This window comes from Micromys minutus, assembly GCF_963924665.1.
Source record: "Micromys minutus genome assembly, chromosome: 9".
NCBI classification, from domain to species: Eukaryota; Metazoa; Chordata; class Mammalia; order Rodentia; family Muridae; genus Micromys; species Micromys minutus.
This window is the reverse complement of record NC_137978.1, coordinates 48296357-48435570: the sequence shown is the minus strand read 5'-3', so window position 1 is coordinate 48435570 and position 139214 is coordinate 48296357. Positions and strand designations below refer to the sequence as shown.

Genomic DNA, 139214 nt, shown 5'->3' with positions numbered 1-139214 from the left:
AAGAGGCCCCCCGTTGGAACATGAAAGGTCTTTGGAGAGCTCAGTTAAGAAATGGAGCTTCGGTCAATCAAACTTACCCAGTCACGCTGATCATTGAAAAGCAACTTCAGAAGGGTCACTCGGCGGAAACCCGGCCCCGCCCAGGAGCCCGTGGTCCCCTGGGAGTAGTAGTTCTTTCACTTAACCTGCGAAGTTAAACTTGTCCCCTGTCTCTAAGTGTTACACTACAAGTCCCAGGATGCAACACGGCGTCTTGTCACTCCCAGGACTACAATTCCCAGGTTTCCTGGCTACACTCTGGGGTGGAGTGAAATCGGCCAAGACCAGGGATGCGGTGAGATTGCACCCCCTGGTGTCTGAAGAGCGGCAGTCGCTGTGACACGCCTCGAGCGGAGGGTTATAGTACTGGAAAGTAACCCTCCGCCTTACCGGTCCTCAGATAGTTCCTAGGCGTGCCTGGTAACATGCCCGGCTTCACTTTGTTGTCAGGGAGATTAGAGGTGAGAGGTTGCTTTCCATTTCTGTAGGCATTATTTCTTGTGAAAATATGAGACTGATTGTCCAGGATTCATCAAGCCGCCCCTGGTGACACCTTGTATTTTCCATTGTTCTCAGGATACTCAGCTGACAACAGGAAGGAACCTGAGAGATCTTGGGGTCCATCCACAACTCAACCCTCCTTCCCCTATTCACCTTTATTTGAGTGACCGGTACTCGGTTTTTGAAGACACGTTGATGAACAAGATATTGTCTTTAGGGTTAACAGAATTCACAATCTAGCAGAATTCAGAAAAGGGAGGAGGCGAACAAGTGCGTGAGCCTTGAAAAGCACCTGCCCAAGATAGGGCCAAGGAGCTGGATCTCAAGATGCTTAAAGGAAGAAATGCTAACATTGGGGCGGGAGGGAACGACTTTAATAGTACAGGGCGTGTGTAGATATCAGATGAGATTTAGTGAATTCACTCAGAAGATAGGGCTGGACTGGAGCAAAGACTGGATCATAAAATAAAATTTGAGCTGGTTGGTGGTAGTGCATGTCTTTAACTCTCTTACTTGGGAGTCAGAGGCAGGTGGCTCTCTGTGAGTTCAAGGTCAACCTGGTCTACAGAATAAGTTCCAGGACAGCCAGGGCTACCCAGAGAAACCCTCTCTGGAAAAAAAAAAGAATAGAAGAGGAGGAGGAAGAGAAGACAGACAGGCAGGGCAATCAGCAGGTTGATATCTTAGACACTTTGGACTTTGTGATCTGCGCTGTGACCTATGAAATCGCTAAGAATAGAGACGCTGCCCCCTGCTTCCCCAGTAAGCCGAGTCCTTTGCTGTGCTTTATTTTGATGTCCGTGCCCCTGATGACACAGGGTCTCAGGGTCTCATGCTTAAATGTCGAGCAGGCTTTCCCTCTGAGCCCAATCTCCTGTTTCCCTTTCCCTGGTTTGTAAAAAGATGTTTTATTTTATGTGTCTGGGCGTTTTGGCTGCTTATATATTCAGTGCATGCCTTGTGCCAAAAGAGGCCAGAACAGGGAATCAGATCCCCTAAGACTGCAGTTTCAGGCCGTTGTGATCCGATAGGTAGGTTCTGGGAGCTCAACACGGAGCAGTGAGTGCTTTTAATTGCTGAGCCTTCTTTCCAGTGCACCCACTGTGCCCCCACCCCTCTGCCTTTATTGTAACTTCTATCTGCTTGGAAATGTAGAATAATTCCCATACCCTGAACGGTTGCCACTGCAACCTCCTTGACATGTTTTGTGATACTGCAGCGGTGGGAGGGGGTGCCTTACCGGGCCCAGAAGGGAGGGAGGGAGAGAGGGAGGGAGGGAGGGAGGGAGGGACGACAGAGAGAGAGAGAGAGAGAGAGAGAGAGAGAGAGAGAGAAGCCCAGTCATTTCCAGTCATTTTATACTGAGCCAGGCTCATACCTGGCTGTTGCTAGGTAACCATTGGGCAGAGCTTAGAAGAAATGCTAACACTCCTGGCTCCTAGAAAGGAAACCTCTGCTCCTTCTTTTGTAAGTGGGGCAAGCAATAGTTTGTAAATTTTGACAATGGTGGGTGTTTTATGTTTCTTGAATGAATGACACCCATGCCAGTGCCATTATAGTCCAAGGCCTGAGGAGTGCAGCTGCCAGTAAGCAAGCTGCATTTCCCCTTATTGCAAGGAAGGGCAAAGGCGGCGGCGGAGACCCACGGTGAGGAGTGAGGGTTCAGAAAGAAGGCATTGCAAAGGACTCCTCACGGACTCTGGACTGCTGCTGGCTTATCTCAGGGACTGATAAAAGAAACAGGGCTTTGCTTTGAGATGGAGGATTCCAAGAAGTGCCAGGGCCTGTTAGCTGGCTCAGTAGGTAAAGGCAATTGCCCCCAAACCTGACTACCTAAATTTAACCAGCACAGGCCTGTGCGAGCATGCGCGCATACACACACACATACACACACACCTGTAAATAAAGAAATAAGCTTTTAAAAAATTAAAGAAAGGGGGCTGGAGAGATGGTTGAGTAGTTAAGAATACTGACTGCTCTTCCAGAGGTCTTGAGTTCAATTCCAAGCAACCACATGGTGGCTCACAACCATCTGTAATGGGATCTGATGCCCTCTTCTGGTGTGTCTGAAGACAGCTACAGTGTACTCATATATAATAAATAAATCTTGAAAGAAAAGAAAAAGGTTTTAAAGAAGTTACAATTAGTGTTTGGTTTCAGAAGGAGATGAGGACCTGAAGTGTGTATTTCACACATCAAAGCAGATCTGACCTCCGGGTTCTCCTAACATCCCTCAGTCCCGACCTGTACCCGGCCCTCAACCATGAACTTTCTCAGCAGCTGGGCTGTCCTTCCCCCAGGGGTTCTTCCTTATATAATCCAAACTCTTCCTCCCCTTCCGTCTCTTCCCTCCCTCCCTCCTCTCTCTCTCTCTCTCTCTCTCTCTCTCTCTCTCTCTCTCTCTCTCTCTCTGCTCTTTGTTTCTCTCTATCTCCTTCCTCTCCCCTTTCTCTAGAACCTTTCCTTCCTATGGCAACTCCTCTGGCCTCAGTCCCTGGGGACTGCTTCCCAATAAACCTGTGTTTAATATAATTTAATCTAGCTTTAATTTCACCACTGGAGAAATAACTTATCAATGAAAAGCTATCCTAATAAGACTTGTCTGGAAGGAGGGAGGTCTGGACTCAGCTAAAGTTATCAGAGATAAGAAACAGGAGTCTTGGCAGCAGGAACAGAGGTGTTTGGTTCTTCTCTGGGTTTGGACAATACTATGTCTTTTCTACACTCAGGTATTCTAATTCCTCTGGATATTCCACAGCCCCCGAGGGAGCTTGTCTGTTGTTGTTTGTAAAATTTATGTCCAACAGGGGAGTTTGCTGAGGACTAGACCAGCTCCCAGAGCTCAGCCTGTGACTTCTATCTCTTATCTGACAATGTGTTGCTGTCTCACTTGGTTGTAGCTGGGATGTGTAGAAATGACTGGACTTTGTGTCCTCGGGGATCTGTAGGGACAGTAGGCGACTGCAGATTTTGAATCATACTCGGAACTTCATACATGCAAAGCTTACGCCCCACCACTGGCTCCCACCCTCAGGCCCGCAGCCCGAGTTTAAACATCGTCCACTGTGAATTGTAGGCAAGGACCACACCCCAAGCCTCCGTAGGTTGAAGCCTCTTTTGTAGAACGGAATTCACTGGGCACCGAGGGCATGGTGGCTTACGCTTATGATGGGTTCAAGGTTGCTGAAGCAGAAGGATCACTGCAAGTTTGAGGCTAGCCTGGGCTACACAGTTACATAGTAAAGTTCCAGGCTAGCCAAACCTACATAGCAGGAAAAGGATCGTAAAATATCTTCCTTGTAGTAAAACTTCAAACCACATGATCATCCCCAGGGCCACAGGAACACAGGAAGGTGAAGCTTCTCCAGCTTTCTGTGACTGTTATGAACCACAATGCAATCAATGGTGGTAGGAATGAGGGGTAACTGGCAGGCCCATACCATGGTGTCCCCTGAGAAATCACAGCCATGTGATAGACCCGACACAAGGAAAGTTTATGGGGGGGGGCAGACCTGAAAAAGGGTTATTGGCAGAGAAAGAGGTTAGAAAGAGAAAGGCTGGCTGGGAACATGTGAGAACAGAGCGGGGAGAGGGAGGAGGAAGGGAGGGGCTGGGGTGAAAAGCAGTTCTCTTATACTTAGCCAGGCCACCCTCACCTGGTGGCAGCTGATGGCACAAGCTATTTGGAGGTCACAGTGGAGAGGAGCCTAGCGGAATTGTCTGTAACTCTACAGGAACCCTGACAATGAAAGGGGATGGAAGATCATGATGGCCTCTTTCTTTTCAAGTCATGGATTCAACTTGTTCCCCTAAAACTCACCAACACCTGCCCGAGCCTGGAAGTTGGGGGGAACTGAGTCAAGAGGCTCTGAGTGCTGTTGCACCCAAGTCCAGCTGAGCCCAAACAAACCCTCTTGATCATTGTTTTAATCTATCGGTTTCTTTTGGGCATGGTGATACAAGCCTTGGAAGGCAGAGGCGGGCAGATCTCTGAGTTCTAGGCCAGCCTGGTGTACAAAATTGGTTCCAGGACAGCTAGAGTTATTACACAGAGAAACCCTGTCTCGAGTGAGGGAAGGGACACGGGGAGGAAGTAAAGATTTGTTTTTATTTTACTTGTGTATTTCGCCTGTATGGCCAGAAGAGGGCGCTAGAGGCCCTACAACTCGCGTTTCTGATCCTTGTGAGTCGCCCTGTCAATGCTGGGAGCTGAATAGGGGACCTCCCCAAAAGCAGCAGCCACTGAGCCACCTCCTCAGTCTTATCTTTTAAATTATTATCGTTGAGACAGCATCTTATGCATCCCAGGATGGTCTCGACATGCTTTATAACTGAGGACAGCCTTAAACTCTTCAGCCTCCTGCCTCTATTTTCAGACTGCTGAGAGTCCAGGTGTGCGACCACCCTGAGAGCTTCTGTACAAACCTCGAGCTACACCTCTAGCTCGTAAACTTATTATTTCGTTTTTAAGATTTATTTACTTATTTATTTATTATATATCAGTACACTATAGCTGTCTTCAGACACACCAGAAGAAGGCATCAGACCCCATTACAGAGGGATGGTTGTGAGCCACCATGTGGTTGGTTGCTGAAAACTGAACTCAGGACCTTCGCAAGAGCAGTCAGTGCTCTTAACCACTGAGCCATCTCTCCAGCCCACACTTCTTATTTTTAATTTCTCTCTCTCTCCCTCTCTCTCTCTCTTTTTTTTTTTTTTTCTGTGATGCTAAGGATTTAACCCATATAATGAAAATCAATAATAAATTCAGTTCAGTGGGCACCAGAAACTAGCTTTCTCTGTGTTTATGTACTAATTCTTGTTGGGATTTGTAAACCCCACCCCTCAATTACCTGGCAATAGTCAGGTATGCTCCGCCCCAGTGACCTGACACTATATAAGGGGCTGTTTGCCTCCTCCTTTCTCTCTTGGCCTCTCTTGCCTCCTGCCTCTCTTGCTCTCCCACCCCTACCCCTCCTCTTCCCCTTCCCTTCCCCCCTCTCTCTCCAGGTGCTCATGGCCGGCCTCTACTCCTCTCTGTTCCTCTCTCTCTCTCTCTCTCTCTCTCTCTCTCTTTCTCTCTCTGCCTCTACCACCCTCTTAACTCTCCCATGACCTGAATAAATTCTATTCTGTACTATACCATCATGTGGCTGGTCCCTCAGGGGGAAAGAATTCCCAACATGGGCCCCTCAGAGGCATCTCCCTTGCCCCCAGGCCTCACCACACCTCCATGGGCCATACCCCCCACTCTCTTCATCCTTCCCCTAACATTGGTGCTGAAACCCGGGACGTCATCTTTTCACAACACTGGTGCCCCGTGACTTTTCCTTTTTTTTATTTAAAATAATTATTAACCTTTACTTTTATTTTAAGTGTATGGGTATTTTGCCGGCTGGTATGCCCGTATACTGTGTGCATGCAGTAGCAGCAGAGGGCAGAAGAGAGTATCAAAAGCCCTGGAACTGGAATTACAGATGTTTGTAGGCCTGCATGTGGGTGTGACACGCCCAAGTTCTCCGGAAGAGCAGCCAGTCCTGTTGACCAATAAGCCATCTCTCCAGCATCTACCTAGAGGTTCCCGATGGAGGAAGGGTCTTCTGTAGGGAATCTGGTCCTCTCTGATGGAGCTTGAAGTATCGGGAGGGACACACACTGAGTAGTGATGGGGGGAAGCAACAACAGCTAGATTAGCTGACTGAACCTTGTGATCAATAAAAGGATGGATACCCCAACTACCTGGCCCTCACATTGGAGGAGTCAATATCTGAACTGAGTCCTGAGTCCAACCACACCACACATAACAGTGAGTTACCCTGTGTGGTGATTTGAATATGATTGGCCCGGGGGGGGGGGGGTACTATTAGGGGGTGTGGCCTTGTTGGAGGAAGGGTGTCATTGTCAGAGAGGACTTTGAGACCCTCCTCCTAGCTGCCTGAGAAGCCAGTCTTCTAGCAGCTTTCAGATGAAGATGTAGAACTCACTCTCAGCTCCTCCTGCACCATGCCTTCCAGGATGCTGCCATGCTCCTGCCTTGATGATAATGGACTGAATCCCTGCAAGCCAGTCCCAATTAAAGGTTGTCCTTATAAGAGTTGCCTTGGTCACGTGTCTGTTCATAGCAGTAAACCCTAATTGAGACACTGTGTGTCACATGTATTGTTAAGTAGTGAGTTTTTACTCACTTAATTCTTCAGTGGATTTTTATTTCCAGAACAGAAAAAAGCCCTCCTGTTTTTCAAACAAGGAAACAGGCATGAAAAATGTCCCAACAGACGATGTCAGTTACCCAGCTTATGTCCTTTATCTGCCCCCTCCCCGAGTCGCCCTGGTGGGGAGGTCATTCCAGCTGCTGAGAGCTCCTTCACTCAGGATCTGGCTTCTGTCCAGCTGCTTCCTTGCCTGCGGTAGGGCAGAGCAAGTAGCTCGCCTCAGAGTGGAGAGAAGGCAGAGACAACAGGACGGGGCTGCAGAGATGAGACATCTGTAAAGGAGGTGCTCCCCAACCTGCCTTTCAGCAACTCAGCTGCAGCAGCTTAGGCAAAGCACATAAAAGGCCCTGGCCACCCCAGATCTCTCTCCCCCCATCCCCATCTCTCTCCTCCTTTCCTCCGTCCCTTTCCTTCTCTCCTTCCCTCCCTTCCTCCTTCCCTCTCTTGCTCCCCATCCCCTTCTCTCCCTTTCTCTGATTCCCACTCTGTCCTGTTCATTCTGTCTGTCTGTCCTTCCCTCCCTCTCTTGCTCTGTCTCTCATTCCTTCTGACTTGTTCATTCTGTCTCCCTTTTCTCTTTCCCTCTCCCTCTCTCCCTCTCTTTCTTTCATGTCCCCACTCCAAGTCAGCCTCTCTCCCTTTCCCCAGTAACTCTCTTGCCCTAGATCTCTTTCATGGTGTGACTTTGTGGCTGTTCCTTGTCACTGCTCTATCCTAACCACACCCCCTAGGGCAAACTCCCAGGAAACTACTTGCTCCAACAAGGCCCCACCTCCTAATAATCCATGAGCCTAGAACTCACCGATGGATTACCTCACTAGTAAAGTCAGAACCTTGATGAGCAAAAGTCTCTTCTCAATGGTGCCTTCGGCTGGGGATGTGGCTCAACTGGTGAAGGGCTTGCCCAGTGTGGACAAAGTCCTGGGTTCCAGTCCCAGTATCAGTATAAAATTGGGTGTAGTGGTATCCCCTATAATCCCAGGTACAGACAAAGGATCAGAAGTTCAAAGTCGTCCTTGGCTACATAATGAATTTGAGGCTAGCCTGAGGTAGATAAGACCCTATCTTTGGGGGCTGGAGAGATGGCTCAGTGGTTAAGAGCACTGACTGTTCTTTCAGAGTTCAATTTCCAGCAACCACATGGTGGCTCACAACCATCTATAATGGGATCTGATGCCCTCTTCTGGTGTGTGTGTGTGTGTGTGTGTGTGTGTGTGTGTGTGAAGACACTTACAGTGCATATAAAATACATAAATAAGTCTTTTATTAAAAGACCCTATTTAAAAAAAAAACAATGTGCCACCTGCTGGGACTAAGCCTTTGTTTAACACATAAGCCCATCTTAGGCACACGTAGTGGTTTGAATAGGTATGGCCCCGTAGATTCACATTTTTGAATACACTATTTACACATATTTGAGTGGCACTATTAGGAAGTGTGGAGTCGCTGGAGGATTCTGTCACTGTGGAGAAAAAGCACTGGGTCTCCTATGCTCAAGCTGTGCCCACTGGGGCACACAGTCTCCAGTTGCCTTCAGATCTAGGTGTAGAACTCTCTGCTCCTCCAGCACCATTTCTCCCTGCAAACCTCCACGGCTTCCCACCATAATGAGAATGAAACTGTACGCTCCCAAATAAATGTTTTCCTTTATAAGAGTTGCCTTGGGACTAGAGAGATGGCTCAGCAGTTAAGAGCACTGATTGCTCTTCCATAGGTCCTGAGTTCAATTCGCAGCAACCACATGGTGGCTCACAACGTCTGTAATGGGATCTGATGCCCCCTTCTGATGTGTCTGAAGACAGCTACAGTGTACTCACATACATAAAGTAAATAAATACATCTAAAAAAAAAGTCGCCTGGTCTCGGTGTCTCTTCCCAGAAATATAAACCAAACTCATTTCATATCCAAATATCCAAAACCACGGCCTTCATCCTCACTCCACCCTGTCTTTCATCTGACAAATTCCCAAAGTCCTTCCCTCACCAGGAAAGACCAAGTCTGTGCCCCGCTCCACACCGAGCTCAGACCCGGTAGATTGAAACTGTCAGTCACACCAAGCCCAGTTCGTAGGCAGGAAACAGAAGGAAACCAAGGCCAGGAGCTCGTCAGGGTCTCCTGCTCAATGACTGTTAGAGCCAGGATCAGAACTCCCGTTTTCCTATTCCGCAGTGGCATCTTGATTCCTGGCTACAGAAAGGACCGAAAGTAGTCTCCGGACTCCAGGCCTGGGTGTGACCTCAGGATCAGCAGAGCCCTGGGTGGGAGGAATGAGGATTAAGGAGCCCAGAGCAGAGGGGGCAGAGGAAAGCTGGGCAGGGCATTCTGCTTTCTGCCTCCCCCAAGGCCTGGGAGAATTTCTTGGCCCATGCAACACACTGTTTCTCAGAATCTCTCCTCAGAAATGACTAGTGGAGACAGAACCAGCTCAAGGGTGCCAGAGGCCAAGGCAGGGCCTGATTCCCACTCCCACACTTCTCCTTCTGGCTCCCAGCCTGGCTATCACAGACCCCATCAAAAGCCTGGTGGAGGCTTGACTTGCTGCCAAACATAAGGCAGCCTGGAGATACGAAACTCTCAAGTGTGTAGGATGGAAGCTGATGCTGGAGCAGGTTGGAAAGGTTACTGTCAGCCCTTACCTTACTTACCCTTCTGGGGCTGGTCACAACCTTGACACAAAGGTAGGAGCCCTTGTCAAAAGTCCCGTCTGCTTCAGACCAGTGTCCTCCTGAGAGCCAGATTCTGCTCCTCTTCCTGAGGCATTGTGACTACTGGTCCCTGCCTGCACACGCACGGCCACCTCTCTTATCTAATGCTCTCCTGCTTATCACTGCTTCAGTACCATCTCTCAATCCCAGCATAGATGTCTCTCCTGAACCTCCTGCCCTCCTCCCCCCCCCTTCTCTTCTGCATTCCTCTAACAGCAGGCCCACCCCTATGATTGTGTATACAACACTGAAGTGACCTTCTTTCTAGCTGGTATTTTTTAAAATATTATTTATTTAATGCATATGAATACACTGTCGCTGTCTTCAGATGCACAGGAAGAAGGCATCAGATCTCATTACATTGTGAGCCGCCATGTGGTTGCTGCGAATTGAACTCAGGGCCTCTGGAAGAGCAGTCAGTGCTCTTAACCGCTGAGCCATCTCTCCAGCCCCCCCCCCCCTCCGGTATTTTGTCACTGGGATGAGAAGAGCAACCTAAGACAGTCTTTCTAGTAGCCTGGACTAGGATTAAACTCACAGCAACCCTCCTGCCTCAGCAAGCTGCATGTTACCCTCAGGCGCGTGCTTTTGTGCATCTTAATCTAAGTCTGATAGAAGCTATTGGGTACTGGCTTTAAAACATTGGCTAATAGGACAGGGGAGATGGCTTAGTGGATAGAGTGATTGCTCCACAGGTATCTAAATACTACCTGTGTGTGTCAGCCTACCTGTAATTTCAGGAAGAGAGAGGGGAAACCCAGAGCAAGCTAAATACCTCAACTAGCCATAGAGGTGAGCTCTGGGTTTGATTGAGAGGCCTTGCCTCAATGAATAAAGCAGAGAGTGATTGAACATGACTCCCAATGTCAGCCTCGGGGCTCCACAGACAAGTCTACACAGGAACAGCGACACACATGTCACTATGTGTACACACTCACACACACTTAAAAGAATATAAATACATATTGGCTGTACTATCTGTCATTTAAATATGACATGGCTCACAAATCACAGCATCTTCCATAAAAAGCCATCTTCTCATAGATCTCAAGAGGGCTGACAGCTTTGTCCTGGGAGAGCATCCAAAGAACTGCCTGAACAGCCAGGAGGCAGGACTCTCTAGTGTGGTCTCCTTGGGAGCAGGAGCGAGGTGCAAAGGAAAGGTAAGGCCCGGCCTACTTGCACCATCTCATCAAGCACCGGGGCTTGGGGCTGCCCCTGGGTCTTTGGTACCCAGTCCTGGTGGTTAAGGTAGAGCAGTGGCCCTGTGTGTACGTCCGCTGAGGGGCTGGGGATGAGCTCTGAGCTCAGTCCAGGTCACTCCAGGGCCCGTGGCTGCCTCTCACTTCACAAAGAGAGCCTTGGAAAGGATCCAGGCCAAGCTGGGGCGGGGAGCTGGTGAGGAGAGAGGGAGGAGAACAGAGACCAGAGGCCAGTGCCATGATCTTGCTGCCAAAAGGTGGCAGCCGAACTAGGATAGGGGTGGGGAGAAGGGGGGTAGGAGTGAAGAGATGGGAGCGAGGCTTCAGGGCTTGTTTGGAAGTGCCATGGGAGGTAGTTTAAGGACAACCAGAGAAGGTGCCACATACATTCTAAGTTCCTAGTTGACATTCACATGCGTTTCTTCCTTTTTCTGCAGCCCGTGTTGTGTCCTGTGCTACCTCGCAATGACCTTGGTGGCTTAGCAAAAGGGTATTTAGGCTGTGATAGCCCCAGCGTTCGAGATGGACAGGAAGCGGAACATGACGTCTGGTCCATAGTGGGACTCAGTGCACAGCTGCTGCCCCTCCGCTGAGAAAGTAGAAAGTTTGGCAGAGCTGATGTCACGTCAGGCTCTGGGCACCAGCTCTATTCTCCACTAGCGAGGCAACCCTGAAGAGCCATCTTCCCTCCCCTTATCCGGAAGCCAAGGTAGAAGACCTAGTTCTTCTGGACGTTAGGAGACCTGAATGGGGCTCTGTCTGTCTAGGTTCAGCTCTTGCACAAGCTCCATCCACCACAACAGCGGTGACCTCGTAACGCAGCCAGTGCAGAGGGAAATGCAGCTGTGGAACTGAGGCCCCTCTGTCTCCTCAGAGCCCACCTCTGGACCTGCTCCTGGCCCCACCCAGCCCCCACTCCCTATTCCCCCAGAACTCCACATCCTTTCTCCTCAAGGAACTCACAGAAAGCTGACAGAGCTCAAGATGCCAGGCAGCCATCCCCGGGGAGGGAGAGGAGGAGAAATGAATCCTCTTGCCTCTGCTTGGAAGGCAGCCTCTTACTTACCGGGTTGAGGCAGCCTGCTTGCTAGGTAACAGCTTGGCTCTTCTGGTGAATCCCCAGGGTCAGGGCTGGAGATGGTGCCCCGGTGTGGGCAGCTCCGAGAAGGTCCAGGAACTCCCTTGCGGGATCGGCAGCTTCGGAAATCATCCAAGAGTCTATCTCAGTGGACCGTGGCGGAGGGAAGAATAAACCAATTTCAGGATCAAGCTTTGAAATTTACTTAGTTTGGCCAATCTTGCATTGCAAAGAACTCTGTCCCTTGGGATTGGCAATGCCTCAAAACTAAGCCTGCAGCCTGAAGTATAAATGCTGCCTGTGTACAGCGCCTGCTCACCTCCATGACCTCTGGCTTTATTTAGTCAGCTTAGTTTCTCTGTGTAGCCCTTGGATATCCTGGAACTTGCTCTGTAGACCAGGCTGGTCTCGAACTCACAAAAGCTCTGCCTGCCTCTGCTTCTTGAGTGCTGGGATTAAAGGCATGGACCACACTGCCCGACTTTACATGTTGTGATTAACTAATTTAAAGACAGGGTCTATGAAAGCCAGGCTGGCTTAGAACTGTTTATACATAGCTCAGGCTAGCTTTGAATTCATAGCAATCTCCCTGTTTCCTCACTCCTGAGTGCTGGAATTACATGAGCACTCCACCACACCCAGCTTTCTCTGAATAGCAGAAGTTCATCCTACAGAAAGCAGAGCCCTATATAAGGATGAGGAGAAGCTCAGACCTTGGGCAGTGTCCAGGTTTGGCCACTTATATAGTAGACTTGAGTAGAATAAAATTAGTAATAGTAGTAGTAGTAGTTTTGTTGTTTTGAGACAGGGTCTTGTGTAGCCCAGGCTAGCCCAAACCTACTGGTGACCTGTGAATGACCCTGAATTAATATTTTTTCAAGTTTTGTTTTTTTTTTGTTTGTTTGTTTCAAACATATATTTATTATGCATACAGTGTTTTACCTGCATATACACCTGCAGGCCAGAAGAAGGTATGGGATTTCAGTATAGATGGTTATGAGCCATCATGTGGTTGCTGGGCACAGAACTCGGGACTTCTGGAAAAGCAGCTAGTGCTCTTAACCTCTGAATCATTTTTCCAGCCCTTTTCAAAAATTATTTATTTGTTTTATGTAAACGAGTACACTGTAGCTGTCTTCAGACACACCAGAAAAGGGCATTGGATCCCATTAGAGATGGTTGTGAGCCACCATGTGGTTGCTGGGAATTGAACTCAGGACCTCTGGAAGAGCAGCCAGTGCTGAGCCATCTCTCCAGTCCCATGACCTTGATTTTATGATCCTGTTGTTTTTACGCCCAATGTGTTCACCACCGTGCCTGGTTTATTACTGGAGAGAGAACTGAATACTTTGTGTATGGTAGACAAGCATTCTACCAACTGAGCTACATCCATCTGAAACTTACCTCAAATTGTCAATCCTCCTGCCTCTACCTAAGTGATGTAAGAAGAAATAAGCTTTTTCCTCCCCACATTTTTTGGTCATGGTCTCACACACCAATAGAAAGCAATCTTAGTCGACTGGGAGTTGAAAGTCTGCTCTGGTCTGCTCTGCTGGCTGGTGGGGTGTTCCCGGGTGAGGTATCACAGTTTGGGGAGGAAAGGGTTTATCTCATCCTCTAGCTTGTAGCCCCCATTCAGGGAAGTCAGGGCAGGAACTCAAGGGAGGAACCTGGAGGCAGGAACTGAAATAGAGACCACGGAGGAATGCTGCTCCCTGGCTTCTTCGTGACTTGCTCAGCCTGTTTGGTTTTTTTATAACAGCTCAGAACTGCATAATTTACCAATCAAGGAAGTCCCCCACAGACTTGCCTACAGGCTAGTCAAAGATGGAGATACTTTTCCAAGTGAGGTCCTTTTATTCCCAGAAGACTCTATCAGTGGTTCTCAAGCTGAATCTCGGCCTCTTTGGGAGCAAAGGATCCTTTCACAGGGGTTGCATATCAGACATCCTGCATACCAGATACTGACAATTCATAACAGTAGCAAAAGTATAGTTATGAAGTAGCAACAAAAATAATTGGGTTGGGGTCACCACTTCATGAGGAACTGTATTAAAGAGTCACAGTGTTAGGAAGGGGAAGACCCACTAGAGTCTCCGGCTTGTGTCAAGTGTGTGGGGAAGGGTGATAACCATATGACATGGAATGACAGGCCACCGGACAGGCCGTCACAGCCAGAGACTGAACCTGTGTCCTTGGACAAAGGACAAAAGTGCTCTATCCCTGAGCCAACCCCCAGCCACTGGGACGCCATCTATTTGAGGCTTGCCAGGCATGGTTTGCAGACTATTTCATGCCTGATAGGGCACCTGACCTTGGGAAACAGCTATTCTGAGCATCCCCATTATACAGGTGAGAGAACAGAAACACAGAGAGGGACAGTCACCTGCCCAGGAAGGCACAAATTGGGAACATTTGACCTGTACTGTCAGCTGCAACACCTGCTCACGTTTAGGGCCCTTCCTCAGAGGAAGTTCTAAAAATCTTTCTGAAGGTTATAGGCCCAGCCTGAGAAAAAGCAAAGAAGGGGGAGACCCAGAGTGCTTCAGGCCAAACTTCACAAAGGTGGCCTGAGCTCCCATTCCCTGAGACCCTGTGCCTCAGGCAGGCAGGAAGCAAGACTTGTCCTCAGGCTGGGAGGTGGAGCTTCCATAAACTGAGGCAAGCAAACTGAGATCCTGGAGTAATCCTTAGTTCTCAAGGTCACACACACACACACACACACACACACACACACACACACACACACACACAAAGCGGCCTCACCTCCCCACAGAAGCCAAGCCCTCGGTCTTCACATTCCGGTCCTGGCCACTCCTGCTCCCCAGGGATTCTGGTCGTCTTCCCATAAATCAGCTACGGGGCTTGGGCCTCCTAGTGGCTTTGATGACTGTTCCCAGGGAGTCCTTGGCACAGCCCAGCCAAGTCTGTATTCAGGATGATCTGAGGACACCCCTCTTCTCTGCCTCCACCCAAGCCTGCAAGCAAGCTTGGGAACTGGTTTAGACAAGCCCAGGCCCAGCTGGCCTGAGAATCTCTCCCGTGGGTATGAAGGTGAAGAGGGTGTGTGTGCTGTGTATATATGTGTAAGTGGGGTGTGTGTGCTAGGTGTGTGTATGTATGTGGTAAGAGTGTGTGTGTGCTGGGTGTGTGTTTATGTGTAAGTGGGTGTGTATGCTAGGTGTGTGTATGTATGTGGTGTGTGTGTGTGTGTGTGCTGGGTGTGTGTTTATGTGTAAGTGTGTGTGTGTGAGCTGGGTTTGTGTGTTGTGTGTGTTGCAATGCTGAGGAAGCATGCTTCCAGTATGAAGCATCCATGAGCCCAGGGTTGGGGGCAGGGTGGCCGTCAGATGGGATATCCCTCTGGTGTGACTAATCTTTTCTTGGGGAAGACACTATACATACATCTACTGACCCCAGATAGGGAGCCTGGAGTCAATATGTTGCTGGGAAAACAGGTCACATACGCACTCTTGTGCCCATGAACCCGTGCCCTTGTTGAAAGGAAAAGATGACAGGGCACCACTGAAAGGAAAAGTTACGGGCCACTAATGTTGTGAAAAGATGACGTCCCGGGTTTTGGCACCAATGTTAGGTAAAGAATGAAGAGAGTGGGGGGCATATGGCCCATGGAGGTGCGGCAAGGCCTGGGGACAAGGGAGATGCCTCTGAGGGGCTCATGTTGGGAATCCCTTCCCCCTGAGGGACCAGCCACACAACGGTATAGTACGGAATAGAGTTTATTCAGGTCATGGGAGAGTTAAGAGGGTGGTAGAGGCAGAGAGAGAGAGAGAGAGAGAGAGAGGAATAGAGAGGAGTAGAGGCTGGCCATGAGCACGTGGAGGGAGGGGGGGAAGGGAAGGGGAACAGGAGGGGTAGGGGTGGGAGAGCAAGGCTGCAAGAGGCCAAGAGGCCTAGAGAGGCAAGAGCAAGAGGGGGGGGCAAGCAGCCCCTTTGATAGTGTCAGGTCACTGGGGCAGAGCATACCTGGCTACTGTCAGGTAATTGAGGGGCGGGGTTTACAGAATTCCAACACTGTTGTCTGTGTGTGGAACAATTTTCTCCTAGAAACTCCTAAAAGCTTCATAGTGAGGCCTACCTAAGGCCCCTTGACGCCACTTCCTTTCTTACCCTTTCCCGACACTGTGGAAGATTTTTATTTCTGTCTTAAGTTTCCTTCTGGGAAAGAATCCTCCATGAAGTCAAGATGTCACCGGCTACCTGCTGGCCTCAGGGCCTGCCTGGCCCACAGTAAAAAGCTCACTAAACAGCTGTGGGATGAGGGAGGTGACCCTTTCTTCTCCCTCCCTCACAGGTAACCATATTTTCAAGTTGGGAGTGGCTCTGTTGGTAGGGTGTAGGGAGCAGGAGGTCCTGGGTTAGGGGAGACACCACATAAACCCAGGTGTGGTGGTGCCCCACAATCTTAGCAGGAAGGAGATCAAGGCACAGGGAGCAGATGTTCAAGGCCAGCCTCCACAGCAAACAAACAAAATGGAGCTGGGAGGTAGCTCAGTGGGGGAGCAGCTACCCAGCTTGGGTAAAGCCTCAAAGTTCTATTCCCTTGCAGGCAAAACAAAACCCAAAACAGCATTGCTTCCTTTCCTGGCATAAGGTCAATGTCCCTTCTCAGAGGCCTCCTCTGCCCCTGGGTTCAGCAGCCCCACTGTGTGCTGTCAGGTCTCCCCACCCACACACTCACTTGCTAACAGCAGGGGTGGAGGGGGGTGTGTCTCACTTAGCACAGTGCATGTTAAGTGGTTAAAGGAATGGCTGGAATAATGGCTGTTCTTGCAGTGCACCCAGGTTCAGTTCCCAGCACTCACGTGGCAGATCACAATTATCTGTAACTTCAGTTCCAGTGAATCTGATGCCCTCTTCTGGCCCCCAAAGGCACAAGGCATGCACAATGTAGATATAGACACACACGCGCACACACACACACACACACACACACACACACTACAGTCAAACACTCATACACACCAAATAAAGTAAACAAATATTTTAAGGAATGGCTGGGTATGGTGGCATATACCTTTCTTCCTAGCATTCCTGACACAGAGACAGGCAGATCTTTGTAAGTTCAAGGCTGGCGTGGTTTACATAGTGTGTTCTAGGACAGCCAGGGCTACACAGAGAAACACTGCCTCTGAATAAAAAAGAAGATATATAGATGGCTAAGCCATAGAAATATAGGCAAAGTTACTCAAGTTCCCTGAGCCTCAACTTTCTCTCCTGTAAAATGGGAATGATAATACTATCTCCTCTATAGTTGTTTCCAGCATGGTCAGGACATTGTCACCTGCACTGTTACTCAGCAGAGCACTTCCAGTGCCTTCCCGGGAACCTGATCCAAGTTAGGATGCTAAACTAAGGGTCTCTTCGATGAATGAACGTGGATGAGGGAGGGCAAACATGAGGACCTGGAGGAGGGTCCCGGCTCTGACTCAGGAAAGCCAAGTCACCTTCCTACCGGAAAGGAACCTTCTGTCAATTCCAAACCTGGTAATGGCAACAGCGCATGCCCACACCTGTTTTCCGCCCGAGAAAGCCTGTGGTTTGTCTAAGCAGCTGTCTATCACGGAGCGGCCACTTAATGCCAAGTTTCTTCTTGATCCCACTTTGAGGATGCTGCTGTGCCCTGCCCTCAGGGTGCTCACTGAGGCGAGAAAGTTTTACCTCACAAATCAGCAGACTTCCCTGGTCAACGGGAAGAACACCCCCACCAAGGGCTCTTCTAGGACCGACCTTAGCAACCCTCCAAGGAGGATACTGCTAATCCATTTTGTAAATGCAGATAGCCACTGGCCAGCTCCATTCAGGGGTCAGGGCCTGAGCAGTGGCCCCGTCAGGCCAGGCTCTGAGCGCAAATCTTCTCCTGAACACATCTAAGCTGGGTCACCTTAGGGAGAGTCAATCCCCTCTCTGAGCTTCGCTTTTCTCAATAGTAACAAAGACAAAAGATAAAAAGAGCTGGTGATGTAATTCAGCAATTGAACACGTGTCTAGTGTGCACAAAGCCCTGGGTTCTTCTGCTCCTAGCACCCCAAAATCGATTTTAAAAACATATAATGATAATAATAAAAAGGGGGAAAGGACAGATAAATGTCTACTTTGGATCATTGAGAAAGACCTTGAAGAGAAACAAACTGTCAATCCACGGCCACCGGTGAGGTGTGGTGCCCTCCTGACCGTTATTAATCTTCCAAAGCCAGGTGTGACGGCACAGACCTGGGGTCCGAGCACTCGGAGGTGAAGACAGATTGATGAGGAACATTGGCTGCAAGGTGGGTTTAAAACCCACCGGGTATACAGGAGGCACCTCCCAACCCCACCCCACCGCGTCTTAAAGCGAAAACGAAACAAAATGGTACCCCAGCAAGAGAGGACGCAAGGGGTTAAGTGGAGACCCTGCCTCCTAGCCAGGAGCCAATCAAAGCCGGCGGGGGCGGGGCCAGGCTGCCGCTGCCAAAGAGATCTGGACCGACCAGATAGATACCTTCTGGAATGGGACCTGGAGCTGCCGGCTGGACTTGTGGGGCAGGAGCAGGAATTCGGAGCGTAGGTCTTGTCCTCTGCCCTGTAACAGCTCCCAGCCGGAGGGTGCAGGGCAGCTGCCTGGGTTAGGGGTCATTGCTGGGGGAAAGAAGACCAGCACTCCGAATCTTCTCATCCCCCAGTCAGCAGACATGGGATGTACTCGGGCTCTAACTTCAGCCGGCTCTGGTGGCCCACATGGACACAAGGTCTATTTATAGTTCTGCCACAGAAGGCCAGCTACTAAGCACAGGGGTAGCCAGGGGTTTTCAAGGGCTGTTAGGGCAGAGGGAAGAGTGGGAGAGGCCAGCCAGTCCTGCTTTCTTCCACATCATCCTTATTCCTGGCCTCCCCCTACCCGCTACCCACCCCCCATGAACCCAGACAGTTCTCCATCGTCTGGCAGATAGCCTGCCTCTGGGTCAAGGGCAAGGTCAGGGGTGCAGCCCCTAGTGCAGATGGACACGCTCTTGTCGTTTGGGCAAGGGTTGCATCAGCCCAAGCAGTGGCCCAGGGCAGAGGCCCCGATGAGAGGGCAAAGGCTGGCTAGGTTGTGGGAAGGCAGAGGAAGAAGTCGGAGAGTGGGAAGGCAAATTTAGAAAGCCAGAGCCTGCCTGAACCCCCCACAAGGGGTCAGTCCCACAGGTGGCCAATGGTTGGTCGAACTTAGTGGCAAGAGTGCTAGACCAGAGGGGTGATTCCCAGCTCCTCTCTCCTGCCTGGGGTCACCTCTTTCCCCACCTGATACAGAAATTCCTAACTTCCTTCTAGCCCTAGCTGTGGGTGGCCACATGCTGTGGAGAAGAAAGTCCTTCTGGCTGGCACTGTCAGCCTTCTGGCTCCTCCTCATCCTCCTAGGAGTCTTCCCCCTTCGCCTGGCAGTGTCGCCCGGTCCTCTTCCAGGGCGCTCTCAGGGCTGGCCCCGCTGGCTGGATGCTGCCTTCCTACAGAGTTTCACCCAGGCTGAGACGAACCCAGAAGATGTCCAACAGCTCCCTAAAGTCTCCCGGGGGAGCAGCTGCACCTGGGGAGCCTGCTTTGACACCTCCAGATGTAAGGGAAAGGTCCTCAAGATCTTTGTACACTCCCCGGCTGGTCCGACCACTGAGGCACAGCGCAGGATCCTGGACTCCTTGGAAGGCTCTCGCTACTATGCACTTAGCCCAGCAGAGGCTTGCCTTCTCCTCCTCCTTCCCAGCCAGGACCGTAGAGGCGCATGCGGGCCCCTGCCTCCGAACTGGAACGGAGGCAGGAACCATCTGGTGCTCAGTCTCTATCCAGCCCCTTGCACCAGGCTGGGACAAGCGATGGTAGCTGAGGCTAGCCCCTCCTCGGACATCTTCCGACCAGGCTTCGATATAGCTCTCCCGTATCTCCCTGAAGCTCACCCACTGCAAGGTGGGGCTCCTGGCAGGCTGCTACAGCATAGTCCCCAGCCTGGGACCACCTTACTGGCGGTAGCAGAGGAGAAGGGCAGATGGCGTATCACAAGCACCCACGCCTCAGCCTGCCTCTGGGACAGGCACTGTGAGCAAGACCCTGGACCCCAGCAGTAAGTAAACCAACCTACTCTTGGGGAGCTGCTGAGTGGGAGGGAGTTCCTGAGTGGGAGGCGGCTGCAACAGGAGCAGGTCCAGAGGATGTAGTGAAGGGTTAAGATTGTCATCCTATCGGGACAAACCAGTCTCAGCCTCAGTAGGAGAGATGATAGGGTTAAGATGGCAGAGAGCAGACCTCCACCAAGACGGAATGATGACATCTCCAAGGGTGTGAAAGGCAGATTTTTGGAATTCTCCCTTGGGGATCTTAGAAACATTACAAGGCTGCCTCCCCCTCCCACCTCCTCCAGGCCTGGTATGCTGGTCCCTCCTACTCGAAGGTTTTATGTAACAGACATTTGTAAACTCCACATCGGTACTCCCATAAACAGTGGTGTGAGTAGGGGAGGTAGATCAGTCATGAGGTGTTTACCTGACAAACACAGAGACATGAGTTCAAGCCCCGCCCCACCCCCACCCCAGGAGACAGAACAGGAGGATCCCTAGAGTGCTTGGCCAACCAGCTCAGCCCAGTGGGTGAATTTCAGGATCACTGAGAGACCCTGAAGGTAGAGAGTTGGCTGAGTGGCTGAGTGGGCAAAGGCGCTTGGCACCAAGCCTGAGGGTTGGAGGGTTCTGTCCTCTGAGCCCACAAGTTAGAAAGAGAAGAGATTCCTGAAAATTGTCCTCTGACATCCACACATGGTCCAAGGCACATAGGTACCCCACCCACTCACAGAACTGAACAAGATACCCACCCTTAGTCTCTGGCACACACACACACACACACACACACACACACACACACACACACACGATAATGTATTATAAATTGCTGTCGCTAGGTGTCTGTAGACTAAAGATGATATACGTTAGGTAAAAACTTACCGGTGGCACCCGGCCAGAGTGAACACAGACTTGTCTGTCTTCGAAAGCTTCTGAGTGTTTAGCAAGAGTTGGGATCAGTCCTGTCACAGGCCTCAGGGGAGCCGCAGAGACTGGTCGCTGGTCCCAGCTGAAAACTGCTCCTGGGTCTAATTTTGGAGGTTAATCTCTCAAGGAAATAACAGCCTCTGGCTTTAGAGAGATTGCTTAGGTCAGATCTAAAGAACTTCCGACCTGTGGAATACTTTCGTAGACATAAGGAGATGGAGGTCTTGTGTGGCAGAGTTGTGCTGGGGCTCGCTAGAGGTGGTGAAGCTGGTCACTCCTGATGACCGAACACTTATGTGTCCAGCAAGTCAACCGTCACCGTCCAAGGTTGTACAGGCTGTGGACCCCATGTCCCTAGAGTTTATGGTCCCCTTGGCTTCTCTCTTTCTCAGCTTCCTGTGGTCTCCCTCCCAGTTCTCCAACATAGCTATTCTGAGCTCAGCTTCCCCCAGGACTCCCTCCCCTGGCTAAGCTCCAGTTCTGCTAGTGCTTGAGGCTCTGGGGAATCTGTAGGAAAAGCCTGTGCCCTGTCATCCCCACCCCCCACCTCTACCCTACCCCTCACCCCCACCCCACCCCACCCCTGCCAGCCCTTCTGGAGACTAGAGAAGTTAGAGCTCTTCAGACCCAAAGACGGACAGGAACTCTCCTGTGACTAGAAACAGTAGTCTTAGAAACTTACTATTGCTGTTGGTGGTCATCTTTGCGTGTGTGTGTGTGTGTGTGTGTGTGTGTGTGTGTGTGTGTGTCTGGGTTACTATGGCCTGTCCCCAGGGCCATGTGCATGCTGGGCAGGTTACAGTACCACTGAACTGTGCACTCACTGGCTCTGGAGGTCCCTTTTTGGGCTAACTGTGGTTATTCCTGGTGTACTGATACTTTGTGATTACTATATATAGATACTTTATGTTGTTGGGTTTTCCTCTGTTTTTTCCTGGCCCACCTGGAAAGCTCAGGGTAGACTGGGCTGGCTTGGAGCCTGCAGTAGTTCTGCTGCCTTTGCATCGTGTGTGTGTGTGTGTGTGTGTGTGTGTGTGTGTGTGTGTGTGTGTGTGTGGTGGTAATGGTTGTGGTATAAGAGTTACAGGTGTGTGCCCCTCCCTTCTGCTCTGAGCAGCATTTCCCATGATGCCTTTCTTTCCAAGGTATGCTGCGTGGTAGTCTTTCATTGCCTTCAGTTTCTCAGAAGTGCTTGGCAGCTGCCTGGGCCAGACAGCATAGGGGTAGGGTGATAGAGGGAGGCCAGCCCCAGAAGACAGCCCGAATGAAGAAGCAGTGACTAGAAAAAGGGCTACTTCAGTCCCCGCCACTGTCCCACATTCTGGCTGGCAGGCAGGTAGCCGTGGTGGAGGCTCTCCAGGGGAAGGTGCGGTACCTACCTTCCTCAAGTATCGCTGATTCTCCCAGCATCCTCCACAGGAGACCTCAGTCTCCAGCCCAGAGCACAGGGCATCATAGGCGGGGGATGTCTGGGGCCCTTGCTATTGATTCAGGAAGCACTCAGAAGCTGGAGTGGCATTGGGACGGTTGGAGTCTAAACTGTACTTGGCTCCGAGAAGCCAGTGTTTTCCACATTGGTTGAATAGGTTCCTGTTGCACTGGAATAAGCGCCCACCCACTTAAATCACAATTTCTTTAGTTTTATGAATAGGTGATTCATTCGTGAATGAAGGATCCCAATGATACAAAGGAGTATACAGTCAAAAGTCCCCCTCCCACCTGGCTTGGCCACCCAGGTTTCCTTCCTTCCTTTGAGCACCGGTCTCAGCCTCTCGGTGTCTTGCTTTTCTGGGGAGCTCTGGACAGCCAGGGTACATGTACCCCTACATACCTCTTCTTTTTTGTCTGGATTTTTCTAGACGGGGTCTCTTACAGCCCAGAGTGCATGAAAATGACCCTGAGCTCCCATCTTCCTGCCTCCACCCAAGTACTGAGATTTCAAGCACGTGGCCACCGTGTCCGGCTCCGTTTCCATTTTAAAATTTCTGTACCTGCCTGTGGTGTGCATACAAGCATGCCAGCTTACATGTATGCGGCCACACGTGTGGGGGCATACATGTGCACATATGTGAACATGCATGGGAAGCCCAAAGTTGATGGCCGATTCTTCGGTCACTGCCTACCTCATACACTGAAGCAGGGTCTCTCACCTGAACCCAGAGCTTACCTGTTCACTTAGTCTAGCTAATCAGACCCAAGAGACCTCATCTCCATAGACCTCACGTTGAGATGGGTTTAGCCAGACACTGGGGAATCCAGAGTCTAGGCTCTTAAAAATTATGTTTTTAGAACTGGACAGTGGCGGCAAACACCTTTAATCCGAGGCAGGTGGATCTCTAAGTTTGGAGGCCAGCTTGGTCTACAAAGGGAGCTCCAGGACAGCCAGGGTTATGTAGAGAAACCCTGCCTTGAGAAAAAAAGCAACATCTTTTATTTATTGTTTTATTGTTTTATGGGTGTGTGTGTGTGTGTGTGTGTGTGTGTGTGTGAGAGAGAGAGAGAGAGAGAGAGAGAGAGAGAGAAAGGACAAAGTTATGGGTTGGTTGTCTCTCTCCATCTTTTCATGGGTCCATGAATCTCAGACTTCTGTAGACCAGGCTGGCCTTGAACTCAGAGATCCACCTGCCTCTGCCTCCTGAGTGCAGGGATTAGAGGTGTTCCACCATTCCTGACAATCTCTCTCATTTTGAATGTAAATCGAGTTTCCGTGTTCCTGCTCCCAACCCTTGGATGATATGTGGAGCCCAGGGACACCTTGAGAGCACCGGAAGGCAGCTTCAAATGAAAACGTCTGAATGCGTAGGTGAAAGAAAGCGTTTTGATACATAACTGTATTTGTTTTTGTTTCGACACAGTAGCTAAATATATTTTTAAATATTTTTAAATATAAAATTTCCCTCCAGGGCAGGAGTAATGGCAAAGGTTAAAGTAATGGCCTAGGACCCACAGAAATCAATGTGGCTCTGCCACAGCCAGGCCCTTGTGAACCCCATGACCGTGGGCAAAGCATGACTTTCCCCCTGGGCTCTGAGACCCTAGGCCTATGGTGCGCACCTTAAACAGCAGAACATCTTTGGACTTCTTGGCGGTCAGCACACAGAGACACAGGTTTCCTCTGTAACTCTCCTGAGCCCCACGTAGCCGCTCGTTCAACCTCTGCCTACCATCTCCCACAAACCCCCAGCTCCCTCCATCCTGGTACATCAGGGGTGTACCGGTAAGCAGAGGGAGGCTCAGATTCTGATCTAATTCAAAGCTAAGCATGGCTTCAGGTCTCTTTTCCCTCGCTGTCAGATAGGATAATACAGCAGTGGTCTCCTTCTCGGGGATCTGCTGTGAGAACGACCTTCATACAGAGAAAGCGCTTAGAACCGTGCCAAGAGTGGTGGTTAGCTGGGATATCAAGGAGGGCTTCCTGGAGAAGGTGCTCTGCAGCCTGGTCTCTGCAGCAGAGCAAAAGGAATTCCCCCAAGTAGGTGAGGCAGAGGCTATGCATAGGAGAGTTAAAGGAGAGCTAAAGGCTAAGGGGTACCGTCTGTAGAGTGGGCCCTGTTTCTCTCTGTGGGTTCCCTGGAGTCTTCAGTTAGGGCCTTTTAGTTCCTTATCGCTAACTGGAGGGAGCTGGAGCTGCCTGGCCAGTGCTGTAGATTTTGATGTGATGGGGGCGGGGTGAAGTTTGTTTTGTGGTTCCTTTCGGAGGCTCCAGGTACACCCCTGGACATGTCCCTCATGGTGGCTGAAATAACCGGGGGTTGGAATTGGTCCAACTTAGTTCTAACCACAGCCAGGTCCCTCTCCTTAAGACTCAGATTCCCCAACTGTTCAGAGGCACCAGGATACTCCCAGATCTGTCTGCTGGAGGTCAGAGCAGAGAGCAGCTCAGGGGGGTCTTGGGTGGTCCTCTTCACGCACCTCACTAAGAATTGTGTGCACCCACGGGTCCCTCTGGCCCTTTTTTCCCCAGATGCATGATGGGCATCGGTTCCCTGGACTGGCAGTTCCAGAGAGGTGGTTCTGAGGGGGTTGTGGCTCTGGGACCTCCTTCCCAGAATCTCTGCCACAACCTGGTCCTGGGGCTGAGGCTGGGGGAGGAGCAGGGGGAACAGAGGAGGCCTGTCCTCCAACACAGGGCTGCGGGCAAGAGCTTCCTGTGCTGTTCCAGGCTGGAGGCCCAGCCCACCTCAGCACAGAGAAGCCTTTCATGGCTGGGCTACCAGTGCGGGAGAGCGGAGTATGGGGGTCACTCAGGTGAGGGCTGCCTAGGCCAGAGTAGAAGTGGAAGGAAGGACATGAGATCCAGGCACCCCCATTTTGCAGATGAGAGAACTGAGGTACAAGGAAGAAAAGGGAGATGCCGCGGTCCAGCAGGGCAGAGACGGAGCTAGCAGGCAGGGTGTCTGCATCCCGGTGGAGCAGGGAACAGAGAGGCCGGGTCCTTGTTCTTGGTTATGCCTGTCAGTGTGTGGCTGTGTGTCTGAGGACACAGTGGGGTCAACAGAGGGAATGTCACTGTAAGGTGCCAAGGGCCACTAGAGCTGCCGTAGATGATGAGGGGCAGGTGTCTCAGGCTCCTGTTTCCAGGGACCTTCCTGTACTTTCTCAGGACCTACCCAGGAGAGACACTTCCCAATGCCACCTTCTGCCTCATTCCTGGCCACCGATCTGCCACCTCCTGCTTTCTCCAAGCCCTTCAGGTACACCCCAATTTGGGTATCCCCCAGCCTCTCTACCTCTGCCCTTGAGTTAGCAGGAAATACTGGGCACATGCACATAGAAAGGAGGTTCCCTGTCCCCCACAATACTGTCCTGTCCCTTAACAGAGGGGGGGCTACTGGTGACCTGGGGTGGTGGTAAGTGTGTTCCAGGGCTGGGCTCCCCAATGACTGCCCTGCCCCCCAGGCCGGCTGCATCCCTGTTCTCCTCAGCCCCCGCTGGGAGCTGCCTTTCTCTGAAGTCATCGACTGGACCAAGGCAGCCATCATTGCTGACGAGAGGCTCCCGCTGCAGGTAGCTCAGGGTCTTCCTCATGGTGGGAGGCACGTCAGGGGAGGGACCCCAGGATCTCGGCCCCCTTCTAGTAGTCATAGTATATCTATTCCCTCCCTCTGGGGCTCTCATGGATGTAGATGAAGGTGAGAGCCTCTGGAGGGTGCTGAGAACAGTTGAAAGCCACTTTCTGCCTCAGTTTCCCCATCTGTACAATAGGATAATTTAGATCTGTGGGGCTCAGCTGGTAGGAAAGAAATAGATAAGAAGCCAGGGTTCTTCCATATGATGAAAGGAAAGTTGCCCAGGCCTGAAGAATCTGTGTAAGCTGCTATGAAAAATCTGGGGCACTGCAGGGAGGGAGGCAGGCAGGAAATTGAGCAACAGCCGTCCTTTAACTGGGGTTCCACCCCTACAATCCCAACAAAAGGGCATAGGAGGCAGGAGCTCAGGAATTCAAGGTCATTTTCAACTACATAACAGTTGTGAGACCAGCCTGGGATACTCTAAAAAGAAACAGACACAGGAACATGCATGTGCTTACACACACACACACACACACACACAGTGCTACCACCATCCATTCAGACAAGTCTCCACATGGTCTAAGCACTAAATGGACATTTTCTAGTTGAGTCTTTACAACCACATGCGAGGGAGATGCTTTAATGCACCCATTCCACAGACTGGAAAACTGAGGCTGGAGGCTTCCTATCAGCTACTGTCGGCCCTCTCTCCTCTTCACCTTGGTATTTTGGATAGGGTCTCATGTAGCCCGTGCTGACCTCAGACTCCCTATGCAGCTCAGAATATCTTGAACTTGTGACCTGCCTGCCTCCAGCTCCCCAATGCTGTGATTACAGGCATGTGCCAATGGTGATGGTTTATATGGCGCTGGAAAGCAAGCCCAGGGCTTTGTCCATGCTGTGCTGTGTTGGCTCTTTCTCAACTGAACGACATCGCCAGCTACCCCTTCCTTCCTTTTGTTTGTTTCTAAAACAAGGTCTCTTCCCTATGTAGCCCAGGCTGGTCTTGAACTCAAGATCCCCCTGTCTCAGCCTCCTGGGTGGCAGGATTTACAGGTATGTGCCACCTCACAGTGTCACCTAAAACCTTGAACACATGGTGCACATCACTAGAAGCTTCCAGATCCCCGAGCTCTGGGATGAGCCTTCTCCTAACCAGGGTCAGTCAGGAGGCTGGACCCCAGGCCTCCTCTCTTTCTCCCTCTCTGTGCCTCCAGGTCCTGGCTGCCCTCCGTGAAATGCTCCCTTCTCGGGTTCTCGCCCTGCGTCAGCAGACCCAGTTTCTGTGGACCGCCTACTTCTCCTCAGTGGAAAAAGTCATCCACACCACCCTAGAGGTGAGGGGGCTTCACGCGCAGGGGCCCGGGTTCCCCTCAGCCTTCCTTCTCTCCATCTTTCTAGACGTCTCTCCCCTCTGTGTGCTTCCTCCCGGATGCAATAGGGAAGGACCTGTGGTGAAACTGTGTGATCTTGGGCCCATGTTTTTCTCCAATCTTGGACTTTCCCTTGTCTCTGGGGGCCACCGAGGCATGTGCTCACTGGCAGAAGCAATCCGGGGCGCTGGGTTCCAGGTCCTGAGAGAATGGCGTCACCCCATAGTTGTGTCTATGGCAGTGAGGAAAGGAAGAAAAGCCATGAGTCTGTCACCTCATTCCCACTATGGAAGTCGCCTCTTCCGGCCTCTAGCTACTCCGCTAACTGGCTCTGTGCCCAAGTCCCTCTCCTAGAAGCCTGAAGGAAAAGGTGTGGGGCTAAATGCCCCTGGTAGTTATCTCCGCCCACACCTCTCTCCGCAGGCCCCGCCTCTCCGCAGGCCCCGCCTCTCCTCAAGCCCCGCCTCTCCGCAGGCCCCGCCTCTCCTCAAGCCCCGCCTCTCAGGATCTGCCCTTCCTAAGCACAATCGCATAATCGGCTGTCTGAACCCCACACACTAGCTACTCCCCCTGCAAGCCACTTTCTGTTTCCACAGATCATTCAGGACCGGATCTGGGGTGCATCAGCTCACCCCTCACTGATGTGGAATAGCTCTCCGGGGGCACTCCTGGCTCTGCCCACTTTTTCCACGAGCCTTCAAGACTTCCCCTTTTATCATCTGCAACTGGGTATGTCCTGGGGGTCGGACAACTTGAGGTAACCTCAGCTTTCCCCACATTTATTCCAGCTTCATCTGCAGATAGATAGTTGCTCAAACTCAGTCTCTTCTGGTTCTTTGGGGTCTCACAACAAAGGTCACTCTCCAAGGGGCCACACCTTCCCCCTCCTAACACCGGTGTGTCCTTTCTCCAGGCTCCAGCCCGGGGAGCAGTTTCAGCGCCATGATCTGGGCGGGGTCCTCTGAAGAGTCCCTGCTGAAACTCATTCAGGAGGTGGCAGGTTCCCAGCACTGTGCCCAGGTCTGCACCCCCCCCCCCCATAGCAGGGGTTCTAGGATCCAGGATGAATGCAAAGAACAGAGCAAGGCCCTAGATGACCGACCACACATCTGGGGGAAGGCACAGGGGCCGTTTCCAAAGATTCTTGCTGACTTCAAGTCCCAGGTTTCTTGTTCTTTCTCCAAACACAGTCAGAATTGGTGAAGCCCTTAGAGAGCTGGTGCTTCTGGTGAGGCTGGAGAAAGAAGCATTCATTCATTCATTCATTCATTCATTCATTCAATGGTCACTTTGGGGCCAGGCCTGGGGCTTCAAGTGCATGAGGACTCCTCCCCATGATTCATAATGCCAGCGGATTTTAGTACCAACCCTGTCCAGTCTCACTTCCAGAGAACTCGGGTTGCTAGTTATGGTCACTCATGTTTGTAATTCCAGTCTTTGAGCTGAGGCATGAAGAAAGCAGAGATGGAGGCAGGCTAGCCCTCAGGCCACACAGTGAGATTAGGCCAGCTGAGATTACATAACAAGAACCTGTCTCAAAAACAATAAGATCAAATAAAACAATAAACAAACAAAAACAGGGGTAGAGAAACAGCTCATTGGTTAAGACCTGTTATCTCAGGGGACCCAGGTTCAGCTGCCAGCACCCACACGACAGCTCACAACCATCAGTGACTCCAGGTTGGCTCTCAGGGGGTTGCCAGGCCAAGGTGCAGGGGAACCTCTGTAGATGAGGTGTGGGCTGGGCAGGAAATGACAAGGAGAACGTAGGCCTCAGAGGGCAGGTGGGGGTTGTGCCCAAAGTCAGAGCCCAGTGTAGTGACACATGGCTTTAGTCACTGTACACTGGACATGGAGGCAGACTGTGAATTCAAGGCCAGGCAGGCTCACCTGGTTACTTCTAAGACATCCAGAGCTACACAGAGAGAGCCTGTCTCAATAAATAAATCCATCAATTAAAATAAAATCAGAACCTAGTCTAGGGCAACCACACTAAAAAAAAAAAAAAAAAAAAAAAAAAAAAAAAAATTACTCTTGAGACAGTCTTATTATTTAATCCTGGTTAGCCCTGAACTCAGAGATCTGCTTCCCTCTGCCTCCCAAATGCTAGGATTACAGGCACGCACCAACACCCCGGGTTCAGCCAGAACTCTGGCCTGTCATAAGACCAGAGGCAAAACCAAAGGTGGTAATGAAGGGGCAGGGATCCCACACACCCCTCTTGTGTGCTCTTGTGTGTGCATAAATAGCTGCTCCCTGTGCTCCATCTACCCTAAGAAGAGCAGCCCTGAGGACTCCCGTTCTAATCCCAGACTACAAACAAGTTCCCTCTCTTCCCAGATCCTGATCCTCTGGAACAGTGAGAAGCCACCCCCTGACAGGTGGCCAGAGACAGCAGTGCCCCCAACAGTCATTGAAGGACACAGGAAGGTAAGCAAGAGGATCCTCTGGGGATCAGGGAGGGCAGCCATAGGATGTTTGGAGCCAAACTGGAGTTCTAAAGGGGTCTGAAGAAATCAGGCCATGGGTTCTAGCAGTGGGTCTGATTGGGATGATGCTCTTTCACTAGAGGAAGGCTCAGTGGTACAGATTAGCCTGCTAGGTACAGGGTCCCGGGGTCCAAATTTCCAGCAGCATGAACACCCTTTTCTCCCTGGCCCTAAAGAATACACTTCTAGAGCACTGGAGTTCCTGTGATGTGGGAGACAGAAGGCAGTGTGGATGTCCCTGATAAGGGGTGGGGAGAAATGTAGGCTCATGGAGAAATACCGGAGAGGGCCGGCGTACTGCACTAAGAAGGGGTGGGACCTGGGAACTTGGGCAACGGCACCTCATGCACCACATGCTGGTTGTATCCAAGTCTGATTCTTTCAAATAATTGATCCGGGGTTAATAAGAGTGAAATACTGGTAGAGAGAATTTGGCCTTTAGAGCCAAAGGGGAAACTGTAATCTAGGCTTGTGGGCAGGCTTCTGTATTCCTGGCTCCCTCTTCTACACCCCTATCTGAAGGGTTCATACTGGGGGTGGGGAGTGTTGAGAGGTGGTTCCCATGGCTGAGTCGCCCTAAGCTCCCTCTGTCCCACCACAGGTCAGCGACCGGTTCTTCCCATATAGTAACATCAGCACCAATGTCATCCTCAGCCTTGATGCTCAAAGTACTCTTTCTACCAGTGAGGTGAGGACCGGGCCCAGGAGATGTCGGGTATGATGTGAACGGAGCCGGAGGTCACTGCAGCCCCTCAGGTTCCCCTGCCCTGAGCTCCACAGAGGGCTCCTGGCTGGACAGGTTTCCTCCAAGTCCACCTAGAAACACTCGCCTTAAACTTCTAGTAAAACATCAAGTAATTCATAGCCAGGCAATGGTGCACGCCTTTAATCCCAGAACTCGGGAAGCAAAGGCAGGTGGACCTCTGTGAGTTCGAGACCAGCCCGGTCTACAGCGCAAGTTCTGGGTCAGCCAGAGCTGCACCAAAAAAAACCCCTGTCTCAAAAACAAAACAAACAAACAAACAAAAACCAAAAAAAAAAAAAAAAAAAAAACCCAAAACAACAATCAAAAAATAAGGACTTCAAGCAATGCTTTGATCCCCTGTGCTCCTCGCCCTTCGCCAACCTTTGTCAGCCAGGCCGGTCTCGCCACCTTAGGTTATAAGGATTTTGGTCAGGAAACCCCTCCTCACAGCTCACCCCTTCCTTCTGCAGGTGGACTTTGCCTTTGGGGTGTGGAGAAGCTTTCCTGAACGCATGGTGGGCTTTGTGACGGGAAGCCACTTATGGGATGAGGCCCGGGGTGGCTGGGGCTACGGTGCTGAGATGGCCAATGAATTCTCCATGGTCCTGACCACGGCCGCCTTCTACCACAGGTACGAACATTGGCCCCAGAGCAGGGAAGAAGGGTGGGAGGCTACAGCCCTGACCTGGAGCAGGCGGGATCCTCATCTCCAATTGGCTTTTTGCGTTTTGAAACATGATGTCTCGGAGCTGGGCTGTAGCTCAGTTGGTAAGAGCGCTTGTCTAGCACATGGGTTCTGACCTTAACTCCGAATAGGTCAAAACTGGGCGTGATAGCACACATCCGTAATCCAAGCACTGGTCCTGTGGAAACGGGGACATGGGGTTCAAGGTCACAGTCAGCTGGGTAGCAAGTTTGAGGTCAGCCCCAGGGAACATGGGATTCTGATTGGAGACAGAGCCTCCCTGTGTAACCCAAGCTGACCTCAGGTGTGTGATTTTCTGTTTCTGTCTCCCAAGTGCCGAGCTTACAGGACCGGTCCCCACCAGACCTGCCTTCTGGGGCCTCTGGAAAGTGATTCTTTAATCTGTTAAGACCTCGTGTGTGTATCATGGAATTTTTTGTAGGTTTTTACCTGGGCTCCGCACGGCACTCTCAGAATAGAGGATAACCCTCACGTGTGCAGAGTAGGTCTAGCTTGTACACTGTCTCCCTGAAGCTGGTCTTTGGGAAGCCATGTTTGGTGGCTTTGGAACCACCTAGAACTCCCCCTGCCAAGGGGGTCTGGCTCTGTCAGAGTTCAGACTAGGAAGAACAGAAAGAGGGTCCCAAGGAGGTACTGGAGGGATACACCCCCAAAATCACAGGGCACTTGGAGAGTGGGTCATGCCCAGGATGGGAGCACCCTGTGAGTAGAGCTAGCAGGTGGGGTTCAGGTCTTGGAACTTGGGGTCTGGGGTCAAAGGAAGGAAAATGGATCCTGCCTGCAGCCTCTTCCTGTCCCCCTGACCCCCCACCCCCGCCTAACACTTACCACGTATCTTACAGGTACTACCAAACTCTCTTCACCCACTACCTGCCTAAGGCACTCAGGACCATAGCTGATGAGACTCCCGCCTGTGTTGACATCCTGATGAACTTCCTGGTAGCCACCGTCACCAAACTGCCCCCTATCAAGGTGCCTTATGGCAGACAGCACCAGGAGGCTGCACCAATGGTGAGGCAACTCAAGGGACTGGTCAACACCAGAAAGTGCGGGATGGAGACGGAAAAGAGGGTGGAGTCTCTTCAGGCTCTAATCCAAGCCTTGTTGCAGCAGCGTGAGTAACCTCACAGCAGGTTTCCCTCTCACCTCTTAGGCTTCTGAGGGTCCAAGACCTGTGCCGGAGCCTCAGCCCCAGGATCAGGACTGCATCAACCGCTTAGCAGCAGGGTTCGGCCACATGCCCCTGGTTTCCTCTCGAGTGCGTCTGGACCCGGTGCTGTTCAAGGACCCGGTGTCTGTGCAACGCAAGAAGTACCGCAGTTTAGAGAAGCCCTAGGCGAGGGCTGCCGGCTGGACACGAGGGAACCATCTGAGACGGATCAAAGCCCTGTCCTGGTTGACCAGTCACGACTGGGATGGGAGCCGAGACCCTGGACCTTCTCCGGCTGCGGTGGGGTCTCGTTTGGCACTTTTCACACAGGCCTGTGCACAGGCTGATTCCGTTCCCTAATAGGTCTTTCTCTGCATCTCTGCCTGGTCCATGTCTGACCCGCACTCACTTCCTTGGTGGTCTCGAAGTCCTCGCAGGACTCACACTGAGTGGCCTTGAGCATACCACCCAGCCCCAGGACCGGCCTGCGAGCTCGGGAGGGCGGGTCCTGTCCTCCTCTCTTGGGTCTGGCAGGTGCATTGTAAATATTTGAGCAATAGCTCCAAGAGTGTTAACTGGTCGCCAGCGTGGTGTAACGCGGGCAGAATGTGCAGGAGACGAAACGCTGTCCCTTACCCTGGAGTCCACGTAGAAAGCAGACACCAGGATTGCCAAGCTCAATCAAGCATGAACAAAGAGGCCAGAAGTCAGAGATAACCAGAGGATAGGGTGTTCCGTGCCAGCCTCACGGCAGACACAGGATCTTAGGTGACCAAAATTGCACCACCAATATTGACCACTAGAGGTCAGCTGCTGCACTGCTCTCCCTCCAAAGGAAAAGGGCTTGGTTTTGCTTTTAAAGTTTTGTTTTTCAAGTCAGGGTTTCTCTGAATAGTCCTGGCTGTCCTGGAACTCACTCTGTATGTCAGGCTGGCCTCAAATGCACAAAGATCCACCTGCCTTTCGCTTCCCGAGTGCTGAGAGTAAATTCATGCACTACTTGACCTGGATGCTTCTTGAACTTTGAGGGTCAGGGGAGGAGGAGGCGAGACAAGGTCCGGGTCTGTAACCCAGGCTGGCCTGGAACTCACAGCAGCCTTACTGCCTCACTTTCCCAAGGGATAGAATTACAGGCGTGAGCCACAATACCTGACTGAAACGGAGTTATAAGGACTGCGGATAAAATGACGAACTGAGGGTCCACTGGTGTGTGCAGACCCCAGGATGAGAACCTGGGAGGAATATGATAGAACTCCACTTTGGCCTGCGCACTTGGTGCTCGGGCTGTCGGCAGATAAGTCGCGAGGAAGAGGGCTGTCCTCAGCGTCCTGTAGGTGAGAGTCGGGGAGGGGAGGCAACTTTTCCTGGGTTCATCCACCTGGAACTGGAATTATCGCTTCCGAAATAAAGCACGTGTCCTTGCCCACTCACGCTCGGGACTATAAATACCCTTCCAGCAGCTGCACCGCGTGGCGGGGCGCTCAGGGTAAACAGGGGGCGTGGTGTGGAACTGGGGTGACTCCAGACGGTGAGGGCGGGGGGGGGGGGGTCTAACCCAGTCCAAGGTATCAGGTGTTTTCCTTCTTTGATGCCTTCGGCCGCTGTGGAAACTCCCGTGACTAGGTTACTGGCTGGAACAGGCTGTCCCCTGAGGCCTCCTACCCCCTTTCTCCAACTTCACTCCTGGCCCCTGTATGACTCAGGTCTTTCCTGGAGCCTGTCACAGCTGGGTGTGGAAAGCCGGTAGTCTAATGGAAGCTGGGAGCTGTCAGATGCTTTGAGGTGCAAGGTGGGGGGAGGGGACGGACTGGAGATTAAAGTGGGGGGGGAGGTGGCCTGGCGCAGGGTCAAGAACAGAGGGTGAGAGGCCTCACACAGCTGCAGTCTAGGTAGACTGCCAAAGATGGAAAGGGCACCCGGTGCCAGGGCCAGCCTGGGAACAGAAGGCACCTTTGCAGTGGTGGCTTGGACACCCAGGACGTTGGGATGGTTGTGCCTTTGTGAAAGGCATTGCTGGATTCAGGACTCACACTGTGCTAAACAGTCAGCCCAAGGCAGGTCTGCTGTAATTAGCCCAGGGATGAGGGGTATCTGTCTCACACCAGCTGTGGGACTTAGCCTCTCTGAACCTTCCTTTTCTCATCTATAAAAATGAAAGTTGGGGGGGAGGGCTTGCAAAGGACCCTTCCTAGGTGCCTAGCTCCCACATTGGATGGCACACAGACATCTATAACTCCTATTCAGGAGATCCAACTCCCTCTTCTGGCTTCTGTAGGCACCCACACTTGTGGCTCACATACAGATAACTCTTTGTGCACACACACACAATTTAAAAGGAAGAAGAGGGTCTGGTAGCTGGTGTCCCAACACTCAGGAGGCAGGGGTAGGGGCAGGAGACCCTCTGAAAGTCCCGGGTGACATCTCTTGAGAGGTATAAGGTTGTGGCACACTAATGCTCTACCAGAATCCCGGGGCTGGTGGAGGCTGAGGGTGGGCATTTGATTTCTTGAAACTGAAGGAGTGAATGTTCCCTGACCCTCAATAAATGTGCCAGTGCTGGAAAGGAGAGAAGTTCAAAGGCAAGGAGACCAGGGGTGGTGCATGGTACACACTGGGATTGGCTACTCATGAGTCTGAGGCAGGAGGATGGGAATGGCAGGCTAGCATGGGCTAAAACTCAGAAGTGGAAGAAAGCCAGATGCCTGTTGTATACCTGTAATCCCAGAACTCAGGAGGCAGAGACAAGAGGGCCAGTGACATGGCTCTGGGAGAGGAAGCTCAGGGGGTGAGGGGACAGGTCTAGTGACCTGAATTCCATCCCCACAGCCTATAGTGGAAGGAGAGAACCAACTCCCCAAAGCTGTCCTTTGACCTTTGCTCTCCTACCATGGAACACACACACCCACACCTGTGCACACACACAACAATCTTTTTTTTTTTTTTAAATTTAAGATGTTGGGGAGTTCAAGTCTATCCTGAGGGCTACCTGAGCAGCCTGTCTACAAAACAAAACAGAAACTGGGGGGCTGCAGAGATGGGTCAGGGGTTAGAGACACTGGAGTCAATTCCCAGCAGCCACATGGTGGCTCATGACCATCTTTTGAGTTTCAAGGGATCTGATGCCTTCTTGTCTCCAATGGTACCACGTATGCACATGGCACGCGCACACACACACACACACACACATATATATATATATATACCTTCGAGGCAGAACACTCATACACACAGAACAAATGTTAGCCATTTATTTTTAGAAATGGGGTAGTGTTGGTGGAGGCCAACACCTAGCTTTTCATCTTAGGAGCCAGGGTAGAGCCAGTACAGGATGCTGGGAAGCCTGTCTGGCCCTTCACAAGAGCCTTTTCCAGGACATTGATCAAAAAGACCAACACACACCCAGCAGGCTCGGCTGTCTGCACACTTCTGTAGGGCAGATGTCACGATGTTCCTGGTCTCCGTGTCACAGGCACTTCATGTACACATTGGCCTGGGACTTCCTAAAAAGGTAGGCCTGTCACCTCTAGGACACTGGTTGTATCTGTAACCTCAAGCCTGCTCTAAGGATTCTTTACACAGACTCCAAGGACACCCCTCCGGTCGGCCCCTGGACACATCCTCATCCCTAACTAGGTCATGGCCATCCAGGCATGAGAGCGGGATCTCTTGAGACAAGCCAAATGAAGTGACCTGGCCCTGGGGCGATGAGAACAAGATATATCTGGAATCTGTTCCTGCCACCTGTCAAAGCCATAGATTCAGTGACAAAGTTTCCTGGGCTGGGTTACCAGGAAGGAAGAAACCAGCCAGGTTTTTCCCTATGAAGAGGCCTCTCTTCCTCCTCCTCTTCCAGGAAGTCACTTGGGGCCCACAGCCAAAGTGAGCGGGGCAGAGGGAAGCCTCAGGTGCCCTTTGGCTCCATGGCTCAGGGAGTTGTATGACTGCTGTCCCCACAGCCTTGGTAAGCCTTGTTATAGAGCAGAGACAGGGGTCCTACTCCCAACTCGGTAAAGCAAACCAGGGAGGGAATCCTTGAGACCCATCTCCCCTGGGAGCAAATTTCTCCTGGTCAAAAGAAGGGAACTAGGTTGAAGATGTAACCAAGCCATCCCAAAGATTCGAACATTACCTCCCAAAGCCCTCTCTCCTCCCTCAAGGGTGGCTCAGACCTGACTATCTGACACTGACCACAGAAGTTCATGGAAAGATGGAAAGAAACAACTCCACCAAGTTATGGCCAGACCTCTATGCAGTATGCTGTCTTTTTTCAAGTTCACTCAATTGGGCCTGTCAGTCACCCAAAGACATGCTAAGGAACAATTATCTCTTTGATTAGGGCACTTGAGGCTTTCTGGGACTTCACATATGGACATTTACTTATAGACCTTAACTTCTGAGTTAGCTTGTTTTCCCAAACTCTAACTCAGATGTTCAATGCCTCCTTGCCCCCTTTTCTCTCTGATCTTTAAATTGTGTGTGTGGCTTTCTCACTGGTCCTTTGACCCCCTCCCCATTATAGCTACCCAGCTGTTCACAGAACTCCATTGCTGACCCTAACTCAGAAGCCCTGGCTTCCTCTCTCCTCTAGCAGCTGCTGAGACAGATGGCTTTTCTGGACTGTGTTGTTGTTGTTGTTTGTTTTTGTCTTCCTTCTCTCAAATTCTAATAAAACGTCCTCAGATCTTCCTCCTGAGTCCAGTTCAAAATTCTTTTATCAATGAGACTGACTCTGCAAAGGGAGCCGGGACTACATGGATCTTGTTCAATTTTTGGTTCAGACAGAGACCCTGGATCATACAGGACACCCCCAAATCCCCTTCTGTGCCTCAGTATCTCTCCAGCTGTGGTGTTCGGATGACATCAGCTCAGGATCCAGCCCAAACACAGCCCTGGAAGAGAAGTGGGGCCTCATCTGCTGTGTCCCCATCCTGTGAGCTCACAGAGGCTAAGGAGAGTCCCAGTGTGGAGCGGAGCAGGCTGTGCTTTGACCCTGGAGTCCTAGCTGCACACTGAGTATTCTACCCACAGGTCCTGGCCATGCTTCCGATGAGATGGTATCTGGCCAGGCGGTCATTCCGAGGGGCCCTGGCACTCCTGACAGTTCTTCATGTCCTCAGAGTAGCTCTCGATTTGGATGGTCATGGTGTGGAAATGGAATTTCCCCTGGAGGCGCTCCCTAGCCACCTTCAGCACTGCCTGGGCATCAGCATTCTGGGCTAGGAAGAGAGAACACGGGACGCTTGGGCTCATGTCTACCCCTAGGGCACAGACTACGGGACAAGAGACACTAGGGGGTGTCCTGCATCCCCAAGTCAGAGAGCTTGAAACCCTCTCTCCCAGCCATTAACTCCCCAGTGCCGGTACAAGGGAATTATCTCTCTCCATAAATTCAGTGGGGAGGATCAAAGGACATTTAAATGCTCAGCAAGCAAACCAGAGCTTGGCAAACCCTCCAGAATAACCCAGGTCCTTCTTTCTCCTGTACTCACCAATGGCTATGTGGACAGAAAGCACCGGCTGGGCCACTGTTAGCGCCCAGATATGCAGACTGTGCAAGGCTTCCACCCCATCCACGGACAGCAGAAGATTCTTCACAATTGTGAAGTCCACACCTTTGGGAGTCCCTGGGGAAATCAAACACAATGCTGAAGGTCACTGCTCCACACCCCAATCCCACCCCATTCTTCCAGGACCAGAAGGCCTCCTTGGCCAGCAGGTCCCATGTGGTTCACAGAGAACATCCCCCGGAATGATTTAATTTATCTGGTCTAGAATGCAAACTCAAGAGCGTAAGGCTGTTTTGCTCACAGCCACTAAGGTCAGTGCGCAGAGCAGAACCCTGCTTAAGTTTTCATTTTTAAACTGTTTGCTTTTTAGACAGAGTTTTGCTTATGTACCTCAAGCTGGTCTTGAAATATTCTGCCCCAGTTTGCTGGGTGCTGGGGTTATAGATGTGACCTCATGAGGTGCAACAAGGTCAGTCACGTCGAATGCTTTGACTGCCTTGCCTTGGAGCCCCTGGCAACCCCAGGCCTGAGCTCTACTCTTCCAACTGTCCCTAACCCTGTGAATTGAGGTGGCTCCAGGCTGACCATTTTATTTATCACTTGCAGCTGGAACATGAATAGGATGCATTCTGGGAGACCTGCAGGAAAGGATGGAGCTGGAGCAGATTCACTCAGCACCTAAGGCAACTCAAGCCTGTTTCCAACCCTTGGGAGGCTGAGGCAGGCCAGTCTGAACTGCACATAAAAGACCGGCCTGGAGAGATGGCTCAGAGGTTAAGAGCACGGACTGCTCGTACACAGGTCCTGAGTTCAATTCCCAGCAACCACATGGTGGCTCACAACCATCTGTAATGAGATCTGATGCCCTCTTCTGGTGTGTCTCAAGACAGCTACAGTGTTCTCATAATAAATAAATAAGTAAGTAAATAAACAAATAAATCTTTAAAAAGAATTCCTTATTAACTAAAAGTACACACTAAATAAATAAACAAAAATATTAAGAGAGAGAGAGAGAGAGAGAGAGAGAGAGAGAGAGAGACCCTGTCTCAAAAACAAAGGGATTAGAGAGCTTGGGACCAGTTGCTGCTCTTCCAGAGGATCAAGGTTTGATTCCCAGCACCCTTTGATCATAGCAGTCAGAGAGCGGAGGTGGGTGGATCTCTGTAAATTTGAGGCCAGTCTGGTCCTACATAGTGAGTTCTGGAACAGCTAGGACTACATATTGAGACTGTCTCAAAAATGAAATAACATCTCCTTTTTATAAGAGTTGCTGGATAGACCTGGCACTTGGGAGGCAGAGTTTGAGTGATGAGTTTCAGACCAGCCAGGTCTACATTGAAAGATCCCATTTCAAACTCTGCCCCTCAAACAAAACCAGAGAATCGGGCTGGAGAGATGGCTCAGTGGTTAAGAGCCCTGACTGCTCTTCCAGAGGTCCCGATTTCAATTCCCAGCAACCACATGTTGCTCACAACCATCTTTAATGGGATCTGATGCCTTCTTCTGGTGTGTCTGAAGATAGCTACAGTGTATTCACATGCATACAATAAATAAATCTTTTTTAAAAATGCAGTTGGTTTCAAATCCCAGCTCTTTAAAAATGTTAAAAAAAACAAAAACACTGGAATCCCAGTCTTCCTGTGTAAAGGCACCTGATGACTATTGGGGGAGGGGTGGCTGGAACTCCAGGTGTTACCAAGGTCACTCAGCCATGTGACCAGCTAAGGAAGACACATTCCAAGCAGAGGAGGAGGCAGCCTTAGCCTACAGGGAGGGTGAGCACTGGCTGGGAACTGACATATTTGATCAGCTCAGAGCCCTGAGGACCCACTTAGGTCCCACACAGCCCAGCCCCCACCCCGGTGCAGTGGAGGTTCTCCAAACATCCACACCACCCTTGAGGCTGATCAGACTTTGTGAGCCACAGGCTGAGAGAGAGAGAGAGTCCCCCAAAGTCAGGCAGGGGAGCTACTTCAGCTGGTAACAACAGTACTAGATGCCTGTTAAATCCCTCAGAACTCACATGAATCCCACAAACACACACAAACAATAGTTTACATTTGTAATCCCAGACAGGCAGATTTGTTGAGATTTATTGGCTAGTCAACTCAGTTTAGTCTAATTAGAGAGCCTCAGGTTTGGGGAAAAGGGTGAGTGGGTAAAGCTAGCACCTGAGTTCCCACTGCCTAGCCCGGATTGGGGGGCAGGGGTAAAAGATGACACTTTTCAGTAACCCTAGAGTGGGGGTGGAGGGGGTAGGGGTGGACACACTTTTCTAAACCTAGAGCTGGGTGGGAGATGAAGGGCAAGGAGACCCAGGTGGCTTTCTGGCCAGCCCAGCATCAAGAAAACTCTAGGTTCAGCAAGAGACCCTAATATGTAATTAAAACCAAGTTAGGTAGGTATGGTAGCAGCTTTAATCCTAGCACTCTAGAGGCGATAGCAGATGAATCTGTGCATTCAAGGACAGCTTGGTCTACACAGTGAGACCCTGTCTGAGATGGTTTGTATATGCTCTGCCCAGGGAGTGGCACCATTAGGAGGTGTGGCCATGTTGTGGGTGTGGGCTTTAAGACCCTCATCCTAGCTGCCTGGAAGCCAGTGTTCTGCTAGCAGCCTTCAGATGAGGATGTAGAACTCTCAGCTCCTCCAGCACCACGCCTGCCTGGATGCTGCCATGTTCCTGCCTAGATGATAATGGACTGAACTCGGAACCTGTAAGCCAGACCCAATTAAATGCTATCCTTATAAGAGTTGCCTGGGTCATGGTGTCTGTTCACAGCAGTCAAACTGTAACTAAGACACTGCCTTAAAAATCTGAAAGAGAGGGGCTGGAGAGGTGGCTCAGTGGTTAAGAGCACTGTCTGCTTTTCCAGAGGTCCTGAGCTCAATTCCCAGCAACCACATGGTAGCTCACAACCATCTGTAATGTGATCCAGTGCTTTCTTCTGGTGTGTCTGCAGACAGTGTGTTCACATTCATAATAAATAAATAAATAAATAAATAAATAAATAAATAAATAAATAAGCCTTAAAAAAAATCTAAAAGAGAGCTGAACATATCAACTCCAGTTTAGATGCCAGTCCTTGGAAGGTTGAGGCAGGATAGTTGAATGTCTGTAAGTCTGAGGCCAACCTGGTCTACTTAGTGAGTTCCAGGACAACCAGAGCTACACAGTGGAACCCTGGCTCAGAAAAACAAAGCAATAACAACAAAACCTGGCTGAAGAAGACATCTCAGTGGCAAGCTCTGGTTTCCACACACAACCTGACAGACAGACATAGAGGTCCAAGTTACCTTCCATGAGAACCAAGATCACATCTCTCAGGATGGTTAACGTTGTCCCCAAGACCAGGATGGAGAAGAGGAAGGTGCAGATGGGGTCCACGTACTTGTACTCCGGCTATAGGAGAAGGGAACAAACCCAGGCCTCATCATCACCAGCCTGGGCCTCCTCCCTCCCAGCAGCACTGTATCAGGGGAGGTCTCTCTTTGGGGTAAGAACAGGCCTCACTTTGACCCTGGTCCTTTAGTTTTCTACTCTTCTTTCCACCAAGAAGAGCTCAGGACACACCTTCCTAAAGAGCTGAGATATAGGATGAGCTAGAAAGAAATCTCAACATTTTACCCACTACTCCCATTCTACAGGTGGAGAAACTGAGGTTCATATAAGTGGCTCTTTTCTACATCCCACTTGCCTGTGTCGTGGGCAATGCCTGGGCTTCAGCCACACAATCTTGGGCTTAGAAGCAGCTTTACAGCCTATTTGAAACAATACAAGTTACAGGACTTTTCGGAACCACATAGAAAACCTTAAAGGCTTGTTGTAGCCATAAAAGGTGCCAAGACTTACTAAGTATTAAATAAAGATTCCTTCCCTTCCTCTACCCTGTCATCCCAAACGGGAGGGAGCCCAGCATGTAAGAAGCCCTGTGCAGAGGAGCCCCAGGCACTGGTCCATCCCTCTCCTTAGTGCCCAGTTCTGACCTTGAAGTATATAACATAGGCTGCCACCAGGACGCCCACACTCTGCAGAAGGTCCCCAATCACGTGAATGAAGGCAGCTCGGACACTGGGATTCTGCTGCTGTCTGCTGTCGTCATGGCTGTGCCCGTGACTGTGCCCATGTCCCGACTGATGAAGAGCCAACCCCATTCTGTGGAGGCAGACAAAAGCCCAGGGGCTCAATGAGGTTCCAAGTCAGCCAGGCACAGCCTACCCATTAGGGTTGGCCTCCCCGACGACGACGACGGTGATTTCTCTGAAACCTTAGCACTTAGTGACCTTCTTAGGCTTAGCAATCTAGTCCTACAGCCTTGGCTCGTAGCCATGGGGCAAAGAGCACAGTCTTCAGAGATGAATTTCAGAGCAAGCGGGCAATGAGAAAGTCAGCAGACTCATCCCATCACGTTACAAGTGGGGAGAATGAGATAGTGAATGCAGAAGAGAGAAAGCCCACAAACCCATGCTCCACCCACCTGGCCCCTCCTACTGAGACCAGCTTTAGCCACGTCAGCCTGACTTAGCCTCTCTGTTCCAGCATGGACCAGATGCACCCGTTTGCTGTGGATGGCCTTCAAGGTTATTCTTGGACACAAAATGTGGGGGTGCATGTCTGTAACTTATAAGCAGTTCCATTAGGTTCTTCCAGTGGGGACCTAGCAATGGCTTACATCATTATCTGTCAGGTGTGGGCTGAATATAAAAGGACTGCCTGCCATTCCAGCACCCGAGTACCCCTCCCTCTCCTTCTCCTTCCCTTCCTTCCTCTCTCTCTTCAGTCTCTTGTCCCCTTTCTCTGCCCTCATGGCTCTGCTCCCCTCTGTCTACATGTCCACTCCTCTGCCTCTACCCCTTCCCAGGTCCTCGCTCCTCTCCCTCCCCCCTTTCATCCTTTGCATGTCGTAATTACTCAGGGGCACACCTTGGCATGGGCCTGCCAGGTACCCACTTGCTCCATTATATCCCATAATACCCATGTCCTTGGCCCAAGGTCTAAACAAAGATGATGTGCAGCAGGTGGCAGAACTCAAAACCACGGGGGAAACTCTCCTAACGGAATGCCTTAAACTCCAAACCTGTCATTTACAGCTCCTGGGAGCACAGATTCCTTCCCTTGGGAACTGATGGAGGCTTGAAATGGTGGTAGGGGGTGGTGTGTTTTGTGTGTATGTGTGTGTGTGTTGTGTGTGTGTGTGTCTGTGTTACAGGGAACGGGGGCCACACTCACATGATGTTCACAGCCACAGCGCAGCCCGAAGTGATCAACATGGTGTCCCCTTTGATCTCATAATCTCCAGAAATCAACCGCTGCACAGCCAGGTACACGAGCACCCCAGTCACCACCCAGATGGACAGTACCGACAGCAAGGCTCCAAGGATCTCTGGAAAAGAGCCCAACCACAACAGCAGCCTGAGCCTGGCTGGTAAGGGCAGGAGAGCCTACCCACTCCATGCCAGGCCCTCCTACTGTAAAGTCAGGGCCTGGGTTTTTGTCCTCTCCTTAAGACCCACCAATGATGTCTGAGAACATCAGAGCTGTAGAGTCATCCAGGCCAACCTTGTATGCTCTACATGGGAAGAAATTGACACTAATGTATACTGTAGCTAGCATGCTGGTGACCATCTCTAATCCTACAATAAGGGCATAAGACAGGGGGTCTGCCTGGCTTTGAGATCCTTCCTTTCATATCTCTTTTCGGCCATATTATGTAGACCAGGCTAGCTGTGAACTGAAGAGTCACCTGCTTCTGCCTCCCCTGTGTTAGGATTTAGGGCCTATACCTAGTTTTTGGTTTTGGTTTTTTTTTTCCCCACCCTCAAATAAAGGTAGGATCACTACCTACTTTAATTAAGGTAGCAGGCCAGAAAAGGGCCCAGATCAAGCTGCCTCCACCCCCTGCCATCCCTGTCCCCAGGCTGGAGTTACAGTTCTGAACCAAGAGTAGGTGCTAACTGCTGGGCCATCCCAAGTTCCTTGTTTTGCTCTATTTGCGCCAACCCAGAAGTGAACTAACCGCTTAAGGCAGTGTGTTTACAGACTTTTCCTTCTCCCAGAGCTGAGCCCTAGTGACAGACAATGCAATGTCATCTTTTTCTGAGCCACTACTTTCTAAGCAAGGTGAACTTTGCTTCTGCATTAACCAGCAGCTCCTAGAGGACGTGAGTTTCCAGAGGACAGAAGCCAAGGTAGACATTCTCTTGTTCCATAGAAGCTACACCTACTCAGGTATTCCTGTAAGAGACCTTGTTCTATGTGGCATTCCTGGGTTGGTACATGCTTAATACCAGTTCTTGGAAGGCTCTGACAGTTACTGTGAGTTGAAAGTCAGCCTGGGCTATACAGTTAGAAGCCAGCCTGGACTACCTAGCAAGATCTTGTAAAGTGAACTCAAAAACCAGCTGGGTGGGGCACAAGCCTGGAATTTTAGGACTCGGGGTGGAGACAGGAGGAACAAGAAATTAATGGGTAGCCTCAGTTACTTATAAGCTCAAGGCCAGCCTTGACCATATTGTGACCCACATGTTTTCTCTCGATCAACCCCCATCTCTGGTCCACTGAGGATCCTTACCAGCTCGCTGCCAGCCGAAGTTCATGGTCTTGGTGGCGGGTCGGGAAGACACCCAGAGGGAGAAGAGGCTGATGAGCATGCTGGCAAAATCGGTGAGCAAGTGGGCCGCGTCAGTCATGATGGCCAGGCTCTGCGCCAGGTACCCGCCTGCAAAATTGAGAGCCAGGACAGTGAGGTTCCCCCAACCGTTCACAGCCGAGAACCCACACGCCCTAGAAGATGAGGCACATTGGGTTCAAGGTCTCCACATCTCTCAGTTGTACAACTTGAACACCTGACTTCCACTCGAGTCTCAATTTCTCCAGTGAATGGAGTTCATTCCCATTCACTCACAGGTTCAGTGGTGGAGCACAGCTTTAATCTCAGCAGACAGGCAAATCACTGAGCTGAGGCAAGCATGGGCCACAAAGCCAAGTTCGAAGCCGGCTAAGGGGCCACACAGAGGAACCGTGTGTGTGTGTGTGTGTGTGTGTGTGTGCGCGCGCGTGCGCGCACGCACGCATTAGTGGTAGTGGTGAAACCATTAAATCCAGCACTCAGGAGTTAGAGGTAGGTGGATCTTTATGAGTTCAAGGCCAGCCTGGTCTAAAGAATGTGAGATCCAGGAGAGCCTGGGCTACAGAGAAATCCTGTTGAACAAACAACGACAAAAGGCAAAGAAAAGAAAGAAAAGATAGTGGTAAGTCATTTCTCCACCGGCAAAATGAGCCAATTCAAGCAGAGTAAAGTATGTATAAGGGCAGGTTTATTGGCAAACCTATTGGGCAGCTCTTAGGTGAGTTCATTGGTCCCATGGAATGAGGCCTGGGAAATCACCATGTGGAGGGAGACAGAGAGGAGGGGGAAGAAAAAGAGAGAAAGCGTGTGGCAGACAGGCAGACAGACAGACGACAGACAGACGCATGGAGGAGCACTCCAGCCGGCAGAGTGAGGCACCAAAATGTCTGGATTATATAGGAATGGGTCTCTGGGGTAGAAATTCATCCCCTGGGCTGGAAAGTTCAGGGTAGAGGGCAGACTTTGTCAGGTAGCCTGAGGGATGCTGGGAAAACCAGGAGGCCAGGTCTACTTTGTTATGTTAAATATGTACCTCAGCTGTTTGTCTCAGATCTTAATCCCAAATGACAGAAAATCAAGTTCACCTCAGGAAGGGAAAGCAAAGTAGGGCCTCAATTGGGCCTCTTACCGCTCCTATTAGTGTATATGTTCTGCCTACTTGTATGTATGCAAACTATAAGCCTGGTGTCCACAGAAGCCACAAGAGGGCATCTGATTCCCTAGGACTACAGTAACAGATGAGCCACCAAGTGGTTGCTGGGAAGCAGGCCCAGGTCCTCTGGAAGAGCAGTCAGTGCTCTTAACTACAGAGCCATGGCTCTAGCCAAGTGATTGCCTTTAAATTTTTTTTTTTTTTTTTTAATTTTAAAGACTGACGGTAGTGGCACATGAAAGGCAGAGAAGGTAGATCTCAGAGTTTGAAGACGGTCTGGTCTAAGCAGGAGTTACAACAGCCAGGGATACACAGAGAAACCCTGTCTCGAAAAAATAATAAACAAATAAAAATACGGGTAGTTGTGGTGTCACAAACCATTAATCCCAGCACTCTAGAAGGAGACAGATGTGAGTTCAAGGCCAGCTAAGACTACTTCAAGAAACCAAGCACTACCTCAAATTAAAAAAAGAAAGGAAGGAAGGAAGGAAGGAAGGAAGGAAGGCAATGATAAATGGGGATAGCTCTTAGTGCCATTAACATTAATGTGAACATTCAGCCTTTCTGGGCAGCAATGTCACTTAAGTCGCACACATGGCCTTACCAATGATTTCTCCAATCATGAACACCAGGCAGATGGCAGAGGCCACATAGAGCTTGCGTCGGGCCCTCTGCTTCTCGGGGTCAGGGTGACTTCCAGAGTCCTTCCGGGCATGGCAGTAATGGTTGCTCTGGACAGCCAGCTCAACAGAGGGCAGGTCCACAGGAGGGATCCAGCTAGCTTCACTCTTCCACAGAGATCCTAAGAATGACCTAGAGGCAAGAGGAAGGACAGAAAAAATGCTCAGCCTGGGGGAGGGTGGGAGCCCTGAGCCAGTCTCTGGGAGGATTGCTGCTCTGCTGTTTTCCAGAAGAACGAACACTCCAAACCCCCACAGTGGCTGGCGGGTAAGCAGCCAGTGCTACGAGGGGGTTAGGGGTGGTACTGTGGAGAGGAGTCTTGGGACTTCGTTCTGGGATGGTCCCCCTCCTTCTCCACTCATTCCCAGGCAGAGAGCAGAGTCTGCGAACTAGCCAAAGGGCAGTCCGTCGGGTCGAGCTCAGAGAAAGTAGAGTTCTGGCTCAACCATAGCTCAGCGCACCCGAGGGCACAGGGCCTCCCCACCTCAGGGCTGCCCGGGATCAAAGTGCTGGAGTGAAGGCGGGGTTCCAGGCACCCTACGTCCCACTCGGGCGCACCGGCAGGGTAGAGATCAGGATCTGTGTGCTTGGCCAGGTGAGACAGGTGATCCCGGAGGCTACGAGGCCGCTGCCAATTTCCTTCCTGCCTCATCCCATCCCTCCGATCGGGTCCCAGTTCAAGCCCCCGCCCGGACCAACCGCAGCCAAGATGGTCAAAGAGGAGGTGCGTGAGATGCCGCCCAGATTCCCGCCCCTTGGGGCTTGAATTTACCGGGCTCCGCGCGTGCTCTCCAGCAGGTTCTGCTTATCCATGGTCTGCATGCCGCCTCTCCCGGTGCGCCCTCGAAGTTGCGCGCGGGACGATGGCAGCTCGCAGTCACCTTCTTCTACCTTCCGCTCCGGTCCTGCCGCTGCGCCCCGCGCCCGCCCGATTTATCCCGGCCCTGGCCACCTCCTGTGAAGCCGCCCGCCCCGAGTCGTGTGCAAAAGTCGGCGGGGAGGGGGAAGGGTGGCCGGCTGCAAAGGAAATTGTGGCTCTGCCCCCAGGACCCGTCCCTTGCATCCCGGAGCTCGAAGGAGCCGAGAGGCCTGCGACCTAAAGATTTTGCCCCGAGCAAAGAGGAAAGCACTTGATAAGAGTTGCCCAGAGTTGCTAAGACAGGACTAGGTGACCAAAACGCCCACTCTTCCCGGGATTCCATAGGAAAAAAAGCCTTGCTATTTGGGTTTCTAGAAATCGGCCCGGCATGGTGGCACACACATTTAATGCCAGCATGTGGAGGCTAAGTCAGGCAGATCTCAGGGTTCGAGGCCAGCCTGGCCTTCAAAGTTCCAGGGCTACAACAGAGAGTCTCAAAAACCAAATCCAACCAAACAACAACAAACCGGCAGAAAAAGAAAAGGAAAGAAAATCCTTTGGTTGCCCCTAGGGCAGGGATGTGACTACTAGCAGCTTTGATGGGGGCTGCTGAAGGAAAGAGAGGCTTTCTGGAGCTTGATTCTTGATTCAAGGGAGTGACACTCCCACAGTGAGCTGGTGGTTCTCTCCCTGCCCTGTGGCTGCAGCCCCTTGCTGGGGCGGTGCCCCACCACAGTAGTTGGGGTTACAGATCCGCTTTGAAAGTTCCTCCTGTCTTGCACTCTCCGATTGCCATCTGGAGTGGCTGCTTTATCTCCACCTCTACAAAGAACAGTGTCCTGTCTTTTTATCCGATGCTATCTGGGGAGAACAGACACACTGCCGCAGCCTGTATACCCCAGAAGCCCCGAAAATTCCTGAGAGGTGGTGTGATACCTTCAACTGAGAAGACCAGGCCCCAAACTAACTTTCTTTTCCCGTCCCTCCCCTCCCCTCCTCTCCCCTCCCCTTCCCTCCTCTCCCCTCCCCTCCCCTCCCTTCCCCTCCCCTCCCTAACGCTCTCCTAAGATAAGATTTCTCAGTGTAGCCCTAGCTGTCCCGGAACTCTCCATACTCTGTAGACCAGGCTGGCCTCGAATTAGCTTCTTTCTTTCCTGATTGCCCCATGTATTCTAAACAGTCTATCTTTTGGGGTTTGGGCCCTGTGACTCACACCCCACCCCCGTGCTGACTGCTGATAGGTATCTCCTTCCGGCTGATGACTTTCCTACTCAGCCAGACCATCTCCTAGAGTCTGTATGACCACAGCTAGAAAGTATTAGTGGGGGTGGAGTCTGCTGATCGGTTGGTCATGCGCAAAGCCTCAGAGCCTATCTCCAGTGCCCACTGGGGGAGAAGGAAGGACTGGTATCACTATGGCCATGTGTAGCCCAGGCTAGACTTGCCCCGAGGGGATGGAGGAAGGACTGGTCTGGACAGGACAGGACTAAATCCTCTCAGTTAGGGAAGTGGGGAACAGAAGACACAAAATTTCTGGGCATAGTGCATAGGCCCGGAATTCAGCTCGTGGGGAGCAGGGGCAGAAACTCCTCCCCTGCTCAGACCTGTTAGAATAACAGTAGCACTGTTAGAAGGTGTGGCCTATTGGGGTAGGTGTGGCCTGTTGGAGTAGGTGTGTCATTGTGGATATGAACTTTAAGACCCTCATCCTAGCTGCCTGGAAGCCAGTGTTCTGCTAGCAGCCTTCAGATGAGGATGTAGAACTCTCAGCTGCTCTTGGCCTGCCTGGACGCTGCCATGTTCCTGCCTTGATGATAATGGACCGAATCTCTGAACCTGTAAGCCAGCCCCAATTAAATGTTGTCCTTATAAGAGTTGCCTTAGGGGCTGGAGTGATGGTTCAGCGGTTAAGAGCACTGTCTGCTCTTCCAGAGGTCCTGAGTTCAGTTCCCAGAAACCACATAGTGGCTCACAACCATCTGTAATGTGGATCTGATACCCTCTTCTGGTGTGTCTGAAGACAGCAACAATGTCTTCACATACATGAAATAAATACATAAATGTTAAGAAAAAAAAGTCACCTTGGTCATGGTGTCTGTTCACAACAGTAAAACCCCAAGGAAGACACCTTGCCTGGGTGGGCACCGAACACCTGTGAGATTCAATTGAAATAAATAGAAGAACCGACAAGGTCACACAGACCTGCAATCCAGGAATTCAGGAGCCGTGGGCAGAAGGCTAGCCTGGGCAGCTTACTGGGTGTGAGCCCAGAGTGTGAACCTGGTGGCAAAGGAACCCTACTAAGCACAAAGTCCTTAATCCAATCCCTGGCCCTATGAACATGAGTTAGGTGAGAGGCAGCGAGTGTTGTCGTGGGCGTTTCCACAGGACGAGCACAGATCACTGTCATATCTTACTTCAGCTAGAGAGATTGTGACAGTGTGTTAGCCTTTTTCTTCTCGGTGCAAAACATATAAATTCTCAGTGCTTTGGTTTTTTGAGACAAGAGTCTCTCTGTGTAACAGACCTGGCTGTCCTGGAACTCACTGTGTAGACCAGGCTGGCCTCCAACTCACAGAGATCTGCCTGCTTCTGCCTCCCAAGCACTGGAATCAAAGGTGTGCACCACCATGCCCAGCTCAGCAGATTTGTTTTAAATCCACACGTGATATGCACATTATAGTATATGTGCGTATATGTAAACACACACATACAATTCAGTTTGGCTTGGCTTGTTTGACTTGAGGCAGTCTCCCTGTGTAATCAAGGCTGGCTTGGAATTTGAGATGCCCCTGCCTCAGCATCCTGAGTGGTGGTGGGATTGCAGGCTAACGTCAAACCACCCAACTAATTCCTTTTGGTTTTAGTTTTGCTTTTTTTTTGAGACTGGATCAGGCCAGCCCAGGCTGACCATGAATTTCCTTGAGGATCCTCCTGCCTTGAACTTCTACCTGAACCACAGAAATTCTAATCTTAGGAGCTGGTCAAAAAGAATCCTCTGGCCTGACTGACCAGAGAGCCCTGCCCAGTATCCAGGATGAGGAAAGTGGACAGGCTCTGCTTGGTTTTGTCACCTGGCTATGAACATCTGGTCTCACTTTTCTCATCCAATCAGATTCCTCATGATTGCAAGTTAATTGTGTTTACATGAGGATATCTCTGATATACAAATGCCCACCCCCACCCTCACACATTCACATAGGAACAGCTTTGGATAGCAAGCATAGGAAGGTTCCTGGAAACTGGAAGAGAGGGCACAGAGCTACTCCACCCCTTCCTGTTCCCCCTGCCCTCTTTTCTTCAGGGATATTCCTTATAATAAACTAATACATGTCAAGTTAGCATTTCCCTGGTTCCCTAGGAAGAAAGCCACAAGAAGATAACACAACCACCTGACTTTGTGTTTGGCATCAGAAGAGAAGGGGTACTGTCCTGAGGGCCTAGCACGCAGGCAGGTAGCACCATAGCTGAACTCAATCTGTGGACAGCCTGTTGTGGTCCACTGCGATATCAACTGCTTACCTGGTGTGTGCATCTGGTGTCTGAAGCTTGGCCTTGAGAGGTTAGCAGGGGGAAATTGCATTTGAATCTGGCCTTTCCCTGTATCCTCAGAATCTGAATCAATTTGGAATAGTTTGTGCTGAGGATGTAGTTCAGTAACAGGGTGCTTTGCTAGCATTCTTGGGGCCTTAGGTTCAACACACACACACACATACACACACACACACACACACACACACACACACACACCTAAACAAAAATTTCATTTAAAACTTCAACAAGAGATGGGTTCATGGTTAAAAGCATCCACTGCTCTTCAAGAGGATTTCAAGCCAGGAGATGGTGGTTCATGCTTTTAATCCTAGCACATGAGAGACAGAGGCAGGCAGATCTCTGTGAGTTCCAGGACAGCCAGGGCTACACCGAGAAACCCCACCTCAAACAAACAAACAAAGAGGCCTTCACTTTTCAGCATCTACTAGGAGCATAAATCCCTCCTGTCTGAGCAACAGTTCCAGTGTTCTTTTCTGAAGTCACTGGTGCCTGGCACTGCTGTGCACTTACATATAGGCGGCCCAACCCATCTATACACATAAAATAAGACAAGTAAGCCAGCACTTAGAAAACAGAAGCAGAGGATATTTGTGAGTTAGAGGTCAGCCTGGTCCATGTAGACACTCCCTCAAAAGTAAGTAATAGATAAAAATTAGACTTCACAAGATGCGTAGCACCCGGCAGGAAAAGGGCAAGAGAATTAGGAGACCAGGATTATCAACTAGATAGTGAGTTCAATGCTAGACCCCAGGTACCAGAAACAAAGGAGAGCTGAGTATGTGCTGCATAACCGTTTTCTTCTAGATTAAAGCCTTGTATCTTGAAAGGAAGCTAATTCAGGTGTAGGATGTTAAAGGGGAGATACAATAACAGGATATTTTAAGAGTGGAGGCTTATGGAGACGTGAAACAAAAGGGTATTCTGTTGGGGGAAAGCTCAGGAAGTAAATAACTCAGTATCCTCAGGAAGTCCCTGAAACTGACCAGATTTTCTAGGCCCCCGATTCCCCAAGCATATATAAGCTGTGCCTGACTACAGGGAGACACTCTTAGATAAGCTGCTCTGACCGAAGGAGTCATACTAGAAAGCTGAGCAGTGGTAGTGCATGCTTTTACTCCTGGTATGTGGGAGGTGGAGGTAGACAGGTTTCCTATGAGTTCAAGGCTAGCCTGGTCTACAGAACAAGTGACAAGACAGATAAGGCTACACAGAGAGGCCCTGTCTCGTAAAAAGTCATACTAGAAGCAGAGGCCAGCTGAGCGGCCAGGAAGAAGCTTTTCCAACTTAACTGCCTGGAAAGGCCCCTCTCCAACCTGTGACTGTATGTTAGGCTGAATGTTCCAGGTTTCCAGCTTTTGACCTGTTACCTGTGCTGAAGTGGGGTTTTCCTGATGCAGCTGTCTGACTCATCGCTATACGTGGTGGGAACTTCTTGCCCACATTCCTGTAAGTCACCCAAATGGAGCTTTTTTGGTTTGCCAATGGGACCTTGGCATCTGTACTTTGTTGGTTCACTATCTGGAGCAAGTAAATGCTTCTTCGAGTCTCCTGTTGATGATGGGGGCGGGGGGGCATAATGTCCGCTTCTCTACTCAGTAACGTGGACAGATGATGTGGAAACAGGGTGCTGCTAACCAGCTGCACTGCCATTTCAAGGAAGCCTCTGTCTTCATTTTTAAATTATCCACTCTTATTTCACTTTTTTTTTAAAGAAAAAATATTTTATTTACATGAGTACACTGTCTTCAGACCCAGCAGAAGGAGTCATTGGATCCCATTACAGATGGCTGTGAGCCACCATGTGGTTGCTGGGATTTGAACTCAGGACCTCTGGAAGAGCAGCCAGGGCTCTAACCACTGAGCCATCTCTCCAGCCCTAAATTGTCCACTCTTGAGACATACTCTACCTATGTATTGCAGGCTAGCTTGAACTCCTCTTAATCCTCCTGCTTCATCTCCCAAGGGCTGGAGTCCAGGGTCATCATGCCCCATTTCTCTTTCTGGCTTCTAAAGCCAGACTTTAAAAAGAAAAAAAGAAAGAAAGTGAAGAGGGTCCAGCAGACAAAGCTGGTCATCACCAAGCCGGGTGACCTGGTACCCATGTGGTGGAAGGAGAAAACAGACTCCTTGTAAGTTTCTGCTCTGAGCTCCATAGATGTGCCATGGTATGGGTCTCCACTCCCCCCCCCCATTAGTAAAGGTAAATAAAATATGGAAAAGAGACTGTAAGGAAGCTAAGTGCTTTCAGCCAAAGCTGCCACCTTCTAGTACTCGACAAGGTGTCCCTCAGTGGGAGAGAGGGCAGGCTCCTGACAGCTGCTTGCTGAGCTTAGATAACATGGACTTGTCCCTTATCACGTATGTGTGGTTTTACAAAAACAGCCCTACCGCAGACATCAAAGAAACAATTATGGATCAAGGTGGAACACACCATAAATGTCGCCATGGCAAAGCTGGCAGAGTAATGTGTCACACAGTGCTACTGGCCCTGCAAACAAACAGATCGAGAGAACTGATTTGCAAGCTGAGCATGGTCTGAAGTGACTCCCGGAAATGGGAAGGAAAGCAGAAGCCAAAGAAAAAGTACCTGGTTCCACGGAAGCCCCAGCCACCCCACCCAGAGAAGTGAAACCTGACAGAAGCCTGTTTGCTGTGAGTTCATGGCTCCAGACAGGAGGATTAGATAAACGGCCTCAGTGGTAAATGTATGTTTCTTTTCTTTACTAAAGATTTATTTTATTCTACATGTATGTGTGCTCTGTCTACATGTATATCTGTGCACTGGTGGCCTTGGAGTCAGAGGGGCACTGTGAGAGATCACGGAAGACCAGTAGTAAAGATACAGCCTCAGTTGCAGTTGATGGTCCAGGACTGAAGAGGTCGTGCAAAGAAGTTGAGGCTTGGCACCATGAAGAGAACCTGTGAGAGGCTATTGGTGAAGCCTAGTTGCAGCAGAAGACCCCAGAGTTGCCAGTACCCTGGGAAGACCACAAGGAAAGGCAGCAGCAGTGGAGTAGAGTCAGCCAGAGCCTAGAATGCTACAGAGAGAGGGTGGGGCTGGAGATGTGACTCAAACCCTTTGGAGGAGCCCAGAAGATCATGTACGGATCTCTGACATTGGAACAAGAAGATGTATGTTGAAGTTGCCTTGGAGACACTAAGATGTTGGAGACACCAGAGCCATGGGCTATCTATTGAGGAAAGCTGCTAATAGGGAGTGGAATTAGTTCAGGAGAAAAAAGTTTGTTGCAGTCAACAAAGATGAAAAAGGAGTTGGAGATCTGAAGACCACTTTGACATCAGAACTGGAGATGCAGAATTTGGAGTTTGCCCAGCTGGTTGCCTGTCTTGCTTTGGGAATTACTGTTAAGTGATTGGATGGATCTCAGAAGAGGCTTTGAACTTTTACCATTGTTGAGACTGCTATAGACAATGAGAATTTTGGAAGTTGAACTAAATAAGTTTTTATTATGCTATGGCTAGGTATGGCTCCCATAGACTTATGAGTTTGAACAAGCCTGTGGGGGCCAGGGAGTGGAATGTGGTGGTTTAAGTAGGCCCAGCCCAGGAAGTGGTACTATTAGAAGGCGTGGAAGAAGTGTGTCACTGTGGGCATGGCTTTAAGACCCTGTCCTAGCTGCCTGGAAATCAGTCTTAGCAGTGTTCAGATGAAGATGTAGATCTCTCAGCTTCTCCTGCCCCATGCCTGCCTGGATGCCCCCATGCTCCTGCCTTGATGCTAATGGATTGAACCTCTGAACCTGTAAGCCAGCCCCAATTATATGTTGTCCTTATAGAGTTGCTTTGGTCATGGTACCTGTTCACAACAGCAAAACTTTAACTAAAACACAGACACACACACACACACACACACACACACACACACACACACGAGAAAAAACTGATTCTATAATCCACACTGGCCTTGAACTCCTGCCCCAGCCCGAAAGTGCTGAGATTAAAAGCTTTGTCACCTCACTCAGTTTGTGCAGTGCTGGGGATCAAACCTCTGACCTCGTGAGTCTTACGCAGTCACTTCATTAATCGAGCTACACTTTCCAGCCTTGTTACTGTCAAAGCCACATCTTGTCACGAAGCCCTATCTGGCCTGCCTCTCACAGTGAGCCATGCCTGGTCTCAGACTTGTGAGAAAAGCCTCCTGAGGGCTGAGATGACAGGTGTGCACTCCATCCAGCTTTGTCAGCGTTTGTTTCATAGGACAGGGGCTCAGGCTATCTTCAGACTTGCTTGTAGCTGAGGGTGGCCTCGAACATCAGATCTTCCGCCTCCACCTCAGAAATGAGCAGGATTACAGGTGTATGCCACTAAGCCAGCTTCACAAGTTCTCTGGCTTTTTTTTTTACTTTTGTTTATTTTATTTTATCTTTTAATTATTTATTTTATGTATGTGAGTACACTGTAGCTGTCTTCAGACACACCAGAAGAGGGCATCAGATCCCATTACAGATGGTCATGAGCCACCACGTAGTTGCTGGGAATTAAACTCAGAATTCAGACAGTTTAATTCAGATTTAACCACTGAGCTATCTCTCCAGCCCCTATTTTATTTTGTTATTTGTTTTGAGACAGGGTCTGCCTACCTAAGTCTGCCTAACCTTCAACCTGGTATCAAGCTGGCCTTGGATTTAAGACATCAGCCTGCCTGTGCCTCCAGATGCTGGGATTCAAGGTTACGCGCTACCATACCAAGCTCTCCCTCACCTGTATTCTTTTGGTAGGCTGCTTCCTGTGTTTGTGTTTGCTCCTGCGTTCTGCTTGCCGGTGAGCTGACTCTCAGCGGCTCTCCGAGATTAGACAAAGTGAATTGGTTCACTGCTTCTACTGTCTAGAGCCTCGCCTTTTGCCCCTTTGAGAGCCTGACCCTCTGCGCTCCATTGCGACATCCCTAGAGCCAGTGGTTGTCTTGGCCTTCCGTGGAAGAAGTCTGGGCCCCATTGTGACCTTCGCTCAATCTGGTGCCCATAGACAGCAGCAGTTCCAGACCGCGAAACTCTGGCTCCTCCTACCGTTTCCGCGAGCCCTCTCACTGCTTGGGAGAAGACTCCAGGGACCAAGGGATTCCATCTGGAAATGCTCAAGGAGGCGAACTGGAGCTTTGAGAAGTGAGAGACAGGGAGAAGACAGCAGACAAGCTCCCGCTTCTCACCTCGGGAACTATTTCAGTCAAGCTGTGCCTTTCCCCACTAGAAACATCTCACACCACAGAGCCAGGTCGGGTGCGGAAGCAGTGGCTAGTTCAGTCACAGAACACCTGTACACCCTTGTTCCCTCCTCTCCTGCTTCGGTTCCATTCTCCTTTGCTAATTGCTTTGGGATGGGACCTCCAGATAAAGCCCCTGAACTGTCTTTAGGAGAACTAGTACCTGTTTCCTGAGGCTCGTGGCAGAGCCGGTTCTCCGTGGAGCTCATGTTGGGAAGTGTGGGGAAGTGTGGGGTATGTAAGGCTAGCCCTTGGCTATGCCAGCTATTGGGTTTTCTGCTTATCTGATCTGTAGACAGAGATCAGCCTGTCTCTACCTCTCAAGTGCTGGGATAAAAGGTTGGCTGATGTTGGGATTCCTGTAGACCAGGGTAGAACTTTCATCTAGTGCTTTCAGGACCTTCAGTTTCACTGCTAGCAACACACACAAACACACACACACACACACACACAGACACACACACACACACAGAGACACACACACACAGACACACACACACTGAACATGCTCACACACACATTCAAACTGAATGAAATCACACTTCTTTTGTAGTTACAGGAAAAGAGCATTGTGAGTTTATTTTTTATTCTTTTTCTTTTTTTTTCTTTTTGAGACAGAGTCTCTCTATGTAGCCTTGGCTGGCCTAGAACTTTCCATGTAGACCAGGCTGGCCTAGAACTCATAGAGATCCAACTGCCTCTGCCTCCAGAGTGCTGGGATCAAAGGGTGTGCACCCCAATGCCCAGCCCCTTGTGCATTTATTAAAACAACATATAACACAAATTCAGTCCTCTCCCCATGTTTGGGGACAGGCACTGAAATACAGTACATTGCCCCTTTCTAGGCCTTTGAGTGAGACCCAGCCCTCCCACCTAGGAGAGGAAGTGGGCAGCTCTATTGTCTTGGCTTCCTTCCCCCTTTGTGACAATCGCCAGTCACACAATGACCAGGCGTGATCATACAAAAGTTCTTGTACAAAAAGCACCAAATTGGCATACATATACAAGTATATACAAAAAAGAAATCACATTTTAAAAACATACAAAATATTTCACTTTGCACCAACGTAAAAAAGTGTCCTGTGACGTTTTGGATATATTTCCAATTGTGTTTCAGCAGCTGCTGGACACAGTGGTGGGGTTTCTACACTAGTCCCTGCTCTCTGAGCAGAGAGAAGACACACTTCCCTATTGTGCCCCACCCAAAGAGCCCTCCCGAGATGGGCCTGTCCCCCGCCTTCCCCATCTCTGCATCCAGAGGGTGCCTCACTCATCCAGTTCTTCATTAGTGTCCTGAAAGAAAATCAGACATAGGCTCATGGTGAGACACAGACTCAAGGGGACCCAGGGCCTCCTGAGCTGTCGTGACAAAGCCTCTCCAGTCCCCAGCCTGGGTAGAGTTTAGCAGTCAGAATCCAGTGGGCTACAGGTGGCCTACAGCAGAGGTTCTCAACTTCCTCAATGCAGGGGCCCTTTAGTATAGCTCCTCATGTTGTGGTGACCCCAACCCTAAGATTATTTCCACTGCGACTTTATAACTGTGATTTTGCTATTATGAATTGCAATGTAAATCTCTGTTTTCCAATGGTCTTAGGGGACTCACATGGGTCACAGCTCACAGCAGCAAGTGGGGGATGGCTTGGTGGGTGGGTCCCTACATAAAGAAAAGGGCAAGAATTCAAGTCCCCAGCACTCGAAGAAGTGCTAGATAACCATAGTAACGCCTGTGATTCCAGAGCTCAGAAGATAGGAAAAGGGATCCTGAGCAACCTGGCTAGCTAGACCAATCCAAGACCAATAGACTAGCAAATCCATGAGCTCTGGGTTCTATTGAGAGACCCTGCCTCAGTGAATCCCGTGGAGAGTGATCCAAAAGATCCTTGATGTCAGTCTTGGGCCTCTGCATGGGCACCACACACAAGTGTGCAAACAGGAATATATGCATGCGTATCCCCAAGATAAGCATAATAGACACTAAGCACACACCCTGGCAAAGTGTCACCTGGCACTCCTATCAGTGAAGGCACAGGGCAGAGCTCCTACCTTCTTTATCCTCTGTGGACACGCCCTCCTCCTGATCACCCTCCTCTTCAGTAAACTCCTCCTCTTCATAGTCTGTGACGAGACCAACTGTGTTAAGATGGGACTGGCGTCTCACAACAGCTATTAGAAGATTGGCCTACAGAGGACATCTGTCTCTCTTTCTGGGCCCAAATGGGCACTTAAAGGCAGCAGGGACCCGGGAGGTGGTTTGTAGGATTCAAGCTCAGAGTCCAGCCTCCGTATCTCCTGCCTCCACCTTCCGGATCATAGTCCTTTTGCTCCAAGACGCCAGCACCCTTCATCGCTGGCGTGTCTGTGGCCTCAGGGAGGCAGGAGTCACACTTAGGGTTCTGTGCATCTCAGGGGAACAGACCATCACAAAGGGGAGGCAAGGCAAACACTTCCTATTCTTAGGGATCAGAGTCCTTGGCTTAAGGAACTTGCTCAGCCTTTGAAATCTGCTGCCTCAGCATCTCCCTGTTTGCCTGATTCCTCCATCCACAGAGAGACAGTCTTGGGAGGAGGAAGGGTGGGGGCACAGGGGTGGAGAGTGTTTTTTGTTCAGGAAAGTGGGACAGTCTCATGTCCCCATCACATCCCCCTAATCCTCACTCCCACCCCCACCCCCACAACCCGGATTCTCACTTTCTCATCCTGGGGTGTGACCTTCAAACTTTCCTAACAGAGCCCCGCCCCTTCCCCACCCCTTCCCAGGTCTCTGGGAATTGCAGAGTCGTTCATTCCTCAACCTCGGCTACAAACAGAGAGCGCCTACCATGGCTTTAACCTGTAAGCCCAGCACTCAGAAAACTGAGGTGGGAGATGAGCCACAAATTCAAGGACAGCCTGGGCTACATAGTGACACCCTAACTCAAGAAACAAACAGATAAACAAGCAAAAAAAAAAAAAAAAAACAAGACAACAAACTGTCAAGTAAAACCCTAAGCCAAACACCCAGGACCCATGCGTCATCTCGATAATCCAGAGGGCCTATTGTCTAATCTAAACCAGAATTGCTGCTCATAATAGTTTTCCCCAGACTCTGTCCAGACTATGGGCAGGTCCCATGGTGTCTTCACATTGTCTCAGATGTCCTCACTCTTGTAAGCCAAGTGGCCCAAGGTGCTTAACTAGCTGTGTGGCTTTGAACAAGGGATTGCTCTGTCTAAACTCAGTTTCCTAAGCTACAGAGCCGCATCCGAGAACTGTATTAAATGATGGAATTCACATCTTTACAACAGCACCTCAGTGCTCAAAGCATAGATAGTTCAACCAATAGTGGGCTCAGGGCACATGCCTTTAATGCTTGCACTCAGGAGACAGAGGCCACCAGATCTCTGTGACTTTAAGGCCGGCTTGGTCTTCATGAATGGGTTCAAGAAATGCTGTTGCTATGCTCTCCCTGCTGGGGGTGGAGGTGGATAGTTCAAACCTTCAACATGCTATGTTCACACAGTACAACCTGTCTTGAATGTCCTTTTGATTATGTAACCTAGGCTGGCCACCAGCTCACCATCTTTCTGCCTAAACATTCTAGGTAAGACTCCAAGCCCTTGGTTCGATCACCAGTAATAGATCCTTCTCCAAATCTGACAAGACGGGAGACCACTGGTCACACGGATAACACACAAATGGCAGAATCAGGATTTGAAGTCAGATCTGTCTAAGCCAGATGTCATGAACTTCAGATCCACACACCATTTACTTAGTAACAATTAGGTACCAGGCACTGTACTAGGTAGGCCCTGGATTCATCATAAAGTTGAACGTGGAGCCAGGCATAGAGGGCACATACCTTTAATCCCAGCACCCAGAAAGCAGAGACAGGCAGATCTCCGTGAGTTCCAGACCAGCTTGGATTACTTAGAGAGTTCTAAGACAGCCAGAGACTCTGTCAGCACTAACTGTAAATTTGACTTTTTTTTTTTTTTTAACGAATCTGCTTTCCATCAGAGCTCAAGAGGAACGCTGCCTTTCGAAGGTCAAACACGCACAAGCGGGTGGTATTATCACAGTCCTTACCTGTCCCGAAGTCGATGGCTCTCAAGGCCTCTGCTATGTGCTCTAAATCCAGAGTGAAGTAGTCCATGTTTTCAAAACCTTGCTCTGTCTTCCCCAGCTGACAGCCCTTGGAAGCCTCTACAATGCTGTGGGGGAAGGGGGGAGAGGCAGGGTGAGGTCTCGCTCCATGCAGGAGGGAACAGCATAGCCTTGGCTCCATCCCAGCCCCACAATCCATCCCTGCAGCAAGGGGATGGAAAGGCAGAGAGCTTTTCTTCCTTAGGGTCAAGCAGAGTGGATGATCTAAGAAAGTAGGGGACATGTTCTGGGTTGAACCCCAGTCCCTGCAGAACTAATGTACACCACCCCATTGGGCAGAAGCCCTGGGGGAAACTAAGGACTTGGGCTACAGTCCTGGAAACACTGACCTCTTGATGAGCTGCTTGGCACTCTGTGGAGAAAAAAGAACAGAGGGTTACCATTGAAATACCTAGAGATTTCATGGTACAGGCGGAACTTGATTCCCGCCTCGTTAGACAGATCTGGGACATTTTCTCTCTGTCCCTGGTTAGCACAGATCTTGGCCAGCATGCACCCCAGTATGCTTCTGCTGTCCTGACAGGAAGCCAGGGTTCTCTGACCAAGAACTCACAATGTCTGAATTCTTCTGGATGAGAGTCAACCAAACTTCCTTTCCAGACCATGGGCTGGACAAAGCTGGACCATAAGAGCTTGAAGGCATGTAGTCTGGGTATTGTAGTTTTTTTGTATGTTTTTACATTTTTGGAAGTAGAGAGATGGCTCAGTGATTAAGAGCACTGACTGCTCTTCCAGAGGTCCTGAGTTCAATTCCCAGCAACCACATGGTGGCTCACACTATCTGTAATGGAATCCGATGCCCTCTTCTGGTGTGTCTGAAGAGAGCTACAGTGTACTCACATACATTAAATTTTTCTTTATATGTATGTTGCAGCCCCTGGAGGCCAGAAGATGGTGTCAGATTCCCCTGCTATTGGAATTACAGGTATTTGTGAGCTGCCAGACATGAGTGCAGATAACCTAACTCCAGACCTTTGACTAGTAAGCACTCTTGACCCCTGAGCCATCTCTCCAGCCTCTCTGGGTTTTGTTGATGTTGTTTCAAAGATCTATTTTAAGTATATGTATGAGTGCCTGCATGTATGTACCACATATGTGCCTGGTGCCCTTGAAAGTCAGAAATGGGCATTGGGTGTCCTGGAACTGGAGTTATGGATGGTTTCCAATCACCATGTGGATGCTGGAAACTGGACCCACATCCTTTGCAAGAGCAAAACCTGTAGGGAGCCGTTTGTGCTGCACCCAAACATGGCACCGGCTTCCCGCCGAGAACTCAGCAAACAGAGCTGTTGCCCAGCCAAGAGACTTAATGCGCATGCACCACATAAGTCACAGCCCACTCTTGGGGCACGTGATTGAGCTACAGGAGGATGCACCAATCAGGTAGCAACACAAGTCTCTTAGGCATATATAGTAGTGCATTTTCTCCCCCACATGAGGAGAAGAGGAAGACAGTGGAGAGATTGCGGGAGACCCCACGTGGAGGGATGGCGGAGAGGTACCACGTGGAGAGAGACTCGGTAAAAGAGATTGCGGGAGGTCCCGCGTGGACAGAGACTGGACAGAGAGATCGCTCGTGGGGGATTGCGCGTGAGAGGTCGCTTAGACAGTAGAACTCGGTAGGGAGTTCCCGGCTCAGAGAGAAGTTTCCTGCTCAAGAAGCCCCCTGCTCAAAGTGCTGGACAATAAAGGTTATCCGCAGAAGCTGTAAACCAAAGCATTATTTGTCTTTGTTTGGTTGGTTTTTTGTTTGCTTGTGTTTTCTTTTGAGACAAGTTCTCTCTATTGTGCAGATCTGGCTGTCCTGGAATTTACTTTGTAGACCAGGCTGGCCTCAAAGTCACAGAGATCTGCCTGTCTCTGTCTCCCCAGTGCTGGGTTAAAAGTATTTGACACAAGAAATGTTCTTAGCCACAGAGTCATTTCTCCACCCCCAATATTTTTATATTTGTTTGTTTATTGACAGAGTTTCACTATGTAGTCTTGGCTGGCCTGGAGCTTGCTATATAGACCAGGCTAGTCTCAAACTCACAACGATCTTCTTGCCTCTGCCTGTGCCTTCCAAGTACTGGGATCAAAGTCGTGTGTCACCAAGCCTAGCCTGGCATGTTTTATTTTGAGATGATATTCCACCAAACTGTCCTGCTTTCCCCTGAACTTGGAATCCTCCTGTCTCAGTTGCCCAGGAATTAGAATTATAGTCAGGAGCCTGTAATGGTATTAGATTCCTGGCATGTCACCAAGATTTAAACCGCCTGTTCGAGGGTTAAGAGAGAATATAGTTCAAATCACCCCAAGCCTTCAGATCCCACTTACCAAGAGGAAGGTGGCCCCTCCAGGCTCATCCAGGGACTGGATGGCTGTCTCCACAAGCTTGGTTGACTTTTCCAGCTGCTCTCGGTACTGGAGGATCAGGGCCTCGATGAAGTCCAGCTTCTCCTCCTGCTCCTGTGTGATCCGCTGCAGCAGCTCGCTCTTCTTCTCATCCAGGATGGCGTAGAGGGCGTCAAACTTCTGGCTCAGCTCCTCCTTCACCTGGTGACTGTTTTCCTGAGGACAGGAATCCCACAGTCACATCCCACGGAGTCTCAACCAACCTTCTGAGACAGAAGGGCCCCGGGAACTATCTGTTCTGAGCAAGAAGACTTCATTACACAGCAAGCAAAGCTAAGGAGAGGAAGACGCCTGCACAGAAGGCTGACTGGGTGCAACTTAGTGAGGCTTTGTCTTAAAATAAGTCAAATGGGCCTGGCAGTGGCACCTTTCAGAATGAGATGCCTCTCAGAGGGGTAACAATGTAACAATGTCCCTCTCCACGCCCCAGCTGGCCCACTTGCGGTTATGGCATTGCTTCCCCATCTTACCAGCTCCAACCCTCCTCAAGAAGAGACCAGATATTTCCCCTCTTTTTCCTTTTCTTCTCCCTCCCTCCCTTCTTTTTTTTTCTTTCTTTCTTTCCATCTTTCTCTCTTTCTTTTGAGACAGGGTCTAATTATGTAGCCCTGGCTGGCCTGGAACTTAGTATGTAGAACAGGCTAGCCCCAGACTCATAGAGACCCACCTGCTTCTGCTTCCTGAGCACTGGGATTAGAGATGTGAGCCACCACATCCAGGAAGAGAAGAATTTTGAATATTCTCCCAGGAATGGGAAAGCTTCCTTCTTTCTTTTTCTTTTTCATTTTTTAAAGATTTATTTATTTATCTATTTATTACAAGTACACTGTAACTGTCTGCAGACACACCAGAAGAGGGCATCAGATCCCATTACAGATGGTTGTGAGCCACCATGTGGTTGCTGGGAATTGAACTCGGGACCTCTGCAAGAGCAGTCAGTGCTCTTAACCACTGAGAAATCCCTCCAACCCCTTCTTTCTTTTTCTTTTCTCTTCTTTCTCTACTCTCTTTTGTGTTTGTTTTAGAGACAGCCTCATGTATACCAGGCTGGCCTCGAACTCATTATGCACAGTTAGGCGACCTTGAACTTCTCTGATTCCCTTGCGTCTGCCTCCCAAATGCTGACATTACAGATGTGCCATCACATCTGGCTGGAAAAGCTACCTCTGCCTTCTGCAGTCTGTAGAACCAACAGCCTGCCAAAGGCTCAGTAGAAATGTAAATTTCCAGACAGCACATAATCTCAGCAAGGGGCAGACACAAGCAGGAGTTCAAGGACAACCTAGGCTACCAGGTAAATGCAAGGTTGTCTTGTTCTACACAAGAACTAGTTTAAAAATAAAAATCAAATCCGCCAGGCGGCGGTGCACCTCTTTAGTCTCAGCCTTCTGGAGGTCAAAGCAGGTGAATCTCTGAGTTCAGACTACAGAGGGAGTTCCAGGACAGCAGGGCAACACAGAGAAAAGCTGTCCCCAAACAAACATCAAATCAAGTCAAAGGTAGAAAGATAGAATGAGGATTGGAGAAATGGCTTAGTTGTTAAGAGCACTGGCTGCCCTTCCAGAGGACCTTGATTCATTTCCTGGGACCTACACCGAGGCTCACAACCATCTGGAACTTTATTTCCAGGGGATCCGACGCCTTCTTCTGGCCTCCACTGGCACTGCACACACATGGTGCACAGACATGTGCAGATAAAACACTCATAAACATATAAAAATAAAACCCAAGGACAAAGAGCAGGATCCTGCGTCATTCCAGAGACCCCGAGTCAGAACTTGAGCTTCCACATTCCGAGTCAAGTGTGAGCTTTTAAAGATCCAGGAGTTTTGCTCTACACCAAAATGATCAATGCTGGAAACTTTCAGGGAGTCGTAGGTGGGTCTCCGCAGTCAGGAACCAACAAGTCTGTCTTGTCCTTCGGCAGAGTCTGACACAGCTGCCGCGTTTGCGGAGGGAATGGAGAAATGACTGTGTCCTTTCCACCATCTCTCTCAGGTACCCAAGACTCCAAACCCCAAACTGCTCTCCTAGCTCAGGACTTCCCCGGAGACCAGCCGCACTGGAGGCTTGAACTCCTCCCTGCTGTCAGGGTGGCTCTGCACCCTCACCTTGGTCACTCGGCAGGAGTCCTCCAGCTGAGAGATGATAGTCTGCACTCGGTCATTCCCTGCCACCAGCATGGAGATGCAGTTACTCAGTTCAGTCTGGACGGCAGTGGGTGAGAGAGGAGAGACAGAAATAGACTCAGAGCCTGCTCCAGCATTATAGCAACATGGTGATCCTTCTCCCCCTCTCTGACAGAGTCACTAATAGGGTTGCTATCCCTCCTTCTGGGGCACAGCTCGAGTCTAAAGCAGAGACTACCACAGATGTATCATTTATGGACAGATAAGGCCCAGAGAGGGGAACTGGGCCAAATCACACAGCAAGGCGTTGACAACAATCAAAGGAAAACTGGTTTCTCTTTCTTTCTTTCTTTCTTTCTTTTTTTCTTTCTTTCTTTCTTTCTTTCTTTCTTTTCTCTCTCTCTCTCTCTCTCTCTCTCTCTCTCTCTCTTCTCTCTCTCTCCCTCTCCTCCCCCTCAAGACAGGACCTTGTTGTTCTGCCTTGGCTGGCCCAGAACTCAATATATAGACCAGGCTGCCCTCAAATTCACAATGATCCTTCCTCTGCCTCCTAAGTGCTAGGCTTAAGGGCCTGTGCCACTGTCCTCAGCTGCTACTTTCTAAGAGAAGGAATAGAACTGGAAAGTTCTAGAAGAGAGAGACAAGCGAAGTGTGGCGGACAGGTTGTTCAGAAAGTAGGGCTACAGCTTACTCCACGGCAGGGTGCTGGGTTGCCGTGACCCAGGGAAGAGCCCCAAATCTGCCTAATGCTTCATGAGAGGCTCAGGGGGAGAGGTCTGGGACCACAGAGTGGACAGGACAGGGAAGCCATGGACTGTGGCCACACCCAGGTGCTCTCAAGTGGCTCTAAGTATAACCCATGAGCTCAGCCACCTCCCCCAGGGAGGTAACGGCTACTGTCCCTGTGGTCTGGGAAGTCCCTCCTGAGAGACTATTCCTGAAAGGCCAGCTAAGCACATCTTCAAGGGTCAAATCCACCCCCAGAATCATCTAGGCACAGCAGCTGTGGCCAGTACCTTCTGTCCTTGGAAGATGCTTTGTAAGGGGGCAACCTCACAGGCCTGGTGAGCTCCGAACACCTTGCACAAGGAGCAAGTAGGCACCTCACACGTGAGGCAGTAGATGTTGATTTTCTCATCTTCGTGTTCCTTGCACATCGGGTGGCTGCCTTTCTGCAGGGGCCGACTGAGGTAGAGAAGAATCACGGGTCAGGGAAGCCCCATCTCCCTGTCCAGTCCTAGCTCCAGGCACAAGAAGCCACCCATCCGTATGGGAGCTCCCAATGGATCAAGATGCTCCAAACATTCTCCTGTTTAACTTCTGGGAGGGAGCCCAAGGTCGAGGAAGCTAATGATATCAAACAAATCTGTTCCCAACCCTAAAACTCAGGCTCTGGTGTTCGACCTGCCCTGAGTTGGTACAGGGGTGGTGGGGAGGACCCCAGAGTCCCAGCTAGACCAGAAGATGCTAATCATATGTGAGATGCAACAGAGTCGCATTAACAAATGGACTTGCCCAAGGTGGCTCAGCAGCACAGACAGCAGAGGCCAGGACTCTCCTGCTCTAATTTTAGCCCCCACAGATTTGGTTGCTGGGGCCTGGGCAATTTATTCCAATGGCAGCCTTCATATCTATATTTAATCCATGAGACTGTACCCTTTAACTAGGCAGGGAAGCCTGTTTGTTCTTTATCCTGAGCCTATAACATGAAACACAGGTAGAAAGAATACATCAGAAAATATATCCTGAGGGTTTCCTAGAATTCAGAGAAGTGGGCAGTCTGTGCACCCTAAGCCCTACAGGCACACGTGGTTGGGGACAGGGCTACAAACCTCTGCTTTACAAAGACTCTCCAAGGCCTAGACTCTCTTCTTTTTTAATTTTAGAAATCACATTGGGCTGGAGAGGTGGCTCAGTGGTTCAGAGCCCTGACTGCTCTTCCAGAGGTCCTGAGTTCAATTCCCAGAAACCACATGGTGGCTCACAACCATCTGTCATGGGATCTGTTGCTCTCTTCTGGTGTGTCTGAAGACAGCTACAGTGTACTTATATATAATACATACATAATTTTTTAAACTGCATTAATTTAGTATATGTATATCTGGGAGGAGGCATGTGTGCCACACCACATCCATGGGGGTCAGAGAAGAGCTTGAAGGAGTTGGTTCTTTCCTGCTACCGTGTGGGTCCAGGGATAGAACTCTGGTTATCTCACTGAGCCATCTAGCTGGCCGAAGAGTTGTTGGTTTTTTGTTTGTTTGTTTGTTTGTATTTATTTTTGTCTTCTCCCTTTATGGCTTCCTCAACTCGGGTACCTGGCATGTTTCTTTCCAACATCAACCTTTCCCAGCCTAGATTGGGGTTTTAGAGTCAAAGCTAGATACACCCTACATTCCCTTAGGATAAGCTGCCAAGTCTGCACTCCCCAGCCCTTACTTCATCTCCAGCAGGAACTATCCCCCCTCCGGGTCCCTGTCACAAGTCCCCACAGCCCTGCGTAGCTGGTCATGTCCAGGCTTACTGGTGGGGTCCAGGAGCCACTTTCCAAACACTTGGTTTGGTTTTTTTCATCACAGGGACCCCATACTGTGCCACAGGGATGGGAATTTCCCTGGAGTCACTGTCACCTGTTGCGATGCCCAGGGACGGTGGTATATGGTGTGACAGCTGGATGGTGAGGGCCTGCTGCCCCTGTGGCCAGGCCTCAGGGTCAAACACTGGCTTGTTTTCTGTGATCCCAGTTCCTCACGCCTCAGTGTCTCTCAGAGCTGTGCCAATCATGCCAGAATGTGGCCTGCGGAGCTCTGAGCAGACCCTGCTTAAGGGCCGCTATTATTGTCTTTCCTTATTAGGGAAAAGCCTCCAAGGCACAACACAATTTTCAAAACTCAACAGCATTAGGCTGACATAAGTATACTATAAATTACGTTATCGTCGTTATCGTCAACATCGTCATTGTCACCACCATCACCATCCAAAATAGGCTTCATGTGGGCTGAGAAGATGGCTCAGGAAATAAAGGTATTGCAGCACAAGGCTAATAACCTGAGTTCGATCCCTGAAGTTCATATAAAGGCAGAAGGAGAGAACTGATTCCCCAAAGTTGTTCCCTGACCTCCACACATGGGCCATTTTGGGAGGGTGTGCACACACCCACACCACCGCACACTAATAATGAAAATAGATAAAAATATTTTTTTCAGTGTATATGTGTGTTGTCTGGGGAAGAGCCTTGTGTTAGACAGGAGTCCTACTGCCGATCTACATCCCCATCCCTTATTCTCATTGGTATATTTTTAATACAAATCAGCATCTTTCTGAGCTGTCCAGGCAGGCTCTGCATTTGTAATGTGGCCTGGGTAGACCTTGAAACTGAGATCCTCCTGCCTCAGACTCCCGAGTAGTTATAGGCCTATGCCACTGTGCCTGTGGCTCAGTAATGTCCATTTGTAGTCTGTGCCTGGCAACATGAGCCATAATGTAACAGAGAAGCCCAGGACATTCACTGTGACAGCTGGAGAGATGGGTGGGAAATGAAGAGCTTCCTGTTCTTGCAAAGGACCTGGGTTTGGTTCCCTGCACCACATGGTGGCTCACAACCATCTGTCACCCTGTTCTAGCTCCAGGCCATTGTCATAGCTGGACCACAGCCCGTGAGCCATTCCAATCAGTCATATATACCATATGTTATTTTTCTATAGCAAACCCTGACTAATACACGGAACCAGTACCCTCTTCTGGTATCCACAGTGCGCTCACACACACACACACACACACACACACACACATTTGTAAGCAAAATAAAGTAAATAAATATATATTTTAAAGCTGAGATTGAAAAACAATAGGATCTCAAGTTGCTACCAGCCTGAGCTACTTGTCAAGGCTCCATCTTGAAAATGGAAGCTCTGGGGATGCAGTTCAGTGACAGAGCATTTGCCTAATGAGGTTCAATTGCTACCATGAGTGCAAACACACACACTTACACTCACACAGACACACACACACACACACAGTGAGGAGAATGCTCACCACGGAGTCAGTGAGACCCTCTCTTGTGATATCACAGTGAGACTAGACGGGAAATGCTGCACGGGGCAGCTAAGGGCAGCACTCAATGAATATCTCATATTTTTGCACCTTCTAGTGACATCCTCTTTGACAAGCACGGATGCTACTGTCTGTTCCTTTGACTGAGCCTGGCTACCTAAGCTGGGCTTGAACTCTCAGCCCTCCTGCCTCAGCCTCCTAAGCGCTGGGATTACCTATGCTCCATCTTAACCGGCCCGGTGAAGGTTTTAGGCTTCAGGAGGACAGTGGTCCTCATGAACCTCAATTCTTGTTGGCATCTTCGACTTACTTGACTGATAGGTAGATGGACCAATTGGCATTGGTGCTGGGAATCCCAGCACCCAGGGCACTCACAGGGTGCCTCGCCTCGGCTGGTTCTACCATTGAGCCCCAGCCAGGATGCCCTTCCTTGTAAACATCACCCAAGGAGCTGTGTCGCTTTCCAGTTTGATGCCCAACACTGCACAACTCCTACTATGCACAAATCACAAGTTCTGCCTAGATCACCCCCTTCCCGACTGGTAAGCTTTGGGTAACTGTGCAAAACTATTATTACTGTTGTTGTTGTTATTATTAATATTCTTATCGAGGAGGGATGAACTGAGTCTCATTCTGTAAGCTAGACTGGCCTGGAACTTACAGTAATCCCCCTGTCTCTGCCGCTCTCGTGATAGGTTCATAGATGTGAGTCACCACACCTAACTGATTGAGATTCCATTTTCTTCTCTACATAGGGATAATCACACAGGATGAAGCGCTCTCTCCCTCCCTCTCTCTCTCTCTCTCTCTCTCTCTCTCTCTCTCTCTCTCTCTCCCCCTTTCTCTCTCTCTCTCTCTCACACACACACACACCTCTCTCTCTCTCTCTCTCTCTCTCTCTCTCTCTCTCTCTCTCTCTCTCCTTTCTCTCTCTCTCTCTCTCTCTCTCTCTCTCTCTCTCTCTCTCTCTCTCTCTCTCTCTCTCTCTCTCTCTCTCACACACACACACACACACACACACTTGCAGCCTAGTCTCAGGACTCTCTCATGGCCCCACCCAGAACTCAAGAGCTGAGGTTCCTCCTGAGGTAGAGGGTGTGTGTGTTCTCCCGGTGGTGGGAGGGAGGGGCCTGGGGAGGAGGCGTGGCTTTCCAGCTGCACACTGACCTGGAGCATTCCTGCTTGTAGATGTCAATGATGTTCTCCACCAGCAGGTTCCTCTGCAGGCCATACACCCCATGCCGGTCCATGACCACTTCATGGCGGCACGAGGGGCAACGGAAACGACCTCCAGACATGGACACCGAGCCACTGCGGTTGGTCCAGTAGGGATTAGCAGCCTGCAGACAGCCAAGGCAAAGATGAGGCGGGCGTTGAGGCAGGCGTTCCTACCCTCTCCAGCCTCAGTTCTCCTTGCCCCAGGTACCCCAAACACACTGGCCAAACCAAAGAGCACACTCTGGCTACTGCGCTTGACCTAGAACCAGCCCACTCATGTGGTGAAGTATCTTGGTTGATGCACTCAAATAGGTAAGAGGTTCAATGCCAGCCCATCATGACTTCAAGTCGTTTGACTTTAGACAAGCAACTATTATCTCTCTGTGCCTCAGTTTACCACTGGTACCACAAGTCTTACTCCTAGGATATCTACTTTAAAGATAACTGTGGAAAATTTTTGTTTTGTTTTGTTTTGTCTTGCCCTCTCAGACTACTTACGTAGCACAGACGGACCCTAAACTCTTAGCAATCCTCCTGCCTTGGGTTCCTGAATGCTGGGATTGTTGGCATGTGCAACCAGACCTGAGTTTGGAAGAGCATTATCGTCGTGGCTCCAGACCCTCTTCCCAGTCCAGTCACAACCTTGCCCTTCCCCTCCTCAGGAAGATGGAGTCCCTTCTGCTCGCTCTTGGAGCATGCACCACCCGAAATGCTGCTGTGACCATGTTCTTGCCACCCTCCAAAGTCTGGGCCCCCTGCCACCCTGGAGCTGGCTCCTGCCCCAGGGCCTGGTTTCTCTCTCCTCTCTACCCACCTCCCCCTCTTATCACTTGAGGTATTTGACTCTTGACCAGGGAATCAACAGCCAGCCGTCCAGGCAGGTGGGGACTAGAGGGTACATCGTGAAGGACTGGGGCAGCTTCTCTTTCCCCTTAGCCCCTTCCCTACCCGCAGCCCTAGCTCCTCCCAGGGGTCTCTGTATGGCTTCTCATAAAGTGGTCGAAGTGTCCTAGGCTGAGAGGGAGGGGCCTTTAAGAAGCCGTCGGGGATCTGAGGGCGCGGGGTGGGGGCAGGGATTCCAGGTCCTGGCCATGCCTAGCACTGACCTGGAAGATGTCGTTGGCACACTTCCGGCAGAGGTTGTGCTGGCAAGGCAGGATGACCACGGGCTTGGTAAACATCTCCAGGCAGATGGGGCAGATCAGCTGCTTCTCCAGGTTCTCCATAGCGTTTCCGTCCGGAATCAGGCTAGATTTATAATCCATATTGCTTCGAAAATGCGACTGTCTCTTCCACCTGTGTCACACCGAGTGGAATGGAGAGCTTGTCTTTGTCCCCAAACCCACTTGGATCCTCTTTGTCTTCGTCCCCTGACACCCGACTTCTGTCTTGGTCTGAGGCCCCTCTGATATTTATAGCTGCATCTCGGTCACATGAGCCCCAGGAGGGGACCAGCTGAGCATTCTGAAGCCAAGCCGCTGGCAGGGCTTGAATATCCTCCAGGCCTCAAAGATTTGGCCCTCTCAGATCACATGCAGGATGAGCAATCGCTGTTGCCCTGCAATGGGGGTCGTAAACAAGAACAGACTGTTCAGAGCCAGGTTCAGGGGAGAGCCAGATACCCTAGTTTCCTGCAGAAGTTGGTCTCCGGCCCCCTCCCAGTCAATTGGGAGTGAGGAAATGGGACCTGGGGGGGGGGTGTTGGCACTGGCATTGAAGGGATTAACAGCCAGCATTTCTGTACCAACTTAAGTCTGTTCCCCATCTTGATCCTGAACAGCTCTATAACCCTTCTGCAAGCCCTTTCTCCTGCCTCAGACTCCGGTCAAGCATTTCAACAGAATCTTTTTGAGACTACCATGTTGGGCAGCCCACCCTGACAGCCAATCATCACACTGCATGCCGACAAGGCTTTCTTGAAGGTCAGCACTATGGCTCAGTGGGTAAAGGTGCTTGCCGCCAAGGCTGTCAACTTGCCTTCCCAGGTTCATATGTTTTCTTTGCACCTTGTGCTGCCTCAGATCCCTGCCCTGACACCTGGAAGTCCGCCAGAGGCTCCGCTGGGCTCTCCACATCCACACGGCTCACAACAGTTATCCCCCTTCCAGGAGGTCTGGCTCCCTCTTCTGGTCTGCATGGGAACTGCATGCTTATGACGTACATACATGCACACAGGCAAAACACACATACACATAAAAATAAAATAAATTAAAACTTTTAAGTAGTATAGGCTATAGAGATAGCTCAGCAGTTAAGAGCCCCGGCTATTCTTTCAGGAGACTGGGGTTCAAATCCCAGCACCCACATGGTGGTTCACAATTGTCTGTAACTCCAGTTCCAGGGGATCTGATACCTCTTCTGGCTGCACATGGTGCACAGAAATGCATTCGTGCAAAACACCCATATGAAGAATAAAAATAAATAAATTCTTTGAAAAAGGGGTTTAAAAAAGAAAAGAAAGCTAAAGATGTGACTCACTGATAGAGCATTTGCCTAGCACATGGGATTAGGGTTTAGGTTCCACACACCTCCAGGGGACAAAAAAAAAAAACCTTAGGGGGTGTCCCAAGAGCAGAGGAACCAGTGTCAGAAAAAGGGAGATGAGGAGGAACCAGTCCCAACAAGGTTATAGGAGGAGGCCTTGGGAACAAAGGGCGTGGTGACTTAGGCGTGAGGACTGCCGAGAGTTCAAGGTCAACCTCGGCCCAGCATGAAGATATGTCAAGTTTTAAAGATCTTGTGGTTCCTCTGATTCCCAAATCCTGGTGGCTGGTGTTGGCTGAGCACCTATTACATGCCAGGCGCTGTGCGAAGCGCTTGCTTGCTTTGCTTGATTTCATCACTTGAACAGTCTACAGTGGGAGAACCGTTGTGGACAGACGGGTCAGCCACAGAGAGGCAAAGCAACCCCTGAAAAGTCACGCAGCCAGCAGGGGTGGCTCTGAGACACAGCCCGGTCCGAGCTTGTGTCTCTGTGGAGATGTGTTTGGTACATTCAGACCACCTGAGGAGGAGGGGGAGAAGGTGGAGAGAACCGAGGACAACACAGAGAAAGCCTGTCTTGAAGAACAGCTCAAGTGAAAGGCAGCAAGAGTGACCTCAGCAGGGGGAGGGAGAAAGAGCCCTGCTGATCTGTGTCCTGGACATGCTTGTCACTTGAGAGGAGCAATTCACAGCTTCTTGTTGACTTTCTCCAGACACACTGGGCAAGCCAGGTGCAGAGGCCCAGCAAACGGACAGTGGGACAGCCTCCAGCCTGGATGCTGGTAAGGCCATCGCCTTTGAAAGTCAAGGGCTGAGATGGGGAAATTCCCACGTGGGCGGCACTGGGCAGCCGGACTCTTCTGGTCATTGGAGCCTCACACCTGTCCTTCAGGGAGAGCCGTGTTTTTCCTCTCCCTGCTGGAAATGAGGTCCAGAGAGATAGCTCGCTTGGCCCAAGTCACACAGCGGCAAATGGCAGAGCGACTCTCGAACCTGTGCTCCTGAGTGGGAACAGTTCCTGAGTGTTTATTATGGGCTGGGCATTGTAGCGAGACTTTTCCATACTCCTGTCATTCAGTCTTCTAAGTGACTCAGTGGGGCAGAGTAGCGCCTGCTTCCAGATGATCAGTTCAGAGATGAGCAGTCATTTGGCCAAGCTCCACCAAAGCAAGTGATGGCGGGTAGCATCACCAGGAAGTTATAAACCAGTCACTACCAGTCCTTAGAACAAACTAGAAAGCCATGGGATGGAGAGCTGAAGAGATCAATATGAATCATCAGTGGTGAGTCGGGCTCAGGACTGTTTTGAGGGGAGACAGAGTCTCACCGAGTAGCCCAGGCTGGCTGTGAACTCACAGAGATGCACCTGCCTCTGTCTCCCAAGTGCCAGGATTACATGTACAGGATACCATAATGCCCGGCTTATTTTTACCTTAATATTTCAAGGGCTGGAGAGATGGCTCAGTGGTTAAGAGCACTGGCTGTTCTTCCAGAGGTCCTGAGTTCAATTCCCAGCAACCACATGGTGGCTCAAAACTGTCTGCAATTCCATTTCCGGGGAATCTGATATCCTTAAACACCAATGCACATAAAATAAAAATAAATAAATGTTTTTTTTTTTACGAAAAAAAATTTCAAACCTATTAAAGTAGGGAGAACAGTCTAATGAGCTCCTGTAATCCAGCCCAGGTTGGTTTGGGGTGTATGTGTGTTTGTCTCTCTCTCTCTGTGTGTGTGTGTGTGTGTGTGTGTGCAGGTGTACCTGTATGTGTGTATGTATGTATGTATGTATGTCTCTGTGTGTGTGTGTGACTGTATGTGCATGGGGGGGTTGGGGAGTATGTGTACATCTGTGTGTATGTTCTCTGGGTCTGTGTCTGTGTATGTGTGTGTGTGTGTGTGTCTGTGTGTGTGTGTGTGGAGTGTTGGAGCATGAACCTAAGATCTCCTGCAAGCTAGTCATGCTCAACTCCCTTTCCCCTACTCAACCCCTTCCCTCTCCCACCAGAACCCCTTCTCAGCAAATCTCCCTCCTACAGGCGTGAGTTTTAAATGGTAATGAATGCTGGGAGGAATCAGCCCCTTCTCCATCCCATGAAATGCTGAGTTTATAAAATGCAGTGAGTTTATGAATGGAATGGCTATGTCCTGTCCAGAAGACATCTTCTTTTGGTATGCATCCAAACCACACAGGGTGTTTCCATTGTCCTTGGTGGCCCACCAAAACTTGCTGATAAGACCCTGTCACTGAATATACTGCACTCTTTGGTCACTTTTTTCCCCCCCAAATATCTGTTAATCACCACTTAGTTATGTGTGGTGGTTTACTGCTGTGTTTTTCTTTTTTCTTTTATTATTTTTAAAATGTTTTTTATTTATATGAGCACACTGTAGCTGCCTTCAGACACACCAGAAGAGGGCATCAGATCCCATTACAGATGGTTGTGAGCCACCATGTCTTGCTGGGAATTGAACTCAGGACCTCTGGAGGAGCAGTCAGTGCTCTTAACCACCGAGCCATCTCTCCAGCCCTTGGTCAGTTATAGAGGTATTAAGCTGGAGCTGAGCTAAAAGCATCCTCTGCTTTGACTATCCCTCAGAATCCGAGAAGGTGCTAGGCTGCTGGGGGAGAAAAATTATCAACTGTCTTACTGTGATCCCTGAAAGCTACAACAATGACTGTCAGACAACATGTACCCACTGGTGTAATTGGTGTGGGTGCTGTGGTGGTGACTTTCTGGGTCAGTTGGAGGCCTGTTCCGTCCACAGTGGTGAACTCAAGGTTGGTTCTGTAAACCTAGTCAAAGTGCTTGGCTGGGGAGACAGACCATGGACTCCCATAAGAAACCTACTACTTCTTGTCCTTTCTTTCTTTCTTTCTTTCTTTCTTTCTTTCTTTCTTTCTTTCTTTCTTTCTTTCTAAGATGGGGTATTACCAAGATGAGAGGGCTGATCTCAACTCACTCTGTAGTCTTTTTTGCTTCGAGTTTGATTTTCCTGCCTTAGTCTCCAAGCGGCTGGGGTTATAGATATTCACAAACAGGCTTAACTGGAATTTTCAACTATACGGGTCCTGATATTTGTCTCTGTTTTTTACAGATGGGAGACAGGTTGCTGTGTGGAGCTGCCTCATGTTCACAACATGGTAAGGCTGAAACTTAGTCCCTCAGTCTGTGCTCTTTGGGATTTGTCACTAGAAAAGGGACTTTTCGGAAACCTGAGAGTTTGAGGTCTCTTGGATCGAAGGAAAGAACCCTGGCCAAGGGCTGGAACCTAGGCTCTGACTCCTGAGCAAAACTTGCAACATGATACCCAGCAGGCCACACCCGCTACCAGTGGCTTCATCTGCCAAATGGAAGAACCGCTGGAGTGGATCCCAAGGGTCTTTCTTTTACCTTTTTGTCCCAAGTGGAGTGGCCTGTTCTTGGTACCACAGGAGAAGGGATCACCCCATCTTCCCTTTCACACCCTCCTGTTTCCGGCTTGTTGACATGCTTCCCTGGTTACTCACAGTCCACCACAGACAGATCTGTCTCAGGTGTCTTCTGCTCCACCTGCCCCTTCCTTCCCCCAGCCCCCAGGGTGTGGGGTTCATTCTGCCTCTGCTCTGGACTTTCCCTCAGGAACAGGAACAGGGGGATGATTGTTTTGCTGGGGTCTGAGGTCTCAGTTATAGGCTTTTACGTCACCCTCAGTGAAAAAGCAGCCCAAATCACAGGATCAAACTAATAGTCATTTGATCTAGAGGCGAAAGCTAGAGCAGTTAACAGAGTCGGGCCGATGGGTTCTGGGGTGTGATGAACTATCCCAGGGGCCAGGACGATGTCCACTGGGCCTGACTCACATGCCACAGAAAGAAGCAGAGTGTTCCAGGAACCCAGCACATGAAGCCTGGGCCAGGAGCCCCATGGCCTTCTTCTGTTGTCCCCAGGTCTGGACAACAATTCTTGACAGCTTGAGGGCTCTGGGGAATGGACAGTCTTTAAAGAAAGGGATTTTAGACATGGTGGGACAGGCCTTTAATCCCAGTACTCAAGAAACAGAAGCAGGAGGATCTCTGTGAGTTTGAGGCCAGCCTCATCTATATAGTTCCAGGACAGTTAGGGATACATAGAGAAACCCTGTCTCACAAAATCAAAAATGAAGGAATGAATGAGTGAGTGAATGAATGAATGGGCTGTCTCAGAAGACATGGATGCCAAGCACGTGAGGCAGCTATGTAAACTGATGGGTCTGAAGGAAGGTGTGAAAGGGCTCTGGGAAGTGTGGGATGTGGTGCTGTCACACCTAGTCCCTGAGAGCCATGAAGAGGCCACCGAAGATGGCAACAGTTCTGTCACCTCGGGCAGGGTAGCCACCATCTCGGTGTGTCAGGTTGCCGATTTGTGAAATGGTGGTGGGGTAGAACAGAGATGTCTCTGAGCCAAGAGTCTAGACTTCATGGTGACCAGCCTTCTAACCTATAGCACAAAGAGGGAGCCTATGTCTGATCCAAGCCGGTTCTTCATAAAACATCCTGCGGGCAGGGCTGGCTGCCATCTGCTCGGTGCGGCTCAATGGTCTAAAGATGTGTTTGCGTGTTTGCTCGGAGCTTAGCGTGTGGCTGAGCAATGGCTTGAACTCGACTGCCCCTGCCTTCTCTCCTGAACGCTGAGATCACAGGCGTGTACCACCACATCTGGCCTGCTGTGGTGCTGGAGATGGAGCCCAGGTTTTTTTCTTTTTTTCCTCACAAATGCTAGACAAGCACTCGGCCAATTGAGCTATTCCCGGTCTCAATTCATAAGCACAGCTGATCCGGAACTTGCGGTATAACCCAGTCAGATCTCCAATTCAGGACGATTCTCCTGCTTCAGCCTCTGGATAGCTGAGATTTCCCGTATGAGCCAACGCCCCTGCTGGCTCTGCCTCTTTGAGGTGTGGTGTTCAAACACAGCCCAGGCTGGTACCACCTGTGCCCGCCCACCTCAGCTTCGGCTCCTCACCCCACAATCTCGGTCTATAGATGGTCTTTTGCCGCCTAACCAATTATCCCCTAATTTAGCTTAAAACTCTAATAAAACACTGATTATCACAGTTTCAGTGTATCATGTAACCCAGAGCAGCTATGTCGGTATTTCTGGCTCAGCGCCTCTAAGGGTCTGTGCTAAATTGGCTGGACTACAGGCCAGTTTATCTGAGCTACAGGAGTCACTGTCAAGGGTGCTTCCTCAGGGTTTACAAGTTGTAGTCCTTGCTCATGTAACTGTCCACCGGTCACCCACCCACCCCCGTGCATTGCTAGACCATGGCTCAGAGCGAGTGACTCAGAAAAGCAAGACAATGGCGGTGCCTTTTGTGAGGTGGTCCGGAAGTCACACACTATCCGTTTTAAAATTCATTTGTATTTATTTATTTTGCATGTATGTGTGTGTGTAGAGTCCCCAGGACAACCTCCCTCCACCATGTGGGGCCCAGGAATAGAACTCAGGTCAGACTTAGTGGGGAGCACTGAGCTGTCTCTATAGGCAGACACTCTCTTTGTGACTGAAATCTACCCAGCTCACAGCCCAACCCTGATGCTTAGTGAAAGGGGCTCATACAAGGGCAGGTAGACACAAGGAAGCAAGATACCCAGGGAGCTGTGTTCCAGGAGGCTGTCCTAAGCATTTTATAGGTACTGATTTATTAGTTCATGAGGTCCTGTCCAGATCCATCCCCATTACACAGATAAGGGAACTGTGTCATATGCCCACGCACTGGGTAATAAGTCCAACGTTAGACTCCTAGAAAATTGCTAGGAGCCAGAAGCTTGTGTTGCCCCCAAACTCACAGCCATACCTGGGAGTGAGGATTTGTGGACATGAGGCCTCCCTTCCAAATGAAATTCAAGGCCCTGCCCTAAAATATTAAATAATAAGAACGGTGGTGGGGGACCACAAGAGACGGTTCCTCCCTTCGAGCACACAGCAAGGATGATACAGGAACACCCAGCAAGGAACTCCCCAGGCTCCAGAACTGTGAGAAATTCATTTCTAGTCTGTGTGTGTGTGTGAGAGAGAGAGAGAGAGAGAGAGACAGACAGACAGACAGACAGACAGACAAACAGACAGACAGACAGAGACACAGAGAATGTTCACACAAATTTGAGCTTGAGTTTAAGGGACACTCACTTCTTCTTCTTCTGCCCTGGGCATACTGGCTGGCTCCCACACTTCCGGAGAAGAGGGTGCCCTCCCCAGTAAGCACCCTGAACTCCCCAGAAGGACCCGGAAAGAACTGGAGGAAGTGTGCCAAGCATAGTGCCAGCCAGTGGCTCTCTGCTGCCCCTGCTGCCCCTTTCTTTGCTTGTACCCCAAAGAGCCAGTCTTGGGAGCCCAGCTGTTGCTGCACCCCACCCCTACCATCTGGAACCAGGGCCTGGCCACACACACCTTCTGAGACTATCCAAATCACAAACAACAAGGGAGGGAAACAGACTATATTTAAATCTGCAGTTGCTCCATGAACAAGATTAAAAAACAAGTATCAGGCTAAGGGGCAAAAACACCAGAGACGTGTGTCCAGACCGAGCGTCAGTGAGGAGGCCAAAGGGTAAGAGGGCAAAGGGCACACAAAGGTGGTTCACAGGGCACAGGTGCACTGAGACTCCAACAAAGACGGGGCAGCATGCTTATCTGCATTGCTTATAAACAATCAAAGGCACAATAAAGTCAGATTTTCTCCTATAAAACTAGCAAAACAAATATTAATGGTTGGCTCCTCTTGAGGCTTTGGGGACTGCAATTTGATAAAATCACTATGTAAACTATTCACACAGGGGGCTGGAGAGATGGCTCAGTGGTTAAGAGCACTGGCTGCTCTTGCAGAGGACACGGATTTGACTTCCAGCAGCCATGTGGGGGCTCACAAATGTCTGTAACTCCAGTGACAGGAGGTGGTGGGGATCCAACATCCTCTCTAGCCACCTTTGAGCACTACATGTATGTGGTGCACAGACATACATGTAGGCAAAACACCCATAACCATGAAATAACAAAAATGTAAATATATTCATACATGGTACTCAGCCGTTGTGCTCTGAGAAACCAGATTTATGAAACCATCATGTAAACAGACATATGATAAACATGTTTTAATTGCACATATAAAGATTTTTTTGAGACAGGTGGTTGAATATATAAACCAGGTGTGATGATTTGTATATGCTTAGCTCAGGGAGTGCCACTCACTATTAGGAGGTGTGACCTTGTTAGAGTAGGTGTGTCACTGTGGGTGTGAGCTTTGAGACCCTCACCCTAACTGCTTGGAAGTCAATCTTCCATTAGCAGCCTTCAGATGAAGATGTAGAATTCTCAGCGCCTCCTGCACCATGCCTGCCTGGATGCTGCCATGTTCCCACCTTGATGATAATTGACTAAACCTCTGAAACAGTAAGCCAGACCTAATTAAATGTAGTCCTCTCTAAGACTTGCCTTGGTCATGGTATCTGTTCACAGCAGTAAAACACTAACAAAGACACCAGGCTAGCCCCACACTTGAAGAAATCTTCCTGCCTTATCCTTCCAGAGTGCTAATTACAGACTTGAGCTAAGACACATGGCTTGCAAGATGTGTGTGTGTGTGGGGGGGGGACTGGACCTTACAAACCTTGGAAGAAACTCAGATGACCAACACTGGGAGAAATACATAAGCGGTGATCCTAGAGGAGAGACCACAGGAAATCAGAAAACAAAGGAGTGTTGCTGCTCATAATGCAGGCGATTCTCTTCGACAGTGTAGAGCCAAAGGGTGGAGCTTATAGGAGCTTATAGCCTTATTTTTCTCTAACACTCAAAGCTGACAGACTAACCTAAACTACTACAAGCCAGAGCAGCTGGGCCTCAGGATGCAGCTCTCTCTCTCTCTCTCTCTCTCTCTCACACACACACACACACACACACACACACACTGCAGAAGCTGCTGCAGAAGGATCCCAAGTTCAAAGCCAGCCTGGGCAGGATAGAGAGATCCTGCAGATGAAGATGGTTGCTGACAAGCCAGAAGACCCAGATTCCACCCTCGGAGCCCACATGTTAAGAGGCTAGAACTGACGTGTGCACACTGCCCATGTATCAGCACACCCTTTGCACACGCAAAATTAACAAATGTAAAAATAAATAAATGAATGGAAAGGAAAAATGTGAAATGCTTTCTAGAGAGCAGCTCATTAACTTTCTAGAGAGCATGCTCTAGGCCCTAGGTTTTATCTCTAGTACTACTGGAGAAAGTAATCTTAGTGGGGTAACAAGGAGCAAGCCTATAATCCCAACCCTTGAGAGGCTGAGGCAGGAGGTTTATGAATTTGAGGTTACCCTAGCAACAATAGAGTCTGACTCAGTCTCAGAAAAACAGTTCTCAGCCAGCTATGGTGGCTCACACCTTTACTCCCAATGCGGGGGTGAGGAGGGTGAAGGGGTGGGGTGGGGGGAAAGGGGGGTAGCAGGGATTTGGGAGACTCAGCGGGGGGGGGGGGTTTGCGGGCTCAGCTGTCTCTGTGATCACACTCAGTCTGTGAGTTTGAGGCCAGTCTGGTCTTTATAGTGAGTTCCAGGCTAGCCAGAGTTATAGAGAGACTTGTCTTTTCGTTTTAAAAAGAACAACACGTAAGCAAACATACAAAAAGGCAATGTGAAAACTCTCAGTGTTTGGAACATAGACGGCCCTGGTAAACATCGTGTTTGCCTTACCGCCTGACTCATGGCAGTGGGGCCAGCAAAGGCTTGCAATCTTCCAGATGGACCTAGGCTGACTTCTTGGAAGAAGCATCATTTCTGTCCTATTTTAATACAAGTCTGAGTCCCTTGGTGTATGATTGCCTCAGGTGCCCTGGGGAATGCTGGGAGAGGGCAGGGCAGTTGGAGTAAGGAAGAGTTGCCTGTGTCTGGGCTTTGTGAGGGTCAGGTCAGGTCTAAGCCTGGGCCGGCATCCAGACCCCGTTCTCAGAGAGTGTCTCAACAGCTTGCTTGGGCACCTTGGATGATAAACAGGTTGTCACCCTTTGCTTGTGCCCCAAATGAACCTGGTACACCCTGGAGAAGGAGGAGAGGCAGGAGGCGCATCTATAAATACACCGTGACTCAGCTCATCCTCCTTGTGAGAGAACTAGCTGCTCATGTTTAAAACCCCCATTGCTGGGGGCAGGGAGGAGAGCAGCCTCTGGTCTGAATATTTTGGGTGCAGGCCACCCTCCAGTCTTAGACTGCCCATCTTTTCAGTTGGGGCTGGTGATCGGGGGTTACACCCTCCTAATGGTGTGATCAGTTGACTGTGGGACCCCAAGAAGCCCAGTCCTCTCCCTGTAATGCTTCAGCAGGGAATGGAGCTTATTGACACCTGACTTAGGTGCCAGGGAGGCTGTGAAGCCAAGTGACCTGGTGACAGGGTGCCTGGGGTCATGGTGGCAGGGGAAAAAAAAATGACCCCAGTCTTCATTTCATCTCTGGATGATGTGGTTTAGTGATACTAATTTTCTGAACCTTGGTTTCTGAACTGTGTGATGAGGCTAAGGACCGACTTCCAGTTAGCTAAGGATGGACCACCTTGAGAGTAGCCGACCTGCAAGTTTCAGCATTTTTCAAGAGTGACAGGTGCACCTCAAGCCTGAGCCCCTGATGTAACCTTTAGCTGCTGCTCCAGGTTCCTCCACACAGGACTAGCAGGAACATCTGGCTCCTTTGGAGAGCTATTTAGGAAGCAAGTGGGCACCCCAAATCTAAAACACCCCTCTGCCTCCCGGATAGAAAGAACCAAGCTGTGAAGAAAATAAGACAGTCCCCTAAGACGGCAAGGAAAGGGCACGGCACTGAAGTTTTCAAATATCCACTGGATGTCAGCTGCTGTCACAGGCGTCACCACCCCATTTGAGGCACCAGCCACCAGTAACGTTCTCCTCCAACATGGCCCAGTGACAGGAGCTGAATGCCAGAACTAGGCTATGGACTGGGGTCCCAGAACCTCCAAAGTTCTATTATGGGCAATATAACACCCAGCAGTTCAGCCTAGGAAACGGGGAGGGGAGAGTGGAGGTGGGGCAGGGGGGGCAGGGGGATCCATAACAGCCAAGAAGGGGAGTAAGAGGTCAGGAGGTGGGTGCTACTTGGAAGGGACATGTGGCTTTCAAGTAACTGCTCTCTGTCGTACAGCTAAACTCAGAAGATGAACGAGGCTCGGATGGGGAGAAGCCCTTTGCTCAAGACTGTGGCGTGACTCTGACCTTCCAACCCCTCAGGACCATCTGTCTTCTCCCCGTCATTAAGCACTGTGCCAGGAAGCATCCTATGTTCTCTGCCTAAAAATGTCAGCGCCTGCCAGGCCGTGGTAGAGCACACCTCTAATCCCAGAACTTGGGAGGCTGATGCAGATAGATCTCAGCGAGGTTGAGGTCAGCCTGGTCTACAGAGTAAGTCCCAGGACAGCAAGAGCTACACAGAGAGACCCTGTCTCCAAACACACAAAGTCTGCCTCTAGCTGAATGTGGTGGTTCTTGCTGTAATCTCAGTGTTGCAGAGGCTGAGGCAGGAGGATCATGGCTAGCTGGGGTTAGACTGGGTTATAGAGTAAGACTTTGTCACAAAACACATAAATAGGGCTGGTGAGATGGCCCAGTAGGTAAAAGCACAGATATCCAAAGCTGGGTTCTGTCCGCAAACTCATGGGTGGATTGAGAGGTCTGATAGCCGCAGCTGCCCTGATTTCTAAGCAAGCTCCTGTTGGTTGTGCATGCCCTCCTATACCTGCCACAATAAAATACATTTTTTAAATTATGAATTTTTTTTATAATAGTCTAGTCCTTTTTGATTGAGCTGTCCCCTGTTCCAGGTTAAGCCTTCCTTAATCACTCCATTTAAATATGTTCCTTGATATAGAAGAAATCTAAGGTCATAGGCTTGATTCGATAAAGGATTTACTGATAGATTTGCTTAGACGTTAAATCGCACGAAGTAGAATTTAGCCAAAGGAGCCCTGCCCTAAATCACCCCAAAGATAGGTAGTCTGTTAATCAGGCCTGTCAGAGGTAAGCAAAGCTTATGTGAGATGCACACTTGTTCACCAGGATGAACCAGCTTTCAGGTCCCTCCTCAAAAGTCCAGGACTCTAACAGGCAGCTCATAGGGACAGTACAGGGTCACAAACAATGCTAAGTCCTGGTTTGCTGCTAAGTCAGAAAGTCTCCAGTTCTCTTCTCAAGAGAAAGCATACTTCTGCCAGGTGGGCAAGGTGATCCGGGTAACAAGTATTCAAAAGGAACAATGCTGGTGTACTTAAGAAATTATTCTGGCAATCTTTGCTGTGTACATCTCCCAGCAGCCAGACTTGCAGTCTCCTGTCTCTGTTTAAATTGTTCAAAGTGTAGCCTAGAGCCAGGACCTAGAAGAGATTTAAGGAGGACAACATACATGAACTTCATCAGCCTAAGGTGTATATAAGATAGTGACGCCTTCTGCTCAAGGCCAACTCTTATTTGGGTCTGAGCTCCAGTTGAATGCGCTGCCATAAGAAAGATTTTTTTCTTGTCTCTAAGTGTGGATTGATTCCCCACTGGGAAGGCATCTTAGTTAGGGTTCCTATTGCTGCAAACAAAACACCATAACCAAAATGCAAGCTAAGGAGAAAAGAATTTATTTGGTTTACACGTCCAGATCATATAGTCCATCCCTGGGGGAAGTCAGGGCAGAAACTCAAGCGGGGCTGGAACCTGGAGGCAGGAACCATGGAGGGCTGCTGCTTACTGGCTTGCTTCCTTTTCCTTTGGCTTGCTCAGCCTGCCTTCTTATAGAACCCAAGCCTACCCACAATGGGGTAGGCCATTCCCTATTGGTCACTAATTGAGAAAATGCCCTAGAGCTGAATGTCATTGAGGTAACTCCTGGAACATGAACCTGGGAGAAAACCTGATATTGTTACTCAGCTTAAATGACACAGTGATAAAAAGTGATTCTAAGTGACTGATCACTATCCCCATAGAGCAGTACATTGCTTGGCCCTGATCAGATAAGCAGAAACCCACAACTGCTCATTACACAAAGAATAAGAGGGGCTAGAGAGGGGTTGGACAGATGCGGTTAAAAGCACTGGCTACTCTTCCAGAGGTCCTGAGTTCAAATCCCAGCAATCACATGGTGGCTCACAACCATCTGTAATGGGATCTGGTGCCCTTTTCTGGTGTGTCTGAAGACAGCAACAGTGTGCTCATGTACATAAAGTAAATAAATAAATCCTAGAAAGAAAGAAAGCACCTGCAACTACAGCTCCAGGGGAGCTGGCACCTTCTACTGGCCTCTATGAGCTTCCACGTGCACATGCACATACACATAATTGTGTTTTAAGATGAAATATATAGGCATGTCTAAGGATGTACTCATTAGTGAGTATATGCCTAAGCATGTATGTATAAAGCCCTGCCTCGGTCCCCACTACAAGTAGTTTAAAAACAAGACAAAACAAAAGAAACCAGTAAATTTCCACAACTTCTCCCTTCTGTAGACTCCGCCATAGGATGATGTGGCGGGAGGGGGGGCGCATCAGGTACAAGACATTGGACTTCCCAGCCTTTAGAACTGTCCTTAGCATAGCCCCTTGCCCCCAAGGAAGAATGCTTATCTTGGTATGGTCTGTTAGTTACCTAGTGTGTGTGGTGGAACACGTACAATAAGGCATGGACTTTGTCCACAAAGTTTTACTTGTAAAACCACAGACATGGGCAAGCATATCTGTAATTTCAGCACTTGGGCGGTGACGGCAGGACAATCAGGAATTAAGGGCCCTCCTTGAGTACATAGCAAGTTATGGGCCAGCCTGGGCTACATGAGCCCTGTCTCAAAAACAAAACAGAACATTTATACCTAAGCCTAAGAGATGGGAAGGAAAAGTCAGAAAGCAGCTGAGACTCTTGAACCCAAGGACGTCATGGGAGCTGCAGGAGCCAGAACCAGCAGTGTCCAGGCTCCAGCCAGCATGGACTGCCATGGCTCCCTCCTCTGCCGTCTGACGCCAGGAGGAGCAAGAGGAACAGAGAAGACCTGCTGGGGGGGGTGGGGGGAGCCTTCAGGCCATGGCTGCCTTAGTTCCCCACGGTCTGGTGTCCTCAGCTGTGAGATGAAACCATGGAAACTATAGGGTGTATGTAGGGGTGACACTTACATGAGATAATGCATGTATGGGACTTTCTGTTTTGTTTTTAATACAAGGTTTAATACGTGTTACATCATACTACAAATAAATAATTGGTATTAATAAAAAATTTATTATGGCATACTTATTTTATTTATATTTATATAGGCATTTATATATCCTACTTATCTATTTTTACTCTTTTCTATTTATTTTGTGTGCATGCCTATTGGCGTGTGCTTACCATGGCAGGGGTTTGAAGGTCGGTGGAGTATTTGAGAGATTTGAATCTCTCTTTTCACTACCTGGGTCCCACGGATCAAACCCAGAATGTCAGTCCTGGTGCAGGCACCTTTACCCATTAAGCCAGCTCACAACCTGCTATTGACTTTTATGATCAATATGAGGAAATAAAGGAGCATTGTCCGGTATAACTAATATTGGTGGTGGGAGAATTCCTGTGAGCTCTTTGTTCCTTGGGATTTGTCACCATTTACGCGTGGATAGCCGTGGCTCATGTGTGGATAGCCTTGGCTCATGTGTGGATAGCCGTGGCTCATGTGTGGATAGCCTTGGCTCATGTGTGGATAGCCTTGGCTCATGTGTGGATAGCCTTGGCTCATGTGTGGATAGCCGTGGCTCATGTGTGGATAGCCTTGGCTCATGTGTGGATAGCCTTGGCTCATGTGTGGATAGCCGTGGCTCATGTGTGGATAGCCTTGGCTCATGTGTGGATAGCCTTGGCTCAGGAGACATACTAATTCCTGTGGTTTGTGTTGATTGTCTCATTCATGTTCAAATTCAAGTCGCATGTAGCCCAGGCTAGCCTTAAATATGAATGGCTGATCCTCTTGCCTCTACCTTAGAAGGATAAATACCGCAACTGTTTTATGCAGTTCTGGGGTGGAACCCAGGCTTCCTGTGTTGAAGGCAAGCCCTCCACCAGCTGAGATACATCTTCGCCCCTGTTTCAGGTTTATGTGCCGCAGTCTGGCCTGGGATGATTACAGGTGTGTACCAGTATGACAGGCTCACAAGGATTTATAGTACACAGAAGGGTTCAAAGCCTGACTGTTCTCTGCCTGACCTGTCTGAAGCTGAAGGAGCCTTTCCTGTAACTGGGCAAAGCCAAATGCTTTATTTATTATATATAAGTACTTCAGACACACCAGAAGAGGGCATCAGATTCCATTACAGATGGTTGTGAGCCACCACGTGATTGCTGGGACTTGAACTCAGGACCTCTGGAAGAGCAGTCAGTGCTCCTAACCCCCGAGCCATCTCCCCAGCCCCTGCATGCCTTCTCACTTTGACAGCCCACAGTTCCGGGCATGCTGGATGAGCTCGCTCCTGGCACCCATCAGGATCCTGCTTTATTGGGCAGCCGGATGCCTGGAAGGACAGTGCAGAGCTCCTAAGGGAATAGGAAGATGCCTGCCCCAGGCTTGACTTCATTCAGGAATTTCACACTTGCCTAGACCCTAGTCTGCAGGTGGACAGTGTCTGGCAGTAGGGCCCAAGTGCCACCTGCTGAGATTGGGCAGGGTCACTCCCACCCAGGCCATCTGTTCCGCGGCCCCACCCTCCCACCTCTGCACCTCGAGGCTAGAATGTTAGCTCTCAGGCTGTGGGGCACCATGAGTATTAATAGCCTGGCTCTGAGGTTGGACTGATAAGAAAGTCATCCCCTGGCCGCCCGGTCAGGCAATGTCTCCAGACAGGCTCTATTCCCTCTCTACTCTGTGGAGAGATAGTAAGTCACCATGGCGACCTGGGTTTTTAGTGCCTACTGAAGAGACAAATGTGCCACCTGCTTTGCCATGTGCATTCCTATGGTTGCCCCTTCAGAACTGCTGGTATCTCTTTTTTTTTTTAATAAGAAATTGGGGGAAACTGAGGCTCTTGAAAGGCACATTCACTTGCTTGGGTCACACAACAAACAGAAGAGCTGATCTTATCTGTCAGCATTTATCTCTCCATCCATGCGATGTGCTTAACTTCACGTCACCCAAGGTTGACACAGACCCTTGGGTTGGTTTAAGTCAAAGAAATTGAGCCCTGGCCCAGAGGGAGCCTGGCTGAGCAGTAGACTCCCTGGTCCAGTTCCTTGAACTTTAGGAACACCAGAGACTGGGATGGGGCAGAGCCAGCCAGACGTGAACTTCCAAGAAGCATCCTTTCGATGGATACATGCACTGTAGGACTGGCCCCTTGGCGTCCTGACAGCCAGCCCCAGGGGGTAAGGATGGAGCCAGCCCCTGCCCAGGCTTCTAGGATGGAGAATCAGATGTCAGGGGCAGCTGTCCCCACCTAGGGACAGCACAGCTCTGCCTGGAGCAGGCCAGGTTTCATTCAGACTTAGGCACACCTCCCTTGTAGGCCCTCTTCTCTATTCCTTGTTGTCTCCTTTGAGGTGCTTGCCTGTCTGGAGCCACCTGGGTAGCAAGAAGAGAAGAAAAACAGCCCATCTGTCCCCAGCCTCTGAGAAAAGTACCTAAGTCACTGAGTGTCTGGGGGTTTTTTGTTTATTTTTAGGTGAAAATGGTCTGCTAAGACTGTCTGCTTCATGGGGCTTCTACAAGCTAAAGGACGTCACTCCAACCTAGAGACGTGACAAATGGCAAGTCTGAATTCCGAATTCAGACGTGCTGTAGACTTGGGGTGGGAGGTGGGATGTGGCCTAGGCTCTGCAACTGTCAGCTGCACTCACAGAACTGACCACCAGGGGGCAGGTTTGTCCCAGTCAAATTTTCCCTTGTTCAGCTACCCATTTGGTTTGAGCAAGATTCTTTTTATTTCAGAACAGTTTAAGTTAATACCAGATAAAGTTCAAGGCTGAGATACAGCTCAGCTGGGAGAGAGCTTGGGTACATTCACGAGGCCCGAGGTACCATGAACCCGTGTGGTCTCCATGCCTGCATAACCCTATTATTATGCAAGAATGAGAATCCAAATTCAAGGCCAGCAGGAAGTTCAAAACAAATTCAAACTCAGCCTGGACTAAAGGAAAAAGTATCTTTAAAAAACTGGTTCCCCAAATCTTACCACAGACATCAATGGGAGGAGGGGTGGTCTTCTGAGACAGGGCTTCGTGTTAACTTTTCTTTCTCTTTCTTCTTTCCTTCATTCCTTCTTTTCTTTCTTTTTATTTTTTTTAAAGATTTGTTTATTTATTATATATAAGTACAGTCACTGTCTTCAGACACATCAGAAGAGGGCACCAGATCTTATTACAGATGGTTGTGAGCCACCATGTGGTTGCTGGGAATTGAACTCAGGACTTCTGGAAGAGCAGTCAGTGCTCTTAACCACTGAGCCATCTCTCCAGCCCCTTTCTTTCTTTTTAAAAGATCTTGTTTTATTTTATTTTATTTATATGAGTATATTGTAGCTGTCTGTCTTCAGACATACCAGAAGAGGGCATCAGATCTCATTACAGATGGTTGTGAGCCTCCGTGTGGTTGCTAGGAACTGAACTCAGGACCTCTGGAAGAGCAGTCAGTGCTCTTAACCTCTGAGCCATCTCTCTAGTCCATATGTTAACTTTCAATAGTTCCCATATTTTGCTGCTAAGGTCTCATCCCGCTGTCATCTCAAGATGACCTTGGATTATGTTCATCCCCCTGCCTCACCCTCCTTAGTCCAGGCTCCTTTTCCTTTTGTTTCCTGGAAGACCAGGGAGCTTATCCTGTAGGACAGTCTGTATTTTAAGTGACATTGGTGGTCTTTGTCTACCTCTTACAGTCTGCCGAACTGACAGACACCATCTGAATTAGCCTCCTTTTCTTGACAGCAATATTTCCTGAAGATGCTCCGTCACCCTCTTGGTGTACGTTTGGTCAGTCGGCTCAGGTTGTTTGCTTAAACTTCATTTTCACAACAACCGTTCACATTGCTGGCTTGTCACTGTTTTATTACCATTCTCTGGGTGCGCCATTTCTCTAGACCTTGGAAAGCTCTACCTTTCTAATCCTAGTATTTCTTGTCCATCTACTGGTTGGAATTCTATAGAAAGTAACTTTATAAAGTCTACTATTTAATTATCTGAGATAGAAAACATAAAAGATGAGAAAACTGTTATGGTGGTTTGAATAGGATTAGCCCTTGGAAAGTGGCCCTGTTAGGGGGGTGTGGCCTTGTCGGAGAAAGTGCGTCACTGTATAGGCGGGCTTTGAGGGCTGCTAGTCCTCAAGCTCCGCCCAGTGCAGAAAAGTCTCCTCCGGCTGCCTTGTGTCTACCTGTACTCTGCCAGGCTTCCTGCCATGACATTAACGGGCCTCCGAAACTGTAAGCCAGCTCTGATTACATGTTTGCCTTTCTGAGAGTTGCCTTGGTCATGGCGTTTCTTCACAGCAATGACCCTAAATAAGACAAATGTTTTTCTTCTTCTCCTTCTTCTTTTTTTCTTCATTTTGAGACAAAGCCTCACTATGTAGCCCTGGCTACCCTGGAATTCACTATGTAGACCAGGCTGGCCTCAAACTCAAGAAATTCACCTGCTTCTGCCTCCTGAGTGCTGGGATTAAATGTTTAGCAATGTTAATTGCTTTATGCTAGAGGCAATGAATGTATTTTCCTTGGCTATAACTATGAATCTTAGCCATGCTAATATTATGTATACATTATAAATTTAAAGTTTATATACTCTGTTAAACTATGCTATTATGTTCATGCGTGTGTGTTCATGTGTCTATGTGTTCGTGTGTGTGTGTGTTTATGTGTGTATGTGTGTGTGTGTGTGTACTCTCCTATGATAGACCTCAGGCCTCCAGACAGGCTGTGTGTGTACTGGCTGGTTTTGTGTCAACTTGACACAAGCTGGAGTTATCACAGAGAAAGGAGCCTCAGTTGAGGAAATGCCTCCACGAGATCCAACTATAAGGCATTTTCTCAACTAGTGACCAAGGGAGAGGGCCCAGCCTATTGTGTGTGGTGCCATCCCTGGGCTGGTAGACTTGGGTTCTATAAGAAAGAAAAGCAAGAAGAAAAGAAGAGCAAGCCAGGGGAAGCCAGTAACATCCCTCCATGGCCTCTGCATCAGCTCCTGCTTCCTGACCTGCCTGAGTTCCAGTCCTGACTTCCTTTGGTGATGAACAGTAATGTGGAAGTGTGAGCTAAATAAACCCTTTCCTCCCTAACCTGCTTCTTGGTCATGGTGTTTTGTGCAGGAATAGAGACCTTGACTAGGACAGGCTGCCTCACTGAAGTGGAACCTCACCAACTCAGCCATGCACAATTTCATCCCTGGTTTTCCCTCTCCTACGAGCACAGACAACGCTTTCAGAAGCTTTCATTCTTCCAGCGGCTGTCATTTGTGCTCACTCTGTAACGCTGGCTGGCCTTGAACTCAGAGATTTACCTGCTGCTTCCCAACTGCTTGGGTTAAAGGTGTACACCACCAGGCCAGCCCTGTTGTTTCTTCTTTTAAATACATGCCATTAGGTCAGGCATGATGTATTTATATTCCTGTAAACACACTCTCATCCCATGTGTGAGGAGTCAGAGGCAAGAGGATGTGATGGCTCAGCGAGGTAGAGGTACTGGATACACAAGTCTGGTAACCAGAGTTCAGCCCCTGGAATCCCTGTCTTAGGGTTCCCGTTGCTGTGAAGAGACACCCTTCCAAAAGCAGACGTGGAATTGGGGCTGGCTTACAGATTCAGAGGTTTAGCCCACTGTCATCATAACAGGAAGCATGGCAGCGTGCAGGGAGATATGGTGTCGCAGAAGAAGCTGAGGGTGCTACATCATGATTTGAAGGCAGCCAGGAGAGAGAGTGCCTTCCTCCAGCAGCTAGGAGGATCTCTTCTGCAATGGGCAGAGGTTGAGCATAGGAGACCTCCAAAGCCCACCCCCACAGTGACACACTTCCTCCAACAAGGCCACACCTTCTCACAGTACCACCCCCTATGGACCAAGGATACTCAAACCACTACCACCACTCCCAAGGGTGAAAGGCAAGAATGAACTCCACATACATCACACAAACACAGAACCATGCTCTTTTTTTTTTTTTTTTTTTTTTTTTAATTTAAGGTTGCTCAGGTGTGGTAGTATATCCCTTTAATCCCAGCAGCACTCAGGAGGCAGAGGCAGGAGGATCTCTGAGTTCAATGCTTGGTCTACAGAGTAAATTTCAGGCCAGCTAGGGATATGAAGTGAGACCCTGCCTCAAAGGCAAAAGAACTGAAGAATGTAGAGTAATTCTTCCTGTATTGGATTGATAGGCTTTTTAAAGGCTTGAAATATAAGCAACTAATTTGGTTAGTCACATAGAAGATGGCACACTATAAAACACTAGTCTCGGGCTGGAGAGATGGCTCAGTGGTTAGAGCACTGACTGTTCTTCCAGAGGTCCTGAGTTCATGTGCCAGCGACCACATGGTGGCTCACAACCATCTGCAATGGGATCTGCTGCCCTCTTCTGGTGTGTCTGAAGAGAGTGACAGTGTGCTCACATATACTAGTCTCATCGTTAGCTTCAGCTGTCACCTTGACAGCTCAGCTATCTGCTCAGCTCTTTGAGGAAGTGCCCAGTGTGGGATTGCCTCCATCAGACTGTCCTGTAAGCATATCTGTGCGGGGAGTTTATTGACTGCCCAATGTGGGCAGTGCTATTTCTAGGCAGGCCAGCCCAGGCTAGTTTAGAAAGGTAGCTGAGCCATGACCCTGAAGCAAGCCAGTAAGTTACCCCTCCCCCCCCCCCCAGTTCCTTCGCTGACTTTCCTCAGGGATGGATGAATTCCCAGTCACCCTGAGGCAAACAAGCCTTTTTCTCCCCTAAGGTATTTTTGGTCAGTGGCTTTTTTCTTCTTAATCACAGCAACAGGAAAGCAGCTAGAACAGGTATGTCCCTTGAAGTTCCTGTGACGATGAATAAAAAGGCTGCTTTCATGGAGAGATCTCTTCCTATTCCATCCTTCAGTAATGCGGGCAGCCGTCCATCCGTAGGGCTTTCCTATTCCCCCCCCCCACACCCCCTACTTTCCAGGGCAGGAAACAAGGCTTGACTGACGTCAGTATTCCCTCGGGACAAGCTCTGAACAGATTACTGGGTTTTGATTAGGAGAGAGGCCAGGACAGGGTGGGTATTATAGGAAAACACCTTTTTGGTCAAATGTGGCAGGTGCTGGCTTTCTCTCTTATGGAAAGCCGAGTCAGTGGTAAAGTCTTTACTTTCTCGGAGTATGGTGCGGAATGGATTATATAAAAAGTTGCCCAGACCCCAAATATTAGTCCCATAAACAGAAGGCTAAGGAAGATGATCCTGGAGGCACGGAGATGCTTATGTGCCTTTCAACCTTATGAACAAGCAGTAGGTGAGGAAGAATAAAGGAAAGAATGGGCGTTTCTGGCAGACGCTTACTGAATCTGTGTAAGGAACGGGCCGGCCAGTTGGTCCGTGACTGTCACCCTGATGGTAGATCTCAGGGCAACTCAGGGATATAACTGACAGCTGTTGGGGTATTTGAATCGCTTCGTGCTCCAATTTGAATTACTCCAGGGGACTGCAGTTCTAGCCGTCAATCCTAGTCCTCGGCAACCTGTTTTATGTCTGTGCATTCGCCTACGTGGGTCCCAACTCGTAGGTTCAGGCCTACATGGGTTCAGACCAGCTAGGCGGGGCGCCCAGCCAGGTAGGCTGCACCCTCTCTCTCACCCGGCAGGGCGCCCCGATCCTCGCGGCCGGGAACAATGGGGTTCCGGCTTCTTTAAGGGAGATACCACCGCGCCGGTGGGGCAGGGGACAGCATCCTCCCAGATCGCACCCAGCCCCGCGTCGCTGCCTGGGCCACTGTGCCACCCGCAAACACAGCTCGGGTCGAAGGTGTAGCCAGCCTCCCAGCACTGGCCGCGCCTCCCCACGACCGGCGAGAAAGATGCGCCGGGCATCGGGCCCCAGCGAACCGCTCGCTCCAGCCCGCCGCTCGGTAGGTCTGAAGAGAGCGGGCAGGGTAGCCCTCAATGGCGCACGTACACTGCCGGCTCAGGCCAGTGGCCGCAGCTTCCTCGGGGTTCCAGGACGCGTCCCTGCTGCGGCTGAGGGCGACCGTCCCCTGCCACCACCCCTGCGGGCCAGGGCAGCAGTGGTCCGCCCTGCAGCGCGCACACCGCTGGCGACGCTCGACTGCGTGCAGCGCCAGAGCGGCGGCAAGGTGTAATGGCCCGGGCGCGCAGGGAGAGACGCTCGCCCGGCAGGGGACGCTCGGCTGCGCACGCGCACTACGGAAAGCCGGAGGGGGCGGGCCCGGCGTGAGGGGGTGTGTCCGCGCACCACGGGGGCGCGCGCCGGCTTCTGACTGGAGGCCGCGGCAGCCGAGGCGCGAGCTGCCCGATAATGGCGGCCTGCAGAGCTCATGAGAGGGAGAAGCGGCGGCGGCTGCCCTGAGGTAAACCTGGCCCTTCGTCGTGGCCCCGGTGCCCTGCAGTCAGAACCGACCTCCCTGCATGCGTCTCTGTCCCCAGCAGGCCTGTCACACACCTCTCAGCGGAGTCATCCCCGGGAAGGCCCGGTGCTGCCCCGGCCACTGGCCGGGACTGCGGCCTCCGTTCCCGCCCGGGGCCACTCCCGGGTACCGGCCCCTAGTCCGCAGCCGCGAGGAGTTGAAGTGACTGTGGGGCCTGCTGAAGGGCCACGGGAGGGTCCCTCGGGGTTTCAAGGGACGGCCACCTGGAGTGATCTTGCTGCTTGGGCAGTGAGCGCGGCCTGAGCCTCCGCGTCGGCAGCACCTCTGGCCTGACTTGTCCCTTCCCGGGCACCAGCAGGTGCATGTCCCAAGTCGCCGGTGCCCAGCGCCGGAGGGAGAATGGCAGGCAGGAGGGTCCAGGACATGCCATCGTAAGGCACCAGGGTTCTCGAAGGATGCTTCAGCAGGGCGTCTCTCCAGCCAGGATCCCAAGAATTTGATTGACACCGTCCTTTCTTATTCAGGAAGGTGTCCTTCTCTCAGGGGGACTGTGGCAAGTGGGAGAGGAGAGGGGACTGCTGCTGAGAAAAGAGTCACTTGGAAGCTCATAGTAACTGGGAAATCCACACAGAGCGGGACAGAATGCCCGCCTGTGACAGGAAATCTGACAGTAGAGAATCCAGTAAGAACTTGAAGGGTAGGCGACCAATTAAAGGAAGTAACGCCCAAGGCAAACGTCGGAAACAGTCGTTTTCTTTGAAATCTGGCCTATGAACTTGAAGTAGTTGTTCCTGGGTCAGTCACTTTGTTTCCCTGTTGTGCAATGTAAATACAATCTTACTATTCCTGCCGGCGATTCCAGTGAGCACACTGCAGACTCTCCACTCAGAAGAGCATTTCTCTGTGGGGCTGCTCCAGCTTGCGTTTAAATGATTTATCAAGTTAGAGCTCCAGAGAACTTTGTCAGAGAATTCCCTTTGATGTATAAGCTGTTCCCCCTTTTGGCAAGAAGAGATCTAGAATTAAATAGCTGTTAGACAACAATAAAAAAGGTAGTGTTGTTCTAATCGGTTCACTTCATTTTGAGGAAACGGTTCTACAAAAACTTTTTTTCGTGCTCATTTTGTAAGAAATAAATAACTAAGCATACTGGTGCAGGTCTATAACCCCAGTTCTTGAAAGGTGGAAGATATATATACTATATATCAGGGTCATCCTCTGCTATATAGTAAATGTAAGGCTAGCCTGAGCTAGCTGAGACACTGTTGCAAACAAAACATAAGTAAGTGAACTTGTCTACTTTTAGTCCATAAACAGAAGTCAAGTGTTTTATATTTCTAAGTGTGAGGGATTTTCCTGTTTCACTGTTTTTGTTTGTTTTTCTTCTCAAGACAGGGTCTCTGTGTAGCCCTGGCTGTCTTAGAATTCCCTCTGTAGACCAGGCTGGCCTTGAATTCAGAGATCCACCAGCCTCTGCCTCCCACATACTGAGATTAAAGGTGTGAGCCACCACCTCTTGATGAAATTTCAAATTTCAGGTTTACTTTTAACATTGATATTTTCAGGCAGTTAAGGATTAAATGAACTTAATATAAAGCAGCCAGGTTTGTCTACTACACACACTTGTAATACCACCATTCCAGAGACCAAGGAACCCAGGGCTATTGAGATGGCTCAGTTGGTAAAGTTATTTTCTGCCAACCCTTACAACATGAGGTCAGTTTCTGGAACCACATGGTAGAAGGAGAGATCTGACCCCCACATATTGTCCTCTGACTTACACAAAGCTACGCACATGCACAACAACATTTATAATAAAATCTTAAAAGAAGTGAAAGCTGTCTTGAGCTACATAATCATAAGAGCCTGTCTTTTAGAATAAGGACTGGAAGCAAGGCTTGGTGACATAAATCTTTAATCCCAGCACTGGGGAAGCAGATATGGGCTTATCTCTTGAGTTGGAGGCCAACCATAGTTTCATAGTGAGGTCTTGTTCAAAAATAGGAGTGAGTGGGTGGAGGGGGGGGCGGAGTTAGTTCAATGGGTAAACATTTGCTGAGCCAGATGTGACTTCTTATGGTGAGATGGGCAGCAGAGACAGGAGAGTCTCCACAGTTCACAGGCAGCTACCTTGGCATATGCTGTAGCAGTGACAGGAGAGCCAAGATTATCTCCTAATAGGCATGCCATGGCATGGGCATGCCTGCACTCACACACAAGTCAGGGATGGTGGCATTGTAACCATGCCTTCTAAAGGTGGTATAATCTATATATCAAGCTCCAGGCCAGGGAAACTTAGCAAGACCCTATCTCAAAGACAACAAAAACTTTAAAAATTGTTAAAAAGTACTTGAAATAGTTCATGATACATGATAAGTGCTATTTTATTATTATTGATAGATTGGTCCAAAGCACAGCTAGATACCCTTTCAAGTACCTCAGACAGCGAAACAGATGGGTAAATCATGCATAAGAATACAAGCCAGCCGGTCCACCTCATTTCAGCACAGCACTCTGTTGATTTTTCCAGAAACCTCGACCTTGAAGATGGTGAGTAGCCAGCCAAAGTACGATCTAATACGGGAGGTAGGCCGAGGTAGTTACGGTGTTGTGTATGAAGCAGTCATCAGAAAGACCTCTGCGAGAGTAGCTGTGAAGAAAATTCGATGCCACGCACCTGAAAATGTTGAACTAGCCCTTCGAGAGTTCTGGGCACTAAGCAGTATCAAGAGCCAACACCCAAATGTGATTCACTTGGAAGAGTGCATTCTACAGAAAGATGGGATGGTACAGAAGATGTCCCACGGCTCTAATTCTTCCCTTTATTTACAGGTATGTGCCATTGCATAGGAAATGGATGTAATATTGGTCAGCAAGAGGAAGCCAGTGTATGAAATGAACTTCTCTCTTAGATGCGGGTGTTCTGTGGCCAAGTGTAGATAGAGGTCTTTAGAGGAAAGAGGTGTCTGCTTTAAACTTGTGCCACACATAACTCAAAATAACACAAGCCAGCTCTTATGCCTGGTACTTAAGCAGTCTGCATAGCAATAGAACAAGGTGGGAACTGCAGGAGGTTTGAGACTAGCATCTAAGGTCAGTTCCTGGAAACCAGTTATTTTGAAAACAAATGCAGAAGACAAGGAAAAATTACCACTATCAGTAATAGCCACACCCTTGGTAACTGGACTAAACAGGTCTAAACATAAGCCTCTGTTTAAAAGCACACACCCAGCTAATTGACCATATATTTATCAGTAGAATTGTATCAAAACAATACAATAAAATCGATAAATCTGTAACATGATCAGGGAGTCCCTATGCATGGCCTTTATTATCTTTATGAATTTTCATTTTTATATGTTTTTCCTTGTTCTCATTTGGAATCATTAAATCAATTTCTAATAGCTAAAAACCTCATCAAAGAGAAAATGTAAAAGTTACAAGGGCTTAATGTCATGCATAGGGACTTTTCATCCTCTGGTCTGTATATTTCAGACAAATGGCATAGATGGTGTAGGAACATATAATAGAGAATCTGATAGATCTTGGGGCTGAAGAATTATGAACTGCTGAATATGGTGCACATACTTATAATAATTATCAATTATTTAAAACTTACAAAGTCTAACAAGCATTATCTAGATAAGTGGGTGAAAACTATATATTTCCCTTCTTGCAAGCAAGTATTATGTGCACCACCATGCCTGCCTTCTAAACCACTGTTTGAGTACCGATATTCTGCATTATACAAAGCTATTTATTAAGTTTATATTTTAAGGTAAAGATAGAAAAACTGAAGTCAGAGATGGCACACCTGTGTGTCAGCCTCTCTGCACTGGTATACCATGCAGTCAGGAGACTCCTGCAGGCTGTCACCATTGCTGCCCTCTGCCAGGTGGAGGCAGATGAAGGCTTTGCTTTTGCTATAATAACCAGAAGAAGTAGCAATGGTGATTCGTAATAGTAGTGATTGTACTGGAAACTTAGCAGTTGCTTATTCAACAGCTCCACTTCTATTCTTCCCCTTTCGCTGTTCTCTTTAGACACGACATAAAAATTAACTTAAAAACAATATACTGCTATATTTTAGTTTGTTCATGAAGTGATGACCTAGGTGGTGAGAGGATTCAGCTATATCGATATGTAAAAAATGTTGGCCAGTTGAGCACTTTCTAAAGTACAACTACAAAATGTGTGAGGCATGTATAAAAACACAAATGAAATAAAATATTCTTGAGGTTTCCAGTAAAGCTGGAGACTGGGACTTGATTCACAGTGCAGAGCAGAGGAGAGCAGGGCTTCCTAACCCTTCCACTAAGACCCTCTTACCAGAAAAACGTGCACAACCCTGGGTGTGTAACATCTACAAATCAAACATGCTGATAATGAATCAAATCATTTCATTGTAAAGCAATCCTTTGGTATAAATATAATTTTACCTTACAAAGTAGGAAGCAAACTATACAATAATGGAGTGAATGTACCTGTTTATTTCTACATAGAGGTAAATCTCGAGCTGACGAGATGGTGCTGTGGGCAGAGGTACTTGAATGCAGACCTGACAACCTGCCTTCCATCCTCAGGTCCTACAAGGTAGCAGGAGAGAACCTGCTTCCCAGAGTTATCCTCAGACACAGTTAAACTCATTTTTTAAAAAGAGAATTTGGATTGAATATTTGTTACTTTAGGACTTAGACCATCTTTAGCATTTTCCACAGTTGATGATTTGTATTTTATAAAAATGAGAACAGTGCTTCACATAACTATATTAGTACAAAGTGGTAGACACATGTTTAAGGCAGATTCAGAAACTGTTGGAAATTCTGTCTAACAGCTTTCATTGAGCCTCGTGCCTCTGTTTCTGTAGTGCTGGGATCACAGTGTGTGCCACCACACCCACCTTCACACAGTGATGTTTAACCTTTCTCCCTCCCTGAGACAGTCTCACCCTGTAACTCAGGCTGGCCTCAAATTTGAGATCGCTTGAGCTGGGTGTAGTGACACACACACCTGTAATTCCAGTAATTCCAGCACTGGAGATGGATGCAGGAGGATCCGTGTTCTAGGCCAGCCATGAACTATATGCAGTGAGTTTGAGGCCTTTGTGGACTACTTGAGACCCTGTCTCAAAAGAGAGAAAAAGAAGAAGTGGTACCCAAATTGAGCATTATACCATAACGCAATCCACTGATAAGTACTTTGGTATTTTCATGCTGATGAACGACAGTAGGAAAATATCAGAAGTCTTTGTTTTCCCCAATTAAACCATTATGTTGCTATAAGAACAGACAACTTTGTATATGTACTAAAAATACATGGCTTTGAGTTAATTTTTGATAGCTAAACATTCATTAAGCCTTTGACTATTGCTAATTTTCTTGTGACCTCTACATTCATTTAAGAAACTTTTGCCTAGCGTGTACAAGACCCTGGGTCCAATTCCCAACACTTCAGAAACAAAAGAAAGCTGCAGATTGACCCAACTTTCTTCTTAGTATATTTTAACAAGATTTATCGCCAGTAGTGGTGGCAGCCTTTAATCCCAGCACTTGGGAGGCAGAGGAAGGCAGATTTCTGAGTTCAAAGCCAGCCTTGTCTACAGAGCAAGTTCCAGGACAGCCAGGGCTACACCTGTCTAAACCCCTGTCTCAACAGAACAAAACAAAACCATGAACAAATAAAAAAGACTTATCTTATTAATTTTTGATTATGCTGGGGAGGGGTATGTGGGTATATGTGTATCAGTGCAGGTGCCCTTAGAAGACAGAAGACCAGAGCTATAGTTGCAGGCAGTTGTGAGCCACTAACATGCTTATTGAGGGCCTGAACTGTAGTCCTCTGTGAGAGCATTAAGCTCAGAACTGCTGAACTGTATCTCCTTTCCCTTTAACCTTTGTGTCGTGTGTAACTACTCTCCTTCTTTACAGCTTGTAGAGACTTCATTAAAAGGAGAGATTGCCTTTGATCCCAGAAGCGCCTATTATTTGTGGTTTGTGATGGACTTTTGTGACGGAGGAGATATGAACGAGTATCTGTTGTCCAGGAAACCCAATCGAAAGACTAACACCAGCTTCATGCTTCAGCTCAGCAGTGCTCTGGCCTTCTTGCACAAAAACCAGATCATCCACCGAGACCTGAAGCCTGATAACATCCTGATTTCTCAGAGCAGGTTGGATACCAGTGACTTGGAACCCACACTGAAAGTGGCTGATTTTGGCCTAAGTAAAGTTTGCTCAGCATCTGGGCAGAACCCAGAAGAACCTGTCAGTGTAAACAAGTGTTTCCTCTCCACAGCATGTGGAACGGATTTCTACATGGCTCCCGAAGTATGGGAAGGACACTACACAGCAAAAGCCGACATTTTTGCTCTGGGAATTATCATCTGGGCAATGCTGGAGAGGATCACCTTCATAGACACAGAGACAAAGAAGGAGCTCTTGGGGAGTTATGTGAAGCAGGGAACCGAAATTGTGCCTGTCGGGGAGGCACTTCTGGAAAACCCCAAAATGGAACTTCTCATCCCTGTGAAGAAAAAGTCTATGAATGGGCGAATGAAACAGCTAATAAAAGAAATGCTGGCTGCAAACCCTCAGGATCGCCCGGATGCTTTTGAACTAGAACTCAGATTAGTCCAAATTGCATTTAAAGACAGCAGCTGGGAAACGTGACCTACTGCTTGCAAGCATCTTAGATGGTGCTGCTTCAGATTCAACGGAAATACATTACGTGGCCGAAAGGAAGACGGAAGTTAGACTATACTTTCTAAGGGTTTAGGTTTTATTGTGGGGTAGTTTTTTTCTCTCATTTTTTTGTAATCCATGCAGGCCATTTTATTGTATGTTTTGAATGTGTATTACCAATGTGGCTGTAAAAAATTTTTTCAACGATCATTGGTTAAAAAAAAAAAAAAAAAAAAAAAGGTTGGCAGAAAAAATTCTCTTAAGAGCCAAGCAGAGAAGAAAGTCCCATTTTCTAAAAATATCTTTTAAGTATTTTAGACATTCCTTGTCAGTATTAGGCATTTCCGTGGAAGAAAAGGTTTGCATGCTGGTAATGCAACCTTTGAGCTTTGTAAAGGAAACATATATGTATATATTTATGTATATGTAAGTAAGTGAATGTGTGCATTTTGCATTCCACATGAAGAAAATGCCACTTCTGTTTAAATTATTTGATACAGGTTTGGATTTTTGAGATTTGCTGATGAAATTGGTGATAAAAACCACACAAACCACCCCTCATCTTCATCCCTATCCCTTCTGTTACTGGAAACATTCTAAGGGTATTTTTTGTTGTTGCTGTTGTTTTCCCAGTATACATCTCTTTTTAAAGGCATCGTTTTGGAGGGTCTAAGTGGCTGATCAAACATAACTGAAGCTAAGCAGTTTTAAGCCGCTGGAGTATGAGCTCTCCAGGGCCCTGTAGCTCTTCAAATTGAACTGGTCATTGAGGCTCATGGTAGGAGGTCAGAAAGGATGCCTAAGGCTCACTCATACGTCTAGGTAACCGAGCATTTGTTTAACTAATTAAACCACTGCACCAGGACGTCTGGGCACTCGAGCAACTGCTGTAACCTGAGGATGGTGTTCTTCTGTTAAAACATTGTGTTACACAACTGCAATACTTGATGTGTTAATTTTGAGTTTTAAGACTTTTTCTAAATCTCAGCAAAAAGTTGAAGAAACCAAATGAGCTCACCCTCAAGTTGCTGGCCCTGGTGTGGCTTCCTGTTGGATCACTGGAGTCTCTGTCACTTTCACACTGACACTGTTTTCTCTTGTCTCATGTGATACAGTAATGGGACTGGTAATCACTGTCACAAATGTTGGTCGCTTTCTTCCAAAGTGAAAGATAATGCATACAGAGTTTGGCAGATGGATAAAATTCCACGCCATCAACTGCTTTTTGAGTAGAAAAGTTGTCAGTTTCACATGGTCACCTGGCATCTGTCAGAAAGCAAGAGACTCAACTCCTGAAGGGAAATTCTTACTGCATGGTTGCCTCCAGATTGTTCTCGATAATTCAGGACCATTAAGGAAAGAATTCTTTCTTAAACCAGAACACCAGTCTTTAAGATGAATTTAGAGTCTACCATTGTATCTAGGTAAGGCTTTATAAAGCACAAGCTGCCCATCCAGTGCTGGGGTAGAACCTTGGGCCTTAGGCGTGTGAAGGAAGCAGTCCACCATGGACCCCATAAGGATCTTTTTAAGCACCAAGATGCAAAAGGCAAAATAATATCAGAATATTGCCATTTTCAGCAGGCCTCACTGCCTGCTCAGTGCTTGAACCTCCACACCTTCACAGAGGTCTGGCTATAGTTCAGTGAAGAGAGCTTGCCCTGCATGTACAGGCTCTGGATTCAATCCCTACCATCACAGAATCAATAAATCAACAGCTGTGTTCAGAAGGTGATGAAAGATAAACAAAAAGGAACATGTAAAACTGCTAGACTGAATTAATCTGGAAGTTTAAAAACATGAACTGAAAGGCTTTAGTGAAAAATCTTACCAAATAGAAAAAAGTCACATACACTTAATATCACTTGCAGACTTAACTAAAGTAATTCTTTAGGAAATAAGTAGAGGTGTACTGGGTCCTCATGGTAATTGACCCTCTGGGTCACCAAGTTGACACAGATGTGACCAGTGGACTGAGTTACAGGAAATTAGAAAAAGTCTCATTATAATGGCTTGCCATTGACTTGGCCCTCATCAGATTGACATGAGATGTGTGCCAACAGTTCTTTGCTCTACAAATACCTGTGCACTTGAAGCCTCAGTGTCCCGAGCACATAGCTTTTGATCCTGCCTCCTTGAAAATAATGAGTAATTTGGTTTGTCTTCTGTTTTCATTGGTACTGGGGTCATGCCCAGGGCCTTGCATGTGCTACACAAAGGTGTTAGCACTGAGCTAAATGTCTAACCCCAGTTATTAATTTATTTTGAAAGACTTTTATCTGTGAAATAGAATTCTTTCCTTTATTAGAGATAAGGGTGTGAGGTGATGAGGAAATTTCTTCCAGAATATTCTTAAGTCCTTGGATTCTGAAATAGCTTATGATATCTACATAAGGGCAGTAATTTGTTCTTTCAGTCAGGGGTATTTATTAAGTACCTACTGTGTGCTCAAGCACTTAAGTTTAGTTGATACAGCTGTTTAAAATGTGAGAGAGGACTCAGCCATTAAGAGGACTTGATGCTCTTGCACAGAACTGGAGTTCAGTTCTCAGCACCCATGTTGAGTGGCTCATAACCACCTAACTCCAGTTCCCGGGGAACTGAACCCTCTTCTTGCTTCCATGTACGCATGCACACACACACATACACACACACACACACACACACACACAATTTAAAGAATAAAGACAGACCTTTTTTTTTTGTATGTTAGCCATGCACTTTCTTCAGACACATGTAAGAAATAAAAGATGAGTGATACTTGGGAATTTTGGATAATTAGCTAAAGGAAAAATGCAATCAAGAAATTGTGCACAGTGCCTTGCCCATAATAGGTACTCAATAAACAGTTATCCCTCATAGTCTGTTGCCATAGTTTCTAGTGTTTTATGAAATTTGTCTTAATTGAAAAAAAAGACCAAATATTTCAAATAAAGCTTATAGGCAGCTGTGTCCAGTCACTGTAGGGTTGTACAGTTAGTTCCTAGGCTGTTAATGCGCACCTGTTGTCACTTAGACACATGGGGTTCTGTAGATTCTTGGTGCTAAGGGATACTTTGTCATTCTGATGAAGTAAGTGTTAAGTGTCAGATAAATAGCACAGAATAGTTCTTTCTGCAGGTCTGGGTTTTTGTTTTTAATTGTAAAATGTTACCAATCAAACTATTGTAGCAGCTACAAAATAATTCACCAGCATGACAAAATAGTCAAGAAACAGACAAACAAACAAAAAAAAAAAAAAGATGTCATCAGCACATCAGAAAAGAAGGCAACTTTAAAACTTTTCTTTTAAAATTGTCAAATATATTTTATGAAGAATTTATAAAGGGGGAAAGTATTGTAATTTATTGTTCATGAGGTTTTTTTTTTTTTTTTAAATAAAGTGAATTTCAACAAAAAAAACTTTGAAAATTCTCTCACTACTTTGAGTTGTCTGGTTCTCGGAGTCATGGTAAAGTATTTAAGCTTATGGGTAAATCATTCTCAGAAGCCATTGCCAAGGATGGTGATTGGATTACAAGACTGTAGCATTTCAAGTTCTCTGAAACCGTAATGCTGTCTGGTTATTTCTGCTTTATATGAGAAGTATGTATTGTTTAAGATAGTTTTAAGGTCGGTATTTTCCATGTATGAATGTTTTACCTACATATGTCTGTGCGCTGTGTGCATGCAGTGCCCAAGGAGGCCAGATAAGGTTTCGGATCCCCTGAAACTGAAGTTATAGGTTAACCTCCACATAGGTGCTGGGAATTGAACCCAAGGTCCTCCAAGAGAGCTCCACGGGGTCTTAACCACTGAACCATCTCTCTAACTCACAGATCCCCCCCCCCCCCCCACTTATCCTATTTCTGTTAAATTGTCCTAAGTGGATGCAATTTCAATTGATAATACGAAGCAATGACTTCTAAGGAAGTCAGGCTTCCTAACAGTGGTGGTCCATGTCTTTAGTAATTCCAGACAGGTCAAGCAGCTGACTGATAGGTTTGAGCCAACTAGGTCTACATACTAAGTTCTAGGCCAGGACTACATAATGAAACCTCAGAGAAAGAAATTGTCTGTCATTGAAGCCCATTTTCTTTTGTAAAATGTATGGTTGCCTCAGCATACGATCTCCCAAGTAGCCAGTGGAACAGCTGAGGGACAGGAAACAAGTCCTTGGCCTGCCTCCTACTGTAGCTAGAGCCTAGGAAACCTACTTTGCATCTGTTTAGAGATTATGTCTTTAAAATTCAGTTTCAAGCCTGCAGGGAGGCAAGCAGATCTCTGAGACAAGTCCAACGTGGTCTACAGAGTGATTTCCAGGACACCCAGAACTACACAGAAACCCTGTCTCAGGATGGAAGGAAAATTAGAATTCAATTTCCAACTAAATTTGTAGCTATCAACACTTTTGCAATTTACAGAGCACATATGGTGTGCATTCTTTTCATATCTTTTACTTGAAGTAGGAGCTGGTTGCTGGTGAAGAACTGAAGGTAGAAACAACAGGTGATTTTGCTCTCACCCCAGGGCGTTGATACTGCCTAATCTCTACCTCCAGTTGGCGTTCCTCTCACAGGAAAGCTTTATCTCTCTAGCGGAAGGAACCAGCCTTTTTTCTGGCCTTCCTTTAAATTCAAATGTTGCTGTCTAGACCGCCAATCATAGACGTCCTCTAAAGTGACGGTTTGTGGGTAGAAAGTAACTCAGACCTGAGAAAACCCACAGAGGCCACACCTCTAGGAGGCAAAACGAGTCTTTCAAAGGTGGTACTTCCACCTAGGCAAAGAGTTTCCATTGGTTAGAAGTGAATTGCTTTAAAAAGAAGGGGGGGCGGGCAGAGAGCGAGATAGAAAGAGAAACAAAAGCCCTGTCCAACCTGGTATTTCAGGCTTAGCCTGTTTTGAGCTGAAGTTAAGCAGTTTGGTATTACAGAAGCTGTTGTGGTCTAGCACCCAAAAGATTCGGTAAGGAAGACTAACTTCTGCACATACATAAGTAAAGTGTGCCCTTAGGTAAGTGGCTTCATTTTAAGTCTCGGTTCCCGTAGCTGCCAAATGAAGATGATATTCACATCTCATTACATGTTAAGTTCATCGATGATTTTTGCTCATGTGTTCTAAGTTTCTAGGAGAGCAGAGTTCTGGTCAACCAGGGCTGCATAGTGTGACCCTTTCTCACAAAAGAAGAACAGTGTCAACAAAGCCCACCACAAGGAATTTCCAAGAGAGGAGGAAGGAAGGAATCACTAAGCCAGTCTCCAGATATGGCTTTGATTGTTCCCCACCTTGACAGGATCTGATGAAGGCACTGCCCCCTTGCCTCGGGAAAATATTTGCCTATAATGTAAAGGGATGCAAATGTCAGGAGTCCAAAGTCAGGGACCCCAAATTGAGGGACCCTGTGTTGGGGTGCCCAGTGTGCCTCTGTGCTAGCCCTCATAACTTAAAGAAGCCACACACCCAGGGATTCTAGTGAACCCACATGATTTTGTTTCTTGCCTTAGGTGATGGCTACACAGATGTTATCATGTGTAAACTCAGGAAGGCACACACTTACCTTTGAGGTTTGGGACATCACTCCCCAGTCCTCACTGGGGCAAGGCAAGTGCTCCTGATTCTAACACATACAGTTTTTACACTTCAGATATATCATTATGTGTTAATTTTTTTTTTTTTTTTTTTTTTTTTTTTTTTTTTTTGAGAGAGGGTTTTCTTTACCCTAGACTGGCCTCAAACTGTGTATCTGAAAATAACCTTGAATTTCTAATCTTCCTGCCTCTATCATCTAAGGGCATGGGTTATAGGTGCGAACCACCACATCTAATTTATGCATTGGTGTAGACTGAACCCAAGGCCTCCCGCATGCTAAGCAAACACTCTACCAACCGAGCCATATCCCTAAAGTAATAAACACGAGGCTGGCAGTGTGATTCTGTGGTGGAGCACGTGCTTAGTATGCCTAAGCCATGGCTTCCTTCCCCCTAATCACAGACACACACAAAGCAAAAGAAGCCAGGTGTGGTGGAGTATGCCTTTAATCTGTCAGCACTCAGGAGTGGGAAGTGGGGTTGTGTGTGACTTTGAGGCCAGCCTGGTCTACATAGTGAGTTCCAGGTAAGCCAGAACTACATAGTGAGACCCTGTCTCAAAATCAAAAGTAAAGGTGGGTGTTGGTGGCATACCTTTAGTCCCATTCTAGAGAGACAGAAGCAGGTAGGATCTCTGAATTTGAGGCCAACCTGGCCTACAGAGGCAGTTCCAGGACAGCCAGGGCTACACAGAGAAACCCTGACTTAAATAAACCAAAACCAAGCCAAAAGTGGATAAAAAAAAGTTCACGGGCTGGAGACTATCCATGTGATTGATGGGGAAAAAGTGCAACCCCTTCATCTTTCTGTTTCTGTGTAACATCATGAGTATCCTAACCTCTTCAATTCCGTTGCCCGTGAGTATTTATTGATTAATGAGACAGTCTCACTCTATGGTCTAGCCTGGTTTCAGCCTCTTGGGTGAGACTACAGACAGACAACACCTTGCTCAGTCTCCTGAATGTCCTTAAAACACTAACCCCTGATACGCAAAGGTTCTCTATAGGGAGCAGAGATGTGCTGAGCTCATGACTGTCACCGGTGCTGGGACACTGAGGACTATGAGGGAGTAGCTCCAAACTGCCGTACTGATTTGCACTGATGAGACACATTAGGTTTTTGGCTCACTTGTTTTTTGTTTTATTTTTGTTTTTATTAAGGTTAGCTTTTTACCTCACTGATGGGGCTAGCATCTTCTATGTCAAAACTGCAATGTCCAGCTATTTTTCTTGCCTTACATTTTTCTTACCCTCTGCAGATATAAGTCTCAGGTCTCCTTTGTCCCACCTTCTTTCCTCTGAGAGTATTGTAATTCAAGATGTCTGCTGTCTCTCAGATACACGTGCCAGGGATATTAAGAGATACTAAGGGGATTTTAAAGGGCTTTACAGGGCTGGAGAGATGGCTCGGTGGTTAGGAGCACTTTTCCAGAGGTCCTGAGTTCAATTCCCAGCAACCACATGATGGCTCACAACGATCTATGATGAAATATGGCGCCCCCTTCTGGTCTGCAGGCACATATGCAGACAGAATACTGTGCATAATTAACTAATTTTTTTTAAAAGACAAAAAAAAAAAAAAAAAGTAAAAGTTGTGATAACCTCACCTAGTAGGGAGGCATTGGAGGTAGCCCTCCAGAGGGATGTTCATACTTTGCACACCACTCTGCAGAGGGTTTGCCCTCACTTTGATTACTGACACTGCAGAAAGTCCCCATCTACCACCCAGCCAGGTAAAAGGCCGAAGAACCGAATAATCCACGTGCCATAGAAAGGCAGTCACCCCAGGTGTGGTGGTTTTCACTTGTCAATCCCAGCACTGGGGAAACTGAGGCTGGAGGCTCACTGTGAGTTGGAGGGCAGTCTGGGCTACAATAGAAGACTGTACGGGGCGAGAGGACAGAAAGTTAGGTTCCTGAGTCCTTATACTAATATTACAGAGCATTAGGGGTGTGAACGAGGATAAAATGGTTGTCACCTGTTTCCCTCCCACCCCTGGGCAGGAATCACGATGAGTTCAAGGACCAGCTCGAGCACCACAGCTCTAGAAACAAAACAAGACACCAACTGGAAGAGACGGCTCCAGATGGACTTGAGAGATGCTCAGCAGCTCAAAAGTTCCAGACAACCCAGGTTTGATTCCCACCCCCCACGTGGCAATTGTTTCTAACTCTAGTCCCAGGGTATCCAGTGCCTTCCTGTGACCTCTGCAAACATCAGACACTCAAAACTGTACAGACAGACAACGGACAAGCAGGCAGAAGACCCACAGACATAACATTAGTACATCTTTTTAAAAGTAGCAGACGAAGCGGAGTTAATTAGACTGAGGGGCAGGTAGAAAAGGTCAGGACAATGTCTTGAAAATTCACTTACCTCTACAAAACCTTGGCAGTTGCAAAGACCCCACTGGAGGCTCCCAGCTCGGAGCCCCATCTCCACCTTGGCAGTCTTTCTATGTCATGCACAGCTCCCGGTGCTTCTGAGAGGCAGTAAGAAGCGTTGAAATTCATCCCTCAAGGGTATTTGACTCTAGAGCAGGGCTTTCTGTCAAGCATTGAAAAAAAAAATGAATTTTAAAAAATCTATTGGTCAGCGGTTAAGAGCACTGACCACGTGGTGGCTCACAACCTTCTGCAGTGGGATCTGATGCCCTCTTCTGTAAAAAGGAATAAGAAAATTTTATTTTACATGACTATGTGTGGTGTGTGGACATGTCAGGACACATGTGTGGGCTCTGAAAACAACTTGCAGGGATCGGTTCTCTCTTTCCACCACGTGGGTCCAGGGATCAAGCTTAGGTAAGGTCAGCTTAGTGGCCAGTGCCTTTATCTGCTGAGCCATCTGGTCTGTCCGATATTTTCTGGTTTTATTTTTGATGTATGAAGCAATGGATTTCACCATGGCATATTCCTTTTATACCGTATATAATGCACATCAATGACATTTGCCTCCCCTTACCCACCACCTCCTCTTTGCTTTCTACTTTAGAACTTCTCAAGTTGGCTTCCAAGGAGAGACTCTAGCATGGTTAGCAGGTCTCCTAGAGTTATGAGCAAAAGCTTAGGAATATGTGTTTGTAGGCCCGGCTGACCCTGAACTCTTGGTTCTCTTCCTTCAGCCTCCTGAATGCTGGGATTATATGAGTGCATCACCACACTCAACCAGCAGGTCCAAACACCCATGACCCACCCTTGAAAGACTGAACACATCTGTCACAAGTGCTCTGGGGCAAGGCACAGGACACTTGAAAGGAGGAATCGGAAGGCTCCCCCAGGGATTTGTTCCCCTCATCACCAGCCTGGAGTGGATAGGCTGTCTCCTAGGAGGTGACTCTTCTCCTCAGGGTCCACCTATCAGAATACACCAAATGCAACTACTGGAGTTAATCAAGGTGCTGGGCCTTCTCCAGCTGGCTCAAAGACTAACCCTCCTGGCCCTGCCTTTCCCAGTTCAGAGAGTAGAATTTCCTGAAGCTGAGAAACTGTGGCGCCTCCGCCCTGTGGTTCTCATTTCATAAACGGTGTAGATGAGCCCACACTTGCCTACTCTTCCTTCTCCAGGCCAGTGAGCTGTGTGTGTGTGTGTGTGTGTGTGTGTGTGTGTGTGTGAACTTTAGACCTAATTCACGTATTTATCTAGGCCTACATCTCAGCCTAGGCCCATGTCTTAGAGGAGAAACTTCCTGGCCTCAGGATTTCCTTTAAGTACATGGGCTTCAAAGAGTTCAAAGGGTCTTTGTAATAATTAATCATAGTGAGTGACCTGGGTATAATTCCTGCTGTGAAATTCAGAGGTTCTGCCCATTCCTGGAAAACTACTAGTGACAGCCACAAAGGAAAGCCACGTAGATCCTGCCCTTAACCAAGGAAGACACACAATTCACAGTTGGCAAGAAAAAAGCCAGAATGGAAACCGGCCCAGTTGCTAGAGTGCTTCCCTAGCACGGTCCGTTCAACCCCTGCTCTGCCTAAAATCAGGTGCAGAAAGAGGGTCATGAGTTAGAGGTCAGCCTGGGCTACTTATCAAGACCCTATCTCAAGAAAAAGAAAGAGGGCTGGGAATATAGCTCAGGTGTTAGAATGTTTTGCTAGCATCAATCCTCAGGAGAGAAAGCAAACAGTGTGGTGTGCATACTTGTGATCCCAACACTGGGAGGCAGGAGTTCAAGGTTAGCCAGCCTGGTCTATAAGAGACTCTGTCTCAAGAAAAGAAGAAAGAAAAGAAACAAATTAACCAAAAGAAAAACCAGAGGGCAGGGTGGAGAACATAGGAGTTGAGGAGTAAGAGGGATACACACTGTAAGAGGCTGGCCCAGCCTGGGCCCTGGGTTCAAGCCACAGAATGGGAAAAGAAATCAAAATGTGAGAGCTTTATGTGTGTATTGTCGTAAGTTGGTTGGTCTGTTTGTTGGTTGGTTTATTTGAGACATGGTTCCTCTGTGCAGCCCTGGCTGTCCTGGAACTCACTCTGTAGACCAGGCTAGCCTGAAACTCAAAGATCTGCCTGCCTCTGCCTCCTGAGTGCTGGGAGTAAAGGTGAACACTGTCTGGCATATTGTCATAAATTTGTTCCAGGATAGTGAGCTTTAGTAAATCTCAACTGAGCATGGTGGTACACCTACTTAGTAAGACTGTTTAGAAGGAGGAGGAAGAGGAAAACAAAGAAGGAAGGAAGGACTGATTAGCATTCTCAAACAGCAAGGATTAGAGACTGCATAAGTCCCATTTTAGTATGTAGATGTCTTTATTCTTTTTCACATCCCCATGACACTTAGAGAAAGATCTCTGGTCTCCTGGATTGAGGTTGGATGCAGAAAGCATCTTCCATGAAGATGGTCGCCAGCCAGGTCCGCAGGGTTCAGTATCTGCCATGGGAGCGGTCGGTCTTCATGCCCTATTCAAGCACATCTGGTGCCGAGAAGCCTTGTGGTCAGGACACTGGGCTGAGTTCTCATGCTTTCAACCACCTGTCCATGACCCCAGGCTCAAGTAAAGCCTTGGTCTCCACCCTGGGACAGATAAAGCCCAGTGTACGGAAATGGCAAAGGGAGACAACAAGCTCTACTGTGTGCAAGGCACTTTGTAACATGTTAAAGAAACACTCTTGAAGCTGGAATGATGGCTCAGAAGTTAAGAGCACTGGCTGCTGTTACAGAAGACCTTGATTCAATTCCCAGCACCCACATGGGGGCTCACAACCATTCATAACTCTGGTTCCAGGGAATGCCGTGTCTTCTTCTGGATCTTCGGGCATCAGGCATTCCTGTGGGGCAATACATACGTGCAGATGAACACACACACACACAAAATAAATAAAGAAAAAAATATAAAAAAATGTAAACTGCAATTCTCCAGAAAGATTTATCATTTCTGAAATGACATACGTCTAATGGTTTGGTGGGAAACTGAGAGTCTGCTGTAGCAAAAACATTTTAACACATCTCTCTTACTAATTGATAAAATAAGCAAAGTAAAAATATTAAGCAAAAATACAAATGTTTTGAATTGAGCAGTTAATGAGTTCTGTTTCAGTATTCTGTTTACTCCAAGTCAATCCAATAATTCACTGTTCCAATTGCTGTAGAATTAGATAAGTCTTCCTGCCATCCCAATGTCTTGCTATAGAATCTGTGTTGACCTCATACTCATGATCCTTCTGCCTCAGACTCTCACATGCTGGAATTAAAGGTATGTGCCATCTTGCCTGTCTGATGACAGTCACCAATATCAACCTTGCCACACATTCTGTAGTAGTTCCCACTGAGACAAACATTACATCCTACAGGGAAGGAAGCTCCTTAAACAACTCAAAAGAGCTTTAGGAAGTTCCTGAAACTGACTAGATTCACTAAGTGTTTTCTTCCCAAGAGGAGACAAACCAAGTTGCTGAGAGTCACTCCTAGACTAGCCAACCTGCACAGAGGACTCTGAGACCAGACCAGCTGCTTAAAAGAAGCAGAAACTAGCTGAGCTTCCTGGAAGAGGTTTAGAGCAACTGAGGCACCTGAAAAAGACACTCTCCAACCTGTTGAACCGCCTGCCAGCTGTACAGTGTGCTCCACGTTCCCAGCCTTTGGAGCTGTCAGCCAATTGGGGCGGGCTTTGGTGATGGGCCTGTCTTTGAGTCACTTCTGCCCCTGTAAATGACCCCTCACCCCTATTCATGTAACAACCCCAATAAAACCCACTAATTCCCCAAGTTGGAGTTTGGTGGTATCTGAACTTGGATCTACTGTGGGCTAGATATTTGGGATAAGTAGATGTGTTTTGCATGTTCCCTGGGAAAGTCTTGTCACAGGATAGTACACAGCGAGAGCTTAATGCATGTCAGGGATTAGCTGATCATAGCAGCAGAAATGCCTTTGCTCTTCGACTTTGACCTAGCCACTTAACTTTTGTGAGCTTCACATCCTAGGAGCGGCTGTAATAATACATGATTTTTCCAACTTGTTCTGCTAACCAAATTACAATAACATTGTAATCTCCCAGTAGGGACACTAACGAAGGAGTGGCTGTTGGTTAGCTACCTTTACGGAACACCCGGTGTCAGCATAAAGACATTAACCTTTCCAGGTGGCTTAGGGCATCAAGGACGTCTGTTTAGCTAGCCACATGTGCACCCTGAAGCTCTGGAAGTACAGGAAAGAAACAGGAGTTGAAGAGGGGTCAGGAAGGTATCCTGCCTGGTGCAGCCTGCCCCCTGGTGGACAAGCTTGGATAATCCTACACTTTCGGGGTGTCCAGGAACAAACCACTCCCTAGAGTTTCTGTACCGCACCAGTTGCACAAATTTGCCTGGGGTTTTGTAAGGTCTGGTGGGGTAACTTTGGAAGCAATATCATCATTGTGGTAACTTATCATGCGTGGTTAACCAAGACTTGGGCAACGCTATCTTCTGAAGGTCAATAGAAATGGCAGGGGCAAGCTCTCTGGCTGTCTTAGACCAAAGGGGGACAGCATGATTGGCAGCTAGCTCATTGCTCACACAAAGACTCATCCCCAGAGGCTTTCTGTTTGTTTGGATGCTGAAGACTGAGCCCATGCTAGTAAGCACTTTCCCAGTGCGCTGTAGCCTCAGTCTGTTTGAAGGCAGGACGGGACATCAACTGGCTTGACTTTTGTACCCCATCTTTTTTGGTCATCCACTACAGAGTGTTCTGGGCAGCGAGTGACCTTGGCAGCAGCCTTGGTGGACTTAGAGAAGGTGATTGTTGCTAAGTACCCTGACCATGTGTGGGTGGCAAGTCCTCCCTTGAAAACTGGTGCTCACCATTCCACCGTCCCCACTGAGGTAGAAGCTCTTTCTGAGGAAAATAAAGGATTGTGGGAGGGCCCAGCCATAGCCCACAGTTGGCAGCCTCAGTAGCAGCCTGCCCTCCCCCTCCTCTCAGCTCTCCCCTTCTTCAAGCCTCCATGGCTCCCCGCGTGGCACAGTGCAGACCCTCCCACTGTCAGACTGCCTGAGCACCTGGCTTCCACTCCCGTCTGCCGCCGGAGTTGGGTGACATGTCTGTTTACCATGATCAATTATCAATCAACACAGGGACTCCAAGAAGCACTTAGGAACCACACACACACACACACACACACACACACACACACACTGCTTCTTATCCCTGCTGTGCCCCAGAGGTCTTGTCCCTACTGAGAACCAGAGATGAGGGGCCTGGTAAGATGGGGTGTCAAGACTCTTTCTTCACTCTTTGGATACAAGAGGCAGCCATAGTTTTGTAATTCAAGGCAACGGCTAAGGACAAGTGTGGGGTCCCGGACTAAAGATGGCCGTAAGGAGCATGTGCTGCTCTTGCAGTGAACCATAGTGCAATTCCCAGCACCTACATCCAGGACTCACAACCATCAGTGACTCCAGCTCCAGGGAGTCCAATGCCCTCTTCTGGCCTCTGAGGTCACCTAACTGCTGTGAGAATTGTCACACACATACAGGAACACACACCTGCAATTAAAAAAAAAAAAGTGTGAGTGCTATAAAACCCAAAGATGTGGGGCTGGGGAGATGGCTCAGTGGTTAAGAGCACCGACTGCTCTTCCAGAGGTCCTGAGTTCAATTCCCAGCAACCACATGGTAGCTCACAACCATCTGTAATGAGATCTGATGCTCTCTTCTGGTGTGTGTGTGTGTGTGTGTGTGTGTGTGTGTGTGTGTGTGTGTGTATGACTCCCTAGGTCCGTGGAGTCCTGGTGAGCGAGCTGCTCTTGCCCTGACTCTCGCTTCCTATGTTTTTGTATTCTTCCCTGGACATGGTCCTTCGATCCCAGCACCCAGGAGGCAGAAGCAGGCAGACCTCTGAGTTCGAGGCCAGCCTGGTCTATAGAGAAAGTTCCAGGACAACCAGAAATACACAGAAAAACCCTAGCTGGAAAAATCAAATATACATACATACATACATACATACATAACACACACATACACACACACTTACAAACATACATATTTAATCTTAGTGTAGCTATTCATACCTGAGGGTGTGTATGTTTACCACTTGTATGCCTAGTGCCCTTGGAGGCCCGAAGAGGTCCCCTGGAGCAAGAGTTACAGTAGTTGTAAGCCACCATCATGATGCTGGGACCCAAACAATCAGTTGGCTGTACATTCTACAGTGCCGGAAATGGAACACAGCCTCTCACACATTCGAAGTGAATGACCTTCATCCCTCACGGTGGAATCTGAATAGCACTGAGGAAGCCAGAGGAGCCAGAAGATCAGACAATGAGAACAGAACCAATCACTGCCGTGTGCTGGGAAATGTGTGCTGTGTTCAAAGAGCAGGCCAGAGCCAGGTGTGTGGGGCATACCTACAATCACAGCACTTGGGAAGTGGAGGCAGGAGGGTCAGAAGATCAAGACCATTCTCATCTAATCTCTTCTGTCATTCTGGAGATAATAAGATCCTATTGCAGAGTGCTGGAGAGATGGTTCAGTGGTTAGAGCACTGACTGCTCTTCCAAAGGTCCTGAGTTCAATTCCCAGCAACCACATGGTGGTTCACCCATCTGTAATGAGATCTGAAGCCTTCTTCTGGTGTGTCTGAAGACAGAGACAGTGTACTCACGTACATGAAATAAATAAATTTATTTTTTTAAAAAAAATATCCTATTGTAAAGCAGAAAATCTAAAAGCAAAGAGCAGAGCAGGCTAGGAAACAAAAGTATCTGAAGGGAGCAAGACCAGAAGGAGGGAATAGGGGATAAGGTCACAGAGCTAATGGGCCACAGAAAACCTGCATGCCACCAAGAATGTTAGCTTCTTTGGGTTTTAGTTTGTTTTTTGTTTTTTGAGACATGGTTTCTCTGTGTAGCCCTGGATATCCTGGAACTAGGTCTGCACCAGTCTGATCTCGAGCTCAGGGATTCGTCTGCCTCTGTGTCTCCACTGCTGGGATTATTTTTTCAAAAGATTTATTTATGACATGTATATTATTTATCTTATATTTGTAAGTACATTGTAGCTGTCTTCAGACACACCAGAAGAAAGCATCAGATCCCATTAGAGATGATTGTGAGCTATTATGTAGTTGCTAAGAATCGAACTCAGGACCTCTGGAAGAGCAGCCAATAGGAGGTTGGCTTCTTTTGTGTGGAGGAATGAACCTCCTGGTAGTTCACCAATAGGCCAATGTTCTAGTATGGTTGTCTTCCAACGCACTTGACAGTGTATCACATGTGTGCTCTTGAAGGCTAGAACAGGGTGAGCTGCCACGGGAATACTGGGAATCAAACCTGGGTCCTCCACAAGAGAAGCCAGTGTTCTAACCACTGAGCCATCCCTACAGCCCCCGACATTGACTTTTATGAGGTGAGTTTTGAACAGACAAACCATAGAGTTGATGTGTATTTTTAAACTTGGTGTGTGTGTGTGTGTGTGTGTGTGTGTGTGTGTGTGTAGCACACACTCAGGAAGTAGAGGCAGGAGAGTCAAAGTTTAGGGTCATCTTTGACAAAGTGATAAAAGCACATAAGAGAAAAAAACTGGTCAATGCGAGTCTCAGGGGTCACTCATAGGCGTATGCACAGCACACACACCAACGACAAACTTTGATGGCTAATGCTGTCAAGAATCTAGAAACACCTAGGAGACCAGCCTCTGGACATACCCTCGAGGGATCCCCTGGATGATTGTCAGAGGTGGGAAGAGACTCCTCTGTGGGTAGCATTGTAGAATCGTTGTAGGTTGTGGTCCTCAACTGGGTAAGCAGGAGAAAGGACCCAGAACAGCTGCATTCAACCCTCTTCGCTTCCTCACTGTGGCTACGGTGCGATCAGCTGCTTCCTGTTCCGGGCACCACGACTTTCCTGCCACGGTAAGGAGACAAACCTTCCTTTCCTCAAGCTGATTCTGTAATGAGATTAAGTATCACAACTTAATGTGACAGGAAAAAAAGAAAGAAAAGAAGGAACAAAAACAAACAAGGAAAAAAAATCCCGTACACCACTGTGTGATCACGGAGGTGTTACTAACCCCTTTGTGTTAATAGGGCCAGGGTGATAACTCTATCATTGCTCTCTAAATGCTTAGTGTCTGTGGGGTCCTAGGTTTGGTCCCCAGGACTGTAAAAAAAAGGGGGGGATAAAGTAAAATTCATAAAATAATAATTCTACTTTACACAGGAGTTTATAAGGGAGGTACTGAGTATAAAGCACTTTTTTTGCACAGTACCTAGTACTGGAAACACTCATCAGTTGTATCTGGCTTTTATAGTAGGTGATCTGCACTGTGAGAGCAGACATCTTGTCTGTCTTTTCTGCATTGTTCACTAGCTGTGTAGGTGCTCAGAGGAATAAATGTTCAGTGTCATGGCATCTCCCTCTCTAGAAGCCCCACTGTGCATCTCTGTCCCAGTGGCGCTGGGGGGGCGCCAGAGCCACGCCCCTCTGTGGGGCAGCAGCCAGAGCCAGGCTATTGTTTGGGCTAAGATTCTTTCCCCAAAAGGAAAACCACAAATTAAAGAGGAACTTTGGCTCTGCTCTCTAGAATTGAGGGAGGCCACCAGCCTATCAAGGGGCCTCCTTCCAGGTCAGAGTCCTTACCTCAGGGCAAACCTAGTCCCCTCTCAACACTACACTTTCTGCATCCTCGTGTCTCTCTAAGCCTCTTGCCCTCCCTGAGACCCCAGCTCCTGCTGTCCTCTGACCTGAGGCTCCCAGGCTTTCTCCCCACAGAACAAACACCAATCCCTTCCAGGCCTTGCTCAAATCCCTTCTTTGAAGCCCCCCCCCAACCCAGGCAGAACAAATCGGCTCTACCCCACCCCCTGTCATCTGCTTTGTTCATTTCTCCGTGAGGAAGGGCTGATCTTCCTTTGCAGTCCCTCCTGTTCGATCTCTGCTGCCACCCTCCCGAGGAGTTCCTCAAGAGTTTGTGACCCCAGGCTGCTGACCCCACAGCACAGGGAAAGTGTCCAAAATGATCTGTCATCAGCAGCTGAGGGTGAGGCTAGGGGTTCGGGACAAAAGGCTCGGGTCAATCCAAGTCTGATGGCTGGCTGGTGGAGAGCCCAAGGGGAAGTCAGAATCATCCACCATGTCCAGAGCGCCATAAGGTGCTGGTGATTTCTCGGCCCACCCTTAAACTAGACAAAAGCCAGGTTTCACCATCCACATTTGACAAGAGCTGCCCAGAAAAGCCACATACATTGTTGTTGTTGTTGTTGTTGAAGGCTCAGTTTAAAAAAAAAAAAAAAGCGTTAAGTCAGGATTTGGATCAAGGGAGGGCTGAAGTGTGGCTGGCCATGGCCTTGGGGCTGGGACTGGCTGCAGAAAAGTAGACCGGAATCTCCTCTGTGACAATGGAGCCATGGAGTCTGTAGCGAAGCCAAACCGTGATTCCTGACACTGACTAGAGCTATTCCCAGCTTGGCGTCAACTCTCTGAGAGGAGCCACCTCTGACTCAGGCCCATTCCCAGTTCAGGTGCTCTGGGAATGAGCTCAGATATAGGAAGGAAACAGCCCTCAGACTTGGCCTCCCCCTCCCCCAGGTCCTAGCTGGTGGGCCGGAAGGAGCCACTTTAAAGTTCTCCCTGGAGACTCATGACCAGAAAGAGAGAGGATCCGGCTGGCCCTTGTGTAGTGCCCCTGAGAAAGGAGGGCAGCTGGACAGGGGGATGTGGGCCCCCATCCTCTTAGCACAGACATCCTCTTCTACTCTTTGTCTGCCTTACCCTCTCTCTCTAGCTCTTTGGGGTCTCTCACCTAGAGTCCAACCCACTAGCCTTCTTCCACGTGGGCCTGCTCAGGCTCCGTGGTCCAAGACTAGTGCCTACCCTTGAACACTTTGTCCACTGGCATCCTGGTGTGGGCACTGACACTTCAGACTGGGAGTCCCTGAGAGCACAGCTCTCAAGCTTTCCCACCCCCCACACAACTGAAGACCACCCCCTCCGAGAGCAATAACTATGGCACTGCCCCCTGACTAAGGCCCCCTCAGTCTCTGCTTTCTGACTGACCACTGAAGGGGGGAGCAGGTTCGTTTTAGAAGCATGGGAAAGAAGACATCTAGTCAGGATGACTTTTGTGGTACCCACTGGGTTCCCTTTCCAGTAGTCTAGCTTCTGTCCTTGATCCCCCAACACTGCTGTCATAGGCCCCCTGCCAGCCCCACCCGGATGCCCCGTAAAAACCAAAGGGATGGGGGGTGGGCAGCTTCAGTGAGACACTAGGCCTCATCCTCCCCTGGCAAGCCAGGTTTCCTGCCATTGACAGCATCCCGCCCAGCCTCCCCCCTGCTTAACCCTTTCATGCTTAGGACACAGGGCTACTGGCCTGTACCCCATCTAGAAGGGACCCTTTCGCTGGATTAAATAGTTGAATCATCGTGGGAGCTAAGGAGAGCAGCCCTTGGCACACAGTATTTTTCAGTAAAAGTCACCTGTTTGGCTGACGAAGTAGCTCGGTTGGCAGAGGCCTTGCTTCACATATACAGGGCCAGCGCTCCACCCCACAGCACCTACTGCCAAAGGTCAGGCATGGTGGCTCTAGAGGAGATAGGAGGATATAGAAGTTCAAGGCTAGCCTGAGCTACTTGAAACTCTACCTCAAAACAAAAGTAAGCTATTATTACTCCTCCTCGTGTGAATTTGGATAAGTCATCTCCCTGCCTAAACCTCCCATCTCTTCAGCCCTTAAGTGGGGAAAACAGTAAAACCTAATCCCCAAAGATGGATTGTGAGAGAGAACTTGAGAGTATTTTCTAGGACACCGCGACAACTCCGTTTTGTTAGGGACAAAAAAGAAGCAAACCCTTCCTTCATCACAGTGGGACAGGGATCCAGGGACAGGTCAGGGGCCAGGCTGGGAGGGGTCCAGGGCCAAGAACTGATCTTTGAACTCTGAGTAGCAGAGAGTTCATCTGTCCACAGGAGTGCTGTGGAAAGGGCTTCTTCATATAAACTGGGTCAGGGCCATCTGGCAGGCTCCCTAGGTATGAAGCCCAACACTCTTCCCTTCCTCTCCTCCTTGCTAGCTCCATGTGCCCTTAAGGAATGTTGTGTGCTCAGGAGTCCCATTCTGGTCCAGGTATAATAGTAGCATCCCCCAACCCCAGTGCTATGAGCTTTGGGGTCTTTGACTCTTGATCTTGCCAGACAGACAATGGGGGCAGAAGAGAGAGGGGATTTGGAGGGTCTGTGCAAGTCCCTCCAACTTTACTAACTTCCTTCCTCATTAAGTGGGGTTACTATTCCTGCAGAGTCCTACCTAGGTTCCACGGGAGGCGGCTCAAAGGAGATCAGAGAACATAGATGCAAATGCTCCTTGCAAACAGTAGAAGTGTCAGAAGGGAGGGAGAGGGTTTATGCTAAGTGGTTGGGCTGGTAGGGGGTGGGCCCACCGGGGAGAAAGGCTAAAACCAGAGCCCAGCACTGGCCTTTGAACTCTGGGTGCTAAGACAGTCACCTACTGAGAGGGCGGGGCTCCTTTGTGGATAGGGCTTCCCCTGGAGATGAATGACAGAGAAGAGTAGGCTAGAGCGTTAGGAGTCCCCAAGTGGGCAGCCAAAGGATAGAGGCTTAGCCCTAGAAGACCTCTTCCATCACACCCTCCTGTGAGCTCCATTTGCCAACGTTAAGGCTGCACCCCTGAATTCTTGCTTCACCCTCACGTCCCCTGCACACCTGCAGCACACTGCACCCACCCTTAGGGTGCAGATGCTGCAGCCCCCTTCTAGAAAGAGCAGGCTTCCCACACTCCAGCACCAGGACTAAAACAGGCCTAAACCTGAGAGAGGAGGAAGAAAAGCAAAAGGCACAGCACCCGTTTCTATCCTCTGTTCTACACCGGGGCATTGCTATTTCAGAGGGAGCCTGCAGAGCAGAAGGTCTTGTTTGGGGTTATGTTTCTTCAGCCCAAGTTTATGACGCCTCCGTGACAATCACTGAACCCGACAGAGACTATTTAACCATCTGTGAGGTAAAGCTGCAGGAACACGGCTCAAGGGTCCTGTCAGCACTAAGACTGGTCAGGAAGGAGTTAATTGAGTCTGAGCCCTGGGTCAGGAAGAGTTAACCTAGGGGGTGGAGGCTCTCTCGCTTTTCCTGTGGAGAGTAAGGCTTGGCGGCTACCAAAGTTACTCCCTAGTCCCCGCTGTCCTGTCTGCCTTCAGTCTGGGCAGAACCAGGGGACCACAGCAATCAGCGTCTCTCCACACAGAGGTGAGTGTTATCCCGAGCCCGATGCTGGGTGGGAGAGCAACTTTGGATTGATGGTAAGAAGGCTAGTGCCAAGCTATTAAACCTAGGAGCGCCGGTGTTCAGAGCCAAAGCTGGAGCAGATAGAGTAAGAATTTAGTAACTCTAGGGCTGGGAGAGGTTAGGCAGTGGAACAGAGAGGACAAGACTGGCTACCAGTCCAGGATGGGCTGTCTGTGGTCAAACATCAAAGCCAGCCCAGAAAACAGGGAACAGGCAGGGGACAGTAGACTATTTTGGTCCTTGTGTTTAGGGACTTTTTATAGCCTCTCTGCTCAGGGCTAAAGAAAGGAGAGAACAGAGGCCATCCACGAGGTCAGACAAGCTCACTGCCCTCCTGGGACCTTGGACTCTGACTGCCTGAGAGTAGTCTCTGAGAGAATAGAGGGGCACTAGGAGACTCATTGCTGCCTGGTTTCAACCATTCATATTCTAGTCAGATTCACCACATATGGGAGGCAGCACTACAGCTGAGGATGGGGCTGCAGGTTGCCAGGGTCTCTGCTCCAAGGCTTCGGTGAAGCGGAGAGGGCACCCCTTCTTCACACACCCTCCCCTAGTTTGTTCCTTTGTTGCCTCCGGATCCAAGGTTCCTTCAGTCCCCGGAACCAATAAGTCCCTCTCAGCTGTATGGGAACGGGAAATGGGAAGGCAGGGATGGGTGTGTTGAGCCATGTGGGTGGCCCATTCTGTTAGCCGACAAGGGAACTGTCAGCTCATGATTTACCTTCCCCCCTGCCCTTTTCCACAGCACAAGGGAAGTAAAGGAGAAAGGCCAGAGGTTTCTGGATGGGAAGGCGACAGGGACCCTGAGGGCCAATTTCTGGGTGCCAGTTATCTGGAAGAATCGGGGGGGGGGGACCAATAATCGAGATTAAGGATTCCTGCCCGGTTTTATAACAGCAAGATCAGAAACCAAACCCCAGAGGGAAACGTTCTGATAGGCCATCAGGGAGTCCAAGCTGACTTAGATCTGCACGGTAAAACAAGAAATCTGGATTCCAAGGCGGTACCCTAACTCTCAAAAGCGCTGGTATAAACCCATTCCGTTTTAGGCCATTGTCCTAGCTTCTGAACTGTAAGTGTGTGTGTGTGGGGGGGGGTTGTTGGACAGAACGGTGTTTACAGTTAGGCTTTCTGGGACTCCCCTTGGCAGGGGCACGGAGTGACTGCCAGTCGCGAACTGATATGGTCTATGGACCACCTCCCTCTCCTTCCTGAATAGCCCTGCCCGGCCTGGGCAAGGAAGCTGGCAGCAGTTCCTAGAGACTTCTACCCTATGGTTATGTCCCTGACCTCGGAGCTTGGGGGCGGGAAGGGTGGGTCGGCTGCAGCCAGCCTGTGGCTGGGGAGCCTCCTTGTCTTGGGTTTGAAGCTACACTGTTGGGAAGAGGTATTTTTTCCGGTTAAGACCGATTTCGGGAATCGGGCTAGGACCCGCCTGATTTTCCTTTCCAAGAGTCCTGAAGGCTTGTCCTGTGTGCATGACCCCGTGGCCAGATTGGGATGTTCTCAAAGGGGCCTAGATGCCCCCTCCCCAAGAACCACCCAATGCCTCTAAAGGATTGGAAGGGAGGTTTTACCTTCTGCTCCCTGGGCATGGCACCAGTTGGTGGGGGAGGGGTGACCGGCTGATCCTCTACTGAGGAATGCCTGCGGGAGAGGGACAGGAACTGCCTACTTTTCCTCTCTCCCTACAGGCGCTAGGAACCTAGGGAATTGTTCGCTGCTCCTTAGCTACCTGTGCGTCCTTCACTGTGTATGGAGCACTGACCTGCCCAGTTCCGTTAAGATGCTCCTGGCCTCACCCACTACACCATCGAGGGGACGAACTCCCAGCGCCGTGGAAAGGCTGGAGGCCGACAAAGCCAAGTACGTCAAGACGCACCAGGTGATAGTACGTCGTCAGGAGCCAGCCTTGCGCGGGGGACCAGGACCGCTGACGCCACACCCTTGCTATGAGCTGGAGGCCTCGGCATCGCCCAGAACGCCTGGGCCTGCCCGCCGGAGTAGCGGCAGGCGACAGCCAAGACCTGACTCCCTTATCTTCTACCGCCAGAAGCGGGACTGCAAGGCTTCGGTGAACAAAGAGAACGCCAAGGGCCAGGGGTTAGTACGACGCCTCTTCCTGGGTGCCACCCGCGACGCTGCTCCGAGCAGCCCGGCACCTACAGAGAGACCTGGGGCTCCCGCGGGGTGGGCTGGGTCCCCAGATACCCCGGAGGCGCCAGGGAAGCGCGCACTGTGTCCCACGTGCTCGCTGCCACTGTCGGAGAAGGAGCGATTCTTCAACTACTGCGGCTTGGAGCGCGCGCTGGTGGAGGTGCTGGGCGCCGAGCGCTTCTCTCCGCAGAGCTGGGGCGCAGAGCACAGCCCTCAGGTCGCAACGTCGCCGCCTCCCGGCTCCGGGGACACCAGCGATTGGACATCCAGCGACAGGGACGCGGGTAGCCCGGACTGTGCGGGCGGTGGCGGGGGCTCGGAGGCGGCGGGGTCGGCGCGGGACGAACGACCCACGGTGTCGGTGGTGGAACGCAACGCGCGCGTCATCCAGTGGTTGTATGGATGCCAGCGCGCGCGCGCCCCGCCGCGCGAGTCTGAGGTGTGACCACCACCACACGGGAAGACGGCTTCCCGGACAGCTCGCCTCGTCCGTGAACAAACCCTTTCCCTGGATTTTAGGATCCCCGATCTGCACACTGAGCAAGCGGGACCACAGGGGCCAGGTGCGAGCTGTGGAAAGGGTTAGAGTGGCCGCGTGGTCACTCTAGAAGCTAAATGTGAGCAGCGATGGACTTGGGGTGGGAGATGAGCGAACTACTGAATAAAGCTAAAATGTTATTTAATAAAAGGGCCACGTGTTTGGCTTAGAGGGCAGATGTTAAGGGAAAGGGAGAACCGGTTTGCGTGGCTGAGTGTGTGGGTTTTGGGCGTGGGTTCAGGCTGAGTGTATGAGCTTGACCAAGCGGGGGCCTTGGTCAGTTATTAAAAGAACTAGAAGACAGCGTTCTGGAGGAGCTGTAATGCGTGCGGCCAATGTGCTTGGAATATAGAAAGAGCTCAGTACATTGTAGCTTGTTTGAATTACCCAGGATCCTCGGTGCTTCGGACCCCTGCCCCGCCCTCACGGAGTCCCGAGGTAAGAAAGGCTGAGGCTTGGAGGATCACGGGGACACCTTTAAGTCAGGATTCGGAACTTTCTGCTACTATTGTCTGTGTGTGTCCCAGGTCAGCCTCACCCTGTCAGCAACCACTGGGGATTGAACACAGGATTTCATGCAGCTGGAAGCCCTTCACCAACAGAGCTATATGCCCAGCAGGGTTCCTTTTTCTCAGGCGACACAAAGTCTCGGGTTTTCCCCGCAGGTTTCCTGTCGAAGCCTTTGTTCAGGATTCTCCTGATTTCCTTCCCTAGCTCTGCATTCTTCTCCAGGAAAATTTCCCCAAATTCCCCATGTACTCTGAGCTCCCACAGGTAGCCCTGTTTTGTGCCTCAACAAAACCTTATATGGGACCCGCTGGTAGAGAGCAACCTCGTTGGTTCAGCATTTTGTGTGTGTGTGTGTGTGTGTGTGTGTGTGTGTGTATTTCGAAATCGCATGCGCCGTTAGGCCACCAGCAGGGTTTGTTGAATGAAATGAAGCTGGACAGGGAAGTGGAGTCTGTCTTCTGGGCTTTCTGGAAAGTCGCACCTTAAATCTGGTGCCACCCATGCTGTCACCTGGAGTCCTTGACGCTTGTGTCAGTAAAGAAGGTAAGGAACCCTTTAGCCAGACATCCCCCTACACAGGTCGCCCACCTAAAAGTAGCTTTTTCTGTTGTCCGAAAAAAATGTACACAGTCACACTGAGTGTCGATCCAGGAGATTTTATAGGAGGTAGGGAAAGACGGGCGCCACCAAGGCTGCTCCGCTAGTCGCCCTTGGGCGCGGCCTTCACCCTCATCTCTGCCAGTTTGTGGGTGAGGAAACCCCACTTGAAGCCTGCCGCGGGATCCGTCTCCCGTGTCTCGGGGCACTCGGTGGCCTCCTCGGCAGGCTTGTCCTGAGGCTCCGGGTCCCGCTCCGCGGTGGTCTCCACGCCGCGCAGCATGGACGCTGCCGCCTGCTGCTGCTGCTGCCACCTGCTGGCGAACGCGTCCCAGAATCCCGGTCCGCGCGGCTCGGTCTCGGCTGCGGCCGCCTGCGAGGAAGGGGGAGCAGCCAGCGGGCTGCAGGAGAGGACGGGGGTCAGCGGGATGGCCCGGGGTCCCAGAGAGGGGCAGTGGACAGAAGAAAGGACAAGCAGTGGGACCAAAGGAGTCGGGGCAAGGTCAGGGCCTGCTAGCAAGAGGAGGCGGAGACAGGAGAGGTGAGAGCGGGCTGGGCAGAGGGGAACCGGGACATGGAGTTTGGAGAAGTGACTCAAGCCAGGTCTGGAAAGCCAGGGAGGGTCTCCGAGAGAAGGGCACGAGAGAGTTAGGATGGGCTTGTTTAGGTCCTATAGGAGGGAAACCCCCGATAGGGGAGAGAGCCAAATGAACAAAGTGGTTAGGCTTGAGGGAAAGAGGAATTTGATACGCGGAGAAAGTGGAAGAAATCCTGACACAGATGCTTAGAAGCATCTGTTAGGGGGCTTAGGGGTTAGGGTTAGGGTTAGGGTTAGGGTTAGGGGGAGTCGACTTGGAGAAGATCTGTCAAGAAGGGGTAATAAGGCTTGAAGAAGGAACTTAGCTTCTGGACAAGTCCTCGGAGAACCGGGACTGGAAGGTGGAGGAGGAGTGGGCAGGACTCCTGAGGCCGTAGGGAAGAAGGGAATGGGGTGGGTGGGTGCACGGGGCTGAAAGCAGGCAGACATGCTGAGTGTGTAAGAAACAAAGCCAGTTAGAGATGAAGCCCCAATTCATCTCCATATTAATGTTCTCAATATTAAAGACCTTATCAAACAATGCTTTCTAAACTGTGCCTTGGGGTCCTCTGGGATCCTCAGGCCTCCAATGGGCACCAAGAGAATCAGAAGAAGGGGAATCTACGCTGGTGACAAGCTGCTTTGGAGTGTGAGGATTTACCTTCTAGTCCACCCTTCCCTTGTCTCAAGCACCTAGAAAGATCTCTCCTGTCCTGAGTTCAAGGGAGACGGCTGTCCTCAGGAGGAGAGAGAAACCACCCATAAGGACTGCCCCTTACCTCGGTCCCAAGAGATCTAACCACATCTCCCACACAGATCTGCTGTATTCTGATAGGAGAAAGCAGCCTGGGACTGTCCCTATGAAGCCCCGCGGGATTAGAAGGACAGAAGGAGCCATCGCGGTAGAAGAGAGATCCTAGGCCCCTCCCAGCCCTGCCCCCTAAGGACATACTGATCAGCACAGGGCTCCGGCGGCAGCAGTTTGTCCTCATCTTCTTTGTTAAACAGAGATGACATTGTCAGCCAGCCTTTCACCCCAACCCCCTGAACCTGGGAGGAAAGAGCCAGGAGTCAGGAACAGGATGAGATGCAGCCTCCAGGGCTTCACCACAGCCTCTGTCAGGCTTCCCAGTCTTGGATGGAAGGTTGAACTCACTCTGCGGGCCAGCTGTGACATGGGGTTGAATGTCTCCTCCGTGGGTTCTGCCGCCTCAGACTCCACCAATGCTGGGCTCTCCCTCTGGGACACAAGATAACCCCCCCAACCACAGCATGAGAGGAGGCCCCATTGCTAACCTGTGCACACACACACTTGGCAGTCTGTGTACCACAGAAGCACATCTGTGCACCCTGCATCTGCACCAGAGCCCATGGGGATGCTCACAGACACACTTCTCACAAGCACAGGCCTGCATGGTAAATCTCTGCAAATACCCTCGAGCACACATATCTGCCCAAACACATCCATGAGTTCAAAACCTTGGACGAGGGCACACTACATACACTGCTACAGACACACATGCCTCTTTGCAGCTAGAATTTTCGGCCTGTAGAGCCGGGGATGTGCTGTCAGGCACCCACACAAAGAGTACTCATGTGGTTAAGCAACTCATTCACATATCTTCTTCTCTTTCGGGAAGCTGGCTAAACAGAGACCTAGGCACAGCACTCCAAATTTCTCCCACTGACCAAACATAACACGGGTAAGTGCCTACACGAAAGCATACAGAATCCTGTTCAAAACACGCATCCATGAAAACTCACTAAATCCAGTTCACACCCGTACTGGGGTTCCCACAGGGACACTAATGGCAGATTTTCCTACAGACACATCTATGGAAACCCAGCCTTGGACACCAACCTGTCCAGTCAGATGCTTATCCACCCCCTCACCGGGCTAGTTCCTCCCCCTGCCACATCTATTTGTGTAACTGCCATTTACCACAATGTCTAGACGTACAGTGTCTTTATTTCAAAGTCCTTTTTGACCTCCCTGTCTTTTGACAACCAAGGATGGTCTAAGTATGACTTTGACCGGATGCTGCTACTGTGGTCCACAGAGAGTAAGAGCCACTCCCCTCGCCTGTAAACTGGACCTCATTGCTCTTCAGGCAAGGGATCCTACTTTTGCTTAGCTTTGTCCACTAGAAAGCTCTGGAAAGCATAACGTACTTTCGTGTCTACTGCCAAGTGATGGAACAATCTTTATCGTACGGCAGCTCATGAGGTCCTTGGAGTCCGTGACTGCTCCTCTGAGGGCCCTGGCTCTCCCTGTTCTCATTTGCCTGAACATCTTCATCTCCTTATCATTGCACTGTGCTGTTCTTAATCCCACCTACAACTTCTGCACACATGAATCTATCTTCTTCCCCAGCCTACTCAACGCTCTCCAGACACCCTACCTCTGCTGTCTGTCTGTCCTGGAAGACACGGACAGTACCCACCTCCTCTGCCAGGTCCTCTTCAGAGTCACCACTCAGAGTCTGTAGCACTTTGGACTTGTAAGTTTTCCAGAAGGCTTGGCTCATGGTTGCAGGGGAAAGGGGCCTGGCACCCAGGCCCAGAAGGTGGTAGGTAGTTCAGTGGGCACCGGTGGCTCTGGCTCCAGAAACTTGGAAGAACCAAGAGCCTGTCCCAGGGATCCGGTGACTTCATGAAAGATGCACCAGTCTGTCTCCAGCTGGCACAGGGCCAAGCAGGTAAACCTGATCCCAGTGATTCTGAGGTTGGGGCAGGCTTGTGCCATCTCAGCTCCTGGTCTTGACCCATATTGGCCAAAGTTAATGGAGTCAGCTTTTTGGAGTCTGTTTTCCTGCCTGCACTCGGGGATACTGATGATGCTTTACCTCTTCGAATAGCTGTAGAGAAAGCTTTCCACTCAAAGTCTTGAGTCCAGGAGCCACACCTCTGCATCCCGTGATTGCAGCCATTCTAGCTAAGTCCTTGTCAGGGTCCCACCCTGTGTCTGCCCCATCCTCATGAACGGGAGTGGGAAGATCCCAGGCCTCCAGTCTGCAAGCGCCCTGGGCTTCCATTTCACTCTTGGTCTGGCCTAGAAACCTGTTCTCCCCAGGGATGCACGTGCCTGACCAACTCCCTGTTTCCTGGCAACTGGTTCCAAAGAGCCAGAACTCTGAATTATTGCTGAGGTCCTCTGTCCCCATATAGTAGAGCTGGCTCTGGCCAGCCTGAGAGGCACCAGGCCAAGATGAGTGAAGGCACTACTTCTTGGTCATTTTCCCCTTTCCTGCCAGCCCTCTCCTGGAGCCTGAACATAGAGAAAGAAAGCAGAGATTGGGGGGGGGGTCTTCTAGGGACATTTCCTCTTGGGCTAGGGATGCAGTGCCCCACCCCAAACTCACTGAGCATCAACCCCAGTTCTGAAAAACCAACCAACCAACCAAGCAATCAACCAAGTAAGCAAGCAACAAAACAACAGACAAAAGGCTTTTTGTAAGAACTGAGCATTCTTCAAGGACAGACCCCCTTATGTGGTAGATTCATTGTGAAACAATTTTCTGCTCTTTGCCTCAGGAATTTGCTTGTGAGTAGAGGTAGGGACAGAGGAGAGAAGTAAAACGCCAGGGATAGGGCTGGGGGTAAGAAGGACTCTTTGTTTGAACCTAGGGGTTATCTCTGTGTGACCCATCCATGATTCCACACTAATTCTCATTTATGAAGTAATTTATTCATGGCACAGGCATCAGTGCTGTCCAGAGACGTTAAAAGCATCCCCTACCACTGAAATCCGAGGTGTGGAAACCGGGAAGTGATGATGGGGCGGACCGGCTCCCCCAGGTCTGCTCTTGCTCCTCCAGAGCCCAGTGACTATCATCGACGACCACGTGGGGGCGCTCAAGCAGCCAACCCGCCAGTGACGTCATCAGAGGCAGTCTGTCCAATCCCGCTCCGCCCCCGGAGAGCGTCTCGTGACGTCATTGAGCGGCCCGGAAGCGCCGACACGTGTGGGTCTTTTCCCCTACTCCCTCTTTCTTGGTTTTGTGTGTGTCTCTGTCGCTGATCATGGGTCGCTCCCGGCGGACCGGCGCGCATCGAGCACATTCCTTAGCCCGCCAGATGAAGGCCAAGAAGCGGCGGCCGGACCTGGATGAGATTCATCGCGAGCTGAGGCCGCAGGGGCTCACACGGCCCAAGCCAGAGCCAGACGCAGAGCCCGACCCGGACCTGCCAGGGGGCGGCTTGCATCGCTGTCTGGCCTGCGCGTGAGTCCATCCAGGGGCGGAGCAGGGTCTGAGGTACCAGCCCGGAGCGACGAGGTCCGGGCCGAGAACCGCTAGAAGCTTCTGTCTTGGGTCAGCCCGTCTCTCATCCCTTTGGGCTCAGAATCTGATGTCTGGCAAAGAGCTAGGGCCAGGGAGGTAGGCATACCAGAAACCTCACCCCTTCACTTTCTCCTTCATCCTACATCCCTGCAGGAGGTACTTCATCGATTCTGCCAACCTGAAGACCCATTTCCGATCCAAAGACCACAAGAAAAGGTATGAAGGGGTCAAGAGGGCTGGTGGGTAGGTGCCATGCAGGAAGGTTTTGCACTTGGTGAGTTCCGATCTCCTACTCTTCTTTCTCCCAGGCTGAAGCAACTGAGTGTCGAACCCTACAGTCAGGAAGAGGCTGAGAGGGCAGCGGGCATGGGCTCTTATGTGCAACCCCAGCGGCTGGGCGTGCCCACGGAAGTTTCCACTGAGGTTCCTGAGATGGACACATCCACCTGAGTGGCCTAAGGATGCAGGGAAGAGAAACTGCCCATGGGCAGTGGTTCATCGGCCAGACTGAGTGTGTGTGTTCTTTGGGTTTGGGGTATTCAGAGATGCCCTCTTCTGGGTGTTCTGCCCAAAATAAAGGACCTGGACGAGAGGGCGCATCTCCGGTACTAACTTCCCTTACTAGGGGCTTCTGGGCCAAGATTCTACTCCCTACTAGATCCGGCTTTGCAACGTGTATCCTCCGCCTACTTCTTTGAATCTGGGTTGGAGTCTAGGCACCGTGTAAAACTGGGGAGTAGGATCTAGCAATGGCAGAGACTAATCCCCAAGGGGGAAAACATGGGCTTCTGATATTGCAGCCTCCCTCCCCAGAGTCACCTACCTCCAAGCCTGGGTAAGAGGCTACCCCGCCTCATCATGGAGCCCGTGATGGTTGCCGTTGCTTCACCATCTTCCATACAGCATAGCAGGAGCCACCTAATCCGAGGACAGCCAACAACGTAGCCACAATCCCAACCAGCGGACTCCGGGGCTCGGCCTTCAGCTCCCCAGCCACCTGCATCTGGGAGGACACAGAAGGTGCAAATGAACAGGAAGGGGATAAGATGGCGCAGCTGGGTAAAGACGATACGGACGCCATTTCTGCCCCAGGGAGATTCCACCCCAATCTTTCTCGCCTCACTGCCCATCTGGGTCCTGGCTAGTCAGGCAGCAGGGAACGTGACAGTCTGGCTGTTGGGGTTACCAGCCCTGTCGTTGGGGGAAGTGGGGAAGAAGAGGTCAGTAGTGCTGAAAGCCAGTATTTAGATTTACTTACCTGTAGCACCCGGAAGTAGCCAGGAGTCAGGCGTCGGAATCTCATAGTGGGGCCACTGGTCTTCCCTGTTGGCCTGTGAAATGGGAGCAGAAATGATGAATAGATGTCGCCCAGGGTACCAAGAAGTGGTAACCAGAGCGTGCGTAAGGTCCCTGACCTATTTGTCTGGGCACTGTGTGCTCAGAGGATGCTCACCGATGCTGGCTTACCCGAGTCTGGCAGGGGGCGGGGCAGCTGGATCTTTAAATCGGGTCCCTTCCCCCCCTGCCTGCTGCTGCCTTGCCAGCCTTAGGGGCAGCTGTCAGGAGAGATCAGCATCAGGTCTGAGTAGCAGCTCCTCCCCCATTCACCAGAGAGGCCAGGCCAGGCAGGCAAAGCCTTGGCTGGCAGTGCCCAGGACTCCAGGCATCAGACGGGTACTGGGCAACCTTGCTTAGGCCTAGTCTGGACCATATGTGAGCATTCTGCAAAAGAGGTCATATGACTTTTAGCCACTTTGCCATTTGGGTTCTGTAAATTCAACCACCTTGGTGGGAGAGTACGCTTCATTCATCCCCAGAGATGGAGCTCCCACAGGAACATCTCTTTTGTGGGGCTTGAGAATGGTCAAAGGATTTGCTCATGCCATTAAGCTGTCTATAATATTGTGTTAAAGAAAAGGTTAACAACATTTATTTGTGTGTGTGTGTTTTATGTATTTCGTTATCTTGCCCTTTTATTTGAGGCAGAATCTTTTGAGACAGACAAAGCAGCCCCCTGGCTTTTTTGGAACTCACTCTGTAGATTATGCTGGCTTTGCACTCACAGAGATCCGCCTGCCTCTGCCTCAAGATTGCTGAGATTAAAGTTTTAGGCCAGCATGCCTAACTTTTTGTTCTCTGTAAAATGAGAAACAGGGCAGTTTTCGGAATAGTGTGTAGAATAGGTAAAGAGTAAGAGGGCTGTGTGCAGGGATTGAGTGTCCTTTGCAGGCTCTGGAATGGATCCCCAGCATCACAAAGAAGAGAAAGGAAAAGTAGGTAAAGAACGTTAGCTGGGCCTGGTGGCACGAGTGTGTAATCCCAGCACTCCAGAGGCAGAGGAAGGTGGATCTCTGTGAGTTAGAGGCCAGCCTGGTCCACAGAGTGAGTTCCAGGACAGCCAGGGTTATGTAATGACATCCTGTCTCAAACAAACAGAACAACAACAGGGCAGCAGAGGTGGCTCAGTGGTTAAGAGATGCATACAGCTCTGAAAAGGAAAGAAACAGTTTACCATTGTTTTGAAACTGCTGGTCCTTAGCCTACTCTCAACCCCACCTGATGGCATTCTTTGACTCAGGTACCCTGATGTCATGTAGTTGCAGCCATTGGTTAGGTACCTTGTGTGTCTGTCAGACTTTGGATGACCGAATGGCCGCTATCTGTTCTTGGTCTGCTGACCCAGACTTCTCTGACACGCTTCTGTATTTCCTACCTTACTGCTGTTTGCTAATTAATCTGCGAGAAGAGGGCTGAGTACATGGTTGTATGTTGGAACACATGCCGAGCATGGAAGGCCTGAAGTTCAGTTCCCAGCACCACAGAACGGAAGTGATAAGTTAGACCACCCTACCAAATATTTGGGTTTTTTTTTCTTTTGCCTACCGAATTGCCTGTAGCCAGATTTTTTTTAATGTAATTTCTCTCTCTTTTTTTAAAAGATTTATTTATTATATGTAAGTACACTGTAGCTGTTTTTAGACACCAGAAGAGGGCATCAGATCTCATTACAGATGGTTGTGAGCCACCACGTGGTTGCTGGGATTTGGACTCAAGACCTCTGGAAGAGCGGTCAGTGCTCTAACCACTGAGCCATCTCTCCAGCCCAATATTCCTGTTTTGAGACAGCGCCTCTGTAGTCCCACTGTCCTAGAACTCATCCTGTAGAAGTTAGCCTCAAACTCACGTCCCCTTGCCTCTCCCAAGTGCTGGAGTTAGATGGTGTTCCCACTATACTTGTCTAGTGCTCTTTAAAATAAATATACTTAAAAATCTATGCATAATTACACTAACACTATTGGAGTGCATAATGCTTTGGTGTGTGTGTGGCAGTCACAGAATCACAGGTAGGAATCAGTTCTTCATGTGGGTCCTAGAAATTGAAGTCAGGTTGTCAGGCTTCGGGACAGGCAGGGTGCCTTTACCAACAGAACAATCTCATCAGCCGTTTGATGTTTCCATTCAAGATGAAAAATGATGCCCTAATACCACTAAAAAGTAAGATTTAACTTTCATTCTTCTATGCTGTTTATTAATAAGTACTTCAGCTAATCACATTTGTGCCTTGGGTTAAAAAAAGTTTTTTAAGAAAAAGTTTAAAATTTTTTTATGTGTATGTTTGCCTGCATGCATGTCTGTGTACCATGATCATGCCTGGTTACATCAGAGGCCAGAAGGGATCATTGAATCCCTGGAACCAGAGTCAAAGGCAGTTGAGCTGCTATTTGGGTGGTGGGAACTGAACCCAAGTCCTCAGTTTTTACCACTGAGCCACCTCTGCAGCCTTTGTGCTTTTCGAGACAGGTGTGCCACCATACCTGTTCAGCATTCTCTAAAAAGAAATATAAATAAAATATATATTACATGCTTACATTAAAATTTTTATTGGGGTGCATCAGTAGGTTGCCGCATAGTTCTGATTGTCCTGAAGCTCACATTGTAGACCAGGCTGGCCTTGAACTCTCAGAACCCACCTACCTCTTCCTCTTGAGTGCTAGGATTAAGGCGTACACTGCCACAGCTGGTCATAAATCTGTGTCTTGTTCTAACTGTTGGTGTAATTCCAAACACTTTTGTGCTTTTTAAAAGATGTATTTCTTTTGGGCTAAAGAGATGGCTCCACTGCTCACAACCAAAAATACAAGATTTATTTATTTTTATGTATGTGAGTACACTGTCTCTGTCTTCAGACACACCAGAAGAGGGCGTTGGATCCCACTACAGATGGTTGTGAGTCACCATGTAGTTGCTGGGAATTGAACTCTGGACCTCTGGAAGAGCAGACAGTGCTCTTAACCTCTTAGTCATCTCTCCAGAGCCATTTTGTGCTTTTTTTTTTTTTTTAATAAATATTTTGTGAGTATGGGTGTTTGCCTGTGTTATGTACAATGTTCATGCCAGAAGAGGATGTCAGATCCCCTGGAACTGGAGTTAGGACAGTTGTGAGTCAAGGAATTGAACTCAGTTCTCTCTGCCTGTTCTTTTGCTTTTTTTTCTTAAGATTTATTTATTTCATGTATATGAGTACACTGTATTCAGACACACCAGAAGAGGGCATCAGATCCCATTACAGATGGTTGTGAACCACCATGTGGTTGCTGGGAATTGAACTCAGGACCTCTGGAAGAGCAGTGAATGCTCTTAACCACTGAGCCATCTCTTCAGCCCCCTCTGCCTGTTCTTAACTGTTGGCCATTTCTCCATCTCTAATTGCTTTGTGCTTTTAAAACCATCATTCTAGCTGGCTCTGTGTTACAAACTGTGATGGGAAACTGAGGCAGAAAAAAATCACTGGAACCCATGAGTTGGAGAGCAGTCTGAGCGACACAGGACAAATGAAAAGCATCTTTAAAATTGTAGCAAGAATAAAACTGCTTTCAGGAGGCAGCTAATATATCTGCAAACGTCTCTCAGGAGTGGCCGGAGAGTTTCCTCTTCACTTACTATGGAAACCAATAAAGGCCCTTTGTGCCCTAAAATAAGTAGTAACTGCACTGTCTTACTTTGAGAAAGGGCCTCTAAATCTCAAGATTGTCAAAGGGGCAGAGTTCCACCCTGACGCTTTTGTTTACTTGGATTTTAGTTTCTGTTGTTTCATTTTTTTGGGGGGAATGGGCTCACTCATCAAGGAGTTCAGGCCCTCCTTGAATGTAAGCGATCCACCTCCTTCCTCCTCCAGAATCCTGAGATTACACTGTTTACAGCAGTCATTTGCTCAGAAACTCGCAAATGGCCCATGAAGCAGGGACTGTTATGCCCTGGAACTGAGCTCCCCGGAAGTTAGTTCAGCTGTCTGAGTGACAACTGCAGATGGTAATATTGAGATACCTCGGGGACCTAGGGGTGGGTGGGTGGGGACTAGTCATGTGTTTTGTTTTTTGTGCCAACCATTCACCTTTTTTGGGGGTGTGTGTGCTGAGAGGTCAGGGTCCTTTCGGCTGGGACACAGACCTAGTTGCTTGGGTTTTGTTTTATTGATATTTGAGACAAGTCTTGATACACAGCCCTGGCTAGCCTGGAACTCACTATGTAGACCAGGCTAACGTCAAACTTCCAGGGATCCTCCTTGGTGAGGCCAGTTTTGAATGGAATCCCCTGCCAGTTCCGGACTGCCTGAGTCACACCCCTTGGCGCCAGCCCAGGAGTCCAGCAGCTTAGCTGCCAAAGTCCTAGGATGCCAGAGGGGCTGGGCAGGAGGAAGACAGGCGGCGGACCAATGGCAGTACCAGTGCCTCACCTAGATGGCCACGTGGGCCCAGGTATGCAGCGGCCCCGCCCTGCCTACCCTAGCCCAGCCCCGCGGGCTCCGGGCTCCGACTGGGAGCGGAAATTCCTGCAGGGGCTGGACGCTGCGGGCGGAGCTGAGCATGGAACCTGTGGAGGCCTGGACCCCTGGGAAGGTGGCAGCTTGGCTGAGAGGTTGGTGAACCGGGAGAGGCAGGGGCGAGGTGGGCTCAAGGGGTCTAATTCGGGTGTCGCTTGGACCACAAAGTAGGGAGGGAAAGGGAGAAAGAACCTGCGGAGTCTATTAGTCAACAGGTATTTATAGAGCGTCTGCCTACCAGAGCTCCCTGTACAGGCACAGTGGGGGCAGGAATAGGCCAGGCGACACTAAAGGGCCCGAGATGCATGAAGGGGGTCTTTCCTTGACTTTTGTGTGTTCTAGCGCCAGGGTGGCGGCAGGCAGGTGCGGTAATAAGTAAGCAAAACAGGGAGGCTCTAGTGGCTGGCCCACGCCCCCTTTATCTCCGTCTTCTTCTCTGTGCCCCAGGGCCCCGAGTGCTATTATTAAGCCCATTTTTCAGAAATAGAAATATACACAGAGCCAGGAAGTGATTTGTTTAGTCTTGGAACAGGGCCTGTCCTGGTGTCATTTTCTCAGCCTGAGGTTGGCAGTAAGAGAAACAGAAACCCTAGTCATACTGAAGAGGTGACACAGCTCCACCCTGGGGCTTCCGTCGGGGAGTGAGGATCACTCCCCAGGTGACCAAGAGTCACAAACTCAGTCAGACTCAGGAAAATGGGGGCATTCTGTGGCTGAGGCAGGGAGTGTGGATGCTCCCAGAGGGGGCAGCCAGAGCCTGCTTGGAGGTCTTTCAGTGTGAGCAGCCCAGTAGAGCTCAAACTACCATACCAGGCCAGCACTACCATTCCCCGGAAGGTGACCACAGGTCTCCTTTTCTCTATTCATGAATGGTGGTGTGACTCGCATGAGTCATGTCTTCTGGGAGGGAGGATGGCCAGACCCGCACATTCATCATGGGAAAGAAATGGTTTGCACTCTGAATGGCACAGGAGAAATCGGGGAGGACATCCTTCCTCCATGACAGTCTGGCCTGGGATGGAGGCTTCGCACCAAAGCATGAGCTGCTACATCTCCCTCCATCCATTTTCCCAGTTCTGTATCAGGGATGATGATGGGTGGTCCCTACCTTCCAGAAATGTGAAGAGCAAAGGTGCCAGATAGGTAAAGTTGTTGCTGGTTTTTTTTTTTTTGTTTGTTTGTTTGTTTATTTTGTTTTGTTTTGTTTTTTTGAGACAGTTTCTATGTGTAGCCCTGGTTGTGAACTCGGGGATCTTCCTGTCTTCTTGTTCCAACTGCTGCACCAAAGGCATGCAGCTCCACACCCAACTATGGGTAAAGTTCTCCAAACACTGCCTCCCACAAAGTCAGGTCACGGTAGACTGCCGGGCAGCAATGTGAATGGTTGCTGCTGTCTGACTATGGCCTGAGTGGGCCCACAGTAATCATCCAAAATACATGGTCAGAAGCAGGTACTTCTATTGTTCCCATTTTATTTGTTTTTACATTTCATTTACTGTGTGTGTGTGTGTTTTACCTGCACATATGTATGTGTACCTGAGAGTGCTTTTTGGGTAGTTGTAAGTTACCCTGTGGGTGCTGGGAACTGAACCCGGGTCCTCTGTAAGAACAGTAGGTGCTCTGAACCACAGAGCCATCTCTCCAGTCCTACTCCTGTTGCATGTGAAGACATTTAGGCACAGAACTATTCAATATCTTAAGTATTAGTCCCCACTCAGGTCTCCCTCACCCCACATGCTTGGGATATAGAGACTGGAAAAAAAGCTTAGGTTCCTGCCAAGAATATGAGTACACTGTCACTGCCTTCAAACACACTGGAAGAGGTCACAGATCCCATTACAGATGGTTGTGAACCACCACGTGGTTGCTGGGAGTTGAACTTAGGACCTCTGGAAGAGCAGTCAGTGCTCTTAACCACTGAGCCATCTCTCCAGCCCTGTATGTATTGCTCTTAACCACAGAAGCATCTTGCTAGCTTCTTTTGTTGTTTTTTTTTTTAAGATTTAATTTAGCATGTATCAGTGTTTTGCCCGTATATATGTCTGTATGAAGGTGTCAGATCCTCTGGAACTGGAGTTGCAGATAGTTGTGAGCTACCATGTGGCTGCTGGGAATTGAACTTGGGTCCTTGGGAAGAGCCTCCAGTGCTCTTAACCACCGAGCCGTCCCTCCAGCCCGTTTGTTGTGTTTCATGGTAACTATATCTCAAGACATTTGAGAATGGATTCAGTAGGCGGCAATGGCAGTAGGTTGAACACACCTGCTAGAGTTAGACGTGCTGTATATGGTTTTCAACTCAGTAGCATCAGCTGTGAGAAGAGCAGAACCCAGCCAGGGCCTCAGAGTTGTCATTAGGAACAGGAAGGAGGGAAGGGCTCTGACTTAATAGAATCTCAGAATGGCAATGACACCTGTTTTCCCACGCTGACCTGTTTTGCTCCAGGTCTTGATGACGTCCTACAGGACTATCCCTTCGAGGACTGGCAGCTGCCTGGGAAGTACCTGCTGCAGCTCTGTCCCCAAAGCCTCGAGGCTCTGACTGTGAGGCCCTTGGGCCACCAGGAACTCATTCTAGATGGCGTGGAACAGCTCCGGGCCCTGGTGAGTGAGCACTTCCCATACTGACTGTAGCATCCCCCAGCTTAGGGGTTTGCCCCTGTGGGCTGGCTGCTGGGGCAGATGCAGTAATATTGCCCCTTTTTGATGCAGGGCTCTAAACTCCAGACAGAGAACCTGCAGAGCCTGGCTCAGGGGCTGCTGGAAAGGACACGAGCCTTCCAGAGCTTGGTCCAAGGCCGTCTGGGAGACTGTGCTGAGACACCTGCTGATGTCCTCAGTGCTGCTGTAGAGCTGATACGGGAGGCTCATGCCCTCCTCTCTTGGCTCAACAGGTACTAGGGATGGGTGACTAGTGACTGACTGCTCTTGTCCTTGGTAGCCTCTAGGGTCTGCTCAGCTGTTGATCTGTCAGAGCAGATCTGTGCTGGGCCGCTGGACCACCTTGCTTCCCATCCCACTCAAGAACTTGTCATCGTAATGGTTTTATCAACAGTGGAGTTTTTATTTGCTTGTTTGATGCGTGTGTGCGTGTGTGTTTTCGTCTTCCACCATGGCATCCCAGGCACTGATCTCAGGGACTCAGGTCATCAGCTTTAGAGGGACACATCTTTACGAATGAACAATCTCCCTGGTTCCTCAACAAATGGGGAACAATTGTCCTATGTGTCCTACCTCACATATCACCTCCTCGGGGATGACTTCCGTGTGTAACACTGTTATAGTGCATTTGTAATACTCAGAATAGTAATAATGTAGCTTTCTATTTAATAGCTGTCTCCCTGGTGCCTACAGCAGGGTCTGGTACATACAGGACAAATAAGTCCTGTGCTGTGCAGATCCCGCCAAAGGCAGGAATTATCTCCAATTCTCAGGTGACAGTCGTGTCCAACATCTTAATTGTCCTTCCCCTGCCAGGTACCTCTTTTCACAGTTAAATGACTTCTCTGCCTGTCAGGAGATTGGCGTACTGTGTGCTGAGCTGGGCCAAGTCTTGCAGGAGGTATGGGGACAGGGGACAGGCTGGTCTAGGCTGCAGAGCTTTTTATAACCTGTGAATCAGACCAAGACTGGGTGTGAAAGCTGAGGGGGTGTGGGGGCAGTGAGCAAGAAGAGAAGAAGCCTGTCTATGGATGTGGGGTAACAGGCCTCGGGGGAGAAGCCCAGGTAACATTTGGGAAGGGTGGTACGTTAGGACGTGTGTAGTGATTGTTGAGTCAGGTGTCCGGAATGAAACCTTGGAGTTGAAACTCTGAGACCATTATGGTTCTGACAAGGAGACCAGAGAAGAGAAAGCAAGGGAGGGACACCAGAGGACCTTCTTAGCTCTACCTGTGTCCTCAAGAGAAGGTGCCCCCCACTCCTTTCTAAACAGGGGGGCCCTATGCTCTCTGCTTTCAGGACTGCCCAGAGGCTGAGAAAGAAAGCAACAT

At 49.4% G+C, this 139214-nt stretch overlaps 9 protein-coding genes and 2 long non-coding RNA genes across 16 annotated transcripts in view; 6 read left to right on the top strand and 5 right to left on the bottom strand.

Moving 5' to 3' along the window:
• The first annotated feature begins 18256 nt into the window (after positions 1-18256).
• Positions 18257-33654, top strand: EXTL1 (exostosin like glycosyltransferase 1). 2 transcript variants are annotated; one of them, XM_080921302.1, is made up of 12 exons: positions 18257-18302; positions 19050-19830; positions 25353-25443; positions 25649-25756; positions 26979-27098; positions 27731-27863; positions 28048-28154; positions 29475-29564; positions 30225-30311; positions 30839-30999; positions 31917-32085; positions 32228-33654. In XM_080921302.1, exons 2-12 carry the CDS (start codon positions 19070-19072, stop codon positions 32408-32410), a joined length of 2010 nt encoding a protein of 669 aa, XP_080777428.1. In that variant the 5' UTR covers positions 18257-18302; positions 19050-19069; the 3' UTR covers positions 32411-33654. The 2 variants fall into 2 exon arrangements, with proteins under 2 accessions (XP_080777428.1, XP_080777427.1); XM_080921301.1 differs by having other exon boundaries at positions 18257-18487.
• A 3594-nt stretch (positions 33655-37248) lies between these two features.
• On the bottom strand, positions 37249-47016 carry SLC30A2 (solute carrier family 30 member 2; the record flags this gene model as incomplete). The annotated part of the gene is made up of 8 exons (XM_080921973.1): positions 37249-37440; positions 37714-37848; positions 41029-41134; positions 41719-41887; positions 42962-43115; positions 44304-44450; positions 46118-46326; positions 46967-47016. The coding sequence occupies 8 exons, from the start codon at positions 47014-47016 to the stop codon at positions 37295-37297; spliced, it is 1116 nt and encodes a 371-aa protein (XP_080778099.1). The 3' UTR covers positions 37249-37294.
• A 9361-nt stretch (positions 47017-56377) lies between these two features.
• Positions 56378-71150, bottom strand: TRIM63 (tripartite motif containing 63). Its single transcript, XM_080920886.1, has 9 exons — positions 70870-71150; positions 69713-69885; positions 65512-65680; positions 64478-64573; positions 62289-62522; positions 60302-60324; positions 59895-60019; positions 57873-57944; positions 56378-57122 (listed from the first exon to the last, which is right to left on the bottom strand). Exons 1-9 carry the CDS (start codon positions 71026-71028, stop codon positions 57115-57117), a joined length of 1059 nt encoding a protein of 352 aa, XP_080777012.1. The 5' UTR covers positions 71029-71150; the 3' UTR covers positions 56378-57114.
• Positions 71151-72928: 1778 nt separating this feature from the next.
• Positions 72929-82588, top strand: LOC308423916. The gene is made up of 3 exons (XR_013975117.1): positions 72929-73029; positions 75347-75392; positions 82411-82588. It is a non-coding gene; the product is annotated as an uncharacterized lncRNA (long non-coding RNA).
• An 11096-nt stretch (positions 82589-93684) lies between these two features.
• PDIK1L (PDLIM1 interacting kinase 1 like) lies at positions 93685-100676 on the top strand. Its single transcript, XM_080922181.1, has 3 exons — positions 93685-93768; positions 96317-96618; positions 99714-100676. Exons 2-3 carry the CDS (start codon positions 96334-96336, stop codon positions 100452-100454), a joined length of 1026 nt encoding a protein of 341 aa, XP_080778307.1. The 5' UTR covers positions 93685-93768; positions 96317-96333; the 3' UTR covers positions 100455-100676.
• Positions 100677-110968: 10292 nt separating this feature from the next.
• LOC308424864 lies at positions 110969-119028 on the bottom strand. Its single transcript, XR_013975143.1, has 3 exons — positions 118921-119028; positions 116149-116390; positions 110969-111299 (listed from the first exon to the last, which is right to left on the bottom strand). It is a non-coding gene; the product is annotated as an uncharacterized lncRNA (long non-coding RNA).
• Positions 119029-120599: 1571 nt separating this feature from the next.
• On the top strand, positions 120600-123548 carry FAM110D (family with sequence similarity 110 member D). Of its 4 annotated transcripts, none has more exons than XM_080921629.1 (2): positions 120600-120700; positions 122437-123548. In XM_080921629.1, exon 2 carries the CDS (start codon positions 122529-122531, stop codon positions 123342-123344), a length of 816 nt encoding a protein of 271 aa, XP_080777755.1. In that variant the 5' UTR covers positions 120600-120700; positions 122437-122528; the 3' UTR covers positions 123345-123548. The 4 variants fall into 4 exon arrangements, with proteins under 4 accessions (XP_080777755.1, XP_080777758.1, XP_080777757.1 ...); XM_080921632.1 differs by having other exon boundaries at positions 120652-120753; XM_080921631.1 differs by lacking the exon at positions 120600-120700 and adding an exon at positions 120718-121769.
• A 1099-nt stretch (positions 123549-124647) lies between these two features.
• LOC308424096 (uncharacterized protein C1orf232) lies at positions 124648-127649 on the bottom strand (the record flags this gene model as incomplete). The annotated part of the gene is made up of 4 exons (XM_080920985.1): positions 124648-124945; positions 126074-126171; positions 126278-126361; positions 127566-127649. 4 exons carry the CDS (start codon positions 127647-127649, stop codon positions 124648-124650), a joined length of 564 nt encoding a protein of 187 aa, XP_080777111.1.
• Positions 127650-129081: 1432 nt separating this feature from the next.
• Positions 129082-129865, top strand: ZNF593 (zinc finger protein 593). Its single transcript, XM_080921094.1, has 3 exons — positions 129082-129344; positions 129558-129620; positions 129713-129865. Exons 1-3 carry the CDS (start codon positions 129145-129147, stop codon positions 129852-129854), a joined length of 405 nt encoding a protein of 134 aa, XP_080777220.1. The 5' UTR covers positions 129082-129144; the 3' UTR covers positions 129855-129865.
• A 385-nt stretch (positions 129866-130250) lies between these two features.
• ZNF593OS (ZNF593 opposite strand) lies at positions 130251-131316 on the bottom strand. The gene has a single exon (XM_080921095.1). The coding sequence runs from the start codon at positions 130483-130485 to the stop codon at positions 130261-130263; it is 225 nt and encodes a 74-aa protein (XP_080777221.1). The 5' UTR covers positions 130486-131316; the 3' UTR covers positions 130251-130260.
• A 3781-nt stretch (positions 131317-135097) lies between these two features.
• The window catches only part of CNKSR1 (connector enhancer of kinase suppressor of Ras 1), a 10348-nt gene continuing 6231 nt past the window's right edge, over positions 135098-139214 (top strand). The window contains exons 1-6 of one of the 2 annotated variants that reach the window (XM_080920815.1): positions 135124-135160; positions 135241-135320; positions 137669-137826; positions 137935-138116; positions 138700-138784; positions 139183-139214. The exon at positions 139183-139214 is cut by the window's right edge and continues 10 nt beyond it. In XM_080920815.1, coding sequence (XP_080776941.1) covers positions 135269-135320; positions 137669-137826; positions 137935-138116; positions 138700-138784; positions 139183-139214 — 509 coding nt within the window. In that variant the 5' untranslated portion in view covers positions 135124-135160; positions 135241-135268. Of the gene's footprint in view, positions 135321-137668; positions 137827-137934; positions 138117-138699; positions 138785-139182 lie in introns of both variants that reach the window. The other variant, XM_080920814.1, reaches the window with a different exon arrangement.

Coding starts and splice junctions, on each gene's coding strand:
- TRIM63 (XM_080920886.1), bottom strand. CDS start 71,028: ATGGATTATAAATCTAGCCTGATTCCGGACGGAAACGCTATGGAGAAC. Junction 64,574..65,511: donor GCATCTTCCAAGGACAGAAG/GTACTGGCCACA, acceptor ACTGCCGTCCAG/ACTGAACTGAGTAACTGCAT. Junction 60,020..60,301: donor GCCAAGCAGCTCATCAAGAG/GTCAGTGTTTCC, acceptor CTTCCCCCACAG/CATTGTAGAGGCTTCCAAGG.
- FAM110D (XM_080921629.1), top strand. CDS start 122,529: ATGCTCCTGGCCTCACCCACTACACCATCGAGGGGACGAACTCCCAGC.
- PDIK1L (XM_080922181.1), top strand. CDS start 96,334: ATGGTGAGTAGCCAGCCAAAGTACGATCTAATACGGGAGGTAGGCCGA. Junction 96,619..99,713: donor ATTCTTCCCTTTATTTACAG/GTATGTGCCATT, acceptor CCTTCTTTACAG/CTTGTAGAGACTTCATTAAA.
- EXTL1 (XM_080921301.1), top strand. CDS start 18,436: ATGTACTCGGGCTCTAACTTCAGCCGGCTCTGGTGGCCCACATGGACA. Junction 18,488..19,049: donor GTGGCCCACATGGACACAAG/GTCTATTTATAG, acceptor ACTTCCTTCTAG/CCCTAGCTGTGGGTGGCCAC. Junction 27,864..28,047: donor CTTTTATCATCTGCAACTGG/GTATGTCCTGGG, acceptor TCCTTTCTCCAG/GCTCCAGCCCGGGGAGCAGT.
- ZNF593 (XM_080921094.1), top strand. CDS start 129,145: ATGGGTCGCTCCCGGCGGACCGGCGCGCATCGAGCACATTCCTTAGCC. Junction 129,345..129,557: donor CATCGCTGTCTGGCCTGCGC/GTGAGTCCATCC, acceptor ACATCCCTGCAG/GAGGTACTTCATCGATTCTG. Junction 129,621..129,712: donor TCCAAAGACCACAAGAAAAG/GTATGAAGGGGT, acceptor TCTTTCTCCCAG/GCTGAAGCAACTGAGTGTCG.
- ZNF593OS (XM_080921095.1), bottom strand. CDS start 130,485: ATGGCGTCCGTATCGTCTTTACCCAGCTGCGCCATCTTATCCCCTTCC.